This window comes from Diceros bicornis, chromosome 1 (genome assembly GCF_020826845.1).
Source record: "Diceros bicornis minor isolate mBicDic1 chromosome 1, mDicBic1.mat.cur, whole genome shotgun sequence".
In the NCBI taxonomy this organism is placed as follows: Eukaryota; Metazoa; Chordata; class Mammalia; order Perissodactyla; family Rhinocerotidae; genus Diceros; species Diceros bicornis.
In genome coordinates, this window is record NC_080740.1 from 45,344,277 (window position 1) to 45,488,455 (window position 144,179).

Consider the following 144,179-nt stretch of genomic DNA (forward strand, 5'->3'; position numbering starts at 1 on the left):
ATGAATAATGTTTAGTAAAATCAATAAACTCTATTATTAGTCACTAAGGGGACTGATTTTATGTCTATAAAAGTAAAACAATTAGAACCGTATTAATGGCAGATTCATCATAGTAATATAACAGAGCCAAGTATGCTTGTCTTTGGGGAATCTTTAATTTACCATTCAGTACCGACTATGTACTCAGCTAGAGAAATGGCACACACAATATAAACAAGCTCTGGCCTTTGGCAATTCACGTTGTCATCAGCAAAGACAACACTGCAACAGTTAAGGGGAAGAAACAAAACTTCATTTAGTGATTAACGTAAACCAGTCAAGAATAATGTTCCAGTAAAAGCCTAGGGGGAGAGACTATTCCAATTGCACTGTGCTTTTAGTCCTATACCTCTCTGGATTTACCAGCACTCTTGTTTATTACAGTAGCAGAGTTAAGTATGGTCTGATGTCCTATTTATACTCTATCTATTTAGGCACCTAACTAGAAGTGATTAAAAGCCTGGTATGTAATAAGCATACATCCAGTCATTTTGCAGCTGAAAGGCAAGACTGACTTTCATATGATTTTAAAAAAATACGTATTACTAAAAGCAGGAAAATCATCAGGAATCCACGCTATCGCCTAGCCACCAAGAGGAACATGATAATTCAACTGGTGAAGATGGAAGTTGACCTTAGTTCTGCTCCTGCGTTTCGACAACTGAATTGTTCGGTCAGTTCCAGAACTGGAGTAGCATGTAGGCAACCAACAGACATACTTTAAACCATATTCTGAACAGAGGAAACATACTTGTTTAACTGGTATAAGACAAATTACATCAAGTCCTCAAAGATACATCAAGATGTGTGGTCTAAGGGCCAACAGGCACATAAAAAGATGTTCAACATCACTCATTATTAGGGAAATGCAAATCAAAACTACAATGAGATATCACCTTACGCGGGTGAGAATGGCTAAATTAACAAGACAAGAAATAACAAGTGTTGGAGAGGATGTGGAGAAAACGGAACTCACATACACTGCTGGTGGGAATGCAAAGTGGTGCAGCCACCATGGAAAACAGTACAAAAAATTAAAAATAGAAATACCACATGATCCAGCTATTCCACTACTGGGTATTTATCCAAAGAACATGAAATCAAGAATTCAAAAAGGTATATGCATCCCTATGTTCATCGCAGCAATATTCACAATAGCAGAAGCAACCCAAGCGCCCATTAACAGGTGACTGGATAAAGATGATGTGGTATATTTATACAATGGACTACTACTCAGCCATAAAAAGGACAAAATGGTGCCATTTGCAACAACCTGGATGAACCCTGAAGGTTTTATGCTAAGCGAAATAAGTCAGAGAAAGACAAATACCATATGATTTCACTCATATGTGGAAGACAAACAAAGAAACACAGAGATAAGGAGAACAGATTGGTGGTTTCCAGAGGGGAAGGGAGTGGGAGGAGGGCAAAAGGGGTAAAGAGGCACATATGTACGGTGACAGATAAAAACTAGATTATTGGTGGTGAACACGATGCAGTCTAAGTAGAAACTGAAATACGATAATGTACACCTGAAATTTACACAATGTTATAAGCTAATATGACCTCAATAAAATAAATTTTTAAAAAATGTGGTCTAAGAACTGGAAAAATTTGATAACTTAAAAAAATGATGAAAAATATGTGAAATACTCTTATGTGGAGGAATAAACACCATAAACAATGTTTTTATAAATGATAACATGGACGACATTCAAAAGAAAAACAAACTGAAAACTAGAAGAAAAATCTCCTCCTACTGCAATCTATTTAGAACACGGACTAGACCTATAAGGCACGCAGCAGAGGCAACACTTTACAGCAGTTTTCCAAAAGCAGAGGAAACATTTCGTTTTGATTGCAAAAACCTCTTCATTTGTGAAGCAAAGGCCTCTAAGTAGGAGAACTAACCAAAATATATCAAGACAAATTCTGTCAAAGAACTTTTTAGAAAACCAAGTGATAGAACTGTCATTAGTAATTATAGTAAAATCATAAAAACTTACAGCTGGAAGGAAGCATTGAAATCAACCAGTCCAAACACACGCAGCACAGTCCCACATCAGGGCTTGCGCACTTGCTTTTCTATCTCACCGCAGGGCTTTCCCCCTGGATACGTGCATGGGCCGTTCCCTCATCTCCTTTAGCAAGGCCTTCCCTACCACTCTATTTAGTCACAAACTTCCACACTTTATTTTTCTCCATAGCATCTATCAACTATCTAACACAGTCTGCACATCACTTAGATATTTTATTATGTTTACCCCACCTACTTAAAAATGCAAACTCTGTGAGGACAGGAATTTCTGTCTGCTTTATCTCGCACCCATACAGTGCCTGGGATAAAGTAGGTGCTCAGTAAGTATTTGTTTGAAGGAATGATTGACATCTTTGGAGTATCATTCCATATCACAGAACCTGTATCTACCAATCTATAGTGATATCATGCTCCATGTTTGGAGTAAATACTCAGTAAATATGCATATATCCACTGAATTAAATATCCTATTTGGCTCTTGTGCATCATATAAGTTAGTATCTGTGTACTGTATCTTTCACATTGGACACTGACAATATTAAGAAACCTTTCTTTGAAAATTAAAATCACTATCAGCCAACTAGAAATAATATGAGACAGACAAGAAGCCATTATAAAAAAAAAACCTTTTTAATTCTGATTGCCAAATTATTTAAGGCAGGTATAAAAAAGGAAAGCATTCAATATACATTTTACATAAAATAAACTAGATTACAGCATAAAACAGGTAACCAGGCAATGGCGTTAAAGTCTCTCTCTTCTAAAACTGGGTAATTGTAAACATTAAAAAAAAAAAAAAAAGGACTGCAGGACTATTCAAGTAATAGAAGAATCACAGATGTCTCTGGTATGCAGGCTGTTGGGTTATTTGCCATTCAAGATTATCAAAAAATGACACCTCATTATTCACAGATGCTCATTATTTCCCCATTTTAATCTTTACATTATATACAACACAGTTTTTGTGGTACTGGCAACCCCATGCCTTCCAAAAGTATTTTTTCCACAATACACAAGTACAAACAGTGACTACATGAACATTTTACACTGATGCGTCGTTAACAGGAGCCACCAAATAGACATCTAAATTGTACCAAGTGTCATCATCACAGTTAGCCTTTCTGAGGGGCTTATGGGAAATATATATGAAGGATATGCAAGGTTCAGGCACACTGATACATAACGGTATTTATTTACAATTGAAAAGGAAAAGGAAAAGAAAGTAAGCAGCCTTTTGTGGCTAACACTTTTCAACATGACAAATATATTTTTTATTTCCTTTACTGAGTGGTTTGCAACTTGGCAGCAGACCCTGTGTGTGCGAGCCTGGTTACTGATACAAAAAGTAAAGAATATATATATATGTATATATACATATATGTATACGTATATATATATATAAAACAGAAGTTTAATTACAGCAACATTTGTTACTCTGCGATAAAATCTGTAATTTACAAAAATGAAATGACTGGTTTTTGCCTGCCATTAAGGCATTTCAAATTAACACCATGGAACTGATGTCTGTATAAAGCGCTTCCCCATGTGATCCAGTCACATGACAACGTACATTTCCAATCTTGTTATTCTCTGCAAAAGAAAAGAAAACCTTAGCATAGGGTTCTAGCCACATTTGACATTGAAAATATGAAAACCATAAGATTGTTAGATAGACTTATTTTAATTCTACTCAATTCATGGAATTCAACTCCAAAGAAAGTGAATGAACACAAGGGTAATGATATACAGGGTGAAAAATAAATTATTTTCCTTTTTAAAACAACTTGAGGGATAATTAAAAATATCAAAGAATCAATATTACCCTTAGCATTATGAAAATAAATTTCTCCACTGTGACTTCATTTTTAAACATAATAAAGACAGGGGAGTCATGGTGAATTATTTTAACAAAGCTGTGAGGATAACCTAGGAAACTTTCACCTGTTTAAAACACTGATCAGTTAATTACTCATCGCCATTACAGCCACAGAAATGAAGCTCGTGGAATATAAACTACACGTGAGACACAGTGGCATAAAAGCACATTCATTACAATAATATAAAACCCTGAGGGGCTAAGTTTTTGGTCTAAAAAGCCTACACTTGCTTCCTCCCACCCATTACGATGTCTGCATCTAGAAAACTGAATCAAAATGTAGAGGGTATTTACCTTCTTTGTGTAGGAAACATTCCTGACGCAGATGCTTGGGCAGCCACCTGCTGAGAGGCAACGAGGGCAGCAGAGGTCAAGCCTAACGGGGAAAAAATGCAGGGTTTCTGTGACATGCAGAAAGAGAAGAGTAGATACAGGCCCAGGGGTAAATGGCTGCAGACTCAACAGCAGCAATTTGTCCTTTCCTAAACACACATATGAAATGTTTCATGCAGCAGGACAGAGTACAAACCGCTTGGTCTAACCAATATCTATCCCTTTATCGAATACTCTGCAGTTTTCTTAATAGCTATTCAAAGAGAATACGGCATTCCATCTCTCTGGCTCTGCATGGTGCTAAATGGTTTGCACGCATTCCTGAATAGGAAGCTCAGGAGAAATAATAGGTACCAGGTAACAACAGGAATCAAAAGTCACAGTGAATTATAGAAGCGACATGCTATTTGCTTAGAATACAATACTTTCATAATAACTTTTATCACTTTAACATTTTCCCCAGTGATTGAACACAATGCATCCCACAAGGTACATGGAATCAGTGACTCGAACTTAGAAATAGTCTTAACTTCTACCCTGCAAGAGAAAGGATGCAGTCAGAGAATATAATAGCTGCAAACGGCATGAAGCTGCTTAATAGGAAATTATTTTAATTCTATAAAAAACAATCTTGGAAAAAATAGAGGAAATAAATGCAAACCTAGAGAAGACTACTCTCTCCTTCTATGTCCTTTATGTTCTCTTTTAACACCACTAGTTGACACCAAGTAACGTGAGTTGAATAAATAAAAATGACGCTTCACATTTGTATAGCACTTCCCATAGCACTTCCCACTTCTGGAAGTACCTTCAAACATATCTTATATTCACACAGCAGAGTAAGAGGCAACTTGGCAAGTGCTATGGACTGAATTGTGTCCTTGCAAGATTCCTATATGGAAGTCCTAACCCCTAATGTGACTGTATTTGGAGACAGGACCTATAAGGAAGTAATTAAGGCTAAATGAAGTCATTAGGGTAGGGCCCTGATCCAACAGGATTAGTGTCCTTATACGACAAGACATCAGAGACTAGCTCTCTTTCTCTCTCCCTCTCCCACCCCTCTCCCTCCCCATGCACACAGAGAAGAGGTCATATGAAGACACAGCAAGATGGTGGCCACCTACAAGCCAGGAAGAGAGCTCTCACCAGAAACCAACCATGCTGGCACCCTGATCTCAGACTCCCAGCCTCCAGAACTAAGAGAAAATAAATTTCTGTTGTTTAAAGCCATGTAGTCTGTGGTATTTTGTTACGGCAGCCTGAGCTAAGACAGCAAGATCCTAGCAAACAGATCTGTTGGTAGAGATGGTGACACCACCCAACCCTTGTGAGGTTACAAGAGCTGGGACAAATGGCACATGCTCAGCTAAAACACCATGAATTGAAGGCTCAATCATGTGGATTCTGTGGCTTTTTCAAAATGTTTCTCCATCTTTAGTGAAAGAGTCTCAGCAGTGAAAGGCTGTGAAGAGTCCCTGAATTAGGTTATAAAAAGTATTAAATCTGATCATGTTACTCCCATTACTTCCAAGGGAAAACAGCAACTTCGAAGGCCTGCAGAAATCAGGACAAGTTCACCGAAGCCTCCCACCATCCCTCCGTTTTTTCCACAATTTCCCTGAGGTAGCTGTCTAATCTTCTGATTGTTATATTCAGTGCCCGAGACACTGGCCGCCATCCTCAGTCTGTGAGATAACAGTAAGCTGCTGATAACATCAACCACTGACAATTATTAAGTGGTAGCCATTTCATGTCTCAATAGAATACAAGGATGTAAGAATAACCTTAGCTGTGTCACTAGGAAATTCTAGGAAGTAAGTATTAAAAACACTCCCCAGAGTTAATGTTAACTCAAAGCTCAATATTTTTAAGACTCGAAAGGCAGTTTTGGCAACCATTTTCCAAAGCAGAATGAACAAAGGCACAACAACAATAGAGCTGCTGACCTTGAAAAGGGTCATATTGACCAGGGATGAGTGGGTAACCCATGCCAACGTGGGTGTGGTGGTGCGTATGGAGGTGCCGCTGGCCGAAGGGGGAGTGGCGATCCCGTTCCCTTTCTGCTTCCCGTTCTCGCTCAGCTGTAGCCTTCTCCACAGGCTGCAACAGAAAAGAGAAAGTCCCCCCTTAACCTCTGATAAACAACTAGCGGGAGTACTAAACCACCGTTGTCTTTTCAGCAATGTGTGTTAATGACTAAAAAGTAGATACATGGATAGTTAAAATTCAAAAGGCATGCATTAGTTTCAGGTGGAATTAAGCCAACACTCAAGAACTGCTCACTCCAAAGTAAACCAAGTGGCATCAAGATTTTCCTCAAATGACTGAAATAAGAGGACTTCTCTCTATATTCAATCACAATGGCAGGTTTAGGCTCTACCCAATTTCTTCTCAGAGACAACTTGTATATATGGAAAAAAGTAGGTGTGGAGATTTTCTTTAAAGTTAAGTTCTCTAACTACCCTTTTATGTTATTTACATTTTGTGGGGAGAATCTGCCTCATAATTTTAAATATATCTCTATCTATTTTAGTTCACTGAAAATACACATCCCAATATTACATGCCAATATCAAGCACAGGAAATCATTGCTCTATGCCCTTGGAAGCATTCCAGAATCTCTCAGTTTTTGAATATTCATAGAAAAGCTCCAGTTCTCCCAAATCATAGTTTGGTTAAAGATGGTGTGTTTCCTATACATTTCTACCCACTAGAACTTAACCAATCTCTCGCTAAAGTTCTCCTTCTCACTTGAAAAAAATCTTTGCACTAGGAGTACTCAGAGAAGAAGATTCAGAAATCATCTTTTCCAGTTTCTTTATCGCCTCTGGTGGACTCATTCACATCACAGACCCTATATTTTAATTTACTCGAAATTTCTCTTTTCTAGCGAAGAACTACCACATCCTTTCTTTTGTCTATCTTCACAACAGTCTCTAGGACTAGCAGTTGCCCTTTTAGGGGTGGGGGGCATCTTTCACAAAGACACGTTTGCGTTAATTCAGCAGAGTTATAGGGACATGACAATGAGTCAAGGTCAAAAAAGAGCAGACGCAGCCACCACTCCTTAGCCAAGTGACTCACCCTGGCACACGAGTGCATCAAAACATCTTACATCAAAAATATTTCACACCAAAAGTTGGTTCCTATGAATTCAAATGTCCACCTAACAAGCATCCTCCGGGGTAGGGAAGGTATAGTAAATTTAATAAGAAAAGTTTGCTACCACCATACATGCTTTAATAATTGTTTTTCCTCATATGTGAAAGCATCTTACTTTTGAACATTCCATTCTTTATGGATTAGGATAAAACAGCATCCTGAAATCACAGCTGGGTTCCAAAACCATTTATATTTCAAGAGTGTTCTCTAGCTTGACCCCTTCTTCTCCCCCAAAACACAGTCCTTTTAAATAACAACAAAAGGAGGCTTACAGCAGGAGACTTGCTGCGGTACTGGTTGGCATGCTGCTGGAGCAGATCCAGTGCTTTAGATTCAGTGGTTGTTTTCGTGTTGATGCTAGGGCTGGTATTGACCTTCTCTGCCTCTTCTCTCCCTGACATCTTCCCATAAACAGGATAATGAAATCCTGGAGAGAGATAGGCTCCTGCAGACAAACAACGAATGCCACATCAAGTTACGGGCTACATCTTGAAAAAAAAAGCATTTGGATTACACAAATTTGGGATAAGAGTCAGAGATCTTAAAAGAGGGGATCACATTAAGAATGGGCTCCATCATCATTAAACTGTATCTAGGTTCTCCAATTTTCTTCTCCAGTTAATTCATCTTGATGAATGGAGGTTATAAACAGAATTGAGCTCACAGCCATTTCATACATTTATGTGTCCACTTAAGTGAAAGGAACAGTAACTATAATAATTATGATAGTAAGTGCTTAGAATATTTTCATAGGCGATACAGTATCTGTCAGTCTAACAGCTACAGCCGACCATCAGAGACTACGGAAACTATAGCGGAGGACTTTTGGCATTTCCTCTAAAAAAAAAAAAAAAACGCTTATATTAAATCAGTTTCATCTTTGGGGTTTTAAGCAGCATAAAAGCAAGCAAAACAAATGTCACTCTTAAAGAGTCTAATTTATTCTGAGTTTTTAAACAGCTAATATTTGAACACAGCCTCTTCCCTCCAATATAGTGAGAACGCACAACACGTACCAGGGTAACTGTGCATTAGGACGGGAGAAACAGCCCGGTATGCAGGGTGGCTGGGGTCATACATCTGTGGGTAAGGATAAGCATGCAAGTACTGTATGTAGGACTGATGCTGACTCATGGGAGAGGAAACAGCCACTCTTGTGCCCCGAGAGTCCTTCCAGTTCACAGGCGTCTTTCGATCATCATTTTTCAGCTTGTTCTCCTCCAAGGATTGAGAATCAGGACGCTTGGCCTCTTTGGGCTCCTCTTTAATGCTCGTTAACGATACAGGAAGGCTGGGCACACCACTCTCCTTATTGGGAGTTTTCCTGGGACTATCCTCTTTTAATTTCTTTTCTCTATCAAGTTCTTCTGATTTTTGCTGATCCAGGTATTTGGGCTGGTAAACATAATGATGCCATGTCCTTGAATCTGGATCCTGATTTTTAAAAAAAGATTTTTAAAATGTCAATTTTTAAGAAAAATCCATTACTCACCATGACAGCACTATTACTATTACCTCTGATACTAAGTTAACATTTACTTATATGCCTGCACTGTGCAAAGAGCTTTATCTCCTTCTCTCACAAAGTAATAATGTCTGAGGTAGGTATTATTATTAATCTCTTTTACAGAAGATAAAACCAAAGACTTTAAAGCTCCAGTAACACCAGGGTCCCACTGCTGCCCAGTGTGGAGTTGGGCTTCAAATTTAGGTCTGCTGGAATTCAAAGCTGGGTCCTTCATGTCATTTCTCAACATTAAATAACATCCTCAGACATATTTAATCTAACCCTCATTTTCCTTTTAATATCTCACATAGGTAAAAAGAATTTTAAAAATTCTAACTCAAGCTAATAATAGTAAATTTAAGTATTATCAATTAACATCATTTAGGGGGTAAAACCTCTTGGTTTCCTAATACATTTTCTTCATCTACTGCAGCTGAAGCTTAATATATTGTCTCATTATGTGCTAATATCCTAAGCAAAACACAATTTCAAATTAATAGCACACATTATGGCTTTTCTATTAGAAAACAACGGCATCTATAAAACCCCCAAATTGTAGAGTTCTAATGCAGCCCTGGGAAACCACAGCCTGATTTAGGCCTCCAGAAGTGGGGGAACTGAGGATCCTAAATGGCCTTTGTGACCCCCATCCCATAGGTCCCAACTGTGGGGCAGAAATGAGCATGAAGAAAGGATCTGTTGCTCTGATTCACCAGGGACATCTAAGCATGGGAATGGAGTGGGGGTTACGGGTGACAGGAGATACCAGAATTGATAATCATGGGACTGCAGTGAGTCAGGATGTCTGAACCATGACAGAAAGTGCTAGCACAGGTGTGGTTTCACGGGGACCGATCTTCAGGTGTCTGCACATGTAACCTCAAGCTGGCTGACCACGGGCCTCTGGGATGACTGCTCGAGGCCGGTCCACTCCGATCTCCTCACTCTCCTCACAAGTGATCCGCACTGAGCTCCGTTTGGGGCACTTACCACAGAGTATAAAACAGAAATCCAGGCATCTCAGACACCACGTGAAAGACATCTGGGCCCCAAGTTTTATTAAAAAGATGAGTGGGAAATGTGAATTTAAGGACCCAGTGTTAACATTCCTAGAAGATGCCAAGAGAAATTCGGAAATGTAAAAGAACAAATATCTTAGAGATCAGACTCAGAATCCAGAGTTAGAAGGGAACTCAGCGGCCTCACTGAGTGAGAATTACCTCACTTTGGACTCAGTAAGAAATTAAGGGACCTCGTCAGAGTCACAGTTAGTCAATGGCATGGAACATGCATGTCCACAGTTCTTTTTACTACACAACATGACAAGGAAATAGAGAATAATGCACGTTTTAAAGATATACAATAACTCCTGAGAGAATCTTTTAAAATAGTTTTCAAGAGAAGAGGAATCAACCCTAATACACCCTTGGTTTATCTCCTGTGAAGAAGTCTAACCAGATCAAGCCCAGACCCGTCCGAGTCTCAGACTGCTCTCTCCCTGTGGGGGCCACGCTCCACAATCTTACTTGTTTAAATCTCGAGGTTGGGTCTACACCTGTCTGCTTCATAGAGTCCATGACAGATTTCATTTCTACAGCCTCCTTAATAAGCTGGTGGTTTTCCATCTGCTTAGCTTTGAAGCTGTCGGCCTGAAGCTGCTGCTGGTGATTGGAGAGAAGCTGCGATTTACCTGTCTCCTCAGTTTTATTAGGCACTGACGGCCCTAGTTTAGAATGGTTTTTGTTAGGCTCCGGAGTGGAGGGAGCTTTTGAGATTGTGGCCGACGGCATGTTTTTCTGTTTACTGTCCTCCTTGCCCAGCTCTTTCAAGGGGAGCTCACTTTTCCTTTCACAGTCTCCTCGCCCAGTTTGGGCCATTTTCTGCTCTGCCAGCCTCTGGTCCTCATAGTACTTCTCGTACTGCTGTCTATAGGCAGGGCTGGTGGCCATCAGCGACTTCTGGTCCATATAGAGCCCATAGGCATACTGGCCATAATAAAGTGACTGAGCCAGGGCAGGGTGTCTCTGCGTGATCACCGACTGGTGCTGAGGCTGTAAGGATGCGGAATTATGGTCCACTTTCTTGGCATCTAGCTGCTCTGCCTTGTCTTTCTTTTCTGCATCTTCCTCAGACTCCTTCTTGATCTTCATTCCCTGCATGCTCCCAGTGTTGCCAGCTGTAGGGGCGCCGATCTGCCCAGGGTGCAGGTAACTTGGAGAATAATAAGGATCGTAGCCATGGTAATAGGGAGAATGGGACTCTTTCATTTGAGATGATTGTGCTATAGTTGAAGAATGCCCTTTTACAACACCATCCTTACTAGAAATGATATCTGATGGGGAACTAGCCTTTGACCTCATGCCCTCTGACCTGCTGTCTGAACCACCATCATCGGCAGCATCAGATATATCCGAATAGGCGGGGCTGCTAGTCTTGGCTGCAGAACTCTCTGCCCCATTTTGCGTCAACACATGCAGTGGGGCCATCGGCGCCTGCCCGTTCACCAAAGTGCTGCATTCCATTCTGGAGGCGCTCCCTATGGAAGGGCTGGGGGCGTTGTCTGTGAAAGTGTAAACCTTATCAGCCTCGGCTTTGATACTGGCCATTCGACTCTCTTGAGACTCCGACAGTCCATTAGCCAGCCCTTCATTCTTATTGAGATGGTCCTTTAAAAAATGCCCAGATAAATCTTTGCCGGCCCCCTTGGCGTCCTCTAGTTTGCCCAGCTTAGCATCCATTTTCGGGCTTCCCGTCTCTTTCCCTTCTTTGTCCTTCAGCTTTCGCTTCTCCTTTTTCTTTTTGTCTTTGAGTGACACAAGAGCTGGGTTCACGGTGATGGGCTCCCCCATAATTGTGGGCTTTGGTTGAATGGGTTTTAATGGAGGACTCTTTGGTGTGGCCTGAACAACAGTCGTCGTGAGGGAGGGCAGTCCGGGTATTGTCCCCGTGGTGGTGCTGGTAAAGGCTGCAGTGGGTATAGCGATTAGTTGCGGGGGAGTGGGGGCAGGGGCAGGGGCAATGGGCCGGGCAGTTTTAAGTTTCGAAAGGTTTTTGTCCATTTTGCAATTGTTGGCTTTTTTGCCCTTTTCTTTATCTCCCAAAGTTTTCTTGTCAATTAATCCTTCTGCTTCCAGTTTGGGCATTTCAGCAGCCAAACTGCCATCCACTGCCGAGCAACTGTCTAACGCGGCCGTCATGTTGGAGATCACCGGAAGGTTATTCAGTTCATTGTTAAGGCCCTTCTTTTTACCAGAATTCTTCCCAGCTTTAGATCCGATAACAGAACCTGGACCATTGCTCATCAGCTCTCTCTTCCCCTTGGGGGTCCCAGGGGGGTTCCCCGAGCCAGGGGATGCGGGCGCCTTCACCTGGTCATAGGTTGATACACTTGTGCTTGGCTCACTGCATTCGAGGGCCACGTTACTCAGTGCCTCCTCGCAGTCCGAGATCTTGTCCTCGCTGTCAGGTTCAAACTCCAGCTTGTTTTCCGGGTCTAAGTGTGCATGAGCTTGGTGGTACCTCAGGCCATTAATGTGCTTGTACTTTTTGTTGCAGTTTGGGTGGGGGCAATCGATTAACACTGGAGAAGAGCAGCCTTGGTCCAAAAAAGTAGTCTCTGGTTTCCCTTGAGGGGTGGTGGGAGTGCTTCTAGAATTTGTGCGGACCCGCTTCCCGGGCTTATTGTCTTCGGAGCTGGAGTTGAGGTCTAGCTCCATCGGAGGCTTGTTTTTCCTTTTGTTTGTAGAGGAGGGGCTGGCTTTGATGTCCTCAGCGGCACAATTTGGGGGTGTCCTTCGCCCGCTGGCATTGAGGCTGCCCCGCCTCCCTTTCCCATTGGCCCCCCCTCTGTTCTTGTTCTGCAGCCCTCTGGACTCTGCGAAGCTGGCCTCTGAGCCCGGGGCGGCTGCGGCAGACCTCGCTCTCTTCCCTCGGCCCCGGCCCCCTCTCATCTCCAGGTCGCTTGTTGGTGACTCACAGAACCTAGGGAAGCAAGCAACAGACGTCAAAACGAGCATCCCCAAAAGAGCCAGGCAAGATCACAAGGCACACAGTGCAGCAAGAGCAGTCAACACCCCAGAAGCTTGAGGGCTGGGCCCAGAGAAGGAAAAGACCCCCTGTTCTTCCACAGACAATTTCAACACCTGCAAAAGAGCAGGCTACCAATGGCTTCTAGTCTTCCTCAGAAAATCAAAGAAAAACAGCTCAGGGAGCTAGCTTCAAATCCAGTCCAAATGCCCATTTTGAGAAAAGAAGAAAACAAAGGAGAGAGAGAAGGGGCAGGGACTAGAGATCTCCTGACAGAAAGAAATCCAGCATCTGCATTTCACTGGGTTCAGTCCTGAATTGCTCATTTCTCTTTTGCTTGGTTTCAATTACAGGCAGACTTTTATGTATTATTAATCTCTCTCTACAGTTTCCTTGCAAAGAGAGGATGGGGGACGAAGAGGAGCAAGGAGAGAAAACAGAGCCTGAAATAAAAGGCCCTGTGCATACCTGGGAGGGGCCCAGTCGTGCTTGGTGCAGTCCAGTAGGGTCCCTACGTACGTTTTGTTCCTCCACGTGACATTGACCACTAGGACACCTGCAAAAGCGGGGAACAAAGGAGGACCATGGTTAGCACCCATTACTCTATTTCCAGTTCATTTATTATTATTATTATTATTATTATTATTATTATTATTATTATTATTTTTACCAGCAAAGTTCTATTCTCATTTGCTTTCAAAAGTTGTGGTTTGGACTCTTCCTCTTTCTGGTTTCAGTGACCTCAAGTGAAAACCCACAGGAAATTGTGTGTTTGTGCGTGTACGCATGCGCGTGTGGTACAAAAGGGTAAGGCTTGTGTGAGAGTGTAATCAAGACACTGCTGACAGAAGGAAATGGTTTTTGCCATGTCCTGCTGTAAAACAGCAACACTCACCTCTTAATTTTTCTATTATTACACATAATTGCTTTCGCTTGGCAAGCAGCCAACAAAAACTAAGCCACAGTTACCAGTGCTTAAACCAGACGGTGACTGAAAGGAATCAGTTTTGTTTCCAATTCAACAAAGTAAATTAACGGCGATTTTTATTTAGAAAAAACTTACGCCGGTGCACAAAAAATAGGTATAGAGAGGGAAAGCAGGGGCTTGGATTCCAGATAGCAGACAATCAGCTATGATTTCTCTTTCCAACTCCTCCCCTCTCTGGCTTTGTGAGACAAGAATCAGCCTTGCTATGGTATCTGTTTTACTGCTTGGTCTTGTTTCATATTAAGGACTCCTAAAATAGCCCTCTTAAAAAAATAAATGTGCACAATAGGTTTGCTCTTGGGGTTATCTTTAGAATCAACTTTAGTAAGCATTTGCCACAGAGGATTAGAAAAAAAATCTCAAAACCAACACACTTGTTTCCTGCAAGCCATTCTGCTTTTCCCAACTGCTTTGCAGACAATTTAATTTAGCACTGCATCTGTGAATTACCAAACTTAAGTGCACTTAGTATACCAAATGTCACAGGGAAACAAAATATAACATCCTCTTTCTTTCTTTAGGGGCCAAGTGCCATATTTGTTTTTTAAATCACTCCTTTAAAGCATATATTAAAAGCACCTAGATTTTGAGACATACATAAAATATTAGGGTAAAGAAATGAAATATTTAAGTGAGCCTTTGTTTTCTTTGCTGTACCTAACCCCTATTCTTTCTTGGAAACACCAAGGGACATTACTCAGTCTATTTCTAGCTGGTTTGCTCACTTGCTCACTGCCATTTTGAATTTTACAGAAAACCTGTATTGAACTCCTTCATGGTAAGGGACACCTCACAAGGTAAGGCTCATTTCCTTGGGAACGTTTTAACAGCAGGTAAAATATTTGAATGGTTGGGACTCAAGCAGCGGGGGAGGAAGGATTTCTTTCAAAAAGTCTTAAAAAGAGATTTAAAAATTGTTCCCATATGGTCTATATTGCTATTACTTAGGTGACAGCTGAATTTACTCACTGTAGCAATGGGGGAGGGGGGAGCTAGCATGAAGCAAAGCAAGCATTTCCTCAAATCACTGTTGATTCCGTTTTAATTCCCTCAGGAAATTTTTTTTAAACTATTGAGTATAAAAATTCCTATTGAGATGAGAATCAATGGTAATTAGGCATTTGGTCAAAATTTGCACAAGACAGAACAATTGGAGGAAAGGATTCTTTATGAGCACATCCCTTCAGGAAAAGGGAGGGGGTGGGAAAGGAGGCGAAGGGGAAGACGGAGCTGGTTTTCTCATCATCTGCTCTCTGGGGCACTGTGTGTGGTGTCAAAGACCTTTGCAGCTGCTTAAAATTCTTTAGCATGTCAGCTATATTTACAGTGCTGGAATATATGTGTATTGCCAGAAGGTTACTGCATTTTAGCTTTAGACGCAATAGGCTGAATCACTGCGTTCCAGGGTCCCTGATGTAGCACAAATGTATAATTAAAATTGCTTGAAAGGAAACATGAAAGAAACAACAAACCCTCCATTCTTCCAGCAATAAAATTAAAAACAGGAAAAGTCTGCACAGACACTTAACATTTGTCTGCAGTGAAAGGCTTTTGTTATTGCTTTTCCCCTAAGGGTTTCGCGTTTCCAGCAAATGTTGGCCACGGATTGGCCCGCGCCTGCTGGGAACGTTCGCGTCTGATTGGCTGGGCCGAGCGCGGCCGCCCGGGATAAAGGAGCTTCGCCGAGGGACGAGGCTGCGGCCCGGGGGGCGGCCGGCCGGGGAGGGGGGACGTGCGCGCCAGGCCGGGGTTCTGGCGGCGAGAGGGCTGCCTGCGCTGCCCGGCTCCGTAAAGCAACGCGCAGGTCCCTCTGATGAAAGGCTTCTGTCTGCGTGACCTGCTGGGTTTACCACCACGACCCACGCTGCGCAGCCCGACGTGGCACACCAGCCTGCTCAGAATGCTCCGAGCCGAATTCGTGGTCTCAAAACAGGACAAAGGGAAACCTGGGGCTGGCGACAAGGAAGGGACCCCAAACAAGCAATTAACCCTTGGTTGTGTGGGCTTACCATTTGAAGCTGTCACAAAGGCTAAACTCAAGTTGCAACTTGCACACTATAAAACTATTCACATCGCCTGATACTATTCCTAGAAACCACACAAGCAGACCTCTTATCTAAGTGATATCATTATTATTAGCACTCGGTGGGAATAATATCCTGTAAAGAAAAGTCCATCTTCAACTTCAAAGGGCCTCAATAAGTCAGCCCTATTTTTCTAGAAGCCCTCGGTATTTAAAAATGTTCAAAATAAATGCTCTACTCCCCGCGAGGTTTTAAACAGTCTCCATCAAGCAGTGCTAATTAAATACGTGTGCTTGTGTCTATTTTTCTTTATATGTACAAGCCGCTTCACAATGCCACAGAGTATTTATATCTGCCTAGAACTCACGTGCGAATATACACATGCACATGTTTACAGGGCCCAATCTGCTGCTTTATATTGGAATGAAGGCTTAAGGAATGCTTCTCATATAAACTACAAAGTGTATTGTTTCTTTGTAAGGAAGTCTGTGTTTAGACAACATCCTGTTGTGAGGGGCCAAGTATAAAGGTGGTGTTTTAGCTCTAAAAGATGCAAATGGGTCATCCTTTTGCTGAAGTCTCAACATCATGAACACTTTGTAACCCATGGGTCATATAAAGCAGACTATACTTTTTAAAGGCATAAATGACCAAAATGAAAATTAGTCCTTTAAAAGTATAAATTTGAATTTTATACATCTAGGCATAGTTATGTTTCTCGCTTATATCAATTGGACATAAACATGCATTTATTCTGAAAAGATTTAATATTTATTTTAATGCACATTTATTCTTTCAAATGTCTAGCCTATGAGCTAGGTGCTGGTGACACTCTACAAGTCCCTTTCATCTTTGTATTCTCAAGTATCCCATCAGGTTTATTATCCTCCTTTTCCACGCATGGACTGGGCATGGTCTTTCTGAAAATGCTATAATGCCTGCTCTGTAACATTTTATATTTGAAAAATATCTGAAGATTATTACCAATAAAGTAAGAATACAGCTGAAGAGAGCAATGGATGGTTTGAATGTGCTCCCCACACAGAGTTTTCTTCTTTGTATTAATAAGGCTTTGTCTTAGATACTGATACAGAATCTAAGCTGCCACCTCCATAAAGCATGTTACCTACAGAACACTTAAGAACATGTTCTGTATTCTATAACCCAAGCCCCTTACCTCTATGAGCTCAAAGAGCCCTGAGATCTCATAAGGATTCCACAGTCTCAGTGTTCTAACTACTATTTCCTCTTGTCAATACTTAGCAGTTAAGTGTTCCCAGAGAGATGGTCAGGCCCATTAAACATTTATTAAGCATCTTTAGGGTAATACACTAGGTACCTATTTGGTGCTATTGAATCACCCATCTTCTGGCTGGAACTCCACCCAAACTCTATATGTTAAGAGTCTGCAAACTTGTAACAGAACCAACACAGGTATACCCTATAATCCAGAAGGGGAACTCCAGTTTGCATATTACCCATACTTAGAGAGTGGGCTCCTTAATCCATCACATTAAACTAGATAGACCCTGGATGTAATTTTTATAGTGCTTGTCCTGCCCACAGTCCCTGCTCAGAGGTCTTAGGTGACTAGGCTCCTAGGCCAGTAATCCTAACCCTGGCCTCATCTGACTGATCCAGTGACCGGCACCTGAAACAGAGGCAACCAAACAGGGACTCACTTTGGGAATCTGAATTAGTAATATGGAAGAGAAAGTTGATAACAAGAGCGGAAACCTAAAGGTCACAAGGTACTAAGGGCTGAGAGGACTATGCTGGACCAAAGCCCTCAATACTTGTGTGTGTGTCTCTTTTTCCTCCTGCGTCATCACTGATAGGGGGTCTTACCAGCATCCATGATTGCCCCATTATTTTCCAGCCATCTTGTTAAAAAGTTGCTCCTGGTTCTGAACTAAAATCTGTCTTTGAATACTTTGGTCCTGGCTGTGCCTTCCAATACCCTACAGAGACAGTCCACTTGACAGCCTTTCACCCAGGCAAGGACAATGACCCTGTCAACATTTTCTTCACCTGCAGTTCACACAGTTTTCTTCCCTCCAGCCTAAACAAGTTTCTCCAACCATGCTTCATGTCACACTTTTAATTCCCCTGGAAAAAACTTTAACGGTGTCCAAGTCCAAATCCCCAAGGAGAGCTGGGGTTCCTAATGAATTAGGACCAAACAGAGACAAAGTCAAATGTTATCTCTTCTATGAAGCCTCTCCAGTCACACACAGACCGTGCATACCACCAAAGAACGGCCACTCCCTCCTGGGTGCCCACCGTACTCCATACACAGTCCTCTCACCAATGGATGCTCACCAGAATCCATGTTTTCCCTCAGAGTCCACAGCCAGACACTGTCTCAGCCTCCCTTATCAGTTAGATGTGGCCCTGTGTCTCAGTTCTATGAAAGACAAGTGAGTGAACTGGTGCATCCCACTTCCAGGCCTGGCCAATGACAATCTCCTGTGCACATTCTTCTAATTTCTTCTCCTTTCTGGCTGGCTAGAATGGAGACTACAGCAACCTTGAAAGCCACAGGAAGATGGCAGAATTCCTTCACCTGGGACTCTGGCTGACAGAGAACCCCCACCCTATAGGAATACCCAACTCTGTCTATTAGGTGAGCAGCAAATAAACTCTTACTGTGTTTGAACACTGTTGAGACTGTTTGTATTCCTCTAACATTTTTCTACATTCATGTATACAGTATGCCTATCTCTTCCAACTAGACTACACACCCTGAAAACGGGAGCACTCTCTGCACTTCCTGCAGCTGTGAGCGCAGTGCCCAAGGTACAGAGAGACTGTCCGTTCAACACTTAGGAACTACTAGATGGTGACTGAAGAGAATCTAGATGTAAATCCTACTCAGTGACTTTTCACTATTACCATACTTTTTCAGTAAGTATAGCCTCCCTCTTGCTTATAAATGACAGAAATTCTCTGCAGAGAGATTTTGCTCTGAAGATGTTATAAATATGGTTTATGAATTACTGTTTCTGGTATTTGTGAAGATGTTTCCTCAAGAACTGGGCAAATGCCTGATTTCCCAGTGGATCAGCATAACTCTGTTTGTATTACATTTAAAGACTGTTTCAGAGTCTTTAAAGTGCCTCATCCCTGGGATAGAAGTCTTTGCCAAGCATTGCAAATGCCAAATTTGGAATCAGACATAGTTTTTTTGAACTCTTATTCAGATTACCACATCTGGATGGATTTGGTGTGCGCTCATGCAGAAAACAGAAACCTCACTCTAATAACACCGAAATGTAAGCCATTTATGCCACAATCCTGGGTTTTTTTCAAGTTTACACATTTCTTTCCTATATATTTTTTCTAGTAGAAACATTAGTGACAATAAAAATGCCACAATATGCTGGTTTCATGAATACAGGATAAAGTTCATATATTTTAGATATCATATTACCCTATATTTTTATACAATGTGACTATTGTACAAGGTATGATTTATCACCATTCCTTTGTACGGAACTCCCTCCCTCTAATATCTTGTTGTGGTGGTTTTGTTGTACCCAATACTAGTGCTTTTTAAAAAGCTGAGTCCTGCATAGTACACTTGTTCATTTTTCTGGCTTCAGAGCTTCTAACCTTCTGATAAGTCTTTCTTCAAAGGACAAAGCTGAGTTTATAATTATTTGGGTAAATTTTAAATTTACAACTAAGTGTGCCAATGTAATACCTAACACCAAAAAGCAGAGGGACTTTCCTATTACCTATGCCAAGTATACACGGAGCGCCAGGACAAGGAAAGTGTTGTCACGTGACCAGAAAATGCAGTATTTTTTTAAAGAGCCCTACTGCTGGGCTGAATGTTTGAAGAGTCACTTTAACCACATCCTGTAATCAAACCATCTGGAACATGGTGCCTCGATCAGTCACCCTCAACATCAGGCTTTATCTGAACAAATAGTGTATGGCAATGGAGCTTGGGAGATAGGGCAGTACTAACAAAGGAAGTGTAATGAAACACTTTATGCCCTAGTGTGCCGCCACCCCAGTCATAAACCCCAGAGACACACTGCTCTGGTGTTAATGTACCACTTTATAAAAGCAGAGTGAGCTTCAAGATTAGACTGAAGGGCTAAAAATTGCTGGTTTGGATAGATGTTCTCTGTCAGCGGCTGGAATACATTGGCACCATTCTATCTACGTTAATTATAACCTCTCCAATGACAGTTCAGCATTCCTATTAGGGTTTGTGTTATTTTCAGGACATTAGGAACAAGGTTCGTTTATGGGAAGATAGTTATGATTCTTTATTTGCCAGAGGTTAATCTGAACACCAGACATTTCTTTTGGTTCATCTAAACCCTATCTATAAATAACAACAAGAAAAAATACATATATACATAAGATCTTAATCCAAATAAATATGCTAAATCAATACCAAAAAGCAAAAAGCAATGGCAAAATGATGTTCTAAGCTACATTTTAGAAGATGATATTCTTTCTTACTAAACTGCTCTTATCTCTTTCAACAAAGTATATTTGATCATCGGGACACAATCTACGGAAATCTTTAAAAAAAAAAATCTGAAAAGATTTCCCCCCCTAAATACACTGAATAAGCCCTACAAGAAAAACAAAACAAAAAAAACCATGGCTAAAGAAACCTTGTTTCCCCATGGGCCTTATGGTTTAATACACAAAAGAACACAGAGCCACTTCCATCACTGTCACCTCCCCCGCAGCCTTTGTTCTGAGGCCTGATGAGTTGTATTGATTTGGGAAAATCATTGAGCTTCTTGGAAAACTAGACTCTCGCTTATTCACTGCCATCTATTTCTTTCCCATGAAGACAGGTGGTCAATATCCAGTTGACTGGTCAGCTAAAAGAAGCTCTTGCTGCTTTTCTTTTCTTGCCTCCCTAGTAACATTATCCTTTCCCACTTCTAGAAAATACAATGGCCTGTTAAGAAGTCTTGTGGGTAAGAAGAAGAAGCAGAAATAAGGCTTTTGTAAGGCACCTCTGGGAACACTGAAACGCTGTCCCATACATTTGCATGGGAGCCTGCACCGTGTATGTGGATGGGGACAATATTTTCACTGACCAAGTATTATACAAGTTTAAGCATTAATGAAAACTTTGATAGCCCAAGATATGTTTCAAAAAAAAACCAAATCAAAACAGATCAACTAATGTTTACTGCAGAAAGAGATGCTTTACTTCTTTTAAATAATCAGTACATATGTTTCAGCTAGTTTCAGTTATAAGATGTCATGGGTGTCATTATAGACATCTTGGGGAACAAAGAGCACAATGAAAAAAAAATCATATGGAGATCTTTAGAAAGTAATTTTAAACATGATCAGTAACAAAAAACATTTGCTTTTGGGGCCGGCCCGGTGGCGCAAGCGGTTGGGTGCGCGTGCTCTGCTGCGGCGGCCCGGGGGTCGCTGGTTTGGATCCCGGGCGCGCACCGACGCACTGCTTGGCAGGCCATGCTGTGGCGGCGTCCCATATGGAGTGGAGGAAGATGGGCACAGGGCTGTCTTCCTCAGCAAAAAAAGAGGAGGATTGGCGGATGTTGGCACAGGGCTGATCTCCTCACAAAAAAAAAAAAAAAAAAAACACATTTGCTTTTAAGTTAGGCAGACATACACATCCTAAAGCAACATTGTCCTTGATGGCTTGAGGCCAGTTTTTATACATATATAGTGCAACCATTCACACCACAATATGCAGCCCTCATTGCTTAGGCAGTTCCTCTAACAGCTTCTGCTAAGGTGCCCAGAGTTCCCACTTGGGGAGAGGCAGGAGGACATTTAAGGTGACAGTGTTGGGAGGCTGGCGGAAGAGGACAAGCCCCCTGAGCTTGCTTCAACAAGGGCAGCAAGTCATAGACACTTAGCCAGGCTGCATCAAAAGCCATCCCCTGCACCCCTGAGGGGATGCTTTTCAGACTGTGGTCCCTCAAGGCTCAGCCAACACACAGCAGGATGATACACTCAAGTAAAAGATAAAAGATGAAGGCAGGGGGAAGAGGCAGATGGGAGAGAGAGAGACAGGGGAGACAGAACAGAAAAAAATACAAAGTCTTCTGAGATAGACATTTGGAGCAATTTAAATGCATCAACTGAATACGTACATGTATGGAGTATATGTATATACATATACATTTGTATAAAGAGGTTTCATTTCTTGTCCTTGATTAAACTTTCCAGTAAGTAATGCCTTGAGGCTTGGTGTCAGGGAGATAAGCAATACCACCACTCTGATCTCTGGTGCAAAGTTCTAAACTTGAATTTTCTCCTGCTCATTTGCAGGCACGCATTAGTTTACCTGAAATCTGGTGAGTTTAGATGAATGATTTCTAGTGCCAGCAGGTTCCTCAAGCCCTCTCCTTTTTTAAGGCACAATCTCCTCATGAGAGTAGCAGAATGATTTTCCATTTCCTTCCTCCCTTTCTTCATGGGAAGAGGAGCGTTCAATGCCAACTGTAACAGAATCAACTTGCCTCCCCCAACCCAAGTCAGTCTCACAAGCGTTAATTATTAGCTCGTTAAGAGATAATTTTTTCTTCTTTTAAATAAAAGCATTCAAAAATTTGGGAAAGGTATTTGATAAATATTTACCGAACTAGGCCTACTACGAGCCATCTTAACAATATGGTTCTTATTGTATTACATCCTAACACGTAGTTCCTCTAAGAGTGTTATTTTAGGAGACAGCTACATACACGGGGCCCTGGGGACACGGCACACGGCCAGGCTCCCCCAGAACAAGAGGGGAAACAGCTTCTACACACTCCCACTTTCAGACTCGCATGCCAGTGAAGATAAGCAACTGAAAGAATGCAGGCCTCTCAAATCATGGGCCCAGTCGTTTCCTGCACTTAATATTAATTACAGGATCTTTTCAGTTAACAACTTCTAGAGCCAGGATCTCCACACTGCCATTACTTCAACTTGAAAAACAGGTAAAGAGAACAAGCAAAACCAGACAAAAAATAAACTTTCCTTAAAGCAAAAGCTCCCCTTCTCTGCCACTGTCCCTAAAAGAGAGTACTCCAGGGCTAAACGGGGGGAAAGGGTGTAAGACGCTATAAATTTGAAGTCATTTAACAGATATCTGCCACTTCCCTACTTCCTGGTGCAGGCAGAGTCTGTTTCCTGCCCAATGCTCCCCCTGTGGCAGGAGCAGGGGAGCGAAGAGCAGGCAGGAGACAAAGTAATTACTAAGATGAATCAAACTGAAAGATGCAAAGGAAATAAAATGTAAGAATGAAAAACCTCATATACTTTGGGGAAGGGAGGTAGGCTCGGAGAAGGGAATATATCAGTCTCCCAAACCTCGAATCACCTAGTCTTCCTCACAAACCTCTTGTAGATCAATCTAGGTGGGTGATTAGAAGAGTTTCAAGTTTAAATGCTAGTGAGTTGCTTGTCAAAATAGGTGTAATACAACTATGGATTATAGAACTGTGTTTTAAAGTAATTTCTTACCATCCCCAGTCCTTGAGATACAAGGAGACAGTGGGAACGAATTGACAATTATGCTCACATCAAAAAGCTGCTACTGATGCATGTATCTCCCCGGGACCAAAGAGCCAGGCTTCATATAAATTATGATGCTTTATTTAAAGTCAGAGCGCTTATTTGCTTTTGTGCCAGCTCTGGGCCCTTTTCATCTTTAGCTCGACTAGGCTCAGGAGAGCACACATTCCTACGGCTCTGCTGGCCACCAGCTGTGTCCCCCGTAAATCATAAAACCTCTGAACAAGCCATTCTTTACAAAGGCCAACAGCATTTACTGGAGACGATCACTCTGCTATTATTCCACTTGCTGAAATTTAAAATAGCAATTTACAACAGCAGCTGAAAAACAGGGAACTGCTTCTCTCAACTCTGTGTCTCTGTGTGTGTGTGTGTGTGTGTGTGTGTGTGCGCCCGTGCGCATAAGTGCACATAAACGAGAAGCCTCTGCATGTATACGGCACACAAAGGGGTATATTTTGTGTGTCACCAAGAAGTCACTATCTTTGCAAATCTAAAAAGGAAACAAAGAATGTGGATGTCACAGAAACCAGAGTCAGTTCCCTCACAATGAAAGGCAATGGGGTGAGTGAGGTGTCTTGCTGGTAAACCTCCCTGCTCTCACGTGAAGGCGGCCAGGCCCTGCAGGCAGTGTGGGAGGTGGTTCACACACTCGGGTAGTGAAGCCACATAATTATAGCTCAGGTTCAGGATGTAATAAGGAAAGCTGAAGGAATTAACTCTAATCAAGCTCAGTCTGCAGTCAACTTTACTTTGAGGACCAGGGAAGAAGGAAGAATAAAAGAGTGACTGGTGAGCACATGGAGCACCCGGAGTGCCTGAAAAGATGGCTCTGGAAACAGACTCTCCTGGCTTAAAGCCCACTTTGTAGCTGCTTCACCTTGAACTAAACCTCTCTGAGCCCCAGTTTCCTCATCTGTAAAACATGGGTAATATGAATATCAAATAAGGTATAATTCATGTAAAGCATTAAACATAGACACTGGCACAGAACAGTCACTCAGCAAATGGACTCTGGCCTCTTCATGTTTTAAACACCCCTGGAACCAGGTTACAAGCTGAAGAATGGAGGGAGATGCCCAAACACTAGGAATTCCCCAGTCAGAAATACAGCCGGCAGCAAGCGCTCCTGCGTCTCCCAGGTAAGGCCCCTCAGAGACGGGCATCTGCACTACTCACCCAGGACTCCTGGTGACCGGGCTCACCGCACACGTGGCAGATCTATCTTTTAGAATCCTAAGGGCTGCAAATTCCAACATTAAGGACTTTTATTATTTCTACACCCACCACCAATTTCAACCAACATAAAGTTATCCTTCTTAACGTATCCATTGTTTAAAGCAAACATTTCCTTATCTCGCCACCCAACAGTAAAGCCAAGTGACAAACGCAGCTAGAAACCACAGAAGTCTCCTCTCTGGACTTGAGGTAAGGAAACCTCACGTCAAGTGTTCAGGAACAGCAAACTGAATTGAACGCCTGACTTCTGTCGAAATTCCAAAATGCAAAATTAAAGGTCTCTAGTACCTTGACCACAGAAATGAGACCCAGAATGCAGCAAGGCTCTGCAGATGGAGATGGAGGTTAAATGCAAACCCATCTTTCCAATTCGCATCTCAACAGGCCAGTTTTCTTGACTATGGTCAGAGGCTGCCTTCCCAACCTCCCCCATCCCACATTCCGAAGTTCTTATCTTTCAGGGAAGAAAAAAGCCCAACAGTTACAAGTATTTCAATAACGTGCTTAGAGACCAGCTCTTTTCTGTAAACAAGCCTAATGAAGCGTGACTAATAGTGCTCTCCCAGAGCAGAGCACAGGGAAAAGGGCCTTTGTTAGCACTTACTGGAGCAAGGCGGCGTTTTGCTGGAACAGAACAAAACTTAGCTGGTTATTGATTGACCAGCCTCTTCGGTGTCACTGCTTTGCTGTCTATTTCTATATACTGTGTGTATAAATATATGTGTTTATGTATACACAGAGATGGTCTATACACACACACTCCCACATATGCAGTCACTCAGAGCGATCTCAGCTAACTTCTGGTAAGGTTTCTCTGCAAACCCCATGAAGAATTCAAGGCATCTAACTGAAAACTAACTCCTCTGTGATACCCGTCTCTCTTGCAGTCCTTGATATTACCTAACAGTTCCCTCTGTGTCGTCAGTACCATGAACCTCAATTTCAGAGCCTGTAAACCAACACTCCCCACGGACACTTAATAGTTTCCAAAGTCACTATGCTTTAACCTGACCTGGTTATTACATTCTAGAGGCGATTTACTTTTGTTTTCTAATAAATTCACAATTGCTGATGCTTCCTTTCCCCATGTCACCTATCAATTCTGAAACTCCTAAAACTTGGCTCCACATGATAACTGCTAAATATTCCATGACGACTTTCATTTTCTTCTTCAATTGAAGCTTGTCTTAAGTGTTATTAACACACACAATGATGATGTTAGCAGGAAGATCTGAAATCAATGTCGACTTCTTTTTGGATGGAGAGGAATTGGAGTCAAAATTTGCTTTCCTTGTGACTCTAAGCACAAATTTCCGTATAAATTATTGACTGCACTTTGGCCTCATCTGAAACATTAGCCCCGCAGGCTGATAAGTTCTGACCCCAGGTGGCACATCAACCCTCTCAGAAGAGGCTGGAACATTAGTGCTTTGCACTGGGGACTGAGGCGTGAGAGCCAATCAATCAATCTCCCCCGACAGCTTTTACGGCCTCCAAGCATTACGCCCAAGTCAACCTCCAAGACTCCTATTGTTCGCATTCTTCTCTTCTTCTCTGGTCTGATGAAGTGAGGGTTAAGTCCAAGGCTTCAGTGGGAGAGAAAGGCTATTGTTAGTAACTCAGTCTTTATTGACTCTGACCTGCAGGGCAGCCAGCTTGAAGTCTTTTCCAGAAAGTAATGCACTGTTAATTGCTGCTCATCATCAGGGTGTGTTTTATACACCTCTTTTCACTGAAAGAAGACCTGACTAAACATTTTAACATCTTTCCAGTTTGCCTTCTAATTCTTTCAAGAGTGAAAATACACACACACACACACACACACACACACACACACCTATTCTGGACAAAAATCTGATTTGTACCCACCACAGTCTCTGAATCGCTAAATCTAATACCAATGCAAACACAGAGCGTTTGGCTGGACAATGCTAACACTTGGAAGTTGGCCTATGGAGGATTAAATAAATATTTTTTTGATAGCAAATATCTGTAGGGCTTAGTATATGGGGCAGGAAAATTCTTGATGGAGAAATGAGGTACAAACCTATTATTTCCTTCTGATGTCCTTTGCTTAAAATAACAAAGATCTTGTTCAGCTGAAACTGGTAGCTCTATTTGTGAGCAGCCAGCAGCAGACTGGATGGCCTCAGGGTGACGAGTATAAAATTCCACCCAGGCTTCGTTTGAAGACTTCAGAACTCTAAAGGGTTGCAGAATTACTGGTCCAAAGGCTTTCCGGTTTTCTTTGAAAGAAAAACCAGGCAAACCATTATCTCTTCTTACACAAACAGGCCTCTCAGGAGAGAAGAGGGGAGAGGAGGTGGCCTGGTAGAAGGTAAGCAGCACAGCCCCCAGGTCTGTTTCTCACTGCAGTGGGTGCCCAGACCAGGCCGACCACACTGCAAGGTCCCCCCAAAACTTACTGAAAGTGTTGAACAACAGGCTAGAATCTGAATGCTTCAAAGGACGAAACACATGTTGACATTTTGGAAATCAAATTTCTTGGATACAGAAAAAAAGTACAAAACCCAAATGGCTTGGATTTTTACTTAGCTTTTGATTTAGAAATTTTCAGCCACAAAATCCTATAACACTTAGCCAAGAGACTGATTATGCTATTTTATTTAGTACATCCCAGTATACGGATTAATATATATGAATTAGAGCATACTTTTCCAAACGAGTGAATAGAAAGCCATTTTTCAATTAAATTCTGATCCATTTGTGTGCTTGATAGTGTACCGCCTCCGTGATACGTGAATGTAATACTAGATTTGATAAGCTTTCCCAAAAGGTGGTAGTTAGAACAAACCGTGCTTTCAGTCCTGATAAAGTTTCTTGGTGCTGCGGATTACATTTTCTGGTGTCTTTCAGTTCAACTCAACTTCAACATTAAAGAAAATTAGAGTTTTCTAATTCACCCAAGAATGCACAAAGCACATCCATGGGGCCAAAAATTTTTTTGTAAAGTATTCAAAACACAACTGAATATGCAGCCTGTTGTTATATAAAAGGACTTCCCTGGGTAGTCCTACTTCTTATAGCCCAGAACTAGGAAAAGATTCAGAGAAAAAACAACTAAAATACTCAGGTAGCTGCTGTATACAAAAACCAACTACAAATTATAAGTCGTGGGTCAATGAAAATGGAAGCCACAGGGGAACAAAATAGATGTCACCAAAATGTTTAAGCCTATGGACAAACTGAAATCAAGATTTGCTCACCAAACCTTGATATAGTTGAATTTGGGGTCTCCTTGGAAGCTTCAAAGAAGGCAATTCAAAACTAATAAAATAAGCATTACTTTACAGAACAGGTAGTTAACATTTGTGTTACTGTCTCCAGGGAGTAAAGAAGGAAAATAAATATAAGGAACATTGATTGAGTGCTTTACTATGTGCAGGTCACAAGAATAAGTGTTTTTACACAGATTATCTCATTTACTTCTCAGCGCCTACATGCCAAGTTCTTGAATCGTTACTATTTTACTGATGAGCAAATTAACTGTAAAAATAGGTTAACTGACTGACTTGCCCCAGGTTTGAAAGTCAGAGATTTGAACGTAGTCTGACTTCTGATACCATGCTCCTAAACGCATTATGTAAGTTTACATAACTATGTTTATAAACGTGAAGGATTCATGAAGAAACTACATATCTGTGGATGGGGACCCAGAAGGGTAAGTAAGGCCATCTAAGTGGTGACCAGTGATGTGCGTAGAGGCATGTGCTGTAGATGGCTCTCATCTCTTCCCAACTCCACATTCAGTGACATCACACTGGAAGCTAGAAATTGACCATGGTGAGAACATATACACTACAGAAAATGGCAAACACTACAACTCAGGGTACCTCTCCTCCCACCCCCACAACTCCCACCTCAGAGCCAGGTGTTACCTATTTACCAGCAATGGTTATAAACCTTAATTGGCTGAACTGCTATCTTGCCTCCCATAATGTGCCTTGTCAGAGAAAACAGTGGTCTGGGAAAAGCACGGAAACTGAAAACCCTTTTATATTTAAGTTATGTTTAACTGCTTAGAAGGTATCTATAGTATAAAACTGAGGGATAATTCTAGAACTCACTATAGACAACAGTTCTAACTTCTTATGATTTTAGTTGTTTCAAACGAGTCACAATTCACAATCTCAGACTTCTCCTGTTTAAGCACTCACATCTAACGGTCAGCAAGTCATGCCTATTTTGACTCCTACTAATTCCTGATTCCATCCTCTGCTCTTCACCCAGACCACTGTCCCAAGTGAGGCCTTGGTTACCTTTCCACTGTTATCACCTACCTCTCCCCTGCCACACACTTCAAAGTGCCTTCAAATGTCCCTGGCACACAAGAGGTTACTTCATACTTTGCTCCTACCTTTTCCTGGAGAACCCTGGCCTGCCTTAATGGTTTGAGCATGAGTTCAGGTGCGCTGGACTCCAACAAGCTCCGAGACTGCCTGACTGCCCCATCGATACTTCAACCACAGGATTTACATGATATTTAGGATGCCTGACTTTTACCTGCCAACCTCTGTAGCAGACTAAGTACCACATCTTTCAAAGTGCCTGGCAAAGAGCAGGTGCTCAATAAATGGGGTTTTTTTAAAGACAAATAAAATATTAAAATGAAAGTATAAAAGAGCCCCTGTATTATAACTATGCACACAAATCAAAATATAAAAGTGAAAACTGCAAAGCTGACAATTATTAGTCACCTGATTCTGATACCTCCTAAGTGAAGGAACCCATCTCAGTTGATTCTTTCCATTTTTTAAATAATTTGATAATAATACAGATGTAAACAATTTGGTCTTCCTTTTTTACTGGAAACTTTTGTGAAATAAGTACTTTTACAAGTTAAAGAAACCAGGAATCCTCCTCTGGGATTCCAAAAGCCATCCACTTTTACTGAACTATTACAAAAGCAATTGATGAGGTACATTTGTCGCTCACCTGATGGAGAAGCTCTAAACACAGACCATAACCCGCCCAGCCCTGGCCGATCCAGACTGTTGGCCTCTCTCACTACTTGTTGCAATTTAATGAACAGTCACATCCAACAAATCTCCTCCCAACAGCCCGCCAGTGGTTATTCTCCCACACTCTGGGCCCCAAAGAGAGATTTGTCATTGCTTAAATAAATTTTACAGATGTAATAGATAAAAGCAATAAAGAAAACAGAGCTTTTATAAAACAAAGTTGACAGAGCAGAAAGCTATCTCTCCATAATGAGCACATACATCTGTGCGTTCTAGGCTGCTTGTGTGTACCAAAGGGAAACAGACAATGAAGGTTAGGAAGCATGAAATGACAGCCTTCTTTGCCTTTCAGGGATCGTAAATTTTATTTGCTGAACGTAAATCTGAAAGCTATGGTTTTCAATCTGCATGTGTGATCACCAGAAACTGATTTCAAGGAGATATAAAATTATTTAACTTATTGCTCAGCAACGCAAATCCCAGGTTATACACTCACGACTATTAACAGTGGAAACTCAGGTGATGTTTTCCTGTTGTGATCCTTGTTGGTACAGATCATTTCACCTGCCTTTTGGTCCATGTGCTACTGGCAGTGGTGCTGGAACTGGTACTGGTTAGTGACACGCTAACTGGAAGTTAGCGTTACTGGAAGTGGGTACACGCATCACTTGTCCTCAACAAGTGGCCCGTGACTTCTAGTAGGGACTTTCTCGGTGCCAACTGAAATGCAGAAAGGTAATTTTCTTTCCCAGTGTGCTTATCGATATCTCATGCTCTCCCAATAATACAAACAGATTATTTTAAAATGTCAGGTCTTGAGGCTATTAGGAATCATGTACCTGGCTCCTAATACAACAGAAGGACACGTAAAGGATACCACTTCAGCATTCTTGCCTTCAAAATATATATGGTTAAGCCACTTTTGTCCCAGAAGATTGGCAACTCATTTTGACTAGTCTCTTCACAACTCAAATGATCAAAATATAAATTGAGTTGGCTGTGCATATGAATTTTAATCTGTTCAACAAATTGTGGCATTTAATATTTAATTCTAGTTAAATTAGCCTAATTTTATGTTAAGGCATATTTTAAAATAGAAACTTGGTAAATACGTGTAAATCACAGTGTGCAGGCAAATATTCTACAAAGTAGAACAAAAATTTTTTTATAAAAATTGCCATTCTGAAAAAACATGAGGATAATAGCAACAATGTAAATGCCAGTAATCAACACGAGTAAATATGGTCAATAAAGATGCAGAGGGTGTCCTCTGGAGCAGGAGATTATAGAGATGTAAATTTTCATTTACTTAATATAAATTAGCAATTCAATTGAAAGTAAAAATGAATTGCCTGATCCCTGAGTGCATGAGGTATTTAGGATCAACCTCTCAAGATAACTTCTACTGAGGATGCATTCACAACCCCAGTCATTACATAAAAGAAATGAAAGAAATTTAGAGGTATGAGTTCAGGGCTGGGGAGGGGGCAATAAATATTTCTTACAAAGCATTTACACATGAAGCACTGTTCCCAGCCACACCTCCTCCTGTCCTTTACAGTCCCTGTGACCCCAGAGGAAAGCAGCTTCTGATAAGCAGTGCAACTGGCCTCCTGGGAATGGCGTGTTCCTTCACTGCAGATCCTGAGATGCGATCATTCCCTGACCATGGCTTCCCCCTCCCCTCATGGTCACCTTTGTTGGAAGGCCCTGCAATCAAGACACTCGCCGATGCGGCTGTCAGAAAAGACACACGGCAAAATTAACACCACTGTTAATAACTGTAAGAGTATCTACAAGTTTGAGGGTCTTCTTATCTTCTAGGCTGGAATCCCAAATTATAGAGAACATGCTGGGAAGCTAACGAAAGGCTCTCCTGTCTTCCTCTAGAACAATTACAACACTCGGAATTGTACTTCTGTTTATTAATTTAATAAGTGCATCTAGTGCTGACAATGTGTCAGGCACTATTTGAAATGTCTTACAAATATTAACTCATTTTAATCCTCCTAACAACCCAATGGCAGGGTGGGGGGGGGTTACTATATCATCTCCATTTTACAAAGGACAGACTGAGGCATAAAGCAGGCAGTAAGTTATTGCCCAGGGTCACATAAGCAGTAAGCTGTGGACCTGGGAATTGGAACTTAGGGGGTCTGGCCCTTTTTGTGACAATTAACCAGTATCCCCATGTATACTCGGGCAAAGAGGGTGAATGTACATGCCTGGCCCTCAATTCAAGAGGTTTACCCTTTGCCCTAATTTGCTAGGGACCTAAATCTATATGACAAGGTATACGATTTGCACAATAAGCTTCATTGTGTCATGTCCAGAATTTCCATAAAATAATACAACAAAAAAATCAGGTCGTTTTCAAGCACAAAAGAATCTTGAAGATCACTTATCCAAACTTGCTTTCTTTATTGAGAAAGAAACTGAGGCTCAGAGAGGTTAAATGGCTTGTCCGAGGACTAAGGAAAACAGAGCAACACCACAACTGGGTGTCTCACTTTCTTCTCTTTCAGTGATCCTTTGTATCCACACAGCAGCATCCTGGGTGCCTGGTGACCAGGACACCAGTGGACGAGCTCTCAGTGCTTCTGCAATAAGCAAGAGGTTCCTTTAAAGCCCATCACACAACCAGGAGGCCTGAACAACAGCCAGGAGCCATTGAAGAGTTTTGCCCCAGTGAGCCTAAAACACATCCAAATGATTAGATGTTGCTTTGGAGAACAGCGAGATCAAGAAAAAGCTTCTTCGAGGTCTGGGTAAAGCAGGAGCCAGAGTTCTGAGCAACAAACAAAGTACTGTGGTAGATGTCACGGGAACCAGGGACTTTCGTTTTCATTTAATCAATCCTAAATTTCTTGGCCCAATTAGCAAGGCAGCTGAAATGAATGTCTCAAATTTACAGCACGTAAAGTGATTGAAAAGAATGAACCAGAAGACTACCTGTTGCAAAAGGCATACTGCTAAAATACAACTCATTTAGTGCACTGAGAAGAAAAACAACAACAAAAATACCTTGGATGAAGCATTACCCTGATTGCCTTCAGTGACTATGACCACAGCCTTCCTGGGACAGCATGGTGAGGAGAAGAGAGGTGCAAGTGGTAGAGAACAAACGTGGTGAGCCCCCACCTCCTGACACCCCCCCCCCCACTGCCTGCCGATGGAATGATGTGCATCTCCGTGCTGTTAGAAATCACAGCACAAAACAGTTTATCTAAACTTGCACCGAAAGCCTCTTGGTCTGCTTGCTTCATTTCATCACAAGGCTCAACGAGTAGCCACTGACGGCTGAAAAGGCAAGGAAGGGTGGCATCCCTAGGCATTCGCTGTCTTTGCTCTGGAAGAGGAGGTGATCTTAGGATGGCAGTCAGTCATCACACCCTCCTGGCCTAATGCAGATGGTACACGGCCGAGGGACCTGGCAGGAACCGGTGAGCAATGCACAGCACACAAACCAAATGGAGCATTACTGAAAGCCAAGTCCGTAGGCTTTGAGGCTCTGGATTTTTCTAAATGTTAATAATCAGGGTTCCATCACTGAAGGAAATATAGGGTAGGTTTCCAAACCTGGGTCCTGGATGGTCTACAGAGAAATCTGTGAGTCACTTCTCTCAAACACACAAACATACACCCCTAGAAGATGGTATATATGGGTTTCAAACTCAGGCCTATCAGTCTGTTTTCCCAAACTCGCTGGATAATACAAATCCCCTTGAGTGCTTATTAAAAACACTGATTCTTAGCTCTACTCCAAGCATCTAAGGTGATTCTTTTCAGGGCAACTAGGCTAACAGACTTTAAAGAAAAATGTACACCATACAAAATAAGATATACATAAACCATGTTGAGTTTTTCCAGGAAAGAAATGGGGAGTAATGATTTTGATTAATTACTTTCCAACATTCTAGGGGATGAGATTGCAGGTAGGGGTAGGAGGTATTATGCAATTCCTTTGGGAAGAGTCACTAAGGAGCCTGGAATGAGGCTGAGAACTTTTTATTTGCCTGAGCCCTTTGACGGGAGTATTAATACAACAGCTTAACTTGGTTTAAAGAAAGAATTATTTCACCATCCGCACTAATCTCTTCTGGCAAGAGGCAGAATTCTGCAATGGCTACTCACAAAAGATGATGGGGCCCCGCAATCCTTTCTTCACAGAGGGGAATTTGGGGCTTTTCAAAATATTAATATAATCTCACTTATTAAGATAAAACGATGTGCTAAAGCACTGGAAATTCACACACTGGAGCAGCTATCTATTTTCTTTTACCTTTTTTTTTTTTTTAACAGAAAGGATCTATAAATAAGAGTGTCCGTTTTCATGTCATAATCTAAAGTATTAACATCTTGATATGCTATGTAACTGTATGCTCTTTTACCAGAAGTCAAATACCTGGATAGGTCACTGTGCAAAATAAAATAAATTGTAGCTTAGAGACAAGACAAACAGCCAAGCGAACATCGACATTGTCACAGGCAGGATTGCTCAGCCCAGGACACATGGGAAGGACACATGGGAATGTCTGAGGGTGGTTGTGCCCGAGGGTAACTTCTCACTCCACCTAATCACCACACTGCAGAATTAGAGTTAACCAGCACCCTTTTCATTAAGTTTATCAAAGGCCTTTTCTTTTCTTTTAAGAGGATAAGAAAGAAAAAGAGAGAAAGAGAGAAAGAAAGAAGCAAACGAGCTTGCCTTTTCCGCACTACTCCACCATAAAAAACCTCTTGTGAGGTCTTCAAAACTAACAATTCAGCAAAAAGTGACAGCTGAGCAACCACTGAGTCAGCCCTTATAAGTCCTTTTCAAAAAGCTGCTTTCAGTGAACCAATTTTCAATGTTGTTTCAGTTATTCTTAGATAGGAAACTTTCTCCCCCTACCTCCCCTTCTCCTTTGGAAATTTGGTAACCATAGTTTCTGTATCCTGCTGAGACTTGATATGTAGAGCTGTATTCTACCTGCTATTAAGCTGCTGATAGCAGTGTTTCTGTTGCAATTTATGAGCAATGTCAGTTGAAGGCAGAAAGTATTGTACACACTATATTTTCCCAGCTGGAGGTCTCCGTGAATGGAAAGCAAAAACATGAATACACATGCAACTGTGGGCTGGAGGGAATAAAAAGACAGGAAAAAAAATTAGCAGCCTAAAATCAGGTGGGTGGTCTTCACTGTAAAGCAAGCAGATAATAAAATATTCAAAGGAAGCTCTAACTAAATGTTCAGGAAATTGAGATACACAATGTAAAGAGAAGCCCAGAAAAATCTTTCTCTGCCTGTATTCTTACTACCGCTCAGTTCTTAGATCGATGTGCCAAGACTTACCTTGCCACCTGGGGTTTTAAATAACTTGCCATAACCAAAAGGTCATTTGAAACCACAAAAACAAATCCCATTCCACATTAAGTTTCTAATAACGACCACAGCACATAGTAAGTACAACACATCCAATTTCCAGCCTTCTCTTCTAAATGTCTCCACTCACACAGTACCTCAAGTCAAATTTATCTCTTTGCTCTTAACTAAAAGTATTTTACAAGAAAATAGAAATTGGGTTTTATTTTTGTGGCTGAAACAGACACATTGTATTGTCCTTGGGCTTCTTTCTCACGGAGCTCACAGAAAAGGTAATGGTCCTCATAGAAGCCCAGTTCTACAGAGAAAGAAAGGATCAAATAATCCATCAAGAAATTACCCAGCAAAATTACTAAAAAGTCAACTTCCTTTCCCTAAAAATTCTACTGAGAAACACAACATAAAATATTAACAGGCACCTCATTTAATACACTTGATTTAATTCTTCCTCACCTAAATAAAATGTGGAATTGGTTTGTCTGTATCAGTGGTTCCCAATATTGCTGCACATTAGAATTATGGGGAAAGTTTTTTTTTAATAACCATACCATGCCCTGACCCCTAAATATTGTGATTCAGATGATCTGGGTTTCAGGCCTAGCACTTTTTAAAAAACATGATTCCAACACTCTTCCTCCATGAAAATAACGAATGTCCAAAGACCAAATCAATCTCTGCCCTCAATCACATCAGTAGGCCATACTGACTGGGAAAACTGTCTCCAGGTACTAGAGGAAAAATGCGTGCAAAATGGATAATTACAAAAAGCAAAAGGATCGATCATTCCCTCATTTTCACTGGAACACAGTTTAAAAATTTTCTCAAGTAACACTGGAACCTATCCTCCATTTAGGTGTTCGACTGTCTTCCTAATCAGAATTCAGTGTCTTTGATTCAGACATTCATCTCAGAGTACCAACAATATAAAATAAAAATACTGAGCCTATTAAATTTACCAGGCCCAGAGCTAAACAGGGAGAAAAGTAATTACCATTTAAATGGCAACATGAAGTTCTTTGCAGGCACAGCCTTTTGATGTTAGCATCTCAAATGCTAAAAGGCAAAAATCTCAGATCTTAACATTGTTCAGAGGAAATCCAGAGAAAACAAATATGTCTCCTAAAAGCTCTTTCATCAGAAAGAGGCATGAACCCAAATCGTTTATCTTAGGCTTGTAGTCAGTACATGGTGACAACAGTAAGGTCCTACTAAATTAAGGTGACTCTTTAAGAAAAAACTAGGAAGAAAGGGGAAGTGCAATGGACTGGCTTCTCAAATGGCAGAAAAAATATAACATGAGAAACTGGGCACATGCAATTAATAATTTTCTGGAGCCCCCAATATCCAACGAAGGGGATCTGACTAGAGATCTAGTCAGATATCTAGAAGTCTCAACATACCCCATCACCTACCATCAATGCGAGCCTAGTTTGTGCATCCTTTCAAATTCTTTCAAATGGATTCAGCACAAAGTTGGGAATGCTTGTCATTATTAAACTCAGTCTCTTAACTCACTGGGGGTGGGGGGTAGGAGATCTTTCTCCTACAAATGATTGGAAACCTCTTACAAATGATTAGAAACACCAGACAGTATGATGTATTATATTCTATATATCTCCCACTCTTAATTATCAATTGATTAACCAGCAAGTAATTAACCATCTGATAGATTAAACAGGTTGTACATTATTCAGACACTGCAAAACATTCATATTTATCCTCCAACCACAAGAGATGGTCTTATACTTTTAATTTCTAGTGGCTCACACAATGCCAGGCACATAATAGAATTCAGTCAATTCTACTGAATGTTCTTGGCTTTTCACCTTTTGCTTGTTTGTTTGTGTTTAATACAATACTGTATTTGATTATCTCCACAACACTGAAATCATGAAAATGAAATAGAATAAAACACAAACCAGACAACAGCCCCAAATTGTAAAAAGACTACATTGTAACGGAAGCAGGGAGGAGAGAAGACCCTCAAGTACAATGAGACTTTTTCATCAGTTTTGACTTTTAATTACCATGATTTCACTACTCATTATAACAAACAGTTGAGAATTTGCCATGTTCCTATGATCACACGTTTATCTCTGAATAGGCTTTTTACTTCAAGGATTTATGCAGCATGTAGTTTACGATTATTTAACTACAGAAAGAAAGCAATTATAACTGTTCGCTGAAATAACTGACACCTTTTGCTGCTTATGTACATTTTCCTAAATTTGAAAGACTTTTGTTTTAATTATTCAGAAGACAGTGAGTTCCTACAAAGCAAGTTTCCCTGCTCAGGGGCAAACCAAGTAAACTATGAGAAAATATGCCCACAATCACAATATAGTAAGAAGTGGAGTATTAACTGGGCTCGGGCCACGTCTCCTGAATTTGCCTGATCATGAAAACCACCTGTGGAGCCTGGGGTTCCCCCACCCTTCCTCTGGAGACTCTGGAGTGGGGTCTGCATTTTAGTCAGCATTCTAGGTGAATCGTAGCACCAGGCCAAGTGGCCCAGACCTGTGTCTCGCACTGCATTCAAGAAGCCCACAGTTGAGCACGGTGGTTCAAAATCTGCTGCCCGTTAGGATCACCTGAGTGGCCTTTTATACTCCCGAGGCCCACCCCAATTTAAATTAGAACCTCTGCGAGTGGGACCCACGCATCAGGATGGTCTAACTTCCCCAGGTGATTCCAGAGGACAGCCACCTTCGTGAATAATAATCTATTCTAGTTTACTGGTTCTCAGCCCTGACTGCTGATCAGCACAACCTGTAGGAAGTTACAAAGAAACTAACAAAAAAGCAACGCCTATACTCCACCTTAAACCAACCAAGTCAGACGATTTGGACGTGAGCCTTGGCATTTTGCAAGTTCCTCAGAGGATTTTACTGTGTAATCTGGGTTGGAAAAAAGGAGTCTAGCAGATTCTAAGGCTAATAAAAAGTATTTAAACAACTTAAATTTTTATCCCAACACCCGTTCTCTGCGAAGCACGTGACTATGTTTGTCCAATAGAATAGCAAATTAAAAAAACAAAACAGTCTCTCTTTTGAAGGAGACTGCAACTCAGTTGCAAGTAACTAAAATTTTAGGTATTAAGTCCTTGAAGAAAATAAAGCAGTATGTATCAGGATTTAGGACATGATAGGATGGGAGTTAAGGGAATGTCTTTCTGGGGAGGTAATACCTGAGAGATGTGAGACAGCTAGCCATGCAGAAGATCTGGGGGAAGAGGGCTTTGGGCAGAGAGAAAAAACTGAGGCAAAGGCCCACAGGCAGCAAGATGAGGCTACAGAAGACACATCGAGTTCTACTTATTCAGCGCAGCTTCTCTCAGAAGACCTTCTTGAAGAATGGTCCATATTTATGGAGAACCTAGTGTGTTCTCGACTTTATATGAAGTCGAAGAGATGCCATCAAAGGTCTTCAGTAAATGCCACCAGAGAAACATAACCAGAACACCTAAAGCCATCCGTGTGGCAAGTGTAAACAATACATGCTCTATGAACTCAGGGAGGAGAGGGGAATGCAGCACACGTACGTGAGGCAGGCATTTCTTGTTGGAAGTTTTCTTTTCCATTAATGTTTATCTTTTTGATCTAAAAATTCCATTTGACTCTTCCAGCTGTAGTTTTAACAAACATTAATGAAATACATTTTGCAGTAGCACTGACTTTTATCTGGACCACTATTAAGAGCGGAGAAACAAAGCTACTATTCCTTTATACCGTTGTGTAAATACAGGCCTTTCTTTGAAGTTTGTAATAAATGGTCATTTTATAATCTATAATACCTGAAATATTTTGTGGTGTACCCTCTTAGCAAAACAAATCTTAAAAAAAGACCCGGAATGCTGTTTAAAGTAGATTGGTTTGTTTAAAAACTGGCTTAGATACCAAGAGACACGTACAAGAATGTTCACAGGGACAATGTTTGAAATAGCAAGGAACTGGCTACAATCCAAAAGTCCATGGGCACAAGAATGGATAAATAATAACGGTGTATTCAAACAACCTGACAGAGCAGTGAAAATGAACTAGAGCTTAATGTTAAGCAAAAACAGTAAATTGAGAAAATATACTGTATATGACTGCATTTACATGAAGTTCAAAAACATGCAAAACAAACAATGTATTATTTAGGAATTCAGAGGAATGCAGTAAAACATGGGAATAAGAAAACACAAAATTCAGAATAGTGGTTTCATAGAGAGAATAAGAAGCAGAATGCGATAAAGGAAGGGTCACCCAGGGGTTTTCAAAGGTTCTGAAACTGTGATTTTTCTATTTCCTCATCTAGGTGGTAGGAAATACATGTTTGCTTTCATGTTGTTCTTTATACCTTACACATATGTTTAAAATAGCACTTTCCATATATTTAATATTTAATGAAATAAGTTTTTAAAACTGACTTAGGAAGAACTCAGATCTTCTTCACCCAAAGGCCGCTCTGGCTTATTTCACATTTGTATATAAACGCTTTTCTTAAAGCGTAAGTTTAACACCCTTTCTTCCATTTCATCAATATGTTGGTGAACACAGTGTGAAGAAGAGGAAAACTCCTGAAGACACACGGCGATTGTGAATGTGGCCAGTCTTTCCTGAGAAGCCAGGGGAAGCGGGAGCCAGCACTCTCTGACAGAACACGGCGTCCACGCGTCCTGGCCTCACTGACACACACACCGCCTGTGAGCGCACGGGGCATTTTATAGGAAACCAAGGATCACTCTTCCCAAGGCTCATAGGCAAGAACTTCCAAAAAAGGGAAAAATAAAACTATTACACATCCATGCAAATCAAAATTCATAGAGCAGTGGCAGGCAGCCAACCCAACTATTTCAGGTCTGCTCTCCCATCTGCTTGGCCTGTTAACTGTCGGAAAATACAAGCAAATCACTTCTTCTGCAACTAATTCTCAATAGCGCTCCTAAAAACCAGACTCCATGATGCAACTTTAATAAGACAGGACAGCTTATTATGATCAATAAAGCAAAGCCTTCCAGCAGTTGCAGAGCCAAAACCTGGCTCAAATGCCTCTTCGATGGACATGGAGCACGAACACCATCCTTCCCCAGCACTACAGAAGGCCTCAGGCCAGGAAATGCTCAGAAACCAGGAAACAGCTCTGTCCTAATTCCTCTCCACAGATGAACCCAAAGGCGTTCTCATCCTGCTAGATTTTATTAGCCCCAATATACAGTAATTAATTTACTGTAGGCTCTTAATTCATAAATGGATCAAATAAAGCCTTACATGGCTTCTGGCAGCTAACCCTTCCTAAATTATGGTGACTAGAAGTTTGTTCAAATGCTGCCCGTAAGTCAGCCCCTTCAGCTTGTAAAGTTCAATTAGAGAGTTCTTAGCTTATTGTGTGTCTTAAAGCTTCAAAGAAGGCATTATTCATGCATTTTCCATTGCCAAAAAAGGAAAGCTGGCAAGGAAGCAATTCCTAGAATGTTGGTCCAGGCATTACCAAGAAATTTTAAAACTTCAACTCTCAGAACCCAAATGCTCCTCCACTTTGGGACAAAATCTCAGTGAACTGTAAAAGACTAAAATTAATCTAATTAACTATGGAAATCTACATAATAATGAAAGTTCTGACCAAGAGTGCACACACACAACCACCTACTGGAGTTTCTTTTTCTATATTCCCCTTGTAAGTGCTATTGGTAGGTTCCTGTAAATGTAGTCCAAACAGGCTGGGGGCTTAGCCAGAGGCCAGAAAGGACACTTAGAATCACCATCCCCACCACAATGGGCTGTCATCTCAGTTCTCATGCTCATATCTAGAACTGGCAGGCAAAGCCAGGGGTATGACCTGCTGAAGGTTTGACTCTGAGCTTGCACAGTAGCTGCCATGCGTTTTCTTTGTATGCTGTCTACTTCAGGCAGGGCTAATGACAGCTCTGCCCAGGCGAGCGGGCACGAACTTTCGATCTGACGTGTCCCTTCCTGGCAGGTAAATGACTGGACTCTAGTTTGCCTTCCCACGGGAGGTTCTGTGGTTGCCTTCACATATGAAAAAGGATTGGTGTGTTTTCCCAAGAGCACACCATTAAGTCATAAAAGTCCCCATCAACAAATCCCCATGTCTGTCTGCAAAAGAAGAATCTGGTGCTGCCAGTTCTGTAAACATCCAGCCTTTCCTAATGCCATGCAAGAGACTTAGATGAAGGAGCAGGAAAACAATTCCACTGTGAGCTATTGCCAGGGAGGCCAAAGCTCTAAATCTCCTTCCAGCTGAAAACAAATTAGCAGCTTCGCCTGCATCAAGCCAGCCATCTGAAAGGAGGTTTCTCTTCACTCCAGCATTGCAAACTGTGCTCCTCGAAGATAACACTTCAAAGAATATAAAAATGTTTCCTTCAGCTTACTGCCTGTCACCTTATTGACTCTACTGACAGAACAGCGCGAAACCCACACAACAAGCTCCCTCTGAGCGCCAACATGGGCTTGAGCAACATGGGGGAGAGGGACAGAGGAGAGAAGGTGGTTCATAGGCTAACTTGGCCTCCTTTCTCTGCACCATTCATTCATTCAGTCAACACTTATTTATTGGTAGCTGTCCATGTGCTTGGCACTGGGGACATATGCGTGAACCAGACAGACATATAAGAATGCCTCAGAATAAGATACCAGTGTGATATTTACAATCATCTTTTACAGCCTGTATACTCAATAAGGAAGGTAAGTACTCTGTAGTATACTAAAGTAGATGGACTAAAGGAAAAAGCACCTTTCTAGGCTGAGGAGAAAAACTTGAAAAAACAAGTGATTGCATGTAAAGTAAGCCGAGAACGTCCAGACAGCCCCTGCCCCAGGGCCTGGTTCTACCACAGTACAGGGCCAAGGGACCCGGGTTTTAATGCAGTGTCTTCAATGCATCCGTCCTTTGTACCAGGAAGTGCTTAAAAGACCTGTCTCAACGTCAGCGTCTTAGAGGTGCAGGTGTTAAAGGTTGGTCAACAACCAAGGAGATGAGGGTTTTGCTACAAACACAGAAAGGAATTTGTGAAAAATCAATTTGGTGAACAACTCATGTTGCTAAGTAAAGATAAAAAGAACAGAGCTCAAGCCCAAAATAATGATCTAGCCAGGACACCTGGGGGAGGCAGAGAGAGCTGGGGTTGGGGAACACTCTGTCTATTCCAAAAGCTACTAAATTTCTTTTATTTAGATAACCAGGAGTCTAACAAAAAAGGCAGTTTGCTGTTTCATTTGTACGCCACTGTTTTAACTTTGCAAACTTACAGTCTGAAAACCAAGCATAACTGAAGCTACCTTTGAAAAAATTGGCAAGTAAGCCATGACAATAATAAATTGAACGACTTGATCTCTCTACAGAAATATAGTGATAATTATGATGGCACATTCCAAGTCGAATGAAATTATCTCCTTTCAGGTCATGAAATAAATGGTAGCTACCAAGAAAACTCAACAAAGGAACTTAAATCTCTTATTTAAGAGTTTTTTCATCTGTATAATGGCGATAATCTTATAGTTACCAAAAAAAACCCAGAAAGATTAAGTTTTTTATATAATGGAGAGTGAAACCTTCACCCATTTTTTCCTCGAAATTGGCACCAAAAATGTTGGTGGCCAGGAAATCAGAGAAGGCTTTTCTGGGGAAACTGATCAAAGCAAGAGAAATGGCACACGGAAACCCCCAGCTGCTGGACGCCCTAGAGAAATGACCCAACCAGACCTCCCGATACCATCAGAAGGTCCACCCAAGCATGTGGAACTTCAAACCAGCTTCTTAACATTTCATTCCAATGCAGACAGCCAAGGATCATCAGGCATTTGAGGAACACCTCCAACATGAAGACAGAGGCCAAAACAAACACACAAAGGGACTTAGAGGAGTTAGAAACAATGCTGGGAGGGAGGGAGAGAGGGAGGGAGGAAGGAAGGAACGAAAAGGGAAAGAGGGAAGGAAGAGAGGGAAAGATCTTCAGGGAAATGAGATACTGCATTCATGAAACTAGAATAGAAGGCTTTTAAGGGAACAATCCTGATAAAAAAAAAAAGAGCTTTCAGAAATGAAAATATATGAGAGCAGATTTTTTTCAATGAAAATATTGACAGATAAAGTTGAGAAAAATCTCCCCAAATCAGAAAATATATAAAAACCTATAAGCCAGAGATTTGAAAACGGAGAGAAAAGATCCGAAAAGTAGAAGACAGGAGGTTCAACTTCTAAATAAAAGGAGCTCCAGCAAGTGAGAACACAGAAACAGAAATTACATCCTCTCCAAAGAAATACTTCTATAAAATTTCCAACACTACAGGGCATGAGTTTCCAACGAGAGGCCCAAGCTCAGCACAACATATTAAAAAAGACTCATGCCCAAGGATGTCACTGAAATATGTCAGAATGCTGGGGACAAAGGAAAGATGAAGGCTTGGGAGATAGGGGGAACAAACAGGTATCAAACACAAGATCTCACATCAGGGTGGCACTGAACTTCTCAAAGACAACACTGGGGAGCTCAAAACAATGGAGCAACATCTTGAAAAGTCTGAGAGAAAATGAATTTTAACCAAACCTTCTTCTAGCCACTTAATCAAATGTGAGTGTAGAAGGAAAACATATCCAAACACGCAAGATTTCAAAAATTCTACTTCCCATAAACCCTTTCTTCAGAAGCTACTGGAAGACGTGATTCACCAAAATGAGGAGACAGAACCAAAAGTGAAGAGTACACAGATCCAGGAAATAGGGTCTTCAACATAGGAATGGAATCTTCAGGATGGTGTATAAGACCTCAAATTTTTACAGCTCTGCATAAGGTCTAAACTGTCAGTTCAGATGGGAGCAGATCAGAAGCCTTGGGAGAGACTACTCCAAAAGATAAAATGTATAAAATGCTTGATGTATTTCAACAAACTGAGAAGCAATTTATAATTCTGGCATGATAGTTTATGGTGAATTACTGATGGGTACACAGAACACTAAGCAAATAAAAAATAAGACAATTACTAACTCCAGGGAGAAAGCTGGATAAAAAAAAAAAAAAGGTAATCATAGTACCTGGCTGTACTGTGAATAATATATATATAGTTATAATAACATAAACACTGAATACTGACAGAACCAAAAATTACTTGTGGTCAGCAGCCTTTAAGATGGCCCCTAATAACCCTGCTTCTTGGTATTCAAACTCTTACGTAACACTTCCCCTCTTGAGTTTGGGCTGGACTTACTCACTTCTAATTAAATAGAATAAATGGCAGACGTAATGGGTTGCCTTTCCTAACATTAAGTTATACAAAGACTCTGGAGTCTATCTTGAGCTCGGTGTCTCTTGACTCTTGCTGAGGAAGCAGGATACCATGTTAAGAGTGAGCAGCCCTATGCAAGGAATTAAGGCCCTCAGTCCAACAGCCCGTGAGGAATTAAAGCCTGCCAACAACCACGAGAGTGAGCTTACAAGTGGATCCCTCGGCTCCGGTCAAGCCTTTCAGTTGAGCACAGCACCAGCCACAGGTTGACTACAATCTCATGGGACAACTTGAGCTAGAAGCAGCCAACACAGCTGCTCCCAAATTCTTGACCCCAGAAACTGTGAGATAATACGTATTCGTTGTTTTAAGGCACTATGTTTTGGAGTAATTTGTTACACAGCAATAGATAAGTCATAACTATATTGGGAGAATGGGTGTAGTAAAATATATTTGTGTTGGGAGAGGGGAGTAAGAGAGCTAAATCATCACTTTCCATAACAAGGAGTTAATATAAAATACCTAAAACTGAAAAAATATGCCAAGAAAGAGCCATATAAACATGTGTTTTCAAAATACAAAGAAAGATACCAGCTAAAAAAGTGTTTAGTTATCTCTGGCGGGTAGGAAGTGGATGAAGGGAAAGGTGGAACAAGAAACTATCAGAGTTTTTTTTGTTGTTATAAGGCCTTTTAGAACTATGTGGCTTTTTAAACTATCTACACGTATAACCTGAATACAAGTTACAAAGAAAATGAAACTACACATAGGTGTTAACTCTCGTGCATCCAATAAAGTGTCTCTTTCACTGCAGTCTTTTGGGCATGTTAAGGAGTCTTAATACAAAGTACAGAGTAACTAGAGGGAGCTAGAGCGTGAGCAGGCATTTTAGACCAGGGTTTCGAAAACCCGCTAATGAAACTGTTATGATTCTACCTTTCAGGAATCTTATCAGATAATGTCTTCAACGTGCTCATTCTTTTTTGGAGTGTATCAGAGCATAAAATAAATGTCAGCCCATTCAGACCAAACTCCACCTTACCTGCACAACTGCTAATAGTTCAATAAACGATTTGAGTAAATAAAGAGTTCCAGAAATAGACCCATTTTTGAAGATTCAAGTCATGCCTACCTGCTGTTCAATAGGACTTGACACTAACCCAGAGGGCAATTTAAGGGTAGTGCCATCGAGGCTGACCATTTGCTAAGAATTTTGTTCAGAATTCTTCAAGTCTCCTTTGCTCCCCAAACTTCAGGTAGTACCTTCTAGAGATTACGTACTTCAAACCCTCGCATTTTACACATGAGGAGAGTGAGGCCCAGAGCCAAGGAAACACAGTTAGCTGGTGAGAAAAGGGAGAAGAGCCGGTTCTCTTGGCACTTAGTCTAGGGCTTGCTCTCTAGGGTTCTTGTTTTCCCTTGTACCTGTTCAAGCTTCCCCGCAAGTCCAAAGGCATTTCTCAACTACATCATATTATTCAGTTTATGTAAACTACATTAGCTTTCACAGGGAACAAGGGATATTTCAGCAAAAGCAGGGGAAGCAATGGGAATACTCTAAAAGAATTTCATTAGATCATTATATACACATATTTTTATAACAAATGGAGATGGTGGCAGTTACCAACATTAGTTTAACAGTCACTTAGTTTTCCTTTTCCTTTGAACTAGTCTCCCTTTTCTCTTAAGACCAAAACACTATAGCAACCACAAAGTTATAGCAATCACATCATTTTGTTTTAATTTGGTTTTCCTCGTGGTTTAGCCAAAAACAGTTTGTCTAGTAGCACCACAACTGTAATAATACCAAGAGCTCTTGAAGATTCTGCAACAATACATTTTTTAAAATCTGCTAAATGGTTAGGTATTAGAACACTGCAGCCAAAAGGAAAAAGGAGAATTTTTAATAAAAATATTACAGGTGCTTCTTGATTTATGCAACTGTGCCCTTCCAGAAGATCTTAATAAACACAATATTTTGTATGAAATATAAAAGGCTCCTTTTGTTTAGTTATCATGGGGGATTATAAAGGCAAATAGCTTCTCATGTGCTTTAAGCATTTTAACATTTTCATTCTGGGTTCTGATCAATCATATTATGCTTACCAACTGGCCTGGCACTCCTGCTATCCCTTCATCACTTTTCATTAATGATGAGAATGAAATAAATGAGGCAAAGACACCAAACACTGAACCATAACAAGTTGAAGCTGCCAGAATTTGTGGAGTGAAAGAACAACACAAATTTAGGCTCCCTGACAATCCCCTAACATTCCTCTGTCAACACCAGACTACTCTTCCTACCTTCCAAAATACGCAAACAATTTACACTAGTAAATGTATGCAAGTTAAGCGTGCATATCCCTCAGCAGAGTATCTGCACCTCCCTTGGGTCAAGTGTAGTGTAAAGTCTGACTCTACTGATCAGGAGTGGTCAGAGTGGGAGTCAAATCAGGGGGGAAAAAAAAAAAAAGAACTTATCAATGAGCCAGAACCCAGATCCCAAGGGATCTGGGTTGGCTGCCAGGCCTGAATTACTCCCCAGAGGAGGAGCCCAGTATAGCCCAGCCCACCTTCTTCTGAAACCTTGAGATGAGCATATGTGGGCAAGACAACTAGATCTCTCCCAAGTCATTACGGAAGCTACTGGAACTTTGTAGCGTTTGATTCTCCTTTAGACCCTGCCTTGATTTCCACCCAAGTCATAAATTCCCCATACTTCATTTTCCTCACTTTGAGAAAACAAGCATGGTGATGCGAACACAGCCTCAAGTACTTAACAGTCACACACAACATATGTCATGCTTTGTTGAAATTCCACACTTGGAAATGTGGTACTGCAAGAAACTGCAAGCTCAGGGGGACTGGTATGACTGATGAAATTTATTCTAAGAAGATATTTAATTCAAAAGTCAGCTATCAAGTGAGATGACCCGCAGGGTGTATACTTCAGAGATTCTCTGCTGCCTGACTGAGGATGTTGTGGTTAATGCTCTCCTCTTGAATCACTGAAGACTAATGTGCAGTCAATATAATTTTAAGTAGCTCACTGCATTCTGCTTCTTTGAAAACTGACCCTCCGTTCGGTTTCCCTAATCCCACTGGGTTATTTGTCCTGCTATCAACTTAGAATTTAACATGTTTTGAGAATTCCCTGTGAATGTGATAATGGCTTTCAGTCACCCTACCAAGCAGATGTCTTATGGAAGAGACAAGTTCAATATGGCGCTAGTGTTTTTCAAAGAAGACTGTCACAGTTCCAGTCTATGGCCTCCTAACTTGTCTGCCCTTGAATATTCAAAGGCTTCTTGAACTCAAAGAGCTTCTCACATGCTTGCTTACTGGAGCCAGCTCGGTTCCAGGTTCAGAGAGTGCCAAGCCAATGCCCCTAATTCCAATTATGATTCTTGTGTGCTTCCAGTATCCACTCCCTATGTGTTTATTTGGACAAGAAATAATTTTCCATGTGTATACTCGAGATGCTGGTAAGAAGCAGCTCACTGTGAGCACTGGCTGGAACTGGCTGGCTTTTCATATTCTGAAAAGCTACTAGGTCTTCTCATGATGCTGAGGAAAGCAGTCTTTGTGGGTTCTCTTTAAACAAGCTGGCCTATGCTGCTACTCAAGCGAAATAAGACACGTTAAATGTTCTCAGTCAGCTCTTTCAGCTTGACTTACTTCAAAAGTTGTCTGTCAATGTGGATATCAAGAAGACGTCTACATGACAACATACAAACTGTGCAGATGTACATGTGAGTCCCTGAAGAGCTGGCGGGATGCACGCTGCCCACTGAGCCAGAAGAACATGTGGACTGCCTCTGATGCACGGGATGTGGTTGGCCATTTTTTTCTTGTTATGAAATATGTAGTCAAAAATGACATTTTGGGTATTTTTGTAAAAATATTTGGTGAATATTAAGTTTAAAAAACATTTCACTCTATAAGCTAAATTAAGTTCCCACATTTCAGTCAAAACCTCAAACTGACAAGCAAATGGTTGTTTTTTTTAGCATATTTTTTAAATAATTGGTTATATTCATACACACACACATAAACAAACACAGACTTAAAGCTAGGAAAGTCTGATCATTTTAGGCAGAATCTAGAAATCTAGAAAGGACACACAGTCATTTTATTAGATTGTCTATACATCAGTTTCTCCATAAGAATAACAGGGCTATTTATAGGAGTTTTCCACATAAATGAGAAGATGCTGATTACATGGTTCTGGCAGAGAAAGGTAACGTTCCCCAGGCAAAAGGGTTTAATTGTTCACACACGCCAAATGTGTCATGTGTCATATAAAGGGAACAGCTACATTTCTAACAACCTAGGACTGAAATACTATGAAAGTATTTCAAATATATACTTGAGTCTGAAGGCTTAATTATGAAATGAATATATATAGGTGTGATGTGTACATAATTGCTCAACTTACTATTCAGTTATAAGCAATTATCGAACGAGCAATAAGGGTCTTGCCTACCTCACATTGCTTTTTATACACCCCCCTCTTGGGTCTCCTGACTGCTACATCAGACTTTGCTAGTTACTCTGCTATTGTGCCCATGAGCCTAATTCTCCCAACTTTCTTTGCTGAGAATGGCTTTTTGCAACCTATGATATGCCTTCTCCCATATTATAGCTTATTTTCCTTTTGCCTGGCAAATATTAGCCAAACTTATTTGAGAACAGAAGGGCTGAGGAAGGGTACATATGGGAATGCTTTGGCAGATATTACTTTTAAAAACTACCTAGATAGTTCTTCCTTCTGCAACAGCTGTACACAGCAGCAGCCAAGGGAAGAGGCTGTGGGAGGAAACAAGGGGCAGGGAAGGGCTGGGTGTGCCAGAGAAGAATCTGCAAACTGCTCGAATACGTCAAGTGACAAATTATATATTATCAACAAATCGTGAGGCGCAAAAGTTTTCTATAAAGATCCTGTCCTTTGTCCGTCCTTATTCTGAAGGAGCAGAACCCAAAAGAAAGATGTGTGCAGAGACACAAACACGAGTGACTTCAATTCCTCCCAGTTCAGAATGGATGCGTGACAGACTAATTTGCTCCCCTGGGTGTTTGAATTTCTCATATCTAAAAGTCTCTTTTAACTTCTTTCACTTGGGAAAGAAGCTGTAAGATATCATTCTAGACACAAGCAGAAGGGAACTCTGAAGCTCTACCATCCAGAGCAAAGCCCTCCACCAGGGCAGAGCCCCAGCCACATGCTCTCTCGGTAACATCATTTGCACACTTGCTTTCTCCGGCTGAACCATTTTGATTTTTACTACGAAGGGAGAGTCTCATTCCCTTTCTATCTAGCATAGGACCCCGGGTATAGCATTGCAAGCTATGCATTTGACTTATAACCTCATGTCTTTTGTCATCAAAATGTCAGTGGGTCCAAAGTTGGGAAGGGTAAGCGAAAAGAGCACTCTTGACCAGGGCAGTGTAAACCGGGTCAACCTTTTGGGAAAGCAGTTAAACAATATGTGTTTCAGTGCATTAAAAAGGTTTGTGTCCTTTGACTCAGCAATTCTGTTTCTCGAAAACTGATCCTAGCAAAATAATTGCAAATTCATAAAACAACATAAAAACTTCACACACAAAGATATGCTATGCAGTGCTTATATTTATCTAAGAAGGCAATGTAAATTGAAGGCAATGTAAATATCCCTCATCAGAGGAATTTAAATTAAATTAAATTTTGTGTGTCCATTCCATGGAATATTTTATACCAATGAAAAACACATCTTAGAAAGTGTTTTAGTAATATCAGAAATGCTTATATTTTAATGTTAAGATTAAAAGAGAAAGCAATATTCAAAAGTGTATCTACCAAATGATCTCAATTACATTTTTTAAAAATGCATATTAAAAAAGCTAAGAAAGGAGCAAACCAACAAATAAAAGTGTTGCCTGAAAGTGAGATAATATATGACATTTTTTTCTTCTCCTTTTTTGAGTTTTTTTTTCCCCCAGATGTCCTAAAATGGCCATGTATTCCTTTTATGATCAAAAAATAAAAACCATATTGAGGATATGAATGATTGAAGGGAAAAAGCACACCAAATATTTTGTTTCTTCTTTTTTGTGGAGATAACAGCAAGGTTAGAAGCTGAAATATAATAAAATATAATTGGATTTTATAACAGCCTAAAAAACAAATCAACAACCAAGTAGATTTCTGGAACTCTATTTTCCAGATTGTGTCAGCCAAACTTAATTTAAAAGTAACATATTCCTGACTAGAAAGCTACACTACTCAAACTTACACAGGTATCAAGACTATATCACTTTGTTTCACGAATTTATTCAACATTCAACAAACATGTATGGCCCACTTCCTCCATGCCAGGCGCTGGGGATCTAATAGTGAACAAAACAGATGGGATTTGTGCACTTAAGAAGCTTACAGTATAGTAGGGCTGAAAGGGACGATTTGTATACATCCACCCAGTTGAAACTGATTCAATTACTCCTGCCAAAATCAGATGCTAGAACTATAAAGAATTTCCTATCATTCCATGCTTAAAAAAAAACTCCAGCTATTACGTCACATCTTACTCCCTCTCTCCAAAGAGCACTTAGTGAAATATACAGGAACTTTTGAGCAGTGGTAGATAGAAATCTAGAACATCCAGGAGTTGGTGTGAAGAGCAAAGGCTCTAGAAATGCACCCGCTGTGGGTTCAAGTTCACTCACCAGCTGTGCTGGTGCTGCCTTCCACAGGCGAACTGCTTTCTATGTCTCCTTTATTAAAATATAATGATAGTGAGCTTACTGTGGGTTTTGTTCCGAGGACTGAAGAAAATCATGACCTGGCAAGCATGCCCAGCACAACACCAGGCACAGAGTAAGTGCTTCACAAACTAATCCTTTCTCTTATCCATAAAATATACGTGTTTACACATAAAAACAACAAAGAATCATCAGGTAAGGACATAGACGTAAAAGTCAATGAAATAGGGCATTGGGGTAAGTGGTAGTGACTGCTAATGGGTCTACTGGGTACAGGGCTTCTTTTGGGGTAGTGAAAATGTTCTAAAATTAATTGTGGTGATGGTTACACAACTCTGAATATACTAAAAAACCACTAAGTTGTACACTTTAAATGGGTGGGTTGTATGTTATGTGAATTATATCTCAATAAAGCTGCTATAAAAAATTGTATTAAAAAAAGTGTCAATGAAATATTTTCCTCAATATGCCCAAAGGGGCCAACAGCTATTCTTTGCAACCAATGAGACCATCTGCATTTTGTAATTAGGAAATATATCTTCAGTTCCAAATCACCACAATATTAAGGCTCTTTCAAGACTTTCTACCCAACTCCTTTACAGGGAAATGATAAACAAGCACACAGGACAATACACACACAAAATCTTACAAGATAACTTCTTAAATCTTTTACTATACCTAAGTCCTCAGAAAAGTTTTCATTTAAAATGTTTTACCTTCTGTATTCACATACAAGAATACTTTTATGCTACAATATCAACCAACCAAATGGGTAACAAAACGCCTTTATACGGTGAGCTTAAAACCAACTGCTTCATTACTTAACACCAATGTCACTACCAAAATATATACACAAATGACACAAAAGAACAAATGTTTAGTCTAAAAATATTAAGCTGAATCCTACCTAATAGCAGTTTATTTTTCACATTGACAAGAGATGAAGTGACTGTCGGTGTTATTGCTTTCCAGCAAAACACGCAGTCACTCATCATATCCAAATTTTGGCCACATTACTTCATCAGGAAAGCATAACACAGGTAGGTCCAAGAGTAAAGCAAAACCCAGGAAAATGGCACAGACAAGCCTTCCCTGCTCCCTTCCTTACTCACTCTTTCATTCAACAAATCTTTATCGAGTATCTACTATGTGAAGACCTGGTCTCCACTTTTACTTTCTGTATTTTTCTAAGAAGCTGGTAACATCAGTTTCAGTAATCTTAGAAAATATTGTGATATGAGTTTAGTGGTTGTTTATAATATATATCATTGAACCAATTTTATTAAAAAACATTTTTTTGCACTATTGTACACACAATAATCAGAGGTAATTAAGATGGTGTACAGTCCAGCAAATATACAGGTTTCATTTTCTATTTGGGTTGCCTTTTGCATGTGAAAATGGGCAGCACTGTGGAAGGTGCATCCTTTGAGCTGCTCTGCCACCAATGGTGATGAATCTCAAGGAACCATCCATACTTTCACTGGCAACCACCATTACAAGATGGCCCAGGAAGGTGAGGGGAAAGTTCACGGCTAATACACAGACTGCCACTAACGAGTAGTTCTTTTAGCCCCTCAAAACCTCTGTGGAGTTCATGTTAAGGATCAAGGCTGGACTCTTTTTCTCGTTAGCACAGTGATTAAACAACACTGCTCACTCGCCAAACTCACATCCCGGGGATTGATTTATCTCCATTTAGCACAGTACTGATAGAGAGCAAGCCCATTAGCCATCTTCAAGCTCCTCATTACTGCACAGTTATCACCATCACTGGTATGGCAGGTAATGAAATGCAGAAGTAAAAGTGGGCATCTTACTCCCTTATGAGTCAAAGCTGAATTTATAAAATCACTGGGAAATACCTCAATCAACAGGAATATTTCACTTAGTATTGTACCAACTCCATGCTCAGTTACTGAAAACACAAAGTAAGCTTGAATTAATATTTAATCTCTTGAATCAAAATTTAAAAAGAAATGTTCTGTTTTCAATAATAAGATTGGTAAGTAAATGCTGCAGAATAGGAATAACATACCATACGACAGATCCATCATCAATTACGTAGGATCATTTGCCTTCTAATGAGTTAGCTTGAAACCCCCTATACTGCACATTTAAACACTATCCGCTTCATGACTTTGGCGATGCAGGAGAAGCAAAAGAATTTCAGAACATCTCTGGTGGTTTAAAAGAGAATCATTTACTTCTCCAATTAATTATCTTTAAAACATTAACTCCCAAGATCACTTTTCTTTCCTTGGAAAACACACAGAACATCAGGTGAAAGACCTCATGTAAACACAAGCATTCTTCCTCTCAAACCAGGCGTTTAGTCTTCTCAATAAAACCATACTTACTATCCAAAATTGCCATTTCTATTTCCATCCTCCTCTCTGAAAATTCCCCAAGTTTTCTGAGTACAATCCTTTATTTGCTACTTTATTAACTTTCCTTAAGACTTTGGGTTTCTGAACTATTTCAAAAATAATTCAGCAGAGACCCCACAGAAATGAAGCTACCACATCTGGCTCACTGGAGAAACAAACAGTAAGGTCTACCCCACCATATTAGTAAATTAGGAAGAGTGGTACCAATTAGTTGTTCATTAAGCCCCTCAAAACCTCTGTGGAGTTCATGGATCAAAGCTGGACCCTCTTTTTTCATTAGCACAGTGATGAACAACTCTGCTCACCTGCCACACTACAGTATCTTGACAGACACTATCTACCCCGTGAGGTCAACATGGCAAGTGCCTCTGTCCATTTTACACCTGAGAATATGAGGCACTGCACATGTGACTTCCTTAAAGTGAAAGGGTCAAGCAGCTGACAAAGGTCCAGGACATCCCCTCTTTCCCAAGACAGTGGTTCTCAACCTTGTTTGCACATTAGAATCCCTTGGGGAGCTTTGAAAAAACACCAATGTCAGAGAGCCAAACCAGACCAAATTGCCAACCCAGACCAACTAAATGCCTAGATGTGGTATCAGGGCATCAGCACGTTTTAAAAGCTCTCCAGGTGATTCAAAGGCACAGAGCTGAGAACCGCTGCCCTATAATCTAGATGTTTAAAAGACCATCATTAGCAAATACCAGTTTTCTTTCTCTCACTTCCTTTTCTTCAGTGGCTTTGTTAACCAATAGGAGAGTGGAGGGGACCAGAATGACAGAGTGGCAGAGTGGTGGCAAATGACAATCATAATAGTGAACAACAGATGCAGCCCAACCAAGTATGTTCTCGGGTAGAGCAAAAAAAAAGGCCCAATAAGAAACATAACTCAATAAAAATCAAAAGGAAAACACATCTTGAAAGCTAAAAAGCCATGTTCAACACATATGTATTTACACACACTGCTGTATACACCATGTTTTTTCTGGGTTATTTTCCCCTCTAAAAAAGAGCAAATTTTCAAACAAATAACTATACATAGGCATGTGTGTCCCAAATGTCAGGAACGAAATGCTAAGGAAATTCTTTCCAACATCTGCGAATAATTTTGTACAATACATCATTGCTCCTATGCATTCACCTTAAAGAAGAAAGATCAGAGTAGAAAAACTACACATCCAAAAGCAGTAATAGTTTTTCTCTCCTATTAAGCAGGATCTGAAACCCACTAATTATTTCCAGAGGGAACGTCTCTCGTAACACTTTATTCCTGAGCACAATTTGGTTCTTAGGCAACCAGGACTTCACGTACTGGCAGTAACACTAGGGGAAAGTCTGCGTTGAAAAGAACCCTCCTCCAGTGAGGAATTCTAAGCACAAGAAACAATTAGGTATTTAGTAGGGATTTCATATTCCAGTCTTGCTGTTCCCCACCACCATCCAAAGAAATCACAAGAACACTCCATATTCCCCAAAGACTGCAAATATGAGCTCTTAAAATTTCTAGGATCTTAAAAGACACACACATGCACACACGCGTGAATGCACAGAACAAATTAGGTTTGTGAAAAACACTACCAGTTATACAATACCTTCAGAATGAAAATACCAGGGAAGAGATTTTATTCAACTCAATCTACAGGGCATTAGTCAAAGGCAACTGACAGTTTTATAAGTGCTCAACGTGAAGCTCTTTGTTAGTGAAACCTCATACTAGAAAACTACAGCGGCTTACTTTCCCCTCCCCTTCTCCCCAAATCCATCTCTTTTAGCCCTGCCAAATAACTGGCTCCGAATGTGTGTGTTCTGTTTCTCTCTTTGTTTTTCCCGAAAGGGAAAAATTAATGGTCAAGTGGGTTTAATTTTTAAATTGGTCCAAGAGCTTTAAACACACTGTACTGAGAAAAAATGCAAATGGAATGCTCTTGAAAATGGTTGCACATTAAACAGCCATCTTATGACCCAGGCCTTTACTAAGACGAGTTCTTAAATTCTATGGAGGTCAGAAGTTTAGTTTATTCAGCAAGAATAACTCTATTAACAGCTCCAGCTCCTTCTTGTCACCACAGTAAACATTCACACATTCCAAATTCTAGAAAATGTGAGACAGTTAAAAGAAGGTTGGAGCTGCTGAAGGCTCCATTACAGTGCCTGAAAAGCTTCTAAAGCTATCAGTCCGTGTATGAATGTACGGAAGGCATCCACCAGGATGGAGGGATCATAACATAGAAAGGCAGGTATATCAAACTCAGGAGACTGATTTTTCATAGAACAAGGTGGAACTGGAAAGGCTTTATATATATTACTACCAAATAATAATAATGAATAATAATACTGTAAAGCTCTTTAAACATATGCCCAGAGGATCAGAATTCCATATCAACACATGTACTGCTATAGTTTTTAACAGATTTTTTCCTAAATAATCCCACCTGTTATTAGAGGCTAACGTTCAAGTCAAAACCCAGCAGACTTCTAAGCAAAGTGAAAAATAACCCAAGCCTTACAGCTGTTCGAGAAAGTTGTGGCTAATTTGTGGCTAATACAACATCTACCACTCAGTGAGGTCACACTGCAGGAACTCAGTCCTACCTCACATTGGAATAAATAAAATCATGACAAGCAATAAAGTGATGGGCGCTAAGTCATAGCTAAGAAATGGAAGACAGTGCTTCACCCTAATGAGTAAATTATCTAAGTACAAGAAAATCTTACTTTAAAGTTTATGGAAATTAACTCTTAGTCTCTCCAAATCTTTTTCTGTTCCTGAAATTCAGCACCTAAACTAATTAACTGTGACCTTATTTATGTCTTGATTCCTTTTCTACACTTCTCATAGCAGGATACCATTCTGAAGCCCTTATCCACCGCTTCTGCTCTAATGAAAATCTAAGGGAAGGCAAACTGTGCCCAACCCAGAGAGGCAATGAGAGAGAAGCTTGCTCCCCACATGGGACCCCTTGCCCTGGAGGTGTCAGACCAGCAAGCAAGATTGGTAAATTTTAATTTCAGTTCCTCTAACATCAGTTCTTCCTAATGTGGTGGCATAGTACATACTGTTTTAAATGGCTTCCCAGCTAAAAACAGCAAGAGGGAGGAGCCCCCAAACCCCCAAAATTTCTAAAGCCAAAATTAAATTTTAACTATCACTTTGATTTGAGCAAACAAGAGAACTCCCCATATCTACTGCTTGCATTCCCTTTCTGATTTTCCTTCTTATAAAATTTAACCTTTATTTTTCCTTACTAATGCTGTCTACAAAACTTTTTATCTAATTATGAAATATATCCTACAAGAGTATATTTAATGTAATATGCAGAACTCAAAAGATTTTTCTAAGAATTGTTTTTCTATATTAAAACTACTTGAGCTGTTCTGTCTTCTGACAATTATACTCACACCTGTCACCTGTTTTTCATTCTTCATTTTTATTCTCCTTTCATTCCCCAGTTTGTCACTATCCTTAACTACTTTCTCTCAACTACTTCTTTCCCCAATATATTCCCCTTTCCCATCATCCACTCAGCCTATTTTGCATATATATTTTACTTTCTCCCCTTTGCGTTTCATCCCTCACGTTTTTCCCCTTTGATACAGAGGAACCTAAACAATGATTTTCAGTCTCAGACCCTTCTAGTTCCCTCAACTTTGCCCTTACTCCTCTCCCAAAAGACCACGACATTGACAACTGTCATCTCCTTTATGCTTGCCCAACCTAGCTTAGAGGAAAAAAAAGTTTCGCCTATGTTCTTCATTTTCCTTTGTTCCCCTGGTGTACCCTGGGGCATACTTCTTCGTCTCTTCTACTCTATTCATTCCCCAATGGAGCAATGTGGCTCTCTCCTTGGTATTTAGTTTTTAATTATCTGTTGGCCTCTGTCAATGACACTGGCTATCTGAAACATGCTGTACTTGATGATTATGTGCTATGAGATGTGGCCAACCATGGTCTGGATCTACTATCAGTATGGCACATGCGTGATTTGTATTTCCAATAGCAATGATAGATTAATCCTGATCCATTTCTTACGTACCTTGTTTCTCTTGTGACTGATAGGTTGCACTTGCCAGATGGCCTGCTGAGTTAAGGGGCAGGAAAGGTGCTATGTCTCTGGCTGTAGAAGAGAACTGACTGCCTCAATTGGGGCTTAAGCCTTTGACCTTGACTTCATTAGCTCTGAACACCAACCAGCCACAGTGACATCATGGCAATGGCCCTCGCTAAATGCAAGAACCCTGGCTCAATTCAGAAGGTAAATATAAGCCTCGACAACACAAAAACAACCACATCAAGACAGACAGATCTGCTGGCACGCTAAGGAGAAAATAAACTTGAGACCTATCTCCCTTTCTAATTCCCATGATTTCTCTTAGGGAAAAGGCAACCCCTCACCCTGCTTCTCACAGTCCTTCCATGCTAGCACTTAAAGCAGAGAACCACTTTCAGGGACACTTGATGTGTCCTGAACGTAAAAGCAGCCATGAACAAAAAGACAAACAGTCCTTATTTCAACAAAAATCCAGAGAGCATAGAAACCACTTTTCTTTCCTCTTTGAAAACAACAAAGCAAATTCCCCTTATAGGTGGACACAAACACATCATGGGGAAGAGGGCGTGGGGAAATATATAAAAATAAATTGTATTTACCTTCTTCTGTTTCATGCCACACGATCCCTTCCAAATTCACACTGGTCCCAGGTTCACAGGGCCCAAGACACTCGGGCTCTGTCACTACTCCAACTTCACATGTATTGACACCCACGGAGCGAGTCCGAACCAGAAGCTGCTCAGCCGGTGCTGCAATATTGGATGAAGATGGGGAAAAGTAGGAGGGTAGAATCTGAGGCGTGAGACTGCTGGAAATCGGCGGTGGTGGTGCTGGCACTGTAAACAGGGGGTCAACCTGAAAGACAGACAGGCTTACTGCAGTGGTGCTGCATTCTGTGAGGTTTTTCAATGCAATCTGTTTACATCACTTCTAGAATATATCACCATTCCAAATTCCATTTGCAATTATAATACGCTTTGAGTGTTTTAATGGTGCCAAAATATAAAGCAGAATAGAAATGAGCATTTTATTTTTTCATGCCAAACAAGGTAAACACTGGAGCTGTAGCTTCCTGAGTTACAGGCAGGCCTTCGGTGTCCTTCTAAAAGCGCCCAGAGACAACCTTTAGCCTCAGTAGAAGTGAATGAAATATGCTTTGCAAAATTAAGACTATTTCCCACTTGTAATGAAATCTTATTTTCAAAATTACAATATTTTCCCAAGGAGAAACAACAATAAACACTATATATGCATCATTGGATATTTAAGCACAGGAGATAGACTAAAATTGTTTTCAAAGTACTTTATAAACCATAATGAATTAAATCACTACTAAAATATATTAACTTATTCTGCTGAATATATAAAATACATAAACTTGATTACACACACCAAAACACATAAACTGGATATTATTAGCATGTATTAAACATCAACTCCTAAGTAAGTGGTCTATGGCAAAGTTTAGCAGAATTCATATAAATGGGGAAATAAATGTGTGTGCCCAATATCAAAGACCTTGAGTTTCTCCAATGCACAAGTCCTTTAGTGGTTCAACTTGTAAAGATCCCTGATGAGTTTGACCAAGAGTCAGCAGCCCTCTCTCTAAATCCAGGAGACAGAAATGACAGCCAATACAAGATCTTGTGGTGCAGTTATCTTCTTTGCATCCTCATCCTGAGGAAAGCAGCAAAGGAGTTCTTTACCACAAAAAGTTCAGGAGTGTGGCCATAATGAAACCAAAGGCTATGCATGTCCTAAAGAGGTAGATCACCAACCAACTCATTCATTCGTTCGGCCCATTTTAACAACTGTTGTGACTACTACAGAATAGCTTTAGCCTTGCTGACAGGTTATCAAGTGGGAAAGAGCCAAAAGCAAAGCACGTCCACACCAGGACTCCAGATCAGCTACGATCTCATGCTGTACAGAGACACCGCCTACACGTAAGGGACGACACCGTGTATGTTTTATCAGTCGGGCTAACACATCGTATGTGTAAAAACGACACATAGAAGGTTGTTCTGGTAAAATGCCATCTTAGTCTGTTCACATCTTCCCAGTTAACCTTTATAAGAAATCAACACTTGGCTACAGACGTAATATTACAGTCTCTGTTGTTTCAAAAAAAACACAAAAAGAGTATATTTCAAGATAAGTCACATGAGAAAGTGTGCTCCTAGTTAAACAGCTGAAGCAGTCATCTGCGTGGGCTCCTTGTTCATATGACTGTAGGAACTATTTCTACAGTTTGCATTTCACTAAAATGATAAACTGACGTTCACTTGCTTGAGTGATCCAAGATGCAATGGAACAGCCTGCATCCAACTGCATGTTAAAGAAACTTAATTTCCTGCTCTCAAAGCTGCCATAAAACTTCTTTTGCTCCATGCTTTTTATTGTTCTGCATTCTTGATCACAGAGCCCAAGAAATAAAAGCATTTAACAGCCCCAAACCCCAGATCTGGTGATTTATGCTTTCGTGTAAATGCAGCTTAATGTGGATCAAAGTTCGCACTGATAGTTCCTATTTTAAAACTGAGCTGACAAATGAAGAAAGCGGGTCTGAGGGAGGAAATTTAAAGGGGGAAAAAATCCAATGCTACCTTGTAGCCTTTATTACGACTAAAAGATTGTGTGAGGTTAGAATCATTTTCCAGAATTAAAAAAAAAGAGACCAAAGAATACTATAAACCAGCTACTGCACTTTTTTTGCCAACCTCTTAATTTGTATAGTTAGTTGTAAAATGACCGTAATTTGACACTACACATTCAAACTGAAAAGACAAAATGGAACAACATTCTCAAGATATTTTTTGTTTCTCTTGATCGACAGCCTACATTAACTCCAATAGAAAAAATGTAGCTTCAATTGGAAAAACAAGAAAATGAAATAAAAAGAGGTGAGGAGCCTTAGTGAGCATCAATTCTCTGATTTTGGATGTCCGGACACAATGAGACAATGCGTCCAACAGAAGTTATAGGCATAGGGCATGTTGACACTAGGATTTTGGCCCCAACTCTGACACTAATTAGCTTGTGCCTTTGGAGAGTCATTTAATCTCACCGAGGCCCATTTTCCTCAACTAGAAAATGTATTCTTTGGTCTTCTAATATTGACGACAAATCCTATCACAACAGAATTTCTAGACTAAATCCCTATTTCAACATAACTCTGCTTATGAATACATTTGCATACAGCTACAGACTCTCATAGTATTTGTGATAGTTATGTAATTCCAAAGATCAAATTCCTAAAGAATCTAGATGACTTGAGGATCTACTAGCAAGTTAACTGTGTTTATTTCCATTAACACAATCCAAATGCAATGGAAAAAGTTTAGTTGATGACATCCATAGAAGGGACCTTGCAGCCCTGTCCCCACATGTTATAAAATGAGAAAACTAAGGTTGAGTTTAACTATAAATACAAACTTAATCATAAACAGCCCCAATGTGATGACGGTCTAAAACCCTTGAACTTGATAGGTAAACTTGATAGGTAATATAAAGGTTCAACTCTTTGACTTACAAGTGAATTTCTTAGTTTTTCCCCTGCACTGGCTTCCTTAGGATAGCTTGAAACTGTCATTCCCTTAGGTACCAGATCATCACTATCAGTGAGCGGAGAAAAGGAAATCTTCTCCCTTGGGATTTCAAGATTTGGAGTAGAGAACAAAGACCCCTACTGGGGTCCCTCCTCCCCAGACGTCACCAACCAGAGAGGGGTGTGGGGATTTACAGCCACTCCCAGAGGTGTTTTATTTGGCAGGTATGCTACTTTTAAAAACAGTCCAATTTTTCGCCAACACACAAAATTAGGGAAAAGCCCGAATTCCACTATCTCTTAAAATAATAATTGAATAATATGCAATACTGGGCCCATAATCCTCATGGCATCAACTGACAGGGCTGAGTTTCCCTTCAACCTTGCAGTAACCTGCCCAGATGCAGGGTAGCCTCTGGAAAAGCCCTTCCAGCTGTTCCCTCAGACAATCACAGAATGCTTTAGCTACAGGCCATCTAGCCCAACCTACTCATTCTAGAGAAAAATGTGACCCATATTTGTGCAAGAGCAATAAGCTATCTCTAGTGGCAGCCCAGGTGAGCATAAACGAGCAGCATCCTACAAGCAGAAAATTTACAGTAGGAGTTCAGCAGACACCAGGAGACAAAAGAGATGTGGAACGAAAATAATTCAGTGTGACCAATTCTTTCTGCCAGCTAATGCCCCCAGTGGGAGATGTTCCCCCCCAAAAGGTTTCAGTTCCCTTGTGTATCTCATGGTGTCTAACACAAAGCCACATGTACCATATGTAAAGCAGGATTTTAAAGGATTTTCAATAGTTATTTTTGCCTTATACAAAAGATCAACTCCACTGCACCCTGATTTCTCAGGTCACTGATCCATACAATGAACCATAATTTCTTCAACCAATGAGGCTTGTTAAGACGGGGTAGCAATAGTCCCCAAAAGGACTCCTTCCAGTGAGGAGGCAGCATACACTTGGACTCGGTAGTGGTGGACCTCGGGGCTGTGTTAGTAGACAGGCTTGGGTTCAAAACCTGACCCTATCAGTACTGGCTGTGTGGGACCCTAAGCAAGTTACCTGGCCTTCCTAAGGCTCAAGGTCTGGATCTAGGAAATGGGAGGAAGAATAACAATTACCTGCATAGGGTGGCAGTGAAGACTCAATGAGATAATTCAAGCAAAGTGAATGCTCAATATAATGCTTACTTAGCTCAGTAAACACTGACTTTGAAAAAGAAAAAAAAAGTCCCTGCCCTGATATTACAGTTCCCTAACCCTGCACGCAACCTTACAAAGCTCCTTTTTATATCCTACTATATTTAACATAAATCTATAATCCCCTCCAAATGCATGGTTAAGTGCAGTTAAAGTGTGTTAAAAGTATAAGAAAAAGGGCTTAACCCTGAGAAGCTCAGCCTGGGGAAATACTGCTCCTTTCATACACGGGCATCTGGCGGCAGTCGACCAGCTTAATCCACCGCCACTTTATTGGAGGTCCTGAGGAGTCCTACACTTCTACAAAATCTCCTTCCACTAATCTCTAGTTGCACCTCTTTTTCATGCACTGCTCCCCCCAAAGTCTCCTTTTACTCTCCTAAACCTGATCACATATCCACCCAATACATAATTACTACACACCTGCTGTATGCCAGGCACGGTGCAGCCTGCTAGCAAAACAGGAGTGGGCAAGACTGGCATTAATCAAATAATCATACAAATACGGCAAAATTACAACTGTAACTGCAGAACCACATCCACAGGGCTGTCCGTGGTGGCCTGAGTGCCAAAACCAGCATGGAGTGGGAGATGCTGTGGTGCAGGGATCAGTCTCTGGAGCTGGAACCCAGCTGTACCTTTAGAGTGAACATAACATTAGGCAAGTCACTTGATCTCTCTGGGACTCAGTGGCTTCATCTGTAAAATGGAAATAACACCTGGCTAATGTGACCACTACATGAGCTCATACAAACAACCTCAGTTCAGGGCCCAGGACAGAGAAGCACTCAATAAATAAAAGCTATTGCCATTTTCAATATTATGATCATTATTACAAATAGACTTGAGACCTGAACTAAAAGAAAATCAATCAGCAGTTTGGCCCTGTAAGGCCAAATGCTAGAATATGCTACATTCAAAGGCAATTCAAGAAAGGCAGTTATGTTTCTAAAAGGAAGTAACCTAAAATAATAATAATCAGGTATTCCATTTAAAAATTGATGGGGAATTATTAGCCTAATAATACTAACAACTGGAATAAAAGATCAGAATAGAAAACTGGCCAGTTTTAGCAATGGTTCCTTTGTCAAAGCTCTTTTCTGTCATCTTGATGGGACAATGATGTAACCTATTACAGCCCAAAAGAGGAAAGCAGGAAAGCAGCATCTCCAGCGGAAAAAAAAAGCCCCATAAGTCTAACAGCTGGTGGTGGCAGCCTGTCAAACTGAGGAAAGTTAATGTCAAGAACAGACGCGCGGCAGTCTCTCACTGTTATTTTTGCATGATTATTCCCAGGTGTTGGTGCACGCTGAGCAGTAGCCTGGCTATTTATCACTCGAGAGAGCCTAAGAGCATGGGAGTGGGGGAGCAGGGAGGGTAGAGGGAGGGGGGGAAGAAAAGGTTATTTACACAGATAGCGGCACTTAGTGTGTGTAACCAGAGGGCTGGAAAAAAAAGTCTGCAGAGAGATCCTGGCAATATTTTCTCTGTTCACCTTATTTCAAGGGCTTCCTGAGTGCTGATCAGCAAGGAAGGCTCCAAGCTGGAGTGTCGATGGCGGCAGCTTTGCATCACTGGAGCACTGACTGTGTCAGCCAGTGATGGTTTCCATTACCCGGAAACTGACAGCACAGGAGGAAAGGTCACCAGGGCAGGGCTAGGGGTGCTCCAGCGGGCACTCCTGCTCCCCTCAGACCCAACAAGGAGATAGTCAGGTGGCTCTGCTGCAGGGATGCTAGTGCTCCCAGGCAAAGGGAGAAGGGGGAGCTCAGGGCTGGGAGACCGGCAAGCCTCAATGAAAGATTCCCTCCCACACCCCGGAGCAGGTCTGAACCCTGACTGGGGAACTTGCCCCAAGTTTCTTCCATCTGTTGCCACAAATCTCCACGCTCATCTTGCTATTAACCCCTCAATCCTGGGATTCTCAAATAACCACCAACCAGAGTGGGAATAGCATTTTATTTTGCTCAGTCAATATTTTTACATTCTATGAGCGTGCTGGGGCACAATTACTTAATGCTCACGTTTTCTCCATATCCTGGTACTTGTCTGTTTTATGAGATTGCCCACAGTCACCTCTTTAATTTAAAAAGCATTAGACAGAGACTGCACTTCGTGTAGGGGAAATCACAGCTCTTTAAAGGTGACCACGGCTGGCCGCAGTCTCGCACTTTGCATTTTAACCACCTTTTCTGCCTGACATCACTGCTTCATTAGCAAAGCAAGGAAAACTTAAAATTCTGTTTCCTTAAGCATTGATCTTTTCTCCAAAATGAATCATCAAGGTTTAATTTCCATCCCTGACTGATAAACTTGGAACAACTGTATATTGGTCATTCCTGTCTTTCCTAAATGTAGTAGACTTTTTCTTTTAGAACAATGATCAAAGCAATGTGTGCTTTATAGCTTGTTGTGAAAACAACATGGGCAGGTTCTTACTAAGGCAGGCCCCACACATTTTCCATCTCCTTTAACTCTCACAACACTCCCAATTTTTATAGAGGCAGAAACTGAAGATCTCAGAGGATGGGCCACTGCTCCAAGGAGCTGACATTCAAGGTCAAACCTCTCTGATTTCAAAGTCTATGGGCTTTCGTATAAAAAAAATAACATTGGCAGCTACGGTTTAACACATATAACACAAGACAGATTATACCGTGCATTCTCTCATTCAATCTTCACAAGATTGTGAAAATAGGTAATTTGGTTAAACTAAGTAACTTTACAAGGTCATTCGGGGTTGGCGGCGGAGCCAGAATATGAACCCACATTGATCTAACAGCAAAAGCAAACTCTTCTAAATGTAAAATAGAATACAAGATGGAAAGAAACCTTCCTCCAAAGTAATTTCTGACCTTTTCTGAATGTTAGAAGCCACACACCTGAATCACCTTTCACTGCACATAGTTCAAAATGGTGCCTCTCGGAGTGTCCAAGCAAATACTGCAATTCCTTCAGAAACCTCCAAAACCTCACTGAAACCAAAGCTCAGGTTTTGTTTTGTTGTTATTGTTTTATATCATCCAATTCCAAAAGCTACAACTGTGTACGATGACTGGGAACTATACCATTATTTTCATTTGCTCATTCCCAAGTGTGAAGACCAGAGGCTGCCCTAATAAGAAGCCAAAGGTTTAGCTGCTCAACTGCTTTTCAAGGCCTAGCAGCTGACCTGGTAGGACTCAGCCTGGGGATGGACCAGGACTCTGGCCCCAGGGCCAGTGGGGCCAAGACGGATGCTTCCATTTCCAGCCCCACTGAAATCGCAGAATGCCAAGCCAACGTCTCTACGGCGCTGGTGAGGGTGGGGGAGGGTTGGGGAGGCAGGGAGGTTATAACTGACAGTGTATCACTCCAGAAGTGACCCTATATGCAGGTCACAAAGCAGAGGCACATACTGGCCAGCGACATGTGTAAAATATACTTTAAACAGTGACTATTTTTAACTTCACTCTCTAGCTATAACAGTTTTTCAAAGCAAAAGAGAAGATATAAGAATCTAAAGATAGAGTGTAATTAAACTACTCAATTCAATGTCTTATTTAACTTCTTGTTTTGTTTTGAAGCCAACCAAATTCTCCCCTAGAAGGCCCTCAACTGTGTAGAGCTCCATAAGAAACGGACACTGGTGGAGGTGGAGGGGACATAGTGACTCTGGCCCTGAGCACACTTTCCACCAGACCACATCAGTTGTCACATACTTAGCCTCATTTGTGTTCTTTGAAAAAAAACCTGTCCTGTTGCTGAGCTACAGATTCCTCATCTGCTTTAAAAGTGCCACTGACATCTTCCACTGCTCAGAGAGCTGAGTGTGCTTTAAATAGTAGCAGCAAATGATCAGTATTTTCATAGCTTGTTCATAAGAGTTCTCTGATTCCTTCTCATCCTGCCTATTTCCAAAGACACTTAAAAAACAAAATAAGGCACAATGAAAGGAGACCTTCGTAAAAGTACTAAAAATGTCTGTCTTTAGATTAACCCTTTTCACGAGTCCCTTTATACTTTGTACAAAGCTGGATTCCTGGAAAGTTCCAAACAAATCCCATTTCTATCAATTAGATCTGGTACCCAATCGTTTTAAGAGTGAAATTTAAAGAACAGTGGTGAAACTCCAGGTTTTTAACTCTGGATTTTGCTAACATGGGTGCACTTATATTAGAACAAACCAATTTCAAAACCTCTGGATATCGAGAATCTTAGTAGATGCTGGCCATCTTAGTAGATACTGGCCTGTCTTCGCATGACCCTTTTTTCTCCTTGAAATTAGGTTGAGATTAGAGAAATGTTGGAGGCCTCTCACCCTCACCCTTCTGGACACAGATATGATTTTAAGCAGGGTGAAAAAAAGGAAAGAAAAGCCTGTTTGGGAAAAATCACCTTATTCCTAATCTTCTCAACTAACAGCACTTCTTTTCTTTACCTTATACAAGGGAATTTCCCTTGCAACCACTTAAAAGGAGTATTTTCAACTAAAATTTCAGACATTTGAATTATAAAGGCAATACATGCTGGTCATAACAAATTAAGTAACAAGGAAGTGCCTGAGGCACACTGTATGGGAACTAAGATGGTCCCATGGAAAGAGTCAAAAACCTGCCTTTCCAAACCATGGCAGGATGGCCACAGATGGGGGCAATTTTGACTCCCTGCCCAGCAACACTGTCTTGGTACCATTCACTCTCCTCCCTGCATAATCTAAACGTTGCTCACATAAATTCATGTCTACGAGGCTCAGCATGAACCTGTTATCCCTCTTCCCTCCATACCTTCCAAATGCTGGTTCAAAATACTGATCAATCTCAATAAATTAATGAAAGCTTTGAAATTTTACTTTCATATCAAGTCAAACAACTCACTAGAGCTCTCCATAGTTTATCACAGAGATGGAAGGTACAGACAGATAAAATCATAAACTCCTACCGCCACCTACATACCTATTTTCAAAGACACCTTGGAGACACTCACACTCATTATTACAGCTCTACCAAAAGGCGCCGGTGGGTTTTCTCACCTGATTTTGTAACTGAGGAAACCCAAGTCTTAGGAGATAAGTTACCACTGGAGGTCAGGAGCAAAACAAGAGGCCATAGGCTATCCCAGTGAGGGCTGCTGTGCTCTCTACCAAGTTCTGTACCATAACTCAAATTTTTAAAAGTTTCTTCTCACAGAACCCCCCACAAAAAAGCTGCTCACAGGTCCAGAATCCCATTTTCCCTCCTGAGAACAGACTTTAAAAGCCAACAGGTCATTCTCCAGGGAGAACCTCTTTCCTAACAGTTTCTTATGCATCCTTCCAGAAATTTTATCCATATAAAAACATGTAGGGGGGGATCCTTCGCATTGTATAGCCTTCTGCGCTGCAGGAATTAACATGAACATGGACTATTTTCATAATTTAAAAAAAAACTAATTTTTAATAAAAATGCTAAGCAATTCCACCTTAGAACAAAAGTAAACAAATGCTAATACAGAAAGGAAAAGGCGCAGGATTAATAAAACCATTATTTCAACTCCGCGTGCAGAGGTCCTGCAATCAACAAGCCAAGAGTGGTATAAGCACCTAGTTTGTGTGACTGGGGGCCGTGTATTGACCCCATGCAGTCCCCTTTTATAAAGGCCGCTGCTTAAAGCTGCCTCACTGTCAGGGAAGTCGTTCCTTACACCAACAAATTTCTGCCAGTGCCCCCATGTGCCAAGCATTCCTCCCAGAGTCCTAGAGGGGCCCCGAGTCTACAGGAGACCAGCAGTGGCCGTGGAGCAGGTGCGGTCAGGGCTGAGGCGGCCGCTTAAGCCCCGGGCATTGTGGGAGCATCGGGGTGGGGCGGGGCGGGGCGGGGCGGGGCGTGTGTAAGACGGATCAGAAGGAAGAGAGGAAGGAGCCTGGGGACGGGAGGGGAGGAGCGTGCAGAGCTGAGCCGTTCTGATGGCACAGTCAGTCGAGGGGCTTCACGCTCAGGGGGTCGGGAAGAAGGAGGGCTGAAGCAGGAGAATCAGGCAGCTCAAGAAGACCCCAGGCAAAGAATTTGGGGGCTTATGGCGAAGTTAGAAGAGAACACTGGGGATGTTAAAGCAAGGGCATGGGAGGACCGGCTGGTTCACCGGGTAGACAGCACAGAGCACGCTGTGGGGAGAGCAGACAAGAGGAGGGTGGAACTGGAGGAAGGAAGGAGGACATTAGGAAGCTACTACTAAAGGAGTCCACGGAGGAGATGGCGGCCATGGCGGGGGTGGGCAGGGGAGGCCGCGCTCAGGAGGGCGGGGGAAGCGGGTAAACTCAAAGAGAAGTCCCGGGTTTCTGTCTCAGTTGGTGAGGACATTATTCCCTGTGATGGGGAGGGTGTGCGGAGGATCACCTCTGGGCCATGTCTATCGGGCAAATGGATAGAACTCTGTGGAACCAAGAGAATTATCTAGAGAGGAGTGTCTGGCATAGAGAAAATGGTGAAGCCAGCAGGGCAGACGCGATGGCTCAAGAAAATGTGAAGAGTATGAAGAGAAGGGGCAGAACCCTGCAAGCCCCAACACTAATAGGGCACAAAGAGAGGAGTGGCCACACTCCTTCCTGAAGCTGAGGTCACAGCAAACCGGGAGAGAGCTGAGCGACTGAAACCAAAGGGGAGAGGCTCTAAGATCAGAGTGGTCTGAGAGGTCTGGTGTCCAGCACCACAGAGAAGTCAAGAGGAGACAGTGCCCACGCTTGAGGAGCTGGCCTGGAGCCTCTCCCTACCCTCTGCCAACCAGAAAAGCAAGACTGCTAGCTTATTAAAGGCTAGTGATTCCTAGCATATCCCTTCATTTCACCCTAACAGTCGTTAGCAGCCCCACAGTGTGGCTACTACACTTCCCTGGAACCTTCTGTTTCAATCCAGGTGAAGAAATAATGACTCAACACCATGGCTGCAGCCACCTCTCTTCTGTTGATGACTCCATCCCCAAATACCAGCTCCCTCCATCTTTTTGTGTCACTGGCAGCCAAGAAGATAATGAGGCTTTCACTTCAGGGGCTGTCTCACAAAAGCAGTGGGCATCCTGAATATGCTTTTTCAAACTGCACCCACCTGATCCTGCCCCTCCTAGAGTGATGTCCTGAAGCGTCTAAGGCACCTCCCCTTGAGAATCACTGCTGGGCCCTGAACAGAGATAAACTCTCTTTCCTTTCTATCTTCCTACTCTTGTACCTTAAAAATATGTTCCCTTGTTCTCTATGTTCCTGCTCCCAGCCTACAAATCCCATTTCCCCCAATGTGAACAACTTCCCTCTCCAGTCTAGGAGCAACGAGCCTTTACAGAGGAAGAATATCAAGGGCAGTTTACCCTGCTTAGGACATCTTTGGTGCCTGGTCTAGTTCAAGGGTCAGCAAAGGAAGGGTGGTGGGCCAAATCTAGCCCACTGCCAACTTTTTGTACAGCTGGCAAGCTAAGAATGTTTTTTACAAATGAATTTTTACAATCAATTTAATGTCAGCAACAACTAACTATGAACCCATATTAAGTGAAATATCACTACCCCCATAAAAAGAGAATTCCATTCTTCTCATCAGTAGACCTGTATTACAAACAAATTGTACTCAATTACTATCATTAAATTTAAAATTTCATCAATTAAAAATAAATCTGTAGAAATTGTTTTCTCTCCCTCATCATGTAAGTACTTACGTAATATACATGATTTTGTATCTGGGCCCCACAAAGCTTAAAATATTTACTATTGGCCCCACTTAGGTTCATCCTTAGACTCTTAATGTATGTTAGCAAGGAGGAGAAGGGATTGGAGGGGGTGTTGGAAGACAGCAGGAGGGAAGGGGAAAAGGAAGCAGGGAGTGGAGAGAAGTTCAGAGAATAAGAAGAAATAAGCATATAGATCCATTTCTGAATGAGGGAAAAAGAAAAAACCTTAATGTACCCACTAATTCCTAGCTCTCCCAATAAAACCCAGGAGTCATAATCCAGAAAAGAGACACAAGGCGGTATAATTCAATTCTAACTTAAGCAGCCATAACTTAAAACACTCCATAAATATTTATTGAACATCTTAACAGCCATTATGCTCGGCACTAATATAATGATAACCAAGACAGGCAAGATGCCTGCCTGCAGAAAGCTTACAAACAAGTCAATTTTTTTTAAAAAAAAAAACAACGTTGTTGATAAATTACACCTCTCTATTCATATAGGAATAGTGGAAACTTAAGCAACCTGTGTAATTGCAATGTGTTTTTGGTAATATTTTAATCTTGAAAACCAGGATATTTTATCTTAATTCCCTCAGAAGTGAATGAATTAGATGAAACAGTTCTTCTCAGACACATCTTGTTGGGGACTAGAAATGAATCAAGCAATCCCAGAAAACTGAGTTCTTTCAGAAACCTGGAGTTCTTTCATCCAGAAGTCTAGAATGGGACTGTCTAAAGTCATGAATGGGACAACTAAGAAGATCAGTCCCAGAAGCTACTTCTCACAGAGTATAATGACACACAGGTCAATGTGTCATGCCAAGCGTCCCATTAACACTTTTGAATTGAGTAATAGAGTGTTATAAATAACAGTACAATCTCTGTGTTTGACTCTCAGATCATTTACTTACTAGCTGTATAATCTTACAATTTTACTTAGCTTTTCTAAGCTTCAGTTTCCTTACCTATAAAGTGGGGATCATAGTATTACTGACTTGTATTTAATATAATAGACACATTAAGTGAGATAATCCATATAAAAGCCCTCAACAAATGTTAGCTATTACTGTCATCCCCAGCACACACTGTTTCCACCAACCTCAATAGCATGTTTACAGGCCTTGTTTAGTTTGTCACATGGCTAAACTAGCACATTAAAAACATGCTACTATGGTCTCTGAGAACCAGAGGATGATTTTTCAAACAAAATGAAAAACTTCAAAATATCCAGAGATGGATCCTATAATTGAACATTTATAGTTATTTAAAATCAAGTATATAATTTGATTTTAATTTGGAAGAACAACAATTTTTCCACTTCTAGAAACTGGTGTCTTGGGAGGACTCCTAGCCTAATAATATCAGGATCTTCCAGTGTGAGCATCCATAAAATGGCATTAAAAATGCTTGCATTAGCTAGTTCATAGGTGTACTTCAAGAATCAAAATAAACTCTGTGAAAATGGTCTCAAAAGAATGCACAAATGTAAATAAAAATGAATATGATTATCTATTTATACTAGCACAGGTAATAATCCATTTTAGTTATTTTATTTACTCTTTAGTGTTGAAAAGGAATAAAGGCTTAGAGGGCAGTGAGAAACAGGGTCACACATGTTAGAATCCATATTTCCAAAATATTTAATTTTACTATGTGTCTTATTTCAGAACAGATTTTAGATGGCAATAAGAAATTATTAAGGGGGGAGCAAGGAGGGCGAAAGGGATAATTAGGCACATGTGTGTGGTGATGGATTGTAATTAGTATTTGGGTGGTAACATGAGAACATGATATAATCCATGCAGACATAGAAGTATAATGATGAACACCTGAAATTTATACAATGTTATAAACCAATGTTACAATAAACAACAAAAAAAAGACTAAAACAACAACAACAAAAATTATTAAGACTAATTTTAGGGGCAATTCACCCAATCTCATACCTATCCAATAATACCTGCACTAAATCTTGTTCACATATAACCATAAAAGATTGGCTCCAAAATAAACAGGTGGCCACAACTTTTTAGTGGCTACTGTAAGCTGTCCAAGATTTCTTTTAACCAATGAATAAGAAATGTTGTATGATGTAGCCAAAAAACAAAGCAAATGATGGAGGACATATTCTATATACTAATACCAAACTATAAGCACCCCGTGGGCGATGGAGCTTCCCATATTTATATTAAAATGTATATTTCTATTATGTGCTCCTTTAATGGTATAGTAAATTCCAGTTAGTCAATAAACACCTGCAAACAGTGTTTGTATCAGACTAAGCTAAATTTAAATCAAGTTGATTTGAATTATGATTTAAATCATCAGTCAAGAAGAACTGGTATCTTTTTAAAATTAAAGAATGCATACTTATTTTTGCCGTAATGGTAATATACTTCATAAAACTCATAGATATATATACATAACTGCTTTTTTAAAGAAAACTTACTTAAAGATGATACAGAAAATCTTTAAAAATATTCCAATTATTTTTAGTTTCAATATTACTATCCAGCCCTTACATATGCATACATATTTTATATAATCAAAACCATACTCAATACCTTTTAATAGAGTCTGTCTTTCATATCTTGCAGCTACATTAGAAACTCTAATACAGTTCCTTTATGTATCAAAACTAAATGAAGCATCCATTTACATCACCAAAAGACTATCTTCTCTAAATTAATCAGGAATATTTCTCCACAGTGCATTAAAATCTGATAACCATTACCAAAACAACTTACATTTAAATTGTTTTGTTTAATAAAAACAGAGTATTTCCTTCAACCACGATCATTTTGTGATAAGCAGCTTATTAGTTACGTACCTTTGTTCTTCAATGCTAATACTTATCAATAAACATTTATTCCTTGACTATAGTGCTTATTTTAATTATAGCCCTAACATTTACTAGGGGAAAAGGAGTGCTCATGTCAAAGCCACTTTTGGGCAGTTAAGGAATAAATTTGGCAGCTAGAAGTGAGGACACAAGTAAGAAGCTAAACAGGAGAAAACAGTTTTATGTATGTAAAAATACCAAATAGTATATTAAAGTATATCAAGTATAGTGTATCAAGCATTTGTGTTAACCAACAATTTTCAATATCTTTAATAATAACTCTGAAACACTCTGAGATCTTATGTGACTTCTGTTTTGTTTGGGTGGGGTGGGGAAATTTGTTTCAGGTAGCTTTGGTGTTCAGTGCATTCTCCTGCATGCTTATATTCTAGAGCTCTAATAACTCTTTAAACTATAACAATTTATTAACAAAACCCCTACTACCAATCTTTGCCACATAATTTTGTTCTGAATAAAAGTTGTCGATTTTCATAAAATATTTAACCTCTGACATACCTTAAACTCATATAAAGTTCTCTTAAAAGCAATGATTGTTTAAACCCAGTAAAAAAAAAAATCTATTTCTTAAAATCACAAATAATTGTGATATAACTACTTCTTTGAAATCTAATATTTGATCTCAAAAATTAAGTGAAGAGTAATTAGCTAACGTTAGCAAAAAGACTTCGAGAAGCTCTGGAATAACACGGCGCAGGGCTATGCAAAAGTACAGAAGGAGAGCAGCAAAACAATCTGAGAAGTTATTTAGGTTTTTGTTTTTTGGTTTTTTTTAGTATTATAGATGAGGAAAGCTAGCTCAAGGGCACAAGAGTTTATAGTAGAATAAGGGCCCAAGACTCAGCAGAGGTTCCCAATCAAAGCCCACCGTGTGTATGCAGTGCGCAACCTGGTTTCATCTCTGCAGTGCCCAGAGTTCTCTGGGTGTGTCTGGAGCCAGCAAAGTGTCCCCACAGGGGCAGATATGATTTCTGCAGCTGTTACCTTTTGCTCTGGTAAAACCTTCTTGCTTGCTCTTGTCCTTCTATAAAGCGGAGTCATACCTTGACGCATGGGTTCAGCACATACTATGACTAAACAGTTAGTGCAATCTCACAGTTCTAGATGGCCTACTCCAGCCATGTCACAATCTGAGTACAGGCCCACATTCTGAGAACTTCCTCCCCGGTAGCTCTTCTCTTCTTTCTGAGTGGCCTGGTCCCACTCCATTCACCTCAATATGAATAGCAAAGACAAAAATATGGCCTGGCACCCCAATCTGTACACCTTCTCATGGAGAGCAGGAAATCTTTCTCTGCCTATCATTCTCCAAGTGCCCTGTTAGAGAAACAAAAAAATTCTCTTTCACATGTGTTAGCAAGTCTAATATTTTGTCAAACAGAAATGAAAAATAAACCTAATCTAAACTGTCATAGAATCATGAAATGCCTCTGGCAGTTCTATGAAAGTACGTAGACATGTACCGACTCTTTGAAGAAATGAAACTGCAGTTTATCAAGTGTGATTTATAAGCAACACTGATGTAGCTGGTAGATAACACTGCTGTCTAATCATTAGTAGTCAGACAACAGCCATGTGAACACATCAATTATGGGCCACTGCCAAAAGCCCTTGAGATCTTGGAGATTAACAGCCAATCCTCTGTTTTACAAGCTCACATCAAAAAGAATATTAATAAGAGGAGGGGCAATGTGAAAGCTTGTCAGAGTAATTCAGCCACTAAAACAAGGCATTTTTTTTTTCTTCTCTTCTCTGTTGAATTGGCCCAAGGAAGAAGCTGGCATCAGCTACAAAGTGCAATGCTGCCAATTTCTTGGAAAATGTTTTTCACTAACATATGGGAACTTGTAAGGGTCTGCAAAACTGCTATTTGGTGAAGAAAGACAGGCAAGCCTCCTTCGTGTCCCTCTTTTAATGCTGGACTGAAACAAAGGAAGTCATTATTGAATTATTTTTAAACTAATATGCACGGTAGAAATATCCATCGGCTTTTTCTCGACCCTCAAAAATCAGAAATTTTGTAATACCTCATATATTTCTTATATTTCCACCATCCAGCAAAATTTAAGAGAAACTACTAGTAATAACTTGCACATTAATGAGTTCTTCAAATCAACATGGTTCTTTCCAGTATAGAACAAAAATCAAAATGTGGTCTCTAACTTTAAGTACTTAAATTCCTTCTTTCCAGCCATCTCAGGAAGACAGATATAAATCCCATTGATATTTCTGCAATTAGAATTAAACCAGCTCTCACAACCCATATCTAGAAAGCATTTGCAAAAATGGATGCCACAGGCACAGCATTTATTTCAGTGATATCAGTATTTAACATACGCACCAGGGAGGACTGCTATATTTTTGTAAATGATCAGATTAAACCAAACAGCTGGCAACTAACAGTTGAGTGGGGTTCCAGCAGGCTCCCTAATATATGAACAGAAACCACACTACAAAATGCATGGCCTGGATTTCCCCTGCCACTTAGAGATCTGTTTGCATTTTTATTTGTAGAACGCTCAGTACATCTACAGAGTGTTTTCCTAATATCTCATTTGTTGTTCATCATTTCAAAATCAGCGTGGGGTAGTGGGAAAAGCATTAGGGGAGGAAAAAGAAGCATGGGGTCCCTGTTGCTTCTCAGTAGTCAAGCTGTTTGGCCCCTAAGTAAGCCACTTAATTCAATGGCTTGCTGACAAGCAATTGTTAAATCAGAGATTCTTTACCTGGGGTTCAAAGACTTTGTGGAGTCTGAGAAACACGGTAATTATGGAAGCAAAGGTTTATGTGTTTGTAATAGGTACACTTTTTTTTTCTTCCTAGAGAGAGAGTCCATAGATGCTCAATAAAATCGTAACCTAAAGTAGAATGTTAGGAAGCAGGGACCCGGCAGTAAAGTCAAGAGAAAGGGAGGTGCTTCTTTTTCCTTGTAGCGCACACTCTATACACGTTTGCTAAAGAACGACACTGTCTGAGTTCTAAACCTCGGTCTCTTCACCTGTAAAACCAGAGCAATGATGTGTTCTTTGACGACCTTCGAACGCTGTCATAAAACCCAACAGAATATGGCATTAGAAGTACTTAAACATAATTTACAGTGTTACTGAATTCAACGAACATTCCTTGGGCAGCTAGATGCTAGGCGCTGTATAAAGATTAATAATTATTGATTGCGTTTTTGATATTAGAAAGGAAATGGCCTTCTGAGTAAATAATTCATCAGGGAAACTTACTTGGGGGTGGGAAGGATCTCAAAAGGAAACTACTCTTTCAGTCTTGGTTGGTGCTACAGTAGAAGCCCACTCCAAAAGATGTCAGAGTTCTCATTAATGGGCGGCATCATCATCATCTTGTATAATACATCTCATTGTGAGTTTCTTTTCTCTACCACTTTTCCAGCAAAAACTCTCAATGTCAGAAAAGCACACAACTTAGTAGAGACTCTAGAAGAAGCACAATCATGCCCTGGCATTCTAACACAGCAACAACTCGTTCAGGTGAAAAAGATCTTCACAATCAACAGGTATAGTTTCAGTCTATTAAATGTACATTAGCAAGTGCATTTTTTTGAAAACGTATTTTAATAACATGTTGAGTTTAATAGGAAACTTCAAAGTGAAAATCACCACTGTTCTAGTTAACAACAGTTATGACTATTAATGACATACTATTGTAATCAATGATTATATACCAAAGCTGTCAGATGGGCTATGCTCCACGTTCTCAAACAAATTTCACCAAAAGATAAAGGGACCAAATTCATCCCTGAGTTTCTAAGATCTTATTACACTCCCAATTCCTGGGCTGGTTTTTGGTTTTTTTTTTTCAAATTAGGTTGTTAACTTGATTTAAACAATTTTCCCAAGGTCACACCTAAGCTATAAGTTATAATAGACACTTTTCTCTTACTTGAATAATGATTTTTTTTTAAGAGTAGGCTTCCATTTTAGCCCTGAGGGTTTTGTGGGTGACAAAGAAATCATCAGACAAAAATCTGCCAACAAACAGGATGCCATTGCAATCTGTTATTCTGACACAGCATAACCCTTCTGGGTAAAGCATCTTTATCTTTAGTCTTTAAAATGCAACAGACACGCTCTACCAGACCCAGGAAAGCAGGTGCGCTATAACTGATTATACACGTGATGGTGCTTTTAAAGAATTTAAAATGCCACATAAATGCAAGATATACGAAAATCCTGATAATTCCCAGCAATGTTTTTGCCTGGGCTCTCTACGTGGAAAACAGACAAAAGATGTGGACCCAGCGGAGCCAGCCTTGAGGCCCTCCTCTCTCTGCAATCCTACTAAAACAGAATCCGGCACAGTGCTAGGTGCTAGGGAGATAAAAATAAGTTAAGATGGCATCCATGCCCTCAAAGGTCTCAGGCTAGCAGGGGAAACGTGTGTTCACAGATAATAGCAACAAAACAGGAGAGGTATAGACACAACACACTTGTCTCTGGCACAGTAACTAGGAGTGAGGGAAATTACAACTCTTTTTGGAACTGGAAGGACACTCAGAAAAAGTAGTCCAAGAAAAAAGTAAGACCCAGAGACAGTGGCTTTTGCCCAGGGTCATAAAAGAAGTCAACGCCAAAACATCAAGTGGAACCCAGTCTCCCAATTCCCAGTTCCAGAGCTTCTGCCCTGGATCATGACCCAGGCAGGAACTGGAGTAAAGGGCCTTCTACAGGGAACAATCTACCTGAAGGCCACATGAGGCCAACATCAGCAGGACTTGCAGGCTATGCTCTGCTGAATAAGAGGGCATGGGAGCAAACTGGCAATTTTCTGAAGCCCAGCTGACCAGAAGAGATGACCTCCATAGATCAGACCTTACAGCAGTAACACTTAGAACTGCCTGCTTTATACACTCCCAAAACGTTTCCACCTGCCTCCACGGCAATTATCCACATGCTACTAAACCAAAATGGCTAACTAAGCAAAGCCATTGCTCATCTTTACTATTTAAGCAGTTCATTGTGCAGGGATGTCTCTGCTCTAGGATTCTGGGAAACACCAGTAAGGGTCACCTGGCTGTAAATATTCCTAGGGCTGAAGCTGCAAATTATTAGTCCTTCCTGCTCCATCTCCCATTTGACCAGGTACACTAATTAACCACCTGTAAAACCCTTAATGAAGTCATATTCAAAGCAATATTGCAGTAATTTTTCTGTAAAGAACCTTAAAAAAAACACACACAGGAAATTCTAATAACCATTCTTAACATCTGCCTTTGAGAGAAAAAAAGACATCTTCAAATGAGCTATCTGAAGCTTTTTGTAAATGCACCCGAAGGAGCCCCCTTGGTAGAGGGAACAATCAGAATAGGGGCAGGGGACCTGGGACTGGGTATTTGGGGAAAGGAAAAAAATTAAGCACTCTTCAGATGATTCAGATGCACAGCTCTGATTAAGAAACAACGTTTTAAATTAAGGATTCAAGGATTTTGGATATTGGATCAAAAATTATTTATATGGAAATATGACCCCAAAGACCAGTAAGATGAAAATCATACTCACCTTCCAATTGAAGACTATAAAGATAGTCAACTACCAGAAGGTAGTACAAGAAAAAAAATTTTTTAATAATCTTGGAGAAAAAAAGGTCTTCCTACACCAATATAAAACCCAGAAGGCATAAAAGGAAATGAAGTATAAACCTGCCTACACAATTTAAGACATTTACACAGGAAAAAAAGTAGCATAAACAGAATAAAAAGACAAGTAGAGCTGGGGAAAAAATTTGCAAGCACATGAAAAAATATTTGCAAAACACAACAAAAAAAGTGTATTTAATTAATATACACTGAAATACTTTAAAATCAATAACAGCCAACAACTCACCACAAAATGTCAGAAGTTATAAATTTGTCAATATGTAGAAAAATAAAAGACTTGTACACATGAAAATGGCAAATTAAAATAATGGGTTCCTGGGGCCGGCCGGTGGCACAAGCAGTTAAGCGCGCACGCTCCGCTGCGGCGGCCCAGGGTTCACCAGTTCGGATCCCAGGCGCGCACCAATGCATTGCTTGGCAAGCCATGCTCTGGCGGCGTCCCATATAAAGTGGAGGAAGATGGGCACGGATGTTAGCCCAGGGCCAGTCTTCCTCAGCAAAAAAAAAAAAAAAAAGAGGAAGATTGGCAGATATTAGCACAGGGCTGATCTCCTCACAAAAAAATAAAATAAAATAATGGATGCCTATCAGATTAGCCAATTAAAGCCAAAAAATTATAATTTTTTGGTATTAGTGAAATTGTAGAAATACAGGCATTTCATGTTCCATTGTTGGTAGCAACACAAACTAATGCAATCAAGTTTGGGAACAATTAAATCTTGAAATGCATGTGTATGAAATTTAAGAGCATTTTGTAACTGAAAAAGCTTGGGAACACCTAAATGCTATCAGCAGAGGATCAGTTAAATAAATTATGGCAGCGAAGGTAGAAAGGGAACATATGATATCGAAGACACACAGGTATGTGAAAAGAGCAAGGCGCAGACTAGATTCTTTAATATGTTCTGATCTGTATAAGGAAACAAGAAATATAAATATCTATGCTTGAACATATGGAGACTATTTCAGGAAAGACATACAAAACTGTAAAAAGTAGCTGGCTCTGAGGAGCAAGTCTAAGGGGAAAGTAAAACCTACTTTTCATTATATAGTATTATAGTACAGTTTGAACTTTTACAGATTCATGTACTGCTTTTTTTATTTAAAAAAAAAAAAAAGTCAAGGGGCCTGCCCGGTGGCATAGCGGTTAAGTTAGCGCACTCCACTTCTGCGGCCCAGGGCTCACCAGTTCGGATCCTGGGTGCGGACCTACTCACCGCTCATCAAGCCATACTGAGGCAGCCTCCCCCATAGAGCAACTAGAAGGATGTACAACTATTACATACAACTATCTGCTGGGGCTTTGAGGAGAAAAAAGGAAAAAAGGAGGAAGATGGGCAACAGATGTTAGCTCAGGGCCAATCTTCCTCAAAAAAGAAAAAAAAAACGCGAACATTTAAAAAAAAAAGTCAATTAGAAACTATTTTTAATAAACGCAACTAGTTTCTTGGGGCTCTAGACCAGTCGCCAAAGTAGGAGGCATGTTAAATTCCCAGGAACTATGCAGAGATCCAGTGGGGTGCAAGGAAAAAAAGACTGGGATTTCTATCTATGCTATTACTTCATCTTTCTAAATTTCTCTTGTTCATAATTTTAATAACTATCGACTATATAACTACAACAGCACATTATACACACACTCGAGACCCCTGGAAAACATTTGCTCTGGGGAAACTAATAGTCTCTTTTTCTTTTTTTTTTTCTTTCTTTTCTCTTGTAATAGTCTCTTTTTAATGTCTTTTGAGGAAGGTACCATTTTGTCCACACTGAAAAAAAAACTTGAAATTTACAATCTTGCACCTGAAAGCAGCTGAGACAATTCACAAAAGATAACACCTCCATCTCCCTTAACCACTTAGAAACCAGAATGCAATCAAAAGACTTGAGGAATACAGCCAGAAGGTAAGGCTTAGGGTAGGTTTCCACACACTGAGATCCTACTATAACGTAAGTCAGAGCCTGGCCCTCCCCTGCTCAAACCTCCCAATCCCTCCCATCTCTGAGTCTCGCTTGGTTCTTCACAGCTCCCTGGAGCCTGGCCTCATGCTCCTTCTTGGACTTCATCTCCTTGCACTCTTCCCGTCCCTCATTCAGCTCAAGCCACCCTGGTGTCTCCTTGAACACACCAACACACTCCAGGGCTTGTACACAGGCTGTATCCTTCATGTAGAAAGTTCTCTCCCCAGGGGCGCAAATGGCTCCTGCTCACTGTGTATCAGGTCCCTACTCAAACATAAATAATATAAACTCTCCTTTCCCACCATCCCTCTCTACCACCTCCTCCTGCTTGATTCTCTCTTACAGCACTTAACACCAGCCAAAGTATACTTTTCCAGAATAAACTAGAATATAAGCTCCATGAGAGCAGAGACTTTGTTCACAATTGTATCTCCAGGCCCCAGACTGTGCTTGGCATATAATCAGGATTCAAAAAATATTTGCTGAAACAATAATAAAGGAATGAACGAAAATAAATTGAGGCCTGCATTGACACCTCCCCCTTTCTAATATTTCTATTGTCACAAAATAGAGAGTTGGGAACACAAAATAGTCAAATCTCTCTAGACTGTAGGAGGAGGAAGGGAATGAATGAAGAAATGCATATTTAATTGTCCACAATATCTGTATTAAAAAGAATCCCTTAACATAGCAACAATATCCTGCACAAATGATAAAAATGAAAACTTCCTAATTTTTCCACCACAAAACCTACAAGCCCTCCTGCATCTGTTTTCTGACTTTCCTCCTGTTACAATGGAGGACCTGTCCCAAGTCTAGAGGCCCACAGATGTACCCATGCACCAGATCTTCCCCATCCCCAACCCCATGCCTATTCCAGGGCACCTTATCCCCTCTCTCTCTGGTATGATGAGCTTCTCTCCCTCTCCTGTATCATTCTCATCAGCATACAAACAGGCTATTTATTAGAGTGCCCTACTTTAAAAAATGAGAGAGAAATATTCCCTGACCTCATGTTGTCCCTTACAGAAAGAAAAGTATGCTATCCTCATCGTGTTCTGTTTTCCTTATCTCCCACACAAAATCCAAGCACTTCAATCAGACTTTTTTTCTTGCTGAGGAAGATTGGCCATGAGCTAACATTTGTTGCCAATCTTCCTCTTTTTCCTGAGGAAGACTGACTCTGAGCTAACATCTGTGCCCATCTTCCTCTACTTTATATGTGGAACACTTCCACAGCATACCTTGATGAGCAGTGCCTTGGTCTGCGCCTGGGATTCGAACCTGCGAACCCCGGGCCGCTGAAGCAGAGTGCATGAACTTAACCACTACACCACTGGGCCGGGCCCTCCAGTCAGACTTGTATTCCCTCCATCCCTATCCCTCACCCCAGGACCACTTGTGTTAAGATCACCAACAACAGTCATCCTTCCAAAGTCAGCAGTCAATTCCAATTAACCTGACTTCTTAGCAGCATTTGACACATCTGATTTCACGCTCTTTGCTAGAATTTCTTCACTTGCTTTCCAGAAACACTAGACTGGTTGGGTTTTCTTCCTCCTCAATGGACGCAGTATTGGCTCCCCCTAATGCTCCGTGGATCAGCCCTGGGCCCTCATCTTTTCCAACTACACTCTCTAGGTGACTTCTTCCAGCCCCACAACTTGAAAGCCCACATATAGACCCACTTTCTCCAATCTATGCCTCCAGCACTGGCCATCCAATTGAGCATCGTCACTTGGCAGCCATGGCGTACATCAAAAGTGTGTCCCAACTCTCGATTCCACCCACCCCAAAAATTCTAGATGTCATCCTTAATTCTCATTCTCTCACAACTCTATATCCAAGTCCTGTCTTCATTACCTTAGACAATGAGAGCACTTCTCACCACCTCCATGACTACCAAAGAAATCTATCCTGTCTTGCCAGGATTGCTGAAAAAGTCCTGTCACTGATTTCCCTATTTCTCTTCTTGCCTCTCTACAGTCAATTCTCCACAGAGCAATCGAGCAAGTTTTTAGAAACAAACCAAATCATGTCACTCCCTTATTCCAAATTCTGTAAAGGTTTCTCATATTAAAATCCAAACTCTGGGGGCTGGCCTGGTGGCGCAAGCGGTTAAGTGTGCGCACACCGCTGCGGCGGCCAGGGGTTCGCCAGTTCGGATCCCGGGCGTGCACCGAGGCACTGCCTGGCAAGTCATGCTGTGGCGGCATCCCATATAAAGTGGAGGAAGATGGGCACGGATGTTAGCCCAGGGCCAGTCTTTCTCAGCAAAAAAGAGGAGGATTGGCATTGTATGTTAGCTCAGGGCTGGTCCTCCTCACAAAAAAAAATCCAAACTCTGTCATGGCCTGCCTACAAGGCCCTGCGTGATCTGGCCTGCGCCCAACTCCCAATCCAATCTGGACATGGTCTGTCCAGAATATTCCGTGTGTATCATCTGGGTGGATTTAACAGCATTTGCAGTCAGCCAAGAGAGACTAGGAAGCACGTCCAGAAAAAAGTACAGACATCCAATCAATCAGGAGAACAGGATTTGGTTTCCCTCAAGTCAGCGCCAGTTGCTGAATCTGTTCTTTCTCTCCCATCTCAAGTTTACACTTGAAGCAGCTCTCTACCCTGTAATTGGGCTTCAAAACCATAGCTGCATCAGACCCTGCTTCAACTTCATCTCTTAGGCTCAGTTCCTAGAGTCAAAGGTCTTAAAGAAATGTCAAGAGAAGAGATTCTCAATAAGTAGACAAATCTTCTACTCCATTTTTCCAATGAATCTCTTCTCCACTGTGTCCTAAAATGCACCAGGATTTCCAACAGAAAGAATACACAACCGTGTGCTCTGTCAGCCCTAAAACCCTCTCCTTGCTCCACGTCAAGGCTTCAGAAAAAATAAAAGGTATCACTGTTTGTACAAACTATGGGGAACTCTGGTCTGTGGTGAACTGAGAGGAGTTGAGAGGTACACTGGTGAGTTTATCACCCATTATCTTTCTGACTTTTGTCCTTAGAATTCCAATAGCCTTGACCTTGTACAGCTGCCCTCACAGATCTTTTCAGTGATGCACGTTATTTCTATTCCTCAAATCAAATTCATCACGTAGATTAGAAACGTGCAGTTGAAGAAAACACAACTAATATAAATGTACATGTATATGTAAATACATTAACAAATATGGAAAATAGAAATAAATGACATTTATACTACTCTCAAATCTGACTCACCCCACAACTTAATGGCAGTATCAATCCTCAGGATCTCATTTGCCTATCAGGTCCCTATTTGAACCTCACTCCTTACATTAGTTGTAAAAGTCTCTTACAAAATCCACTGTGAAATCGGGGGGGGGGGGGGGGCACGTCAGACCCTGCCTCAACCTCATCCCTTACACCTTTGTTTCCAGCTTCAAATATCTTAAGAAACATCTACAGAAGAGGTTCTCTCCAAAACCAGCTTTACAGAAAACCAGTTTTTAGGGCAGAAAAGACGACTGCCCAAAAGGTGTCATTAAGACACCAAGAAAGCTCTCCTGCCCTTCCTCCTACCAGAGAGTCCCTATGTTTGAGCTCCATTCCCAGGGCATTTAGAAGTCTACTGACAATCAGGTAGTGGCACCATCTTAAAATAACCTTAAGGGTCATTCAATGGATTGTTAGCAGAGGGCAATGCTCTTGATAAATGGAGAAAAATTAGGCCCAAAGCAGATAGGGAGATATCAGAAGGTAAAAGAAAGATATTTTTAAAAGGAACTTAGCCAAAGGAATCAAAGCAAAGTCCACTCTGCTCTGGGGTGGCTGACCTTTTTGTTTATCTTGCCCTCCCATGCTGCGGACGATAACAGCCTCAAAGATCTACACTTACTCCTCCTCAGGAAGCACCTTCTCTTGGCCTATATTATACAGGTTTTCCATAATGTGAAAATCTGCCCAACACGACAAGCCTACTGCTTACCTTCCTTACCGTGGAAATAACCTCAAGCTTATTCCTTGTGCCATTTTAAAATAGTGAGGGCTCAATAATCAGGTATTAAAGCAATGGATATACGGTAAGTATAACACATATAAATGTAACTCATTTCTCTACATTTTCTGAATATTATGAAATGTGTTTATATGTAAATATTTGGACATATTTCCATTCCTGTGAAAGAAATGTGTGCATATGCTTGCCTTGTAGATCACTATGCCATAAACCCCCGCCATTATACTGGAACAAAGCAGATCGTATCAAAAGCCCGACGGTCTAACCTTCTGTCCGTGATACGTTACTCTTCTTCCCTCTGTCTCTCCCTATAATTCCAGGTAATACAAATAAAGTTCGCTATAGAGCCCTATTAGCCTACCAACTTCAAAGCTAATTTATTGGCCCAAGATTTAGGTCAGCCATGTCCCAGCCACAGAGGAGGGGCCAATTTCTATCCCGTAAACTCGGATCTGCAGAGGAAGCAACAAGAAGATGGTCTTAAGCAGCTTTAAAAGCATCAACTCAGATTATGTACTCATTCTAGCATGACCATCAAATGCAAGAACTGTGAAAAATAAATGGATGCTGAAAAGGAAGATCATCCTTCCACAGCACTAATCACCATTTAACTAACTGCCCCTTTCTGTAAGCTGACTTCCTCCCTGAGCTTCACAGCTGCAGTTTCAGAGGAGCAGGCTGGCCCAGGCCTCAGGGAGCACCACAGCGAGGGGACACCCGAAGGCCCAGGCAAGAGCAGTATTTCCCTGAGGTCTGATGAGGTAACTGCCAATGCTCTTTAACCAGGATTAGTGGGTGACAGAAACCTAGTCTGAGCCCAGGAAAGGCCAAACACACACATATTAGGAAACACTTTAAACAGACAATACTAAATCATTAAACATTAAAAATCACTTCTCCTCTTGATCCTATCCATGCTGACTGGTATAATAAATTCTTCAAGCTTTGACTATATACACATACATATATATATGTTTAAGTATATATGTCTGTGTTCATAAATATATAATATACAAATATGCTGTATTTAGTGACTTACTTTTCTTTCTTTTTTGTTGTTTAGTTGTTTCCCGCACTCCCCCAAAGGGTACTTTGAAATCTTTCCAGTTTTTACAATTAAACCTAACCATCTGGACTAAAATCTTCACATTCACTAAATTAGTCACAGATTTTGTGGGTAAGCTGAGAAAGTAAATGGTATGCTCAGTGCTAGGATTTAAACCACATCTACCACAGCAAAACACTCTCTCTCCAATAATCTCTCCAATTATGCACGCACATTCAAGCTCAAATAACACAGAGGCAACTATACCTCCCTCCACAGAATATGTGTACAGTTAGTACTACTCTTTAGATCCAGAAGCGAGTTACAACACATCCAAAATGAAATTCTTCAAAAACCTTTCAGAATTTATTTTATAGACAAAAGATGAAACAGTACCTATTTTTCCACCACCATTGAACTTCCCCCTACTACTAGTGTGTGCTGACAAGCTGCTCAAGGTGATTTGATGAGATCTGTATCTATGTGTCGAACACTAGTAAAAATGTGATTTGAATACACTGGGCATTCTCTAGATTCTTCTAGTTCTAAAGTCTTTGAACCTCTTCAGATTTCACTATTAAGTGTCAGAAAAGGAAAATTCAACGTGTTTAAGATTCAGTATACTCAGAGAGCTGAAATCCAACAAGGGCAAGTGATTTCGTGTTGTCATCTAATCACCAGTAAGTAAATAGCTGTACACATTACAGAACTTCCATCAATCTAAAACTGGAGAGGATTATCTGCTGGAAGTAACTCTGCAGCTGTACTAACTCCAGGTAAGTGGAAAACACTGGTTTTTACAAGAAAATAATGTACCTGAATTTATAACAGGCTTATGGAGTCATATGCTAGCCTTTCAAAGACGTTAAGCCTTTAATATGAGCTAAAATAGAAAGTACTAGACTTTTGGTGTAAGCAGGTTTATAAAATCATTTTCAGAGCATCTTTAAAAGGTTAGCATTTTTCCTTTCACGTTTCATATGGTCAACAAAAAGCATCCACTTACACAGTATATAGAACAGGTTAGAGAGGACGAACCTGGGACAAGGGGAACCCATGTTAACACACAGGAAGCTCAGCACTGATTCCCCGTGCTTTAGGTACAAGTAAACACAGGCTAAACTCACTGAAATATCTAGTATGTTTAGGGGGTTTTTAAAACCCTCAGAAGCATTCACGTTGTGGAGGCACTGACAATTGGATAAAAAAAAAAACTTTCTTTCCAGGAGGGATTAAAACTGTAAAGAGATTTCAAGCTTGCAAAGCCTGTAGGCTGTCATAAATACTAACATGAGCTATGTTTTTTATCTTTGTACTTTTGTTTTGGTTTGGTAAGTAAATCTAGCTTGAGCACACATTAACAGTCAAACAACACCCAAAGAAATCAAATTTAGGGACTTACTTCTTTGGTAAGACATGATTTTTTTTTTTTGCATGATTTTTAATAAAATCTATTTACATGAATTTAATCTACTTAGTGACTACAACAGTGCTAAATTTTATGAGATTTAAAAGTTTGAAGTTTTAAAAATATGTTGGATGCTCACAGAAATAAAAACCAGTCTCTTTCTTGACTAATATAGAAAATAATAATAGAAAAGCATCCAGAATGAACAGTGAAAAGTCACTAGTTTGGGCCGGCCCCGTGGCTTAGCGGTTAAGTGCGGGAGCTCCGCTGCTGGCGGCCTGGGTTCGGATCCCGGGCACACACCGACGCGCCGCTTCTCCGGCCATGCTGGGGCCACGTCCCACATACAGCAACTAGAAGGCTGTGCAACTATGACATACAACTATCTACTGGGGCTTTGGGGGAAAAAATAAACAAATAAAAATTAAAAAAAAAAAAGTCACTAGTTGGACAAGGCTGAAACCATTCGGAACTGTATCTCTTTGCTCCCCCATTCCTACAATCCTCCTGTTGCTCACCACCCCCCAAAAGAAACAGATCTGTAAAATGAAGCTATCAGCCAAGATTTAGACTCAAAGAATCAAGCCATTTCAAAAGGATCATGATACCAAAATAATAATACCAGAACTTACTTAGGAAAAAAACAAAACAAGATCATGTTAAGCCAACTTAACATATTTAAAAGTTCAATTTATCAAATACACATCAAGTAACAAACAATTTTAATGTTACAGAAGGAATGGGCTTTTTCATGGCCAAACAGACTACAAAAACATCAAGTAGAAACAATACTTGTAAGTATCCTGAGTTATCATTAGGGTGACAGTTTATACACAGAAGAGCACTCTGAGATAGAGTTTCACTCCCAAGAAGATTAATGTACAAATAACAACAGTGAACTGGGGAGTGTTCAAAATGATACTTCTAGAAAACACTTCGCTAGTGATTTCCTTAAGCCTATTATTCATAAAAGGATTAGAAGGACAAACTACAATGGGAACAAACGTCCTCTACTGTTAGATATAATCTAGTCCTTAAAAAAAGAAGACATCCTGAAATTCTGGCTGCCAGGCAACAGATCTTCCCCCCTAAACTGCTATACCACTTCCCTGCTGTTGCTGAAGAGTTCTTCTCTATTCAGTACCATGGCCACTAACTAATGAAATAGTGGGGAATTTCTGTAAACGGTCCCAATTATTCAAGAGAATGCATTGTCTAGGGCCACTTAACAAAGGCTCTCCACCAACCACCCCCTTTCCCACACACCTTCTTTCTAATTTTTACTCCCTACCTCCACTGCCCACACCACCACCACCACTCCTCCTTATCTGAACAAACGGAAATTCAGCAACAGCCATCGCCCCTCTCTCAGTTGGAAGAACCTTAAGTTTTTAGCTTCCTGACCAGGCAGCAAAGAAATGACAACCTGCCTCGCCTTCCTCCCCTCTCTCTTTACAGCTTAAAAAGTACACTTGGCCAGGCCGTTCTCACCACTGAACAGTTCATTCTTTTGTGAAAATGGGTAAAAACAGCTGAGCATGATCACACAACATAACACTGGGCATTCAATTCCTACACCTTACGGCCTCATTCTTCTACCTCCAGGTCCATAGGATTTGGTGACCAAGTAAATCTTAATCTGTAAACAAATGGTTTGCTCTACAATTAAACCACTCATTCCTTTTTTTTTTTTTTTTTTAACTGTTTGGCGGCTACCCAACCCAGAGACTTCTAGGTTCTTCCATTATTTAGTGCTCCCAATGGTTAAAAGGCAATAAGCTCATTTGGAGTTTATAAAAGTATGTGCCATCAACAAAAGCATGTAATGCTTCCAAGATGCACAGTGGCTTCTACACGCACAATGGGGAGCCATGTGTAGTCTCCCCCAAAACAAAAATGCCCAGCCCCAATTAAGCACCCTGGGCTCCTTCAAAGCAGTTATGCTAAGTTGCAAATACAGCAAGATCCACTTGAACTCCAACTGTCTTGTGTGCTTTTCCTCCCAAGGTAGGGAAAAAGCCGGGCAGACTGACCTCATTAAAGGGTAATTAGTGAACCCCGGGACTTGAGGGGCTAGCACAATCGTGCCTATTGTGAGCATTTCACTATGGGGCCACTATTTTCTTTTTTTTTTTTAACCCAGGAGGTCTCTACAATCTGAAAGGCCAATTTTTTAAATTTTTAAGGATTTCAATCTGGCTATTTTTTCTACTACCAGTCATAGAGTAAGAATAAAGGAAGCAATACAAAGAACGCTCCTGCTTCTTTTGTGGAATTCTGACATAGCTAAAAGTTTCTAAATAAAATAATTTAATTTATATTCTATATATAATAAATAATTTAAAATAAGTTCTGTTTTAAGCGAAGTGAAATAAATGCTCCACCTCCTGGCTACAGAGATTGAAAACAGCACATCAAAAAAGGACATTATAGGGGCCAGCCAGGTGGCGCAGGCGGTTAAGTGCGCACACTCCGCCGGCTCGCATCCCCACTGCTTGGCAAGCCATGCTGTGGCGGTGTCCCATATAAAGTGGAGGAAGATGGGCACAGATGTTAGCCCAGGGCCAGTCTTCCTTAGTAAAAAAAGAGGAGGACTGGCAGATGTTAGCACAGGGCTGATCTCCTCACTAAAAAAAAAAAAAAATCCAAACTCTGTAATGGCCTGCCTATGATTTATGATTATATGTGACAATGTTGGGGGAAAAACAATTGATCTGTTTACGTGCGAAGGTGTTATTTAGAAACTAATACAAAGTAATGTGATCAACATAACCACTTTACATCAATAAAATTCTTCACACCTCTTTAAAGCCCATTATTAGTGTTGATAGCAATCTGCCAAGATGCTGAGGACTGAACCCTACTATAAAATGCACCAGTAAATTTGCCTGTTTACATTCTTTAACTTAAGAGTACCACCTTTCCGCAAATAGTAAGCCACAGACTCAATGCCTTGGCACTAAAATTCGCCAGTATGTGAGAAAGTGGTTTTTAAGGCAACTAATAAAGCTAAATTTGACCTTCTCAGCAACCGAGATTTAAACAACTTTAACATTTACATATAATCAGGTGGATCAATATCTTTGTAAAAAAACAAAATAAAAATAGTGAAAGGAGGAAATGGAGTAATGATCTTCCTCAAAGCAGAATCACCCCAAAACCCAGCGTCCAGCACATTGTCCTAACAGTGGATCATGTACAGGAATAAGGGATTTTCAAGTCACAGGAAGCCATCGACTGTGCCTACTGCAGCCCAAAGTTCCAACAGCTTGTGCTCAGGACAGTGTGCTCAGGGTCTAGGCACAAACCGGTAGGATAATATTAACGCCCAAAGTGACATCTTTAATGCTGCCCTTGTATTTGTTAAGCCAGTTTATCACACAATTCGTTTATCTGGGTTTATAGCTTTTGAATATCAAATAAAAGAATTTAAAAGTGTGTAACAAGTCTTTTGTGTTTTGGCCAAATATACTTAAGCTATATTTAGAAGTAAATTTGTGTGTATTCGTGTTCTATTAAAACACTGCACCAGACCCCTCCGTTAAACTTGGGCAAACATCCTTGTTTTGTTTATTTTAGAAATACTACACAATTTACTTGCGTAGCTGAAACATATGTAATACATTTTGAGAAATCTTGAAAAGATGGAAAAGACTTATTAAGAGACAGAGGGATGCCACCAGTTGTTGTGCTTTTTTTTTTTTTAAATATACTCAGTAAATGAGGCTTTGAGGAAAAAATGCAAATCCTGGAAGTCATTCCAAACAGTTGGAAACTCTTCCTCTTAAAGTAAATCCAAGGGCTCAAAAAATAAATATTCAAGAGCATTAATTTGTTTCTAGATGTGTGCGTGCAAGTAAAACAGCAGTCATAATGTGGAAATTTCAGTCACATTTTGCAACTAATTGGAAGCAGATTAGAATTCCGCCTCAGGGGAACGTTGTCAAACTAGAAGCTGGAGCAAATGAAGAAAGAGGTGAGAGCGTCGTGAAGAGCTGACAGATTTACAGCGCTCACGGCTGTAAACGGGTCCTGGGCGGGAAGGAGGGCGCGTTCCCGGCCGCGCAGCCCCGCAGCCCCGCCGGGAGCGCGCATCCCAGCCCGCGGCGCGAGCGGCCACGCCCCCCGGGGGCCGAGCCCTCCATCTGCTCCCGCTGCGAATTAACTGGGCCTTCGGAAGAAAGCAGCGATCCTGATAAGATATAAAACCTGCAGACTGATACACTGGAGCAGGCAAAAGTCAGAGGCAGAGAAGGTTTCTTTATTTTACAAGTGGGGGGAGGGCAGAGAAAAAGAAAGCAGATTGTGGAGGATAATACAGCAATGGAGTAATGGAAACAGCTGCTCGCTTTCCACTTCAGTATCTGGCATCTGCTGCGGCATCATGGGAAAGGCTGGTGAAGGATTTGGGCAAGGAATGTAAATGTAGACAATTGGCCAAATGGAGTTTGATGCGGAAAAGCTCAATTGCCCTGTTTTAAAATCATGTTGTTCCCTTTGGGGAGCAGAAGCAAACAATATTACTTAACTCAAATTCCACCTTCAAAGCAGTTTAAAGGTTTGGGAATGTGAATCGCTTTTCAATCAGTGACTCAAGATGTGAAACAATATAAAGGGATAAAGCCTCGTTGTGGGAGCCGCCTCCATTGGTCAAAGTGTTCGTGTCATCTTCCACAGATCTTCACGGAAAAGTTAAATTGAAGTACTTTTCTATATATATCACTTACTTTGAAAAAAATGTTTCTTAAATCACCACTGCTTACTTCTGACCTGGCTCATGGGACAATTTCTATTTGTTGTGCCTGTTTTCCCCTTGGCTGCAAAGATTCAGTTCTAATTTCATTTCCATCACGAAAGAATTGGCAAAGAACTAAAACGCTGAAATACATAACTCAAGAGCTGCTGTGCTAGTCATAAGCCTATAATAAAGCACAGATTTGATAGCATTATCCATGTACTGTGGTGAACCACACCAAATAAACAGTCCTCCATGAAGAATGAAAACCCGAGGCTTCAGCCCTTCCAATTCAAACATTATTGTTGCTTTTAACATGAGACATCCATAAAGTCAACCAAGGAGGTGACAGGAAATCCAAAAGTAATCTGGTCTGGCTATGCACACTTTGCAAGAAAAAGAAGTTAGGAGAGGCTTTCCAACTCATCCTGAGGATGTTCTAAATGAAGAATGGGTAAAACTGTAAAATCTAGGCATAGAAACCAATGGTACTTTTATGCCAAGTGAATTCAAACACGTGGTGGGTGTAGCAACCAGAAAAAGTACAGTCCTCCAATATGGAGAAAGCTTGCTAACCTAACAAGGAACAACTTAGACACGACCTTTGAACCTTCAGTGACTAATGCGAAAGACAAAAATGGGAACCTAAAGCAGCCAGAGGGCCAGATGTGCTTTCCTAACAAACTAAAACAGGAGTTTTCTTTAATCAAAAGGACAAACAGTGACTTCTAGGAGTTTACGAAAGTGTGACCAATTGGAACTTTGTCGTCTGTTGCTAATTGAAGCATATAAAAGAGTCCATTTCTTAAAACATACTACAAACACTTTTTTTTTTTTTTAATTCACTGCCACATGACAAAAACCAGAATCGAGTTGACTGGTAGAAGATCAGTGCAACCAAAGACCGAGCTATTATTTCAGACTGTCAGGGGAAGGCAGTAAAATTGCTACCAGGTCTCCTTAAGTTACCCTTCAATAAAAAGAAGCCATCAGGGAAATAAGAGGAAAAGAAAACACATCAAAACCTTAAAAGTCCCTTTAAGTAAAATTATACGTCTGTGGCACCATGCCATCTGCTCTCTGGTTAACATAATAAGCCAATTCCACAACCTAAATATCTGCTTTCTAAAATCATTATGTACAACACAAAATATAATCAATATATTTTTAAAACTGTAAAAGCTGCATTCATATGGCATTATTGGAATATGCCTAAATGTCCCTGTAGGCACATTTTTCTTAAGGTGCTAGCTGAGATGAGGATTCCCAGGAGGCAAAAGCTCAGTGGTTGAGCTAGAAGAGTCACAGTGAATAATAATCAAACTGGGGTGGAGGTGGGGATGAGAAAGAAGAGAGAGAGGACCTTTGAAAAATCAGCTGTAGTATTTATGCATCACTTCAAACCCATTTGTTCTAACAGAAACACCCTTCCCTTTGAGTTCTGTGTTACAACTAAAATAGATATTTTAACATTTTCATTTAGCTTCACTGGGGGAGAAAAGCCTTCTGAATACCAGACGAGATCCATGTGGTCCAAGGCCCACTGACCTATCAAAATATAAGTATTTGCTTTGTGATCACTTCAGTTCTTCAGGCAAAACCCATACTCTCTTTTAATACCCAAAGGTATTTCTAACCAAAATTTAGCAGATATGCAGAATTCAGCTTTAGGAGCAATGTGCCAATCTCACCCTCTGGAGTATCCTTGGAGTTCTCAAAATAACAGTGCAAACAGCCAACTGCTGGTCAAGCTACTATGAATAGTTTAACAACCTTTCATTCAGTTGCAAAGGCTTTGTTCCAGTTGCCAAAAACCTTTAGCTTAAATTAAAAAGAACTTGCAACAGAGAGCAAGTAGTCACTAGTGAAACTTCAGCTGGGAGAGAGAATGGGACGTGCAGGGGCCCCTTTACTTTGCAGCAGAGTGGCACGTAAAATCAACGGTGACACCTGAGAGAATAAAGCCCATACTAACTAAATACTCCCAATCCACTCCCAACCCAACATCTATATATGCCATAATAACATTTATGTACGCACACCTATGAAATAAAGACCAGAGTTACAGGGCACCAGGATGATCCCTATATTAGTCTATAATGATGACCTAAGTCATTTCTGAGGCAGAGATTTCTCCTGCACTCTTTCCCTATAACCTTAAATCTACAGATTAAGAGGGTATTATTATTTATTGACAACAATCCTAGTGAAGAAGGGTTATTTCCACTACAATGTTGCTAAAGATAGCTCAATATTTCCTTAGTTCTGGCTTCCATGTTCTACAACAATGCTATAAAAGTAATTTAAGAATATACTGCTTAGTATTCAAGCAAAACCCTGATGTTCCGATCACTGGCAAGTTCAGAGTGCTGGCAATCAAAACTATGTTGTGCTACAGTAATTACTATGAAAAACTTCCAGTGCTTAATATTAGAGAATAGAATAACATGATCCTTCCACCTTTTCTACACCTCTCGAGTGTGTTCAACATGGCAATTATCTCCGTTCAAGAAGCAGAGTTTAAACTGCATTGAGACTCAATTATACCTATGACTTTTTAAACACACCCTTCAAAAGGCAGGTTTCATCAAATTCAAATCACTGAGCAAAATCTTTTCCCAACTTATAAAAAATAGATTTTATCTCTCTCCCATGAGACATCTTCAGGTAGAAAATTTCTTTTTTTTTTTTTTTGTGAGGAAGGTCAGCCCTGAGCTAACATCCGTGCTAATCCTCCTCTTTTTGCTAAGGCAGACTGGCTCTGAGCTAACATCTATTGCCAATCCTCCTCCTTTTTTTTTCCCCCCCAAAGCCCCAGTAGATAGTTGTATGTCATAGCTGCACATCCTTCTAGTTGCTGTATGTGGGACCGGCCTCAGCATGGCCCGAGAAGCGGTGCGTTGGTGCGCGCCCGGATCCGAACTCGGGCCGCCAGTAGCGGAGCATGCGTACTCAACCACTAAGCCATGGGGCTGGCCCGAAAATTTATTTCTTTTTAGCTTTTGGACACACTTTTTCACTTTATTAAAGTAGAGGGGATGACTGAGCAATGGTGAAAGACAGAGAGACAGCCCATCTGATAAAAACAGTTCGGGGTCCAGGGTGTCCCAAACACGTCATTACCACACGGCCTAGAACTGCCACCATTTTAAAAAACCAGATCATACACTTGTTAACAAAAAACACATTACTTTGCTACTTTTAAGAATGCAAAGGAACTAGGAGTAGTAGATTTATGATTTAAGTGCTTGTGGCTATAACAGCTTTCCAATTATCAAGGGCCTCTTAGGAAGACCAAGAATGCATTATGTGTTAAGGACCACAAGCAGGGGTCCCTTCTCGGCTCTTCTGTCAGACCCGGAGCAGATCCTCCCCGCAGCTTCACCATTAACATGTCTGTTTCCTGTCAGCTCACTCAGAGATAATGTCATCTATCTCAGGGAGGCACAAGCCCAGTCATTAGCTTCTATAGAAGACCTCAAACAAAGGCCGGATAATGTTTTACCCAGGGCTCTTACTAAAACCAGAACCAAGAAGCTTACCATCTAAATAAGTCAAGGACTCAAAAGTTAGCAGCGTTAAAAGAATATTTTCCTCATTATCAACAAGCCTAGACTGCAGCTCTGAACCAGAGCAAGGCCTATGTATAGTAAATACCAGTCCAGGGCGCTATCACATACAATGAGATTAACCTATAAACGCTGACCAGAGTTAGCCTGCCAGAGCCTTTGCCCCCCTTGCCTCCAGGGGGAAGACTGACAGAATAATTCAGGTACTGACTAAATAGTTAGATCTTTGAAGAACTGACCCCTCATTGTGATTGCCTGCAGGAACTGAATAACCATTATAAAGTGTTCAATGGCTAGGCTTCTGGAAATCTTTTAAATGAAAGTGGAACTGGTTAAAATAAATGTATGAACATGTGTTTTCACAGTGTTGCTCATATTACTGCAATTTCAAGTTTCTATGAAGTACCAGGTGAACTTTTTTAAATTAAAAAAAAACACACACAGACAGTCAAAATTGGAGCAAATCTCAGCCATTCAATCCTTGTTTTTCATGCTGAAAACGAAGAACAGATGGTACTTTCCATGTTGTTTGAATCTGGTTATTGAACACCTCTGTGGTTAGGGAGATTTCTGCTTAGCACTTTCGGCATACATTTCATTTACTAACTATAAAATGCTGCTTAGGAAAAATAAGTCTTTATAACACTCTAATTAAAACCATCTTGCAGCCAGCAATTCCACTTGAAGAGCATTCTTAACCTCGTGACATTTGGACAATCAATCCTCCCCCTCCCTTACAGACTATTTGCAAAGTTATTAAAAGTTGCTAAACATTATTTATCTCCTTTAGCACAATCCTGATCAGTTGTGCGTATTTTTTTAATTTCTCCAGCAAACCCAGCAGATTTCAAATACTACACTCAGACCTCAGTGATGTGCCTGGTCACACAAATACTCCAAGCTCCATGGGTGTTCACAGAAAACTTCCTTGGGGAAAGGGCAGCCCCTCTGCACCCACCTCAGAAAGCCCTGTCACCCTCCAGGGAAGCCTATAGAAAAGTAAGGATCAATGCTGATTGGGAACCACCCTTAGTTACCAATGTTTTTAACAGCTAAATCCTTATGTAGCTTTCAAAACAGTTTGCTGTCCTACAACAATGGACTTTGTTCTTTAATTATAGCAAGTGACCTTTCTGCCCTTTTATTTCACAGTAGATAAACTGCACTCTCTAAGCAGAATTTGTAGAGGGCACTATATTTACAGGGGGAAAAAAAGGCATTTCGCGCACAAAACTCATTAATCAAAATATGTTCTTAAACTGCTCACACTCACTTAGAAAATGTGCCGGTATTCCCCAGTGAAGTGTAAAAAGGCTTCTACAAGAGAGTAAAATAAAATGAATGATATCCTTTATAGACAGGTCCATTTGTAGACACCACCTTTAGGCTGTTAAGGACCAGCTTAATGAAAGCAGTATGATATTAGAGAACTAATTCTCTTTTCTGAATATGTACTGAATGGTCAGAACCCTAAGACACAACTCTAAGATCTCTCGTGCTTTTCATGTCTATTTAAGCATCAGCTGTTTTTCAGAATTCTTCTACATTTTTGAATTTTCCAGCCATCAAATAAACCCACGTCCTCTATTTAACTATTTAGCCCAACCGAATGCCTGTGTCTGATAAGTGAAAACTGCAAGACGGCTAAGGAGGATACGTGCAGAAGAGCCTCAATACAGGCTATTATGCTTCAAAAGAAAGGAGGGGGAAGGAGGAGAAGCAGGTTTTAACAACCAAAAGCCAACCCGTCAAATCTACTTATTCAGACATGTCACTGGTGGCTTAACCGCAAAATGGGCTATAGAAATATAGCTCAAACATCTTAGAATTATGGCATGTTTTGATTTTGTTCACGTATTAAGGGAGTGGCGACTTTTACAACATATTTGTGGTTTCCACATAAAGGAACAGAACACTCATTGATTTAATTAGGTTTCATACGGTCCAATTTATCATGTTTTACATGACTTTGTGTAGTGAAGAAACAGAATAAACAGACCAAAAATAGACATTTAAGCATGCTGTGAAAATTAACTGGTGACAGCAAGTCTTATGAATCTCCTGTGAACCTTCCAACCAAGGAAAAAAGCGCACACACATACACCGTCCCCCTACATTGGTTTTCACTTTTGGCCCCTCATGAGCCACATCTGATTGCTGCAAGTTAATCATCTTCACTTTTGAGGCACTGACTCTTCACAAACCCAGAAAATCAAGCAAGGCTGAAATTAAAACACTGTACAAAATGTCAAAAAACCTTTCTCAAAGATGCCTCAGTGTTGAAATACGTTGTCAGTTAAAGCTTGTCCTACTAAATCTTGACCTCCTCAATAGGTATCCTCACATCATTAGGAAGTACTTTCTAAACTGAAGTCTAATTTTACACAACCATGAGTTAGTGAATTAGAGTTTCTTCCCTGGGTGGCATCTGTGCAAGGGAGTGCCATCTCTGTGTGCCAAGGATGAAAGCATTCTTAAGTCATTCTGGGGTGGGGTGGGGGTGGGGAGGAAAGATTGAAGGAACAGTGCTAGAGATCCTGAGCCAACACCCCAGCTTGACAGAGAATGGCCAACAATGCAGAATCCAAGCCCCCTGGAGCCATCCCTGAAGGGTCCCTGTGCCAACACCAGTAGCTGTGGTCAGCGGTGGAGTGAATCTGAACGCCCTGTGCTTTCTGCCCTCCTCCACCCCAGACCCATCATGACTTGTTTGCTCTTCATTTATGTAATTCATATTATCACATTTATACTGCTCTGAGGAGTTGCACGTATATGAATAATTTAATTCTTCCATTCTTCATCCAGTTTCCTCTGTGACTGGAAAGTGAAAAGAACACAAAAACTGGAGAACCGACACCATGCTCTAATCTCAGTTGCCATGACAGCAGCCTTTGAGATACTGAAATGTTCCGATTGCCAGCTAAACAAAATTGTTGAATGTGAACATTTGGCTGAAAGATTAAAAGGCTAAAGGGAATGCAAAAGGGCAGTACCTCCCACATTCCAGGCAGCAGTGAATCCAATCAAATGGCTCTGACTCCTTAACCACAGCCATTGTGAGCACTGGATTAGGGCAATTCATCTAGATCGTTAGAGCAGATTAGAACTGCAATTTGAAGACTACTGGCAACAAAAGCAAATGCCCTACTGTACTAAGTAATAAGAAGATATCAGAACACCTTTTAGCAGAAGTGATGTGAAACTACACATTTAAACATAAGAATCGAAACCTGGATTTTTAAAACCTCATTTAAATTCATCAATGTAAAATGCTGTCTGACCAAGGGGATAAGAATAAAAGTTTTCGGAGGCTTTCTGGGATTTGGGCATTGTCTACACCTTAATGTACTTTCATCAACTTCTAAAACCATAAAATCAAAACTTTATTCCTAAACTCCAATTTGAATTTTAAACACTCGAAAACAAAAATATAAAGGTTTAAATGGAGAGCAGTGAATAATTGTACACAGAAATAATTACCCCAAAGCATTTTCTGATCAAGTTAGAAATAGCAAAAATCAAATTATTTAAAAAGCATATTTCCAAACCAAGCCACAATCCACATGATATGAATTTTGCTTCTCCAAAGCACAATCTGTAGAATTAACCTAAAGATTAATTCTATAGAAACATCACCCACTCCCCCAGCTCACTCCCAACCTGCCCAGTGGACCGAGCACCTTCAGTCCTGGGACGTAACTCAATGCACAATCATTGCCAGACCAGTAAGTCACAGGCCTCCAGCACTAAGCAGCACAACATTGGGGGCAGTTTCTCAAAGGCAGTGTCTAACTAGACTTTAAGACAATGACAAAGAGAGGGGAGGAAGGGTCCAAATTGCCTAAATCAACAATCCCCATTGCTGAAATGAAATGCAACACATAATTCTAGTATCCTTTGGCTATGTTTTCACATTTCAGGAACACCACTACACTATTTCACTTTTCTTACCAACCTTTCAGCTCTCTAGTCAAGCTAGAAATCCAAGTGATAACACTCTTAAATCTCCAGCTAAGAACTGGGCAAGGGAACAAGGCTAGAGTCCTAGCAGCCATCAAAACCATTCCATTCTTTCCACATAGTTATGAAATCAGTGACCCTAGGACACCAAGGTTGGGGTTTAATTCAGGACCAATAACAGGATGATATCCTTTGACAGAACTATTTTGGAGAACGTATGGAAAAAATAAATGGGGTGAGGGAGGAGTGTAAACTAGAATCTTCGACATACTTCTCCAGGGAGGGAACATGAACCCTGTACCTGAGGACACATTACCAGAAATACTAGGACATGTGAATTAAAACAGAAGACAGTCCTCCTTTGGGGAGAAACCAGGACAAGAGTCAAGCGGGTGCATGAACAGGTTTTCTATTAAAAGCACACCGCAGCCGGTGATGGGCTAGGAGCCCTTCTGCAGGCAAAAGGTACTTAGAGTACTCAGGCCCTCCCACCTGGGACCCAAACACTAGCACCACAAACAGCAGCAGCAGCAGCAGCAGCAGAAGCAAGAGCTGAACACTGGCACCCAAGCAAGCTCCCCCACACCAAATATTCAAGGGAAGGATGCAGATAATACAAGTCTCACAAAGAACCAGAAAGCACGAATAAGTGTAAGGCACACAGAGGCACACCCCCCACACACCCACACAATTGCACACAAAAAGGAAAGTGGAAGATCTAGGAAGGCGACTTTATCCTACCTTCTCAGTTTTCAGTTTCTTGATTCGCCTGTGGCTCTCCTCCTCCTCCTCTTCCTTCTTTACCAACATAGAGTTTCCCATGAGCCCTGAATCCGGGGCACTTTTGCTAACTTCCCCTGCAGCCGCGACGCTGCCACTCCCAGTGCCCCCGCAGTGGAAGGGGCTCGCGCCACCTCCATTGCTCTTGGCCCCAAAGCCATAGAGGTGCCCCCCGGAAGGGGCCTGGCTGCCACTGCCATTCTGGTGGCCCTGAAGCAGGTCGTGCTTGTCCTTCCTGGATTTCCCTGCATCCTTATCCCGCTTGGCGCCTCGGCTGCTCTGGCTTTTACCTGGCTTCTCCTCTTTGCTTTTCCCACAGGAGGCCGCCCCCGCGGTGGCAGCGGAGGTGCCGGTGCCGATACTGTGGCTGTTTGGGTTGCCGCCGCCGCCGCTGCTCACACTTTGACCCAGCGCTGAATTCATGCCAGTTGCCTCTCCAGGGCGCCCTTGGACTTCCTGCCTCTTGCCAGTGCTGCTGATCTCGGGAATCCCATACAAGGCAGCAGAAGGCAGAGATTTATTAGCATCCTTAGAAGTTTTACTCCTTTTCACTTTTGATTTGCTGGTCTCTTTGTGTGAATTCCCCTGGGGAGCAGAGGGCTGAACAGAAGCAAATTTTAGGCCATCAGCTAAGGCTGCGGTAGCACCGGCCCCACTGGAGGCCAGACCTCCACAATCCTTAGAGTTGCTGCTGCTAGTGGTGGTGGTGGAATTATTCATCTCAAATTTCTGTCTGTCCTTCTCCAAATCAGCGTCCAAATCAATTATTAAATTTCCAACCCCGATTTCCCAATCATCGCCACTGTCATAAGTATCAACCGTATTTGGATCCACACCTTTTCCTGCCGCAGAAATGTTCACTGACATCCTGAAGATGAGCTCTCTAGAATAAAAATCCGATGAACTTTCCTTTGGAGATGAGGGGACATTCGTTTAGCTCCGCTGGGCTTTCTCTTAAAAAAAAAAAAAAAAAAATCTTCTAATCTTCCTCTTCTTTTTCCTGCCCCAGGAATGTGTCCAGGGATTTTACACCCTTCAGTCCAGGTCCACCTTTTCCTGTGAAGGGGGAAAAGTCGAATATTTCTTGTCTGGGTGTTACCAGAATAAAAAACGATTACTACTGGGGAGTCAGTAAGGGGTACAGGGAAGGATGGAGAGTAAGGTGGCTCATGTATTGTCTCCACAGTCCAATACCAGGTTTAAAGGAAAATAACCAAACCCGAAAAACATACTCATGACAGTAAGCATCTTACAGTAGCTAAAAAAGAAAATCCCTTTATCAATAACACAAGGATAATCACTTTTTTAAAGGCATTAAAATATCTTAAGGATCTGAGTCAAGTCCAGAAAGGTGTTTCCTTTTTTAAAAGAGTTTAGGATTTTTTTCTAGCACATACATGTGATCTCTCAACCCAAGAAACACAGCCTGAACACTCAGACAAGAGGGAGGAACACGGCTTTAAACCCTCAGCATGTCCTAGATCTTGCAGTTTAAAAGACCAGACCCTGGAAGTTCTCTGAGGCCAGTTTCAGAATGATGCTGCTAAATTTTCCATATTTCTAATTTTATTACTTCTTTTTACAAATTGTCTGGGCACTCTGGTTTTTGTTCCCAGTAAGGAACAGAAAAAACAACCAACAATCCCCCCACATACACATACCCCCTCCTATCCTCTCTTCCCCAACAGTTTAAAACAATTTTATTTTTGAAATATACACACTCGTCTTTAAAAGCATTTCTCTATAGAAAAGACAGTGTTAAATAAAAGGCTAAATATCTGCCTTATGAAAAAAATATTACACCCAAACCATTCTACCATATTCCTAGGTCACAGACTTGCTCAATCTGTTAAATATGGTGCTACTGACTGTACGGGGAAACTGATTAAGACATACACTTTAAGTGATCTGCGCCAAGGTGGCCTCAATGACCGCAAATGAGTGTGTGTTTGACAAAGATCAGTTAAAACGGTTTTTAAAGGGATCAGCCCCTTTTTAACAGTTGATTGTCAAGAAAAAATAAATAAATATACATACACACACACACACACACACAGACATTGCTTACCTTTAATCCTTTATCATTTTTTAATTAGGCCAGCAAATCAAAATGCCTTTCCCACTCCACTCGGCCAAGCCTGTGCCTCATTTTACTTAAACACCAAATGATCAAGAAGGAAGAAACCAAATAACACATCTCAGCCAGAATAATCACTCGATAACATTATTCCACCTCCCCACCCCCCTTTTGGCAAACGGATCAGGAGTCCTTTTCTCCTTAAAAAAATGTGTCACTGTACAGCTGGAAGATAATGTTTCACATTCACAACAGAAGCACCAAAGGTTTTTTTTCCTCTTAACAAGCATCGAGAATAATAGTTTTTAAAAAAAGAGAGCTTAGAGAAAAAAGTTTTCCCAACTTCTCATTCCGCCTTCAGTTCCAGACTTCAGAGTCACCGTGATCAGTAAGTAATGATCCCATGTAGCAAACCTACAGGCGTCCGCTAGTAACAAGACAGAATGTGCTAACATCGGGATAAATTAGTGAAAGGGAAGAAAGAATAAGAAGAAAGGACTGAAAATCTGGGCTGGATTCCGCCTGTTAGTCGGGAAGTGGCATTTTTCCGCCCGTCCTGACAGATTTGATTTCTTGAACTAACTTAAGAGGAAAGGAGGGGAAGAAGGGGGGAGGAGGAGGAGGAGGAGGAAGAAAGGGTGGGATGAGAAGCCGAGCTAGAAGAGAACAAGAAAGGTGTGGAGGGGGAGGGGAGCAGAGGATTCAGTGAGCTGATAGACCAGTAATAACAGCATTCGCTCGGGGCGGGGGGCGGAGGGCGGCGGGGTGGGGAAAATAACGGCATTTAAAATTGGTTCAGTCTTCGAAACCCAAAGGATGTGATGTTTTCCTGTTTTATGTTGTTTTAAGAAAAAGGAACCGAGTTCCTAGTATAGTCCCCAAGGGGGGAAAAATCCGCGGTCGCTCAAGCCAATCAGTCATGTGGTAATTCGATAATTAGAGTCAAAAAGAGATTTTTTTTAAGGCGACCTTTTTTCAGGACAGTTTTTCTCATTTATAGTCGCAGCAAACGGTGCGTCTCCCTTGTATTTATTTTTCACTCCTCCTCCTCTCTCGCCCACCCCCTCCTGTGTTTAGTCAGATGGCCCCGGAGCTTGGCTTAGTATTTTTAATTAGCTGGCGTTTGGAAGCTAAAAGCAGTAATGAATTGTTGATGGATTGGAAGTGGAGAGTCGCTTTGCTGGAAATGTCGGGGCTGGGAGAGGGGGATGGGCGAGTTAGCAACAACCAACCATCTAAAAGGAGCGATTTTGTTACAGTGCAAGCCTTTCACATCACGTGAGGATCAAGGGCTCAATTGGTTGTCGTGAGAACAAAAATGGTGACAAGCGTATCAAGAAAATACTGATCTGCTCTTTAAAAAAAAGCTGAAGGTCTCTCCCCTCCCCCTGCACACACTCCCCCCCCCCCCCGCCGCCGCCTGCCCCCCTGCAGTGGGCGCAGCTACAAGTTATGAATGTGAAACATTTCTCGCAGATCTAGGATCTCGGAAGTTTGGAAGGAGTGAAATGTAATGAGCACAAGAGCAAAGCAGATGTTTTAAAGAAACACCTTATAAACCTTTCCTCAACTTATCTCCAATTTGTCGGCTTTCCCAAGGGGCCTAGGCGAGGGGGGAGGGCACCTCCGAGCTACTTGGGTTTAGGGACCCCCTCATGACTTAAACAAAGAAAAACATTTTGCTAGCTCCCAAGCCAGGTCCTGTAATAAACACACCATTGTTACTATTTGTGGGTTTGTTTGGGTTGGGTGGGGCTTTTTTTTCTTGATGGTGTTTTTGCTGCTTGCTTTTTTAAGGAGGTGGAAAATGGTAATTATAACCATTACATGTAATGGGTGACTATTCCCTTGTTTAATATTAAAGTATTGGGCACTAGGATGTGACAGGAGACAGAAATCGGCTCGTTCTGCTGTTGCCCCCATTTTCCTGGCTCTGTTTGGAAGAGGGTCTTGCCCAGCTAGGATAGGAGGAGGGGGTGAGGTGAGCTAGAGAATGGACACTGCAGATCAGGATATGTAACTGTGTCACTTTTATTCTCCTTGGGTTAGAGCCCAAAAGGTAATTTACTCTTAAGTTACCCCGAGTGCCCAGTCAAGCTTAATTTGTGTGAAGAAGTTACAAATGCTTCACCCTCCACTGAATAAAATTCACCCTTCCTGGGTTGTTGTTCTCAATGCAAAAGCCAAACCCTGTAACTAGTTCCTCATTTCAATGCATAAAACTCGCACATTCCCCTGCATGAAGTCCCCGCTAAGTGCTATATAGAGACACACCACGCAACCGTACTTACGGTCTGTATTGGATCGAGTTGACCTTTTCCTTCTAACTGCATTGAATGTGTTTGGTTGCAGCCGCTTTATTTTGGAAATTATAATCTCTTCAACAAATTTATTATTAAAGAAGATGGACCATCAAATGTCACAGACCGTCCTGTGTATTTTTTATAAAAGCAAAAATTAAAATTAAAAAAAAAGAAAAGAAAAATCCCCCTGGTGCACACACACAACAAGCTTGTTCTGCAACACTGAAATCAGGACTGAAACACAACACACACACAGGGGGAGTGGAGCAAAAGGAGCTCTCAGCCTCTATACCTGAAAGGGACTTTTCTTTGTTCCCATTGCCCTTTCGCATCGGGCCAATCAGAGAGCAGCTTTTATGAAACTGGGCTCTCTCATTGGCTAGCTGCTTTCTCTTGGCTACTGTAGGGGGTTGAGATATACACACGTATAAAACACACACTGAGAGCGGGTGGGGGTGCGGTGGGGGGTGGTTGTGGAGACAAAGCGTTTTATTTTCCAACCAGATTGGGGTTGAGGAACCTCCCGCAGTAAGAAGAAAAAAAAAATGGTGCGCCCGTTTCAATTACTACATCATTCACATAAAACACTTATTTATTAAAACAAATCTCAAACAGACTGCGAGGAGAGGATGTCGGTAAATACAAGTTTGATTGTGTTATCTTGGGGGAAATAATGTATGTGATCGCTCGGCGGCAGAGGGAAGCCAAATGAGCCACCAGCGCGTAGCGAGGAGAAAAGGGAGGGCGGCTGTGTGAAAACCACTGCGAGCGTTTTGCTGTCTTGCCTTCCTTGTTGCAAGGACTCGGCAGCGTGAACTCCCAAGACTGAATTTTCTGTATTGCAGCTTCTGGCTTTCAACCCTCCCCCACCACTTTGCCCTTCTTGCAATCTTTTTTTCCCTGTGTCTCTCTTTTTACCCGCTGATTAAATAAGAAAAATCGATCTGGGGGTAAAGGCGGTGGTGGGGAAACAAGTAACCCTTTCGTTTCCAGTCTTCTGGTCTACAAGCACTGAAGTGTGAACGCTGGCAACCGTTTAACCACCACGACGCGAACGGTTCTTCCCTGGAATTAGTAACAAATCTTTTCCACCTGGTCCTGGGCGGCACCAAAAAAATAAAAAATAAAATAAGGTCGCAGCCAACCATATTAACACCTCGGGCCAGCCTCATTTTTTAAAAAATCGATTTGTGGGAGATAAATGTACTAGAAAGATTAACCCGTTAAACAGTCCCAGTCCGCATTTTTAAACCGACGGATTGTCAGAGCTCCCCTTCCGCCGAATCTTTAACCCTATGCTAGGGAGAGAGGGTGTGAAAGTACTCTGACCGCTACACCGCAATCGACCAAGAATACAGAAATATTTTTATTAGAATTTATTGTAGGACAAATGACAACAACCAAGTTAATGGGACTCTGAGGTCACAGAAGAGAGGTTAATATGAAATAACAAGTTCAGTATTGTACTGTTAACAGCTAATATACTTAAGCTAATGCCTTTATATATATTAAGCCTTTAGAGCATCTTCATTTTTAATTTTTCATTGTTACTTTCCATTACTTTTAGGAGTTATAATATGGAAATTTTAAAGTCAAAGGATGATCTGAGTTTGAAAGTATCATGATCCCAGGTTTTAAAGATCCAGCACTACTGGGATTATAATTTCCACATGACAACTGGTTATTTCAGAATGTCTTAACTGAGTCAAATGGACATATAAAGTGAATTAGTGCTAGCATAAGATAGCTTATGATGTAAATATTCAGTGATGACTTTGTGGATCAATAAAAATATTTATGTCACATGTTTTAAGTAATGGCTATTGACTCCTGTTTGAGCTTTCAATATATTTAGTTCATTAAAAAATTGCCAATTAGTTGTTTCACTACCCAAAATGAACTAGACTGGATGCTGCACATAGTAATAAACAGCAGTTTCCACCCTTTCCTGGGGTATATAAACTAGAGGAATGCAATCTATAATAGTCCTTAGATCTCCCTAAATAGATTTGTATTCAAATCAAAGCTGTACATTAACAAATAAAATGGGGCAAATTAGATATCTGACACCACTTATCCTCTATTTTAGCTTTGATGTTTGTTTTATGTTTTTGAATGTACAGATTTACAATTTGTGTATGTCCACTGATAATAACAGCACCATATGGTGAGTTTTAACTTTTATTCTCTCAGCAGAGTGTTTCCTCAAAGGACCAGATCACTCTTGGGCACTTCCTGGGTCCCTGGAGTATCATGTACATTTCAGCCTTTGGAAGCCCATGGCTACCCCATATGTTATATCAGTTTGGAAAAATCAATGGTTAGCTCTTAAGACAACCAGACTTCAAAAGGCATAGAAAATAAGACCCGGTGAAGTTGGAAAAGGGTAGAAGCACTCCTCCAACACACTCCCTCAATAAAAGCAAATGACAGGGTCTGCAGCGTAGACCTAGTATAACTAAAACCAAAGTTTAGGCTTCCTAATACTTAAATAATCTGATCTAACCCTAACATCAACACCTAACCCTAAATCTTAAGCCTTTTTGATAAACCCCCCTGGTCAAAGATAAAGGCTTTTGCTGACTCAATCACATATTTAACCCAAACCATTTTGACAAATTAAAGCCTTTCCCTTGCACTCCCAGGTCTCCACACTCCATTTGCACCCCAGCCCCACCGCCTGCCTTCCAAGTTCCTCCTGGAGACTGGAATACACTAGACTTGTTATCCTGTCTTTGCGTGTGTTTGCTTTGTTTCGTTTGACAAAGGGACCAATCAAGAGACATCAGAGGGCTATCAGCTAATTGATGACTGAAACTAAGATAATTACCAGCTTAGAAAATCAGAGCTACTCTCCTCACAAAACTGAGAAGTTTTACTATATTTTAGAGAAGAAATTTTATCTTTATCTTTTATCAAGATAACAGGGAACACACTAGTCTCTGTACTAATATCCACATGCATATACTTGATAATAGCAGTACACTATCGTATAATATGTGCGCTTTGTAATTTAACATTTTAGTGCGTGTCTACTTAGAGATGTGGTAGAAGGGAGGAGATGTCTGGAAATGAGTCTAGGAGGAATGGAGGGGTGGGAGGAGCATGAGGATAGTGTAAAAGGAGCAAAGAGTGTTATCCCATCTCCGATCACCACCACCACCAGCTCTGCCCCTGCATCAGAAGGTCCTAGCACAAGACTTTTCCTCCTTTTCGAAAGCAGAAGAGCTCAATGCTGAGGAGGCCAGGGGCTTCAAGTAGTAACACAGTGGTCTTTCTTTGGTGCCCATTTCCTCTGATTTGTGGTATATTATTAAGGATCAGAAATAATTTCTTGGGTTTTTGTTTATTTGGAAGGGAGTCCATACCTGGTCCTAGCTGTTCTAAATCTATGTGAAAATTGACACTTGAGATTTACTCAAAACCAAGTGGAAAAAATGGAGAGCAAAGTTATAAAAAGTAAAACCTACCTGGAAATGGGCTTAATTTATGGGAAAAGGAACTTAATTTAAACATAATGACAAACTTTCTGGTTGCCAGAGAAGATTGTGGAGAAAGATTCTTATCTGTCTGGAGAGGTTTATGAATAGGTCTGCCTCCAGGCAGTGGGCAGGTGACCTGCCCTGGTTTCTAAGTAATGAAGAGTTGGTGATTTATTAAACACCCACACAAATACTAGAAGGTCTTCATTCTTTTTACCCCAACATCCTAACTTCCTGTTAAAGGTCTTCTGAAGAAAACTCTCTCTCTGCCTTTTCACACATGCATAACAAATCCAATTCAAGTTTCGGTGGAATATTTTTAACAATATTCACCTCTAGACAACTGTCATCAAAAAGAGATGAGCAATGTTTTTATTTTTTTGTTGTTTTTTTTAAAGTTTAATTCTTTCTTCTGATTTTATAATTTTATTTATTTTTTCCCCCCAAAGCCCCAGTAGATAGTTGTATGTCATAGCTGCACATCCTTCTAGTTGCTGTATGTGGGACGCGGCCTCAGCATGGCCGGAGAAGTGGTGCATCGGTGCACGCCCGGGATCCGAACCCCGGCCGCCAGCAGCGGAGCGCGCACTTAACCGCTAAGCCACGGGCCGGCCTAGCAATGTTTTTGTAATATCTTGAAATATCACTGGACCAAAATCAAGTGCCAAGAAGTAGGTGTCCAGTGCAGAGAGAGGACCCTGCACACGGAAACATTTCAGGTCCTTCCCCTAGAGGGTTTAGGGACGAAAGACACCAATAGTGTTCACGCTGCCATGGAAGACTCGAAGACATTCTGATCTATATTTGTGAATATGGATATTTACACACATTGTATAAACAGCTGTGTTAACTTTTCAGGTCATTTGTATGCCCTGTTAGCTCACCTTCAATTCAAACTCCTTAGAATATAACAAAGTGACCCTACATCCAAGGGAAGGAGAATAGTGACTATCTTGACAAATCTTTATAATACAGTTTTGCTTAAATTGAAATGATATAAGCAAATTTTCCATGCTCTGATTTAAGGCTACAATGAATTTTAATAGTAAAAAAATGTAAAGTTAAAGAAGGAGGTACTTCTCCCTATATGTGTATGCATTTCCCCATTCCTTCTCCCAATCCTCAACCTTAAAATAATCAAAAAGTAGCAAATCTTGTCCCTTTTATGCCCTGCAGTTCTAGAGAACCTAGCAAAATATTGCAGAACAACACATTCTTCTAAAGGGAAACATTTGTATACTGCTCACACTGAGAAAACAGCAATGTAGGTCAGTGTTAAGTGTCTGAAATCTTACCTCCGCTTGGCCCAGGCTCTTGTTGGTGTAGTGCGTGCTACTATATCTGAACCGGTGCCCAGTAAGGTCTGCAGATCCGTTAGCAGAGAAAGGCAATTTACATTGCATGTAATGAAACCATTTCTGGAAAAGGATTTTTCTTTTATGCCAGTGGAGACTGGGTGCGTAAAGAAGATCAAAACACAAGCTACATTTTTTTTAAAACTACTTATTGGAGATTGCTGTTGCTGGTTTTATTACAATATGTATTTTACAGATTTAGGTAATAGCCCTGATTTTTCAAATCGACCTCTGTTTAGACACGTTTCACTTTGGGCTGTTTCTTGTCTGCAAAATTACAGTCATTTGCACGTTATTACAGTGAGTAGGAGACAGATTGTATTTAGCCATGGGTGGGGGAAGGGTTATTATGGGAAGTGATCTGCTACGGTCAGCGCATAATTTCAGCCTGAAGAAAATTGCTTCTGAATGGCTGGTCTGTTACCCAGCCAAGGAATGGTCACTGGGAGAGACTGCAAAATACTTCTGCTTAATCTGCATTATAGAATTATTCTCATTTCCAGAAAGATGGTCTGTGGAAAGAATGATTGCAAAACTAAATTTAAAAACTTGTAGGAGAAGTGTCGTCGCTGCTTTATTTGAACCTAAAACAACCACCACAACAAAATACAACATTACCAAGCAGGAGAGGACCAAAAGGCGGCAGGGTACAGCCGATGTGTTCCACTCCATCTTTCTTCCTTGCCTCTCTTTCTCTGCTCCCCTTTTTGTCATTTTTAAAAATCTCTATGATTTAGTGGCAGTGGATTTTTATATATATGTAAAAATTTGTGAGAGTAATACAGAATACATTGGTAAATGTATCTCTAGTTCTCACGCATATATGACTGCAAGAGAAAAATTTCCTAATATAACTTCTTTTTGGAGAGTAGCAGAATCTCCTTAATTATGAAAGTATTTCATATACTTCTGGGCTAGAATTTAAGGATTTTCCCACACTTTACGATCTACATTCTATTTGTGCATATTTCACAAAACTGACACGATTAATAAAGCAAAGATGCTTATCAGAAATAGTAACCCTTGTCTAATTTATAATTTAAATCAAACTCTTATGAATCTCCTAGGAAGTCTTAACATATTTGGTTAGAAACAATCAGGAGACTAAAGTTTATTTTAAAGAAAAATAAGAGTACCATTATACTCAGCTCCTTTGGCTGCTGAATATCACTTTTGTTGTGAACAACTGTGCCTCTTTTGTTTTGAAAACAAGCTTTCCTAAGGATGAATCACTACAATCATTTAGAGAATATGCAATAAACAACAGAAAGCCAGAAAGTTGTTTGCTATTTTCTCAGCAGAGCATTCCTTCCCCATCGTCTCAGCTCAGCTGAGCCTCTAGTCCACCAGCCAATCATCATTATGGAAATATGGTTCTCAGCCTCCTGATTGGCTGACTCCTGGGCCAGTATGTTAAGGTTTCTCCAGCTCACATAAACTGCATGCCAGCCTGCTCTGTGGGCCCTCTTCTTCCAAAAATATTTTAATCACTTTCTCTTTTCTTCTCTTCTCTTTTCCTTTCTTTTCTCTTCTTTTCTTTCCTTCTGTCTTTTTTTAAAATTCTTAAAATCATCCAGGGGGGCGGGGGCACTGTGTATTTTTTTAAACATCTTTAAAACGTAATGCTCATACTGGGAACCTGCTAAGAATAAAACTCAGTGTACAACGATATTTCTTCTAACCATATTTTAATGTTTTCTGTTTATTTGGGTTCTCATGGTATTGGATTTTAGAGGAATCTCACAAAAGTTAAATGAACAAATTATTCTAACAAATGCTTTAATTTTTGTATTCTAAACTTTGTCACGGACTAGAATTTCTTTCTCTGAGATTTTTAAAATTTAAAACATTAAATAAAATCACTTTTAATTTAATACTGAAAAGTAGTCATGTTAGACCATTTTTAGGAGCAAAGAAGACAATGTATTTTTCTTCATAATTAAGATGTTGCATCTTATCTATAGTTTTAAAAAAGTGTTTTAAAATTTTACATTGTTATCCCCAAAGACCCACAGATGTCTTAAGGATGCACAAATCTTTCAAACTTAAAAGAGGGTTGTAATTCAAGAAAGTGCATAATAATAGGAAATATATGTGATTTATCATGTTCCAGAAACTCTTTTTAATTCTTCATATGTATTAATTCATTTAATCTTCATAGCAACCCCATGAGAGAGGTGCTATTATCATCAAATGAGATGCACTAAGATGCAGAAAAGATAAGTAATTTGCCCAAATATTGCAGCCAAATCTTGGTAGAATCAAGATTGATTTTAGGAAGCCTAGCCTGAGTCTGGATGCTTAACCACTGCAATAGACTGCCTCCAAAACATGGCTCCAGACAACAAGTCCAGTTATTTTGTTGAGCATAGAAACATTAGCAGGTGAGGGCCAGCCGGTGGTGCAAGCAGTTAAGTGTGCGCGGTCCGCTGGGGCGGCTGGAGGATCGCTGGTTTGGATCCCAGGTGCGCAGTGACACACCGCTTGTCGAGTTATGTTGTGGCGGCGTTCCATATAAAGTAGAGGAAGATGGGTACGGATGTTAGCTCAGGGCCAGTCTTCCTCAGAAAAAAGAAGGAGGATTGGCATCAGATGTTAGCTCAGGGCTGATCTTCCTCACAAAAGAAAAAAAAAGAAAGAAATATTGGCTCTTCCTGAAAGAATGAATTTACCTGCTTTTCAATCAAAGAAAAGCCATTATGGTCATTTTCCCACCAGAGATCAATACTAAGACAAGCAGAAGACATGGCACCTAAGACTCAGAATTAAAAAAAAAAAAATCAGTTTCTTGTTATTACTCAGTTGAAAATTTTTAAACATTAAAAAACATAACCATAATGGGTGGCAGAGTCAAGTTAAAAATGACATAAAACTGGTCATATTGAGGGCCAGCCTGGTGGCGCAGCAGTTAAGTGCGGGCGCTCTGCTTCAGCAGCCCAGGGTTCGCAGGTTTGGATCCCGGGTGTGCACGGACATACCACTTGTCAAGCCATGCTGTGGTGGCGTCCCATATAAAGTAGTGGTAGATGGGCAGGGATGTTAGCCCAGGGCCAATCTTCCTCAGCAAAAAAGAGGAGGATTGGCATTGGATATTAGCTCAGGGCTGATCTTCCTCACCAAAAAAAAAAAAAAAAAAAAAAACTGGTCCTATTATTGTTTATGTAATACACACATATATTTGGAAATTTCTAAATTAAAAATTGAAAGAAAAAAAGCCACTAGGTCTTAGAGAAGGAAGGAGTTAGTCGGAAACATAATTTATCCCTTGGCTTTGGAACATTTTTGGCATTTACCCAATAGAGTAAAATTGTCTCAAATGACATTGCTGTGTGTACAAACAAGCAGCAGATTACACTTGCTTCCCACCATTTGTTTACTCAGGTTTTTGTTTGTTTGTTTGTTTTAGGTCAAATTTACTTGCTAGGCCATATATGGTAAAAATCGGTAATGTTCTATTTATATTTTCAGACTCAATTCACACTTTATAACTTTCTTGTATAAACTATGTTTCAATCAAGAAGGAAAAAGTCCCATATAGAAATATATTCAATAGAAATTAAGAAACCAAGATTCAATATTTCATTACAAGTATATTATACATTGGAAGAAAGAAAAAATATTTGGTAATTTAGATTTCTTCAGTGCATATATTATGTCTTATTCAAAGAAATAGAGTTGTAGAAATGAAACGAACAGTTCAGACACAGATTTAAATTCTTAAAAAAATAGCAACATGGTGAAAGACTATATAATATAAGCAACATTGAACAGAATTAGACTAAATGAAGAGAAAAAATGCTTAATCTTTTTACAAAGAAGGCTATGATATTGAGATTAAAAAGAGCATTGAAGAAGATGAAATCATGGTAACAGTTACTATTCTTAACAAATAGGATATAATTTTGTGAAATAATGAGATTATAAGACAAGGAGTCACTGATAAAACTTATAGCAGAAAATGGATAAATCATTAAATATAATGAGATTTAACTATCACTGTGAGAGAAATGATATGTAATTAGGAAAAGGAATAGAATATAAAAAGAAAGCAATGTTTTTATCCATCGTTCCATATTACCAAAAGTCTAGTGATAAAAAAAGAAAGTATCTCTGAGTCTATTAATAAATTATGGACACAATTATCATTAATTATGATAACAATAGTCCTCTCAAATCCAAACTCATGTCCTATCAACCTTTCCTTTTATTTAACAAACACCTGTATAGCATTTACTCTGTGAAAGGCATTATGCTAAGCATTTTACAAATATTAACTCATTTCCTCTAGTTAAGTTTAAGATATTCATTCACCAAATCTCTTTTGTGTTATACAGGTTCACAGAAGATATGAAAAGGATTAAGACATCATCTCTGCTCTTGAGATGCTTCAAGTTTCGTAGTGGAGATAAGACACTTGCCAAACTCCAAAAAGGATTTGATTTATGATAATAAGTACACAAAGTATTACTTTGGGGAAGAAGAAAAGCTAACTTTATCTAAAGAATCACTGTAGGCTATAGGGAAGAAGTCAGGTAAACTGTTGTGCCATATTAGGTTGGAGATGTAGGGAAGGTCATGCCAAGCAGAGGAAGCACAGTGAACATATGTAGAGGCAAAAAAGAAAAGGACAGCAGTGTTAGTCCAGCTTAGCTAGGTCGTAGGGATCCTGAAGGCGAAGAATGGTGATCAGGCTGTAGGTTGAAGTCTTATTATAGATAGGGCCATGATGAACCCACACAACGGTGTTTTGGTGAGGGAACAATGGAAGCTGACATTCAGCTCATGCTCTGCTCATCAAGCTATGTGCCTGTTTCCGTGCTGTGTCAGCCAAAGAAGGGGCAGCCTTTTATAATGTATGAAAGGCGGCTCTCAGTCAGACTGGATTGGAGGACTGCCTTTATCCCCTGTGAAGAGGAGTTTGAGTTTATCACAAGACAATGAATGGCCTAGCTCTAGTAGGACTATGGAAAACTCTTGAATCTCTTATAAATTAATTTATAGTCTTTTATTGAGATATACATATGTAAAGAGAAGGTAGTCAGAAAAGCTACAGGAGGTAGTAAATAAATTATATCATCCATGCCTGGCTGAGTTCTTGGAAATTGTAATGCTCAAACATATTAAATTAATGAACTTGTATTGAACTTCTATATGTGATAATAGTAGAAAGGATTCTCCAAAAATGTAGTGGACAATAATGGCTAAAGAGCAGCTCTAGGTATATTGAGATAATATTCAAGCCAACGAGTGTATTCAGTGGACAAACGATAACAATAAATATGTAATAAGCCAACTCTGAACATAGAAACCCTCAACTGAGAAAGTACAAATTCTACAAGAATATTCTACAGCCAAATTAAATAAACAAACCAGAGCAGGAAGAGGTCTTTATGAATGAAAAACTGTTGAAAGATAGGTCTTTATGAATGAAAACATGTCGATTGAAGCTAAAGTTAATGTCAACAAACAGAACACAGGGTCAAAAATAGGATTGCTGTGGAACACCAACATCTAAGTTGGGAGCAGAAAACTATAACTGCTTGAATGATGAATGAGTGAGCAGAGAGATTTAAAAAAACCAAAACCAACTAGGTAAGGTATACCTCCGAGAAGGAGCAAATGATCAACAATTCCAAATGCATCAGGGAAATCAGGTAAGTTTAGGCCTCTTGGTTTTTATTTGGGGGAAGGACTTAGTGATCTTAGAGGGAGCAATGTAACTAAAATGGTAGCCAAAATCACTGGGTTCGGGGCTGAAACAATAGTGGGGAGCAAATGGAGAGATCAAATGAAGCTTACTCTCTTTAAAAGCTTGTTATTGAAAGGGAATCGAGAAGGGTAGCTTGAAGAGAGTCTGGGAGGAGACTTTTCTTGTTTGCATTTTTCTAATATGAAACAGCCTTCAACATACTTACATTTTGAGAGAAAGGAGTCAGTAGAGAAAGTAGTTGAAGTTTTAAGGGTTAATTTATGAACAAAGATCCTAGCTGAGAAAGAAGGGAAAGGGAAGGAGACGGTTCAGTCATGAACAAGTATATCTAGCACAGGAAACCCAAATTGGAGGGAGTAAGTGGAGACTTAGGGAGCTGCTTTGACAAGGTGAGTGCCCTTCATGCAGCAGTGGCATAAGGACATCAGTGGAAACCAGAGCAGCCTCAGCAGGCAGTAGAAGTAAAATAGCTAATATGAATAGAGACCAAGATAATTAGAATTTTTTATTCAGACACCTAAAGCTCATAATTCAGTATACCCAGTACTTTCTGGGAAGCTGATGAATTAAGGGGAAAAAACTTAACTTGGGATATTAGAACAGATTTATCTTGTCAAAGTATAAAAAATTTAATGAGTGTATTGTTCTAAATTAATCTCTCTATTTCTTAACAGGGTTTAGACGGCAAAAATAAGAAGGAACTTTAGGACTTTTCTTTACATTCCAACTTTACATTCCATTAGGTCATATTTGTCTAAGATAAAAGGCTTCTGTATTGACCCAGATAGCTATATGTAAACCAAAAGTGAGTGTTTGTCATTGATGCACGCTTGAGACACTTGCCTCAGTGCAGAGTGGAGCTGCTCACATTAAAATCTCACTAGTTTATTTTATATCATTATTTTATTCATTCACTTAAGTATCATGTATTAAACACCAAGTATATTTCAGACACTGTGCTAGACTTAATGACACAAAAAAGGATTTTATTGATTAATTCTTAAAAAGGACTCATTTTATATATTTTATCTGCAAATATTTTTTAAAAGTTAAGATGGTCACTTAGGGATGAACATCATTCTACCGTCATTAACCTTTGTACTCCAGAAACAAGAAACTAATTAATGGACTCCCTGCATCCCTTGGCTGAGGTATAGGTCAGAAAACGGGACTCAGGATTTCCCAGGATCCAGGTTGTCAGAACCTCAGGTGACCCCAGCTCACAAACACAACTTCCAAGATGAGACTGTTTTGAGAAGAAAACCAAACAAAAATAATCTGCAACCTCAGCAGCCATCTCAGAAGATTTATTTAAATTTAATAGACTAAATAGTAAGAAAGAACAAAGTTTCTAGGATGATAATATCATTTTGCTGCCAATAGAAGCAAACTATATGTTAAAGCTGATTATACAAATATTCTAAAACTATTTTCCAAAACATTCAAAGGTATTCAAATGGAAAAAATAATTGGGAGTGGTATATCATTCTCAAGAGGAATCAGAAAAGATTTATGGAAGTCATGAAATATTGTAGCTCTGGAAAAATATTATACAAAGGAAAAAATGTAGGGACTGGATATGCATGTAACATCTGATAACAGTATTAAAACTATTAAATGAATTAGCAGTGGAAAAACAGGTTACCTAATATCTTTCAGACCTTTAAATATCTATCTATTTTTCCATTTGAAAACTGGATTTGGCAGATAATTGGTGTCTGATTTTTTTTAAAATTTATTGATATATAATTTATATACCGTAAGATTTATCCAGTTTAAGTGTACAATTCAATGAATTTTAGTGTATTTACAGAATTTTGCAACCATTACCACATCTAATTTTAGAATATTCCCATCACCCTAAAAAGATGCTTTGTGCCTATTTACAGTCATTAATTATTTACAGTCACTAATGGGATTTTTAATAATTTCAGAAACAACATTTAATGATTTGATACTCTACTAAATAGTATTCACATCAAAGTTATGATTGGAAAGTAATGCATTTGATATTTAAACATATGACCATTACCATCTAAAATATTCACCTTTTGAAAACATCCAGATAATCCTTTACAGAACTTGATATGAGAAGTTCAAGATATGATAAAGTGAAATCCTCATGTATAGTTCATAATAATTATGAGAGTTACCTTTTTTTATTTTTCAGCCACTCAGCTCTGAATTGACCCTTTTTGCTCACTTTATAAAAGTGGATCTGAGCCCTTTAAATACTTCTCTTTGCCAGCTGGCACAATGTGAAACTTTGTTAGTAAAGGGCACTAGAGAGACATTGCAGAAAGAAAGGATTTTGTGTCCTGGTTCTCGAATATTCACTTGGTGCTCCTGCAGTGTGGGTATGGGTAGCTTCTCTAGCACCAAACTTCTGCGGCATAACGCTCTGCTCCTGCAGTGCACAGTGACCGCCTGTACCCAGTGGCCAGCAGCTTCCCTTGGCACCCCATAGGCCAGTATCAGAGGTAAATGCCTCTTATGAGACACCTCCCTGTGTACAGCTTTCTCCGACACCGTAGGGGGAGATTTCCTGCAAGATCTGCTGGCATGGCCCCACAGTGCCTTCTTTGCTATCCAATGAGCCGAGTACATGTTGTTTCCAAAAAGGCCTGGATCTCAACTCTGGGTGTATGGAGGGAGTGAATTCTTCCTTGGGTGCTTTATCTCAGCACTAGGGGTAGTGGCTATATTATATTATATTATTTCTGTTATTATATATCTGTTATTCTTATATTCTTTAAAGTTCTCTTAACTTCTTACTAGCCAGTCCCTCATTACTACAATCCCCTGTTATATTTAATAGTTATTTATATTAAACTCTCCCTGTTCAAATTACTATTTGGTTTCTCTCCCTAATTAGATGTAGATTGATATAAAAAATATAGTCTGAGCCAGAAATATTTGCTTTTTTAAAAAAAATCTTTGTAACCGTTTCCTTATCAAAAGACAGTTTATTTTGACATCTGCATCCAGCATCTAGAAAGCTATGGCTCAATGTAGGAAGAGAATCTACGCTAATTTGAATTGAAGTGACCTGAGAATCTCGATAATTTCAGCCACTGTTCTAATTATCTAGAGCTATGTAGCAAGCCACCCCCAAACTTAGTAGCTTAAAATAACAACCAGTTTTACGTATTTCATGATTTTGAGGGTCAGTGAATCCTTTGGTGAATCCTTCTGTTCCATGTGGTGTCAATAGAGGTCACTTGCTGGTACTCAGTTGGAGCATGGGCTGGTCTAGAGGGTCCAAGACAGCTTCTCTCACATTTCTGGCTTCTTGGGGAGATGCCTGGTGGGTTGGGCATACCTGGGACTGTCAGCTGAAATGCCTGCACATGGCCATTCCAGCCCGGTAGCCTCAGGATAGTCAGACTCCTTATAGGGCACCTCAGGGCTCCAAGATTGAGTGTTCTAGTAAACGAGGTGATAGCTTCATGGCCTTTAGCGAGCCAACCTTGGAAGGCACATGGGTCACTTCTCAGATAACTGTTCTAGTTTGTCAGTTCTGAGGAGTTTCCTGGGGGACTTGTGGTGCTAAAACCAGGACAGTCCTGGGGAACCCAGAACAGGTGGTCACCCTAGTGCCATACTGCATTAGTCCAAGCAGTCACAGGCCCACCTAGGTTCAAGGGGAGGGAACATAGATCCCCCACCTATGGAGGTCTGTGGGAGATGTCAAAGAATTTGAAACTATGTTTTTAAAAACACTCAGCCAGTTAATCTCTCTGAGACTCAATTTCCTTATCTCTAGGAAAGAAAAGATTTGTAGAAAGAAGCTTTTGAACTTTGATCCAGCTCTAAATATTGATTGTAGCAATGGAAGACCAAAAACGCATCAAGAACTATTGTTGAGCTGCAACAAACTCACTGTGCATTTAGGTTGACAATAGATTATTATATTCAAAGAGATCCTCACATCACTTTTTGTCTCATTTATTTATTAAATTTCACAATGTGTGTAATTGTAGGTTTTTTTTTTTTTTTTTTTTTTTATGACTCTTGCTCAGCAAACCTGAAACTCTTAATTAGCAGACTTACTTGTCTTCAGTTCTGGGATTTTTCATGATTATATTTTTTCTTCCATTATCTCTGTTCTACCTTGCTGGAAGTCTTATTGAATAAGTGTTAAAACTGCTGGGTATATTTTCTGTTTCTTAACTATTTTCTCATACTTTCCATGTTTTTTTCTGTATTAGTTTGCTAGGGCTGCCATAATAAAATACCGCAGACTTGGTAGCTTAAACAACAGAAATTTATTTTCTCGCAATTCTGGAGACTGGATGTTCAAGATCAAGGCCTCTCTCCTTGGCTTGCAGAGGGCTGCCTTCTTGCTCTGTCCTCACATGGCCTTTCCTCTGTGGGCCTGCATACCTGGTATGTCTTTTTGTGTGTCCAAATTTCCTCTTGTTATAAGGACACCAGTCAGATTTCATTAGGGCCCACCCAGATGACCTCATTTAACCTAAATTACCCCTTTTGCCCTACATTCTGGTAGAAACACTGGGCTCAATGCTCCTGCTCAGTAATTGGATCATAGCCTATCATTCTGCTATTTCTCCTATTGAGGATTTTTATTTCAATAATCATAATTTTTATTTCTCAAAACTCTAATGTTTCTTTCACATAGCCTATTCTTTCATGTATACAATATTCTCTTGAATCTTTCACAATAATAGTTTTTTTCTAGTTTAAATACATGATTCTATTGTCTGAGACTCTTCCCTCAGGGCTTAGTTCTTCTTCCTGAATTTTGAGCCTCTTTTTTAAGGTGTTGTTTTTCTTCAAATGTTCGATGATATCTCACCGTCTGGGAAGGAGAGGTGTACTCCTGGCTTACATTCTGGGTTGCGAGTTCTTGGCATTTATAAGTTATCTGGGGTGCTCCCTCCAGTGCACACCTATAAGAACTCCCACTTCGGAGACCCCTATTCAAGGTTTTATCCTAGTGGCAAATTGTATATAAAAGGAAAGAAGGCCAGTTGAATCCAGCATATATTTGCCCCCCTTGGTAGATCTTGTGTTACATAAGGTTCCTCTCCAACTTGAACTCACGTGCCAGGGGCTTTTGCTATTACTGTTTCTTATTTTGTTTCCAAAGCATTTAGGGTAATAACCTGAAAGTAGAAAGCCCTTGTTTCCAGCTGTTCAGTTGATGTGGCAAAGGAGCAAGGAGCTGGACCCTACCAGCGCAGTTTTTTCAAATGCTGCTCCTTAGGTGCCCTGAAGATTACACTGGGACCCCTATTGAACTTTATACATGTTAGCTCATTGTTGGGATTATTGATAGCACCTTTGTAGTAGCCTTCTTCTATCTGTGTTTTTCTCCACTGGTTTTTATCTTCCAGGAATTTCTCAAAATATATGGTTGTCTCATGGTAACCCGTGTTGTTTTGCAGCCCTCTTAAAGGTTATTTTCTGTCATTTCAATGGAGTTTTGGGTGTCAGAGGAGCTATATAGATCTGCTTAAGTCACTACCTTGATATAATCCCTATTGAGTTTTAAATTGAAGAAATAAAAATAATCATGCTCATCTCAAAAAGTTAAAAAAAAAGATAAAATATAGTTGTATATAAAGCAAAAAGGCATAAGCTTTTTTAACCCCGTGGCTTAGCGGTTAAGTGCGTGCGCTCCGCTACTGGGGGCCCGGGTTCGGATCCTGGGCGCACACCAACGCACAGCTTCTCCGGCCATGCTGAGGCCACGTCCCACATACAGCAACTAGAAGGATGTGCAACTATAACATACAACTATCTACTGGGGCTTTGGGGGAAAAACAAAAAAAGGAGGAGGATTGGCAATAGATGTTAGCTCAGAGCCAGTCTTCCTCAGCAAAAAGAGGAGGATTAGCATGGATGTTAGCTCAGGGCTGATCTTCCTCACAGAAAAGAAAAAAAAAAGGCATAAGCTTCCTGTCAACCTCCTCCTAACCACACTCCCTTCTCCAGTAGAAACTTCTTCCAGAAGTTTACTATGAACCCTTCCACACTGTTTTTCCATGCATTTACAAGCATATACGAGATATGTAGAGTTTTTTTTCTTTCTAAAACTGGAATTGTGCTATTACAACTTTTCTGCAATTACATTTTCACTTAAGCAAGATAAACATCTTCCCAGGTCAGTAGATATAGACGGTCTCATTCTTTTTATGGCTGCATAATATCTTTAGAATGGAAACACTATATAGTCAGGCACACATAATGACGTTTCCTTCAATGACAAACTGCATATATGACAGTGGTCTCATAAGATTAGTACCATATAGCCTAGGTGTGTAGTAGGCTATACTATCTAGGTTTGTGTAAGTATACTCTATGATGTTTGCACAATGACAAAATCTCCTAACAATTCATTTCTCAGAATGTATCCCTGTCATTAAGCAACTCATGACTGTAATTTACTACATCAATTCTCCGATTGATGGATGCTATGGACTGAATATTTGTGTCTCCCCCCAAATTATATGTTGAAATCCAAATGCCCAATGTGATGGTATTTGGAGGTAGGATCTTGGGAGGTGCTTAGGTCGTGAGGGTGGAGCCTTCATGAGTGGGATTAGCACCCTTATAAAAGAGAACCCCTAGAGCTAGCTTGCCCCTTCTGCCATGTGAGGTTACAATGAGAAGACGGTGATCAATGAGGAAGCACAGCAATGAGAAAGCAGAGTCACACCAGACAACGGCTCTGCTGGTGGCTTGCTCTTGAACTTCCAGCCTCCAGAACTGTGAGAAAGAAATTTCTCTTGTTTATAAGCCACCCGGTCTATGGTATTTTGTTACAGCAGTCTGAACAAAATAACAATGGACATTAAGGTTGTTTTCAAAAAGCTTATGGTTTGATTCAACACCTCAAAGAGTTATCAACGTATTATATGCATTGGGAATATCAAATAACATTTTATATCATGACAGAAAAATTTTTTAAACCACTATTAAATATGGAAAATGGAGACTATTCCAGGAAAAGTCATTTAGTTGTCTCTCTTATGCTTGGGATTAAAATTATTTGAAAAAACTAAGTAACAGTGGCCATGGCTGAGCATGAAAGCAAACATCTCATCAACTATTTGCTTTACATGGGTCATTTAAGTTCTGTCAACTCTGAACACATTGCCTTAAACTGTTGAAAATCCATAAATAGCTGTGCTACTGCTCTCCTTATTGTTCTTATTCATCCCATATCAGTTTACTTCTGTGAGATGTTTTGTCTTAATATTTATTTAAGTGCTCTCTGTGTACTAAACCCTTAGCCAGAGTATTTAATTTAACCCATAACCAATCCAGAAAAGTATTATCCTCATTTTTAAATTAGACAGATTTTGTTCAAATCCTAGTTTTATTCTTTGTTAGCTGTGTGGCCTTATGCAAATAAGATAACTTCCTTGAGCCTTGGCTCCTTGTAAATGAAATAAGGACCATACTCTAATATTGAATCATTTAACAAACATTTACTGAACTCTTACCATGTGCCAGGCATTCTTCAGGTGCTGAGTAGTAAGGTTGTTTGGAGGATTAAATGAAATAATGCGTGTGATTATAATAATACCTGACACAAAATAGGCATTCAAATGATTACTATTATTATAGCTAGAAAGACACCAAGGTTGTCTATGACACCAACGGTTGAATTTGAACCCAGGTCTATATGAGTCCAAAGCCCCTCTTCCCCCTATTTTTTCATGACTCTATGCTATCCAAATCATACAATTCTTCCAAGGTTAAAAAGTAAACCTAAAACTACCATGGTTTCTAGCCCAAATAATTTTTTACTTCTCCAATTTCATTATTTCTTTGCACTGCGTACTACATGATCTAGTTTTCCATAAGTTGTCATATATTTTTTCTCTAGCGTCGTTTTAAATGTACCTTGTCTTTCAAGACTTCAAGTGGCAGATGATGGTACTTTCTACTTCTTTTATTTTTGTTTTACAGGGCTTAAGCTGTGACTAGACATGTAGTAGATTGTTTGAGCAATATACAAATGAAATCTGATTTTACAAAATTTGCAAAACAAAAGAAATGGAAGGACAATGACTATGATACATGAATTCACTAGTGTGAAAGAGGTGAGTGAGGGAAGATTGAAGAAGAGGCAAAATTTTAAAACATCTAGGTTTTTTGAAGTTGAAAGAGATTAATACCAATGCCCTTGATGTTACAGTAATAAAATTGGGAAGGTGAGTGGAAGTCAACAAGAGTAAACATGTAACCTAACAGTTCATTCAGGGTTGTAAACAGAAAAAACTTCACAGCTCAGATGGTAAGCATTTTTCACCGCTTTCCATAAGCAGCAATGCCATTCATTCTTCACTAGAATCCTACAGTTTGCTTGTTATTTTTAACAGATTATTAGATGATTTCCATACCAGGATCCATACCAGAGAAGGCAGTAGAGCAATAAAGCCAAGCATAGCCAGAATTTCTGTTATCTCCAGCAAAATATCACATCTAAAACTGAAAACTGGAAATACCTATATCAGCTTGTCATATGTGTGTGTGTGTGTGTGTGTGTGTGTACTTTCATATTTTTATATAATAATTCCTTGACTAATTCTGCCCAAACAAAGCAATGTGGTTGGTAGGTAGGAGAGATCTAGAGCAGCAGAGGGTTTATTGATTTGCACTTGGTGGAATGAGCAAGCTGGCAGAGAATGGGGGCAGGCACCATGGAAAGAACCCTAGATGCAGAGTTAGAATCCTGAGTTCTTGTCCTAAATGTCACTAATCAACTGTGGTGCCTAGGGCAAGCCACTTAAGTTTTCTGCTATGCCCTAGTTTTTCTTGTTATAAATTGGGACAATAAGGCTTGCTCTATTTACCTCATTAGTTTGTAATGAGGGTCACAGGAGTTAATGTGTATGAAGGTACTTTTAAAACATAAAGCCATCTGTAAGTGCAATGAATTTTCATTTTGTATGTTGACTAGTGAAACTATCAAATAAACCTGCAGTTGGGTGATACTCCATCTTGGCTGTTGTGGATCATATAAACAGGTATAAGAAATTTGCTAATATTATACACTGAAATTGTATTTCCAGTATGAATTGATAGAGGAGTCAAAACAGTTCTATACATATGAGCCCAAGAGCATGTTAGAAACTGATATATTAGAAAATGATAGCTACAGGAAGTGTTGAGATAAAGACATAATAGCAAATGTGCAATCTAGATCAGTGGGTTTAACATTTGATAAAATAATAGTGAGGTTGAATGTTTTGCTATAGTAGAAATTCTTTGAAAACTTAACCTGAACAGATATGAAAGTAAAGAAAATATTACATAATTAGAATCAAATATTTTTAGTTGGAAAAGACCTTAGAGAATATTCTAACCCAACTCCCTTAATTTTGCAGTTGAAAACAGAAACTCAGCTTGCATGTGTTTTGTCTAAAACCATACATCTGAGATAGTGGCAAGATTATTCTAATATTTTGGTTACTCAAAGCTATCTTTGAAACCATTTTTCAAGTCCAAAGTGAGAGACTGGCTCAAGGTGGTGGCTGCATTAAGAATCTGGGATTCCAGGGATGGGCAAAATAGATAATCCTGGTGTGGCTGGGCTAGGAGACTAAGTGAACAGCCTCATGAACAGCCATGAGTAAAGGCAGATTTGTTGACTGATCCATTCCAATAAAAGAGCCAAAGTGGGTCAAACAAATTCTAAAGGAAAGAACAGGCTATCTGAAGGGAGACCTTGAGCTGGAAACAATGTAGACACAAGAAGTAGATTCCAGAAGTTAAGACTGGCTAACCAGAATGGGCTTGGGAATAAAAGCAATAAGAGAATAATGGTGGTATTACTACTATTGGTAGCTAACTTTTATTGAGTGCTATGTGCCAAGCATGGTGCTAGGTGTTTCACATAATTATCTTTTTTTTTTTTTCGCAAGGAGATCAGCCCTGTGCTAACATCTGCCAGTCCTCCTTTTTTTTTTTTTTTTTGCTGAGGAAGACTGGCCCTGGGCTAACATCTGTGCCCATCTTCCTCCACTTTATATAGGATGCCGCCACAGCATGACTTGCCAAGCAGTGCGTTGGTGCGCCCCCGGGGATCTGAACCAGCGAACCCCGGGCTGCCGCACCGGAGCGTGTGCACTTAACCACTTGCGCCACTGAGCCGTCCCCCATAATTATCTTTTTAAAATCTCACACACACACAAAATTGAGGTAGGAACTATTATCTCATTTTGGGGAGGAAGAAATGGAGGCATAGTGGGAGAGTTGCAGCTTAACCTGCATAATATAGTCCAAAGTCCACATGCTCAACCACTGTGGTCCATGACCTCCAAAGAAGGGAGGAACAGTAAGAGGACATGTGCAGGATATAGCAACACCAGTCCTTGGTTCACAGACTAGTTGGTACGGGTGCAGTGTATGACTTCCACAATCTATGAATTTGAACACAATAAACTACCCACAACCTATATCTAAACTTTGTTTCAAAATCATAACTTCACATTAGCATCTTGCACTAATTCTGTCATTCCTATGCCTGCGATTTTTCATTTTAGTGTAGATATGATAAAGTGGATGTAGAGAGTCATTGGATATTGGCTTGCAATTAATTCCAGCAGACTGATGTTTATACCAAACAACAATCAAAATAAAGTAATCAGATCATTTTTACACTAAATATTTATAGAATTATAGAATCAGAAATCTATCAAATGTTGATATATCTGTTTAAAGGAAGCTATTTCTGGATATTCACCATATTACCAATATTCATTCATTCATTCATTCTTTCAACAAATATTGAGTATCTATTGTGTGCCAAGCTCTGTTATAAGCACCAGGGTTATCTATTATATATACCAAAGTTCCTGGTATCATGGAGTTTATATGCTAGTGAAGTTGAGAAATAACAGATAAGTAAACAGGTAAGTAAATATGATAATTTCAGATAGTAAGAAATGCTATGAACAAAATAGAAGAGGATGATATGAGGGAACATGATGGGGGCGGGAGGAGTTTTAACTCTCTATCTGCCCCCACTCTGTCATTAAAAATCAATAACGATTTCCTTTCCTAAATGTAGAATATTCCTCTGAAGTGGGTTTAAAATAAGCACCAAATATATGCTTGCAATGAAGGGAATATTAAGTAAACATTGCCCATTTGAAATGGGGTCGGCTCCAAAAAATCATGTCTTGGTTCTGTGAGACCCAGGGATGCACAGGAGTAGGGCCCACCGGGCATTTTCCACTCCATCATTGGCCATTTGCTGCAGCCTCTTTCAGGATAACACAACACTGGATTCTAATCAGCTGTTGAAGATTGACAAAATAACTGCTGTGGTCGAGTTAGTTCACAATAAAGGCACAGGACATAAATTTCTCTTGTTTTATCATATCCATCGATAAAATCAGGCTAAGTTGATAATGCAAACTGGCATTTTGAAGTTATCAAGAAACTCTCGATATTAGCCAGATCATTTTCATAATGTTGCCATTTCATTTTCATAAGTAAAGAAGCTGCAATTGGAAAATAATGCCTGTTATGCTTTATCACGTAAATGAAAACCATCACTGAAGTTCTGAAGCATAATGCGATTGAAATGTGGAGATCTTATTTTTACAAACTGACAGCCCCCATTGTGTCTATATGATTAATATGGAAAAGAAGAATGCAAACTTTGTGACTTTATTGAGATAAGCTACAATAAAGATTGGGCTCAAGATATAGTTTTGGTGAAAAAAAAATCTTTCAAAATCCACAGTTTGGGGGAATAAGATTGAAATGGAGAGAGAGATTGTGAGGTGGGAATAGGGGAGAAATGTGAAGAGAATGAGAAAGTGAGCAAAGAAGGGACTCCTAAAAAGAAGGTGAAGCCAATTATTCCAACTTGGGGCCTTGACTATGTACACATACATCTCTTACTATAAAGGAAGTCTCTGTATCAGATTTACATAGAAATCCTAATGGGTACCCCAGTCTCCAATGGAAGCTGCTCCTCCTACTCCCAGAAACAGAACCAGCAAGGATAGTCCACCTTGAAAGATTTCATTTGGTTTGGGTCAAAATCACATATGCTCAGGAGAGCTGTCCCCAATATTTTCCCTTAGAACCAGCACAGGGAATGTATTTTCTTTTAGTGGGTCCAGAGTCCCTGTGGGATACAGGCATCATCAAATGCAGATTGACATCTATTTGTAGCACAACTAGAAAAGGCAGTTTCATTCTGAATTATTTAACGTGGCAACATTTTGCACATATAAATCATGTCCAGCTTTATTAGATTAGGCCAATTGAAGAAATGTATACACCTGCCTGTCATGTAAAGCCCTTCTTCGTGGGGAGTAGACTCCTCAGGGGAACATCCCAGGAGGTAAATTGAATACTGAGTGGTTTATCTGTGATGGGGCCTGAATTGGAAATTGAAATTCCTGCATGGACATCGAATTTCACATAAAAAATGAGAACCTAGTTCATCTCTCTTGGTTACTAGGGTACTAATCACTCTAGAAACTTAGATTTACATAACTATGGCAGTTCTGTGCCCTTTATGTTGGAGCTGGGCTCTCTCATTGTGATAATGTTCCTAAAGCCCTTTGAGGTCTTCAGATGAAAGGCATTCTACAATCACAAACTATCACTTGCATAAATCAGCCAAGTAGCTTGATATTATTTCTCTCCATCCTTGGGTTTGCCAGAAAGAAGATAGCAAATGGTATACAGCGACATGAAAGGATAGAGATTAATAGGCCACTGCTTTTTAATCAGATAAGGCATGATGATGCACAGTTGATAGGCCTGATTGCTATTATGAGAAAAAAATAATACACCCAGGGTTGTTCTCATTGTACTCAAAATCTCAGAGGAAAATCTCTTGCATAAAAACAGGCTGCATCTCAAATGCTCTTCCTAATTTAAGTTCAGGAAAAAAAATCACTTAGAGCCACATATGGGGACAGCACTAAGAAAATGGGATTGGATTCCTTCCCCCTCCCCCTCCCCCTTTTTATAAACCTTGTTAAAGGGAGAAACTATGCATCTGAAAAGAAAAACACGATGAGGAGACCCGGTGCCATTACTTTAGAGAGCTGAGAGGTGGAGAATGAAAAAGCCATTGGTCTCAGTTTTACTGCCACAATGGCCTTTTATGAGAGGGATTAGATACGCCCAGAACTGGGGCAGCATTCACTGGTGCCCCAACGACAATCTGGAAAAAGGACGATAAAAATCAGTTTGTCGTGAGGTTAAATCACCAAAGACTTCCTAGATTGGCTTTTCAGATGGTTTTTCCTTTGGAAAGAAGATGAAGAAAGAAAGAAATATGGGCTAAGGGCTGATTTTTTTTCTTTCCCTTTTTTTTCCCCTCAGTGCAAGATGTAGCATTGAGAAAACATGTTGAGCGAGTTGAGGCATTAAAAAGATCAGTCTTCGGCTGTTGAATGAAAGGCTGTTGTGCGTGTGACTCACATACTAAATGGAAACCTGCCTTCAAAGCCTATTTTACTGCCTAATTATACATACACAAAATGTAGCTGTCTGTTTCAATCAAATCATAGGAAAAGGAATAAAACTCCTCTAAAGATGCAATTTTCATGGTTTGTCATAACCTTAGAAACACTGCTAATGCACAAGGAGGAAGTACAGCTGCACGGTCCAGATAAGGTTCCAGTAATTGTTTTTCTTTTAATTATTACTTTATAAAGACATTATACCTCCTGCTCCGAAGAAGGAAAATTAGTGTCCTCTGTCTCCTCTTTTTTTCCCTCCCTTCCCATTTTCACACCAAGCTTGTTGATATGCATTTCAGCTGTGGCTAGAAGCCAGCGTGGCTATGGAAATAATATTTAAGTAACCACCATAACTACAGGCTTTCAGAGGGTTCCAGGGAGGAAGCCTTTCCAAATTTATGTTTTGAAATGAGTAGAGCTTTCCAAAGCACAAAATAGAGTGCCAGGGACCAAGATAAAGTGCTTAGACCTAAACAACTGTTTGCACTCGGCTTGCATGGAAACAGTTTTGATTCATAATAGCTAATATATTTATTTTTTAAAATTCTTAATTGCATGAACAGTTTCATTGTTGTCATCCTCACTGAAGAATCCTGTAGAAAATACACAAAAGGCTTTCTCCCCCCTAACATTTTATATCTGCAGATCTTTTTTGTACAATAACCCGAAACTGTAAAGTTTAATAAGCCATTACTAATTTACATATTTTCATAGATTCAAATCATTAAAATGCAATGATATTTTAATGGCTTAATATGTATCTAATTGCAGATTAAAACTTTCTAACGCTGGAGATGGCATTGAACATACCACCAAGGGATTCCAAGTGCCTAATTCAGAAAGCATTGGCAGTTACTAACATTTCTGAGGGAAACATGGAGTTCATCTCTGGATGAGTAAATTGATTATCTTTTAATGTGCATGCTTTCAGAAAGTCATAATCTTAACTACACCTACCACTCTTCTCCTTAATCTCTTCCCACCTACTCCTAGTTCTGTCTCCAGCCCTATTCAATTTGGAATGGGCTGTATGAATCCATAGAGTAAACAATTTGATTATGAATTCTGTGATGATTAAGCAGATATGATCATAAAACTACTCTCAATGACTCTGAGAAATCCTGGGCAATGAGAGGTATGTGGAAAATCAGCAACAGGCAAGCAATGAATGAGGCTTGTGCTCTGGAAATCACTGCCTACATCTCAAATTCCAAAGTGGGATTTGTGACCTGTTAAAAACAAACAAGCATGAATGTTCATAGTAGCACTATTCAAGATAGCCAAAAAGTGGAAACAACCAAAATGTCCATCAACAGATAAACGGATAAACAATGGATGAATGGAGATATACATATATATACACACACACACACAATGGAATATTATTTAGCAATAATGAGGAATTAAGTACTGATATATGTTACAATGTGGATGAACCTTGAAAACATGTTAAGGAAAGAAGCCAAACACAAAAGGTCACCTATTGTATGATTCCATTTGTACGAAATATCCAGAATAGGTAAATCCGTAAACACAGAAAGCAGATTGATGGTTGTCAAGGGCTGAGGGGAGGACAGAATGGGATGTAACAGTTTAATGGGTAAAGGGTTGATATGAATAGTGAGTGATGAAAACTTTTCAGAACTAGATAGACATGGTAGTTGAAGAACATTGTAAATGCGCTAGATGCCACTGAATTACTCGCTTTAAAATCGTTAATTTTGTGTTTTGTGCATTTCACCTCAATGAAAAATAACTGTGATCACATTATTCATTCATTCACTCAACTCATTCATTCATGATTTTGAGGAGCATCTATTTACCACGAGCTATGTGTCAGGCACTGTAGTAGTGCCTAGGGATGCAATGTTGAATCAGCTAGGCAAGCCTCATGGACCTTGCATCCTAGCTAGAGGGACAAAGAAAACAAACAAAGCAAACAAACTTTGTTACAGACGGGGTTATCTGACAAGGAATGACTAAGTCGTTGGTGTGGGGCACCTTAGCTGGAGAGGTCAATGAAGGCCTTTCTAAGGAGATGATATTTGAGTTCAGACTTGAAAAATAAGTAGCCATACATGGGAAGAAAATTACTGGAAGAAAGAATAACATATAAAAGGCATGGGTTTGTCATGTTACAGGAACAGAAAGGAATCCAATATGGTAACCAAATGACCAAAGTGAGTTGGGATAAATGTACTAGGTGAAGTCAGACAGGTAAGTAAGCAGGAGCCAGGTCATAAAGGACCTTGTAGGCTGTGTTCAGAAACTTGGAATTTACTCTAATTGTGATGGGAAGATACTGAAGAGTTTTAAGCAGATAAGTGACATGTGCTTTTCAAAAGATCATTGTTGCTGACAAATGAAGAATCAATTAAAGAGGAGCGAGTATACAAACAAATTGACCATTAAGCAGGCTACTGCAATAGTCTGGATATAAGATGATGATGGCCTGGACTAGGGTATTGGCAGAGAAGATGGAGAAAAATGGGCAGAAACAAGACCTATTGTGGAGGTAGAGCTGTCAGAACCTGTTGCTGGATTGAGTGGGTAGAAGTAAATAAAAGGGAAGCGCAAGGCTGACATCTAAGGTTTTGGCCTGGGCAACTGGGTAAATGTTGGTGCCACACCCTGAGATGAGAATTGTAATAATTTTCAATTGTTGCTGTAACACATTACCACAAACTTAGCAGCTTAAAACAACACAAATTTATTATATTATAGTTCTATAGGTCAGAAGTCCAACATGAGGGCTGGCCCTGTGGCTTAGTGGTTGAGTGTGCACGCTCCGCTACTGGCGGCCCGGGTTCGGATCCTGGGCGCACACCGACACACCGCATCTCCGGCCATGCTGATGCCGTGTCCCACATACAGCAACTAGAAGGCTGTGCAACTATGACGTACAACTATCTACTGGGGCTTTGGGGAAAAAAAGGAGGAGGATTGGCAATAGATGTTAGCTCAGAGCCCGTCTTCCTCAGCAAAAAAAAAAGAGGAGGATTAGCATGGATGTTAGCTCAGGGCTGATCTTCCTCACAAAAAAAAAAAAAAGAAGAAGTCCCACATGAGTCTCACTGGGCTAAAATCTAGTGTCAGCAGGGCTGTGTCCCTTTCTAGAGGCTCTAGTGGAGAATCTGTTTCCTTGCCATTCCCAGCTTCTAGAGACCATCCACATTTCTTGGCTCATGGTCTCCTTCCTCCATCTTCAAAACCAACAAAGATGGCTTTTACATCTCATCTCTCTGAGCTTCCTTCTATCATCACATCACCCTCTGTCCACAGCTGGGAAAAGTTCTCTGCTTTTAGGAATTAGACTGGACCCAACTGGATAATCATACTGCTATATCTCTAGTTTTCTTTTCCATTGTCACATCTCCTCTCTTCTGCCCTCTTCTTCCACTTTTAAAGACCTTTGTGATTATATTGGGTCCTCCCGGATAACACAGGATAATCTTCCCATCTCAAAGTCCTTAATCTTAATCACATCTGCAAAGTCTCTTTTGCCATGTAAAGTAACATATTCAGGTTCCAGGAATTAGTATGTGGACGTCTTTGGGAGGGCCATAATTCTTCCCACCACAGGGATAACTGGGAGAGGATTAGGTTTAAGATGATAAATAAAGATTTAACTTTGAGATGATTGAGAATTATCCAAAGCGGATGTTAGATCTCCACCTGCATATATGTCTAAGGTTCAGGAGGCAGGTCTTGGCTAATAGGTAGAAATGTGGAAGTCGTGGTATTAAAAACCATGGTACCAACTAAGGTCACCTAAGGAGAGAATGAGAGAGAGAATGAAGTGTAGAACCAAGCCCCGAAGCACTCCAGCATTTAGAATTTGGGTAGAGTAGGGGGAGCCAGCAAAAGAGAGTCAGAGGCAATCAGTGAATTAGGAGGCAAAGCATAAAAGAACATAGTATCTTGGAAACTAGTAGAAGAAGAAAACATTTTAAGACAGACATTCTTAATTCCGTGGAGAGATAGAATAAGAGTAGGTCAGAGAAATGACTTTTGAATCTGACAACAGGAAAACCATTAGTGAACTTGCTAAAAAATGTTTCTCCATGGTGTCAGAGTGAACGTGAGGTGAGAAAATGGAAGTTGTGAGATTAGATAATGTTCTGAGGAAGTTTGGCCACGAAGGGGAAGAGGGAACTGGAGCACCATTGTTGGAGGTGTTTGTAAAATCACAGGAGAGTTTTGCTTTTTTTTTTTTTTTTTAAATAAGATGGGATATACTAGGTTGATGGTTCTCAAAATGTAGTCTCCAGATGAGCGGCATCAGCATCAGCAGGGAACTCGCTAGAAATGCAAATTATTGGCTCCCACCCCAGACCCTTTGAATGAGAAATTCGAGGAGTGAGACGCAGCAATCTGTGTTTTAACAAGCCCTTCGGATGATTCCGACAGAAAATCAGATTTGAGAACCAATACTGCAGTGGTAAAGGCTATGATCTAACGAAGAAGGAAGACTAATGTTACAGAAGAAAGGAGATGCCTGAAGTCTGCAAGAAGATATGAGGAGATAATAGGAGGAGTCCTACTAAAAGGGTGGAACATCAGTTGAATTAGGGATGTTTTCCCCTGGAAACATGCTCTTTTCAAGAGGTGAGGTAAAGAAGATGGGTTCACTTGTAGGTAAGGCTGCAGATCAGTCAACAGAAAGATGAAAACAAACCATGATCAACTAATTTCCTTTTATTTTAAAAAATGGGATTGGTTAAATAGGTAGGTTGAAAAGGGAATGCTGTAAACATTTGATATCTTAATTTCAGCAAGACATATGACAAATTGCTAATGATATGCTCAGAAAGGATAGAGGTATTAAAACTAAAGAATAGAAGAGTTGAGTGGGTGTGTGGCTGGTTAAAGCCAGAGGGGGATTTCTAGTGGTAAAGTAGTGGCAGGTCTCCATATTAGGGCGTTCATGTCCAACATTTTACCATCTACTTTGCTGAAGACAGAGGAAGTGTGCTTATCAAATTTGAATTTGGTACAAAGCTGAGAAGGCAAGCAAACGTATTTGATGACATAACGTAGATTCAGAGAAATCTTGACAAATTAGAATAACGAGCCAGAAACTGAAGATAAAACTGAACAAAGATGACACTTATGTATTTTAAAAATTATTTTTAGTGACAATTTTGGGATGCAATAAGACTAAGATTTGGATTAACAGTAGTTTGTAGGAGAAAATTCTAGGAATTTTAGTTATCTACAAGTTCCATATGAGCCAAGAAATTCAATCTTAGCTTGCATTAATGAAAGTGAAGTAACCAGATCAAGAGAAACTTCTATCCTTCTCTAATTGTCATTCAACATACCAGGGGGATTGTTTACAGTGCTAGAGGACACTGAGGAATAGAGGACATCATGCATCTAGATATGGGTGAGTGCAGTGAAAAGTCTGGAAGATATAGTATAGGAGGAATTTTGAATGACTTGGACTACATTTAATCATGTGGTAAGTATTTCTTGAGCCAGACAAATCTTCACTGGGGACAGAGCAGAAAACTGGACAAAGTCCTTATTCTGTCTCATTCTATAATCTAGTGGGTAGATGAAAATGGATCATAAACAAGAAAATAAATAAATGAAGCAGATAATCTTAAATAGTGATCTTCCCTAAACAAACACATTTCATGTCATTCAACTTGTGTGTGATATGTCAATAAGTCACCATTGCTAGCCGAGATAAATACCAACCAATGCCTCAACTGAGCATTCAGAACGTTCCATAATGAGGTATGAATTTTTTTCCTGCACTCTTTCTATTTCTATGCCCTAGTGATCTAGCTGACAAAGAGGAGAGAATAAGTTTAGTTTTCACAATAATGTTATATTCCATATATTATTGTCTCCATTTCATAGAGAAAGAGGGAGTTTGTTTGGAAGATGGCTGCAATAATTCCACCTATTCCCATACTCATGGTTTTTGGCAATGTGACTTTGGCTTTCCTCTCATCAAGAAGTAGAGTTTATTTTTCCACCCTTTGAATCTGGGCTGAGCCGTGACACTTGCTTTGGCCAATGGGATATTACAAATGTGAGCAGAGGTTTGAAAGTGCTTGCACACGGGTCTGCTTTCTTTTGGCGGTGGTTGCAACCCTGAGACCATTGTGTGAACAAGCCCAGGCTAGCCTGCTGGAATGGTTATAGGGAGGAGAACAGAGGTGCCCCAGACAGACGTGTGAGTGAGACCATCCTACACCAGGCATCCCTAATTGAGCCACTCTATGACTTGACCTGCCTGGCTGACCCCAGGAGAGACCAGAAGAAGCACCCAGCAGAGCCTAGTCCAAATTGCTGACCCACACAATAATAAGCAAAAAAAAAAGATTATTGTTTGAAGCCTACTAAATTTTGGGCTGCTTTGTTACACAGCAATAAATAAATAAGTGCTAGAGGGAGGTCTAGGGAGTTAGTTGCTCATGGCCTCACGTGAAGTAAAGTGTTAGAGCTGGGAATCCAAGCCAGGTCTGCTAACTGCACTGTCTATTCACTTGCCAGTACATACACTAATTCCCCCAACGTGTCCCCAAAGAGCCATCGACAAGTTTAAACTATATGTGAGTGAAAAGTGCACTACTGCACATCTAGTGATGATCCAAACTTAGGGAAACAGTTCTCTTAGAACAACTGGATATGTGGCAATGCGGTTTGCTTGTTAAATTGAGCAATGTCTTATGAAGTCCTTAACCAAAAAATAGGTTTGTCCTAGATTTGGAAAAAACCTCTGACCCAATTTTTTCTGCCTCTAGAAAACAAAATTCCTTTGCCAGAAGCCTTTTTCCATCCCTTTTCAGAAAATCACGCAGGATTTGAGCTGGAGAGTGGTCCTGGTCTTTCTGCTCTTGTGGCTGCTGGGCAGGATCCCTCTGGGATAGCAAGAATGGTAGCACAGAGGGGCAGGAAGAATGGTGAGCTCTATCATAACGATAAGCATCCTGAAACATCACAGGTAATTTTGCATTTATTTATTTTTCATAGGGATAGAAGAGGGAACTTGAAGGGATTAGAATTGTAGAGGGCAGAAGAGGCAGAAGCAAACCGCATCTTGTCTCTAAAATTTCCAGTGGCCCGATAGGTTGTTGAAGAATGGCCATGGAAGTCTATCAGCACTTGTGTCCAAGGGAGCCTAGATCCCTTCCGAGAAGCAAGGATACCATGTATTCAGTGCAAGTGTATCAAGCAGTGTGTGCAAAGCACAGCAGGCATCCAGACAAATGGCAATCCGCGTGTGTGTGTGGTGGGTGTGTGGTAAACTCTGGCGTGGACACAGAAAGCTTGAGTCCCCAGGTGAGACTGTCTACCACTCAGTAGGCTTCTGAAGGGTAGCCCCTCGCCAAAGATTTAAGTAAACCCGGCTAGCGTGAACTAGTTTTTATATCAGCATAAATAAAACCTAATTAGAAAGAAAAATCTATTATCCTGGAAATTTTTAAGCTATTCAAAAACTAGAAATAGAGTTATGGTTAGACCATTCTCTGACATGGAGTACTGGAAACATTACAATGCGGAGAAATGGGGAAAGCCTGGGCTCTGAGTCGCAGAGAACTGGGATCATTTCTTAGTTACAATACCACGTGATTTTACCACTCTGGGTCTTTGAAAGTAACATAATGTTAGGATTGTGGGTACTAAATAATGTGATGTCTGTAAAGGGCTTAGTACATTCCCTGGTCCCTTGTGGGTCCTAGATACGTGTCAGTTCCTGAGTCTGTTCTAATTTTTTTAAAAAATTAACCCACTATTTACATGTTTTATTTTGAATAGCAGAAATTAAACACTCTTAGAGGGAAAGGAGGAGAAATACACTTAAAAGCAAATCTTTATGCTACAATATTGATGAACCTTGAAAATATTATGCTAAGTGAAATAAGACATAAAGGACAAATATTGTGTGATTCCACTTATATGAGGTACCTAGAAGAGGCAAATTCATAGAGACAGAAAGTACAATAGAGGTTTCCAGGGACTGCAGGGAGGAGGGGGAATTATTGCGTAAGGGGTACAGAGTTTCTGTTCGGGGTGATGAAAAAACTCTGGGGATGGGCAGTGGTGATGGGTGTACAACATTGTGAGTGCACTTAATGCCACTAAATGGTACAATTAAAAATGATTAAAATGGTAAATTTATGTTATATTTTACTACAGTAAAAAAAAATTTTTAAGCAAATCTGTATTAAGCATTGCATAAATGTTATGCACTTTGCTATGCATCTCTGAGGATATAAAAAACGAAAAGCCTCCAAATCTAGGAGGATAGTGTCACGTCAGGAGGCTAGCTTTGAGTGTTAAATTCTTCTTGTTCATATCCTTTCTCTTTGTCATCATCTCCACATCAGGTTGAATGAGAACTGATGGACCGGAGAGCAGTTGGCTCTACCTCTATGCTTACAGGTCAAGCTCTCAGAGAGGTTGAACTTATCCATTCTCTCACAGACTCCACTGGGATCCATTTTACCCTAAACTGGAATACACATTTGGAAGAACATGACCAGTAGATACCTGAATAGGCACAAAAGTTACGTAGAGAGGAGATGTTAGTGTCGGTGACTATGTCAAGATTCTTGCAATTGTGACAAAAAAATCCCACTCAACCTGGCTTAAGCAAAAAAAAGGGAATTTAGGGGGCCAGCCCCATGGCCTAGTAGTTAAGTTCGGTGTGCTCCGCTTCAGCAGCCCGGGTTTGGTTCCTGGGCACAGACCTACACCACTTGTCGGTGGCCATGCTGTGGCGGCATACAAAATAGAGGAAGATTGGCACAGATGTTAGCTCAGGGCTAATCTTACTCAGCAAAAAAAAAAAAAAAAAAGAGAGAGAGGGGCCGGCCTGATGGCGTAGGGGTTAAGATCCACATGCTCTGCTTTGGCGGCCTGGGGTACATGGGTTCAGATCCTGGGCGCGGACCTACACCACTCATCAAGCCATGCTATGGCGGCGACCCACATACAAAATAGAGGAAGACTGGCACAGATGTTAGCTCAGGGCCAATTTTCCTCACCAAAAAAAAAAAAAAGAGAGAGAGAGAGAGAATTTATGGGCTTATGGAACTGAGTTAGTCCTGGCTTTGTAGGAGTCTTGATCCACTGCTACCATGATGTCAGTAAGGACCTGGGTGCTCCCTCCCCTATTCTGCCTGCCTTGTTTCTGCCTTCCTCTTCAGGCTCCACATGCACATGATGCAACAACAACTCCAGGCTCATAGCTCCCAGTGGCAAAACACCAGAAGCAATTCCTGACCTCACATCCTCATACCATATCATCCAGAAGAAAATGGGCTCCTTTTGGTAGCTCTCAGGAAGAGAGAGGGAACTTCTTTTCCCCAGAAGTTCCAGCAAACATCTCTACACATCTTATTGGCTCTGATTGGGTCACTGTGACCAGGGAGATGGGCATGCCAATTAGCTTAAGCCGGGGTTGGTGTGGCTCCAGGGCTGCACTGTAGCCTATAATGTGAATGGCTCCCTCTGGAATTGTACAGAGCCCAGCCTGTACAGCCAATCACAATAGCAGCCTGAGAATTTATCACATCTTCTTGCCAAGAATATTAATTCCTTGAATGCAGGAATGGTATCACCATCTTATAACCACTCGTAGAGTCTGGCACCTTATGGCTGCTTAATCAGTTCTTATTGAATGAATGAATTATTGTATGAATGAACAGAACTAGTTGGAATGCATAAACCTCCCCAAAATAGTGTCTCTGAGTTCTACATATAGTACTGATTTTTCCAATAACTTCTTGCTAGTGGATGATAACTAAGTCTTACATTTTCAATATTAATGAAAGTGAGGCCAAGCATAGATGAATACAATTTCTGCTCTACTAGAAGGTGACATTTTTGTATCTTACATTTGTTATATCTAGGTTGTTAGGAAAATTCAGTCCTTGAAATGTAAAGCTCCAAGAGCAAAAACTTATCTCTTACCTGGGCCTTCTCTCTATACTCAGCACGAGAAAGACAGCCACCGACTCTGATGGTTTTTTGTGAGTAGTAGTTATACTAGAAACACTAACTTTGTGTGTATTTTTACGATTTAATTTCTCCTTTTTATGGGAATATAAAATGTATTTTTAAAAATAAATAATCTTTAATGGAAGTATATGATGACGACATGGGAAGTATGTAAATCTGTCACATATAATATAAAAACATATTTAAATATGCATATTATGAACATTGAAAGCTGCAATGGTTCAAAATAATGTTAGCCTCTTATATGAAGCATTACTCTAAATATGAGCCCACTAGCATCTTAAATACAGATTGCGTTTTATATACATAAGCAACCAGTGGTAAAATATTTTTAATCTAATATTAATTCTTTAATTTTCTCTCGTTTAGAAATTATTATTCTATGTGCCAAGGGTACTTTTTATTTAGATAGAGAAAAACATAAAAATTCCTCAAGCCTCTATTTTTTTTCCTCAATGTGAAAACTGTCACACAAACGAGAAATAATTTCTCTCCCAGAAACTCTTCCCTAGGCTGTCTTTTCTTCATTTTCTACCTTCTCCCTTGGACATTCTCATCTTCCCCTATGACTCAAACAACCAAGTTAATGACCCCCAAATCAATGTATCCAGTCCTATTGTCATTAATCAGTGCCATAATATTATGTCCAACATCCTAATAGAAATCACCATTTTAATGTTCCTGTGACCTCAGACGTCTTGGTTAATGGCATTATCATCTACATATTCAACCCAGATAGATCCCTTGGCATCATCTTCGATTCCTTTTTCTCCATCATCTACCCTTTGGCTCTCTTCAGGAACTCAGCTGACTATTCCTGTCACATCTGGTTCCATAAAATATGTCTCTCTCCATTCTATGGCCAAATTTAAGCTGTTATTACTTTTCTGGATGACTGTATTCTCCTCCTCTCTGAAGACAGCGATTCTAGTTTCTTACCAACTAATCTGCTATCCAACCTGTCCTCACCCCAAATTATAATCATTTTCTAATACAATTTGATTATTCAAATTTTCCTACTTAAAATTCTTCACAGACTTCTCATTGCTTTTATTTACTTATTTTTTTGTGAGGAAGATCACCCCTGAGCCAACATCCGTGCTAATCCTCCTCTTTTTGCTGAGGAAGACTGGCTCTGAGCTAACATCTATTGTCAATTCTCCTCCCTTTTTTTTCCCCAAAGCTCCAGTAGATAGTTGTATGTCATAGCTGCACATCTTTCTAGTTGCTGTACGTGGGACGCGGCCTCAGCATGGCTGGAGAAGCGGTGCATCGGTGCGCGCCTCGGATCCGAACCCGGGCCGCCAGTAGTGGAGCGCACGCACCTAACCGCTAAGCCACGGGGCCGGCCCCTCATTGCTTTAAGAATAAAGCACATTCGCCGGCCCCGTGGCTTAGCGGTTGAGTGCGTGCGCTCCGATGCAGGCTGCCCGGGTTCGGATCCCGGGCGCGCAAAGACGCACGCTTCTCCGGCCATGCTGAGGCTGCGTCCCACGTACAGCAACTAGAAGAATGTGCAACTATGACATACAACTATCGCCTGGGGCTTTGGGGGGAAAAAAAAAAAAAAGAATAAAGCACATGTTCAGAAATTTTTGCACTCTGGCTCCAACTTACTGTACAATCCCGTCTTATGCTTCTCCCTTCAGTTCTTCCCCAAGAGCCTTCTGCTCCAGCCCCATCAATTCATTGATTAATCTGAGAACACTCACTAGGTCTCTACGTCATTCTCTCTACCTGGACTGCTTTTCCCACCTTTCTCCCCCTGTAAAGTTAGCTTCAGTCAAGTCTTTTCTGACTTCCCATCACATTTAATCATTCCCTCTTCTGTACTCCCACAAAACTCTATTCAGATTGTACACATCTGGTACCGGTCTTCCTGGGTGGATCATGCTCTTCCTGGAGGAGGCGGGAGAGGGAGGGCTGTGTCTCATTCATCTTCGCATGAACAGTTCCTAGCCGGTGCCTGGAGGTTTGCATGTACTAAAAAAATGTTTAGTGAATGAGTCTTCATTTTGAATGCTCAGAAAGACCTTAAATTTGACCTACAAACTGCCAGAAACAGGAAAAAGGAAGCCTATAGATTCAGAGTGGTTATATTGACCTCATGTAGTAAAAGAAAGCAAGCTGTAAAGACGAGCTGCAGCAGAGTAAGCCCATTTTGCTACAGTCCCTTCTCTGTCTTTTAAGAAATGTCTAATTTGAGATCCCTTTCACGTGCTGCCCTTCCAAGGTTTAATGTACGTGATTAATCTTGACTTGCCTTAATACTGCTAGGAATGTGGCAATGACCTCAGCTGAACACTGGCAAAGTGATTAATGTTACATGAACTGGAAGAGGTTTTTTTTTTTTACCCTAGATCCTGAATAAACACATTCATGCAAGATTCAGTTGCAGCCCTTTGCTCGATAGAAAATGTACCAAGATTTCAAAGAATAATGTTTCAGATGCAATAAACAACGTTAAAGGAAACATGGCTCTTGTTAAAGAAAATGCTGTTTCAGGCTAAAGTCCCAGTGATCATAAAAGATATATGATGCAATAAACAAAATGAACCACAGGCAGACAGGTCCATTCGATGACTAACCACTGATTGAATTTTCTGACACTCCTGGACTTTCTGAGAGAGAAACTATTCACAAAAGGTCCATGTTAAATATAAGGCTGTCATTTCTTTTTCATATTTCTAGTGAGGTCCAGGAACAGCAGAGGATGTCCCCCCCTCTTCTTTTCTTTTCTTTTTTTCCCTTTTTGTTATTTGTGTTTTTGAATTTTTTATGATGTGGGAAGACTGGCAAACAGTTGCTATGATTGTCAAATGCCTTAAATCAAGAAGAGAAAATGCAATAAAACACAGTTTCCATGGTAACACATTGTAACCTAGTACCTCTGGATTATGAGCCAGCTCACATCTATGATCATTACTTGTTGACAGGCATAAATTGAGCCTAAAAGCATTAATTTTAGAGATAAAACTGGAATGTGGAGCTAAGTTATAATAATGTTTAACTATTTCCAAGGTAGTGGCAGCAAATCAACACTGGTTATGTCACTATTTAAATAATGTTAATAAACTAAACATAAACACTTAAAAAAATTTACAAGCTTTTCTCTAAAGATGGTATAACAAATTTGTATATACTCTTGAGGCTGCAAGTGGCAGCTGACATGTTTTTGGTGGGGTTAAAAGAAATCCAACGTCAGCAATTAAATGGAATGATAGATAGATGTTTTAAGGAAGGAGTGGTTCCAATATGGAAATGATTCTTAAAAATCTTGGTAGTAGAGAAGCCCTTAAAACTATCTTAGGATATAAATATATAATTTTTCTGGATATTTCTCAGCAGACATAATTTCTTTTTTTTTTATTTATTAGAAGAGACTCAAGTAAAATATGAATTATCACATTAGAATGTTTTCATACATGCTTTTTTTACACATTCACTCCCATGTTCTCATTAGAAGCACTCACACTTTGGTTTAAAAAAACGGTTTTAAGGTTTAAAAAAAGGTTTTAAGGTTTAAAAAAAAAAGATTGATGGTCTTGTGTATATGGCTGCCTCCAGCTGGCTTCAGCAGTTACCCATTAACCAAATACAATCAACAATCCAAAGACAATTTTTTTCAAGACTGTTCATAACACTTCTAAATATATATTTATGACAATCAAAATAATCTGATATGATATGATTTAATATGATATGATAATGAAGAATTGGTCTATTTTCTCAACATCTAGACTTTATTTCCCTGGTAACTTCTAAGTTAAACGTCTCTGTTAATAGCACTTTTACAGTGAGAGTAAGGGAGAAGGAAGGAAGACAGGTAGCTCTTCCTCAAGGCTTGACTTTTACTGTGTTAAGCTTCAGGTGGCAGAGAGAGTGACCAGCATGCCTCAGTTTGTGCTTCTGAACTATGTGGATTAGATCTACCTCACAAGGTAGTTATAAGCACTTACTGATATGGACGCATGTAGAGAGCTTAGAACAGTACTTGGTGTATAGTAAGCCCTCCTTGAAGGACAGCCCCTGTCATCATCATCATGGTATCCCCCAGTATCTAGCACTGTGCTTCACACCTAGGGGCTCCTAGTAAATGTTTCTTAAATTGAATAAGCCAACTTGTTCAACTGGGTATTCAAGAGAGTTTATTGTAACTATTTTTGCTAGACTATGTAACATTTTCAGGAAATTCGACTAGATTGCTTTTATTCATTTGCACTGTACCTCTCAGAGAGTCACAAAACACCTGTTAAGAGAGCTCATGGACTCATACAAGAATCCTATCTCCCAGTGTTGTTAATTTGTAGAATTAAACTCTTGGGAATCCTGCATGGTATCTGAACCAATGTAACATGGACATATGTTTAACCTATTGACCTGGGAAAGGCATGGATTTAAGAATCCTCCATACTTTGAAGCAGTGGCTCAGAAATCTGGTAGCAACTTCTATTTTCTCAGTTCTTTTTTTCAGCCTAGGTTTTAAGAATATAACCATTTTAAGAATGAAAAAAGCAATTTTCTTCCATTCTAATTGCTATAGACCCTGGAAGATGTAAAAAAAAAAACAAAAAAAAACCCTAAAACATTGACCTATGCATATCCAGCTCTCAATACTCAGGACTATTTGGTGTTCCTTTTTTTTATCCCAAGCATTTACCTTTCAACTTCCCAAATGCATACCCCCAAATGTAGCCATCTTTTTAATCTGATCTCTATTTTTTTAATCGTAGCCTGTGTTCTTGTCCTGTGGACACAAAGAAAATAAAGGCTGTCATATGATAGCCTGGCTCTCTTTTAACAGCATCCTAACATATGAGAAAGTGCTGAAGCATCATGCCAGGGACATGCAAAGCCATCAATAAATGTTAGCTCCCTGGTTTAAAGGAAGGAGTTTCCTAGCTTAGAGCTAGGCGTTTCCTAGTTTAGAAGAGTGGCCCTCTTTCCTCTTTCTAAGGTTAACATTTCAACCTATATGCTGAGTTGGTTCCTTACCATCTCCCCTGCGGCCTGGTTCTATCAGTTGTTTCCATTTCTCTATTTTCAGGATTTCTCTTTTCTGATTCTTCCCCATCATGGTCTTTCTCCTCCAAACCCAGTCTTCCTCCAGAGTTCCTATCTCAATAAAAGCACCATCATTCCATTCAGAAATGTAGGGACTATCTTTGATATATCCTTTTCCATCACCACCCCTCCTGCCCATATCCAATCCATCTGTCAGTTTTTCCTCCCTTCACTTCTTTTCATCTCCTCTGTCGTTGCCCTAGTTTGGGTTCAGTGGGATGGGGGTTTGTGGTTGAAAAATGGCCAGTGCAGCCAGTGCAGTGGACAAATGGTGGTACAATGCTGCTTTTGCTTGTGTGTTAGTCTTAATTTAGGATATGTTCTGATGGTTTTGAGAAATGAATGCATTTAGAATGTGAGGGTGGAGGATTGCAAGGGATTCCTTCATAATTGCATTCTCATTTTTAGGATTATTGCTATTGTATTCTCACCTTTGGAAAATAGCCTTGGAAAAATTTCTCCCAATGTAGGACCTCATTTCTCTTGTAATATTTCACTAAAGAAACACTATTTTCTTCGTGAGACTGTGACTATTTCATAGTTCCTTTTGCTCTCTGTGGGTGACAAGGCCCAGGGTATCATTATTCAGCGTGGCAGATTTCAGTACCAAACAAGGCTTAACTCCCATGGACTGGCATAGGGAAGCAACAGTGTATTAGCAGCCAACTCAGAATTATGGTGTTTCTGGGTCACCTAGAGCAGAGTGACTTCAAATTTGTCAGGTTGTTGTTTACAGTAGAGCTCTCCTTCACCCCAGGAAGGACTTGACCCAAAGGGCAGCAGGCAATAGATGAAAGGATGCTAAGTCTTCCCTAGTCAGGTCAGCCAATTGAGTGCTTCATGCTTCCAAGCTACCTTTGAAAAGTTTCCTACTTAAGTC

At 40.2% G+C, this 144,179-nt stretch overlaps 1 protein-coding gene across 5 annotated transcripts; it reads right to left on the reverse strand.

Annotated features, from left to right (window-relative positions):
* Positions 1–2,686: 2,686 nt before the first annotated feature.
* On the reverse strand, positions 2,687–104,457 carry ZNF608 (zinc finger protein 608). Of its 5 annotated transcripts, XM_058539592.1 has the most exons (11): positions 104,218–104,457; positions 101,918–102,002; positions 99,811–100,905; positions 58,111–58,366; positions 13,453–13,540; positions 10,485–12,939; positions 8,468–8,885; positions 7,724–7,896; positions 6,236–6,389; positions 4,248–4,329; positions 2,687–3,667 (listed from the first exon to the last, which is right to left on the reverse strand). In XM_058539592.1, the coding sequence occupies exons 3-11, from the start codon at positions 100,714–100,716 to the stop codon at positions 3,661–3,663; spliced, it is 4,539 nt and encodes a 1,512-aa protein (XP_058395575.1). In that variant the 5' UTR covers positions 100,717–100,905; positions 101,918–102,002; positions 104,218–104,457; the 3' UTR covers positions 2,687–3,660. The 5 variants fall into 5 exon arrangements, with proteins under 5 accessions (XP_058395575.1, XP_058395567.1, XP_058395600.1 ...); XM_058539584.1 differs by lacking the exon at positions 101,918–102,002; XM_058539617.1 differs by lacking the exons at positions 99,811–100,905; positions 101,918–102,002.
* Positions 104,458–144,179: the final 39,722 nt, after the last annotated feature.

Excerpts from the sequence above, each read along its gene's own strand:
- ZNF608 (XM_058539584.1), bottom strand. The coding sequence starts at position 100,716 with ATGTCAGTGAACATTTCTGCGGCAGGAAAAGGTGTGGATCCAAATACG. Across the intron at positions 13,541-58,110 it reads GTGGCATGAAACAGAAGAAG|GTGTCCTAGTGGTCAATGTC; the intron begins GTAAATACAATT and ends CCGCTTTTGCAG. Across the intron at positions 4,330-6,235 it reads TCAATATGACCCTTTTCAAG|GCTTGACCTCTGCTGCCCTC; the intron begins GTCAGCAGCTCT and ends TTTCCCCGTTAG.